Raw genomic sequence first — 144179 nt, 5'->3', positions numbered from 1 at the left:
CCGTTATCACAAACGACCATGCCTGGGCCCAGGTGCAGCGGCTCAAACCATATTGCCGTCTCATCGAGGAGGGCATCCCTCACCTCGGAGGCAGTGTGCTGTCTGTCCCCCAAGCTGATCAGCTTCAGCACAGCCTGCTGACGTCTACCAACGCCAGTGCTGCAACGTTTCCAACTCGTAGCTGGGGTCAATCTAACAGCGGAGGAGGAGGCGGTGGCGGAGGAGGAGGCGGTAGAGGAGGAGGAGGAGGGGGGTGTTCTTCTCGTGTCCCTGCCAGGAATGTTAGGCGGGGAGACGAGGTACACCGGGCCAGTTTGGGAAGCAGTCCCAGCCTCAACTACATTCACCCAGTGTGCCGTCAGTGAAATGTAGCGTCCCTGTCCGCATGCACTTGTCCACGCGTCGGTGGTCAAGTGGACCTTTGTGCAAAGCGCGGAACTAAGGGCCCGCCTGATGTTGAGTGACACGTGCTGGTGCAAGGCGGGGACGGCACACCGGGAGAAGTAGTGACGGCTAGGGACGGCATAGCGAGGTGCCGCAGTTGCCATCAGGTCCAGGAAGGCGGGAGTTTCAACAAGCCGGAACGCCAACATCTCCTGGGCCAGCAGTTTAGCGATGTTGGCGTTCAAGGCTTGCGCGTGTGGGTGGTTAGCAGTGTATTTCTGCCGCCGCTCCAATGTCTGAGAGATGGTGGGTTGTTGTAAAGAAACGCCTGATGGTGCCTTTGACGGTGCAGGAGAAGGAGATAAGACAGGACCAGGGGAGGATGAGGTAGAAGTCAACAAGTGGCGGAGGCAGATGAAGTGGTGTCCTGGCTCGTCCTCTGGAGTGCATCGCCAGCACAGTCAGCAGTGGCAGTGGCAGAGGCAGAGGCAGTGGCAGAGGCAGTGGCAGTGGCGTGAACGGCAGGCGGCCTTTGTCCTGCCGTTGCTGCCTGCCACTGATTCCAGTGCTTGGATTCCAAATGACGGCGCATTGAAGTGGTGGACAGGTTGCTCTTCTCAGAGCCCCTAATCAATTTCGAGAGGCAAATTGTGCAGACAACACTATATCTGTCCTCGGCGCATTCCTTGAAAAAACTCCACACCTTCGAGAAACGTGCCCTCGAGGTGGGAGTTTTTCGGGGCTGGGTACGAACTGGAACATCTTGGGAGATTCCGGGTGTGGCCTGGCTTCACCTAAGCTGCTGACCTCTGCCTCTGCCTCTAGCTACCCTTTTTGGTGCTGCACCTGCCTCAACATCCACACTACTTTCCCCGCTTGACATCCCCCCTGTCCAGGTCGGGTCAGTGTCCTCATCATCCACCACTTCCTCTTCCAACTCCTGTCTCATCTCCTCCTCCCGCACAATGCGCCGGTCAACTGGATGCCCTGACGGCAACTGCGTCACATCATCGTCGATGAGGGTGGGTTGCTGGTCATCCACCACCAAATCGAACGGAGATGGAGGAGACTCTAGTGTTTGAGCATCTGGACACAGATGCTCCTCTGTTAGGTTCGTGGAATCGTGACGTGGAGAGGCAGGTTGAGGGACAATGAAAGGAGCGGAGAACAGCTCTGGGGAGCAGGGACAGTTTGGGTTATTGTTCTGTAAAGCTTCGGAATTTTGGGAGGAAGGAAGACAAGACTGTTGGGTAATAGGAGGAGAGGAGGCAGAGTCTGACTGGCTGCTGGACAATGTGCTGTAAGCGTTCTCTGACAGCCATTGCAAGACCTGTTCCTGGTTCTCGGGCCTACTAAGGTTTGTACCCTGCAGTTTAGTTAATGTGGCAAGCAACCCTGGCACTGTGGAGTGGCGCAATGCTTGCTGCCCCACAGGAGTAGGCACGGGACGCCCTGTGGCTTCACTGCTACCTTGCTCCCCAGAACCATTCCCCCGACCTCGCCCACGGCCTCGTCCACGTCCCTTTCCGGGAGCCTTGCGCATTTTGAATTCCTAGTTAGAAATTGGCACTGTATACCAGTAGTAAAAATTGTGGGTGCACGTAACCCCAATATATTCTTTGAATTACCAGTCAGAAACTGGCACTATATGGCAGTAGCAAGAAATGAGGGTATTTGTATTCCCAATATATTCTTTGAATTCCCAGTCAGACAATGGCACTGTATACCAGTAGTAAAAATTGTGGGTGCACGTAACCACAATATATTCTTTGAATTACCAGTCAGAAACTGGCACTATATGGCAGTAGCAAGAAATGAGGGTATTTATAACCCCAATATATTCTTTGAATTCCCAGTCAGACAATGGCACTGTATACCAGTAGTAAAAATTGTGGGTGCACGTAACCCCAATATATTCTTTGAATTCCCAGTCAGACACTGGCACTATATGGCAGTAGCAAGAAATGAGGGTATTTGTATTCCCAATATATTCTTTGAATTCCCAGTCAGACAATGGCACTGTATACCAGTAGTAAAAATTGTGGGTGCACGTAACCCCAATATATTCTTTGAATTACCAGTCAGAAACTGGCACTATATGGCAGTAGCAAGAAATGAGGGTATTTGTATTCCCAATATATTCTTTGAATTCCCAGTCAGACAATGGCACTGTATACCAGTAGTAAAAATTGTGGGTGCACGTAACCCCAATATATTCTTTGAATTCCCAGTCAGACACTGGCACTATATGGCAGTAGCAAGAAATGAGGGTATTTGTATTCCCAATATATTCTTTGAATTCCCAGTCAGACAATGGCACTGTATACCAGTAGTAAAAATTGTGGGTGCACGTAACCCCAATATATTCTTTGAATTACCAGTCAGAAACTGGCACTATATGGCAGTAGCAAGAAATGAGGGTATTTGTATTCCCAATATATTCTTTGAATTCCCAGTCAGACAATGGCACTGTATACCAGTAGTAAAAATTGTGGGTGCACGTAACCCCAATATATTCTTTGAATTCCCAGTCAGACACTGGCACTATATGGCAGTAGCAAGAAATGAGGGTATTTGTATTCCCAATATATTCTTTGAATTCCCAGTCAGACAATGGCACTGTATACCAGTAGTAAAAATTGTGGGTGCACGTAACCACAATATATTCTTTGAATTACCAGTCAGAAACTGGCACTATATGGCAGTAGCAAGAAATGAGGGTATTTATAACCCCAATATATTCTTTGAATTCCCAGTCAGACAATGGCACTGTATACCAGTAGTAAAAATTGTGGGTGCACGTAACCCCAATATATTCTTTGAATTACCAGTCAGAAACTGGCACTATATGGCAGTAGCAAGAAATGAGGGTATTTGTATTCCCAATATATTCTTTGAATTCCCAGTCAGACAATGGCACTGTATACCAGTAGTAAAAATTGTGGGTGCACATAACCCCAATATATTCTTTGAATTACCAGTCAGAAACTGGCACTATATGGCAGTAGCAAGAAATGAGGGTATTTGTATTCCCAATATATTCTTTGAATTCCCAGTCAGACAATGGCACTGTATACCAGTAGTAAAAATTGTGGGTGCACGTAACCCCAATATATTCTTTGAATTCCCAGTCAGACACTGGCACTATATGGCAGTAGCAAGAAATGAGGGTATTTGTAACCCCAATATATTCTTTGAATTCCCAGTCAGACAATGGCACTGTATACCAGTAGTAAAAATTGTGGGTGCACGTAACCACAATATATTCTTTGAATTACCAGTCAGAAACTGGCACTATATGGCAGTAGCAAGAAATGAGGGTATTTATAACCCCAATATATTCTTTGAATTCCCAGTCAGACAATGGCACTGTATACCAGCAGTAAAAATTGTGGGTGCACGTAACCCCAATATATTCTTTGAATTCCCAGTCAGACACTGGCACTATATGGCAGTAGCAAGAAATGAGGGTATTTGTATTCCCAATATATTCTTTGAATTCCCAGTCAGACAATGGCACTGTATACCAGTAGTAAAAATTGTGGGTGCACGTAACCCCAATATATTCTTTGAATTACCAGTCAGACACTGGCACTATATGGCAGTAGCAAGAAATGAGGGTATTTGTATTCCCAATATATTCTTTGAATTCCCAGTCAGACAATGGCACTGTATACCAGTAGTAAAAATTGTGGGTGCACGTAACCCCAATATATTCTTTGAATTACCAGTCAGAAACTGGCACTATATGGCAGTAGCAAGAAATGAGGGTATTTGTATTCCCAATATATTCTTTGAATTCCCAGTCAGACAATGGCACTGTATACCAGTAGTAAAAATTGTGGGTGCACGTAACCCCAATATATTCTTTGAATTACCAGTCAGAAACTGGCACTATATGGCAGTAGCAAGAAATGAGGGTATTTGTATTCCCAATATATTCTTTGAATTCCCAGTCAGACAATGGCACTGTATACCAGTAGTAAAAATTGTGGGTGCACGTAACCACAATATATTCTTTGAATTACCAGTCAGAAACTGGCACTATATGGCAGTAGCAAGAAATGAGGGTATTTATAACCCCAATATATTCTTTGAATTCCCAGTCAGACAATGGCACTGTATACCAGTAGTAAAAATTGTGGGTGCACGTAACCCAAATATATTCTTTGAATTCCCAGTCAGACACTGGCACTATATGGCAGTAGCAAGAAATGAGGGTATTTGTATTCCCAATATATTCTTTGAATTCCCAGTCAGACAATGGCACTGTATACCAGTAGTAAAAATTGTGGGTGCACGTAACCCCAATATATTCTTTGAATTCCCAGTCAGACACTGGCATTATATGGCAGTAGCAAGAAATGAGGGTATTTGTATTCCCAATATATTCTTTGAATTCCCAGTCAGACAATGGCACTGTAAACCAGTAGTAAAAATTGTGGGTGCACGTAACCCCAATATATTCTTTGAATTACCAGTCAGAAACTGGCACTATATGGCAGTAGCAAGAAATGAGGGTATTTGTATTCCCAATATATTCTTTGAATTCCCAGTCAGACAATGGCACTGTATACCAGTAGTAAAAATTGTGGGTGCACGTAACCCCAATATATTCTTTGAATTCCCAGTCAGACACTGGCACTATATGGCAGTAGCAAGAAATGAGGGTATTTGTATTCCCAATATATTCTTTGAATTCCCAGTCAGACAATGGCACTGTATACCAGTAGTAAAAATTGTGGGTGCACGTAACCACAATATATTCTTTGAATTACCAGTCAGAAACTGGCACTATATGGCAGTAGCAAGAAATGAGGGTATTTATAACCCCAATATATTCTTTGAATTCCCAGTCAGACAATGGCACTGTATACCAGTAGTAAAAATTGTGGGTGCACGTAACCCCAATATATTTTTTGAATTACCAGTCAGACACTGGCACTATATGGCAGTAGCAAGAAATGAGGGTATTTGTATTCCCAATATATTCTTTGAATTCCCAGTCAGACAATGGCACTGTATACCAGTAGTAAAAATTGTGGGTGCACGTAACCCCAATATATTCTTTGAATTCCCAGTCAGACACTGGCATTATATGGCAGTAGCAAGAAATGAGGGTATTTGTATTCCCAATATATTCTTTGAATTCCCAGTCAGACAATGGCACTGTAAACCAGTAGTAAAAATTGTGGGTGCACGTAACCCCAATATATTCTTTGAATTACCAGTCAGAAACTGGCACTATATGGCAGTAGCAAGAAATGAGGGTATTTGTATTCCCAATATATTCTTTGAATTCCCAGTCAGACAATGGCACTGTATACCAGTAGTAAAAATTGTGGGTGCACGTAACCCCAATATATTCTTTGAATTACCAGTCAGAAACTGGCACTATATGGCAGTAGCAAGAAATGAGGGTATTTGTATTCCCAATATATTCTTAGAATTCCCAGTCAGACAATGGCACTGTATACCAGTAGTAAAAATTGTGGGTGCACATAACCCCAATATATTCTTTGAATTCCCAGTCAGACACTGGCACTATATGGCAGTAGCAAGAAATGAGGGTATTTGTATTCCCAATATATTCTTTGAATTCCCAGTCAGACAATGGCACTGTATACCAGTAGTAAAAATTGTGGGTGCACGTAACCCCAATATATTCTTTGAATTCCCAGTCAGACACTGGCACTATATGGCAGTAGCAAGAAATGAGGGTATTTGTATTCCCAATATATTCTTTGAATTCCCAGTCAGACAATGGCACTGTATACCAGTAGTAAAAATTGTGGGTGCACGTAACCCCAATATATTCTTTGAATTACCAGTCAGAAACTGGCACTATATGGCAGTAGCAAGAAATGAGGGTATTTGTATTCCCAATATATTCTTTGAATTCCCAGTCAGACAATGGCACTGTATACCAGTAGTAAAAATTGTGGGTGCACGTAACCCCAATATATTCTTTGAATTCCCAGTCAGACACTGGCACTATATGGCAGTAGCAAGAAATGAGGGTATTTGTATTCCCAATATATTCTTTGAATTCCCAGTCAGACAATGGCACTGTATACCAGTAGTAAAAATTGTGGGTGCACGTAACCACAATATATTCTTTGAATTACCGGTCAGAAACTGGCACTATATGGCAGTAGCAAGAAATGAGGGTATTTATAACCCCAATATATTCTTTGAATTCCCAGTCAGACAATGGCACTGTATACCAGTAGTAAAAATTGTGGGTGCACGTAACCCCAATATATTCTTTGAATTCCCAGTCAGACACTGGCACTATATGGCAGTAGCAAGAAATGAGGGTATTTGTATTCCCAATATATTCTTTGAATTCCCAGTCAGACAATGGCACTGTATACCAGTAGTAAAAATTGTGGGTGCACGTAACCCCAATATATTCTTTGAATTCCCAGTCAGACACTGGCACTATATGGCAGTAGCAAGAAATGAGGGTATTTGTATTCCCAATATATTCTTTGAATTCCCAGTCAGACAATGGCACTGTATACCAGTAGTAAAAATTGTGGGTGCACGTAACCCCAATATATTCTTTGAATTACCAGTCAGAAACTGGCACTATATGGCAGTAGCAAGAAATGAGGGTATTTGTATTCCCAATATATTCTTAGAATTCCCAGTCAGACAATGGCACTGTATACCAGTAGTAAAAATTGTGGGTGCACGTAACCACAATATATTCTTTGAATTACCAGTCAGAAACTGGCACTATATGGCAGTAGCAAGAAATGAGGGTATTTATAACCCCAATATATTCTTTGAATTCCCAGTCAGACAATGGCACTGTATACCAGTAGTAAAAATTGTGGGTGCACGTAACCCCAATATATTCTTTGAATTCCCAGTCAGACACTGGCACTATATGGCAGTAGCAAGAAATGAGGGTATTTGTATTCCCAATATATTCTTTGAATTCCCAGTCAGACAATGGCACTGTATACCAGTAGTAAAAATTGTGGGTGCACGTAACCCCAATATATTCTTTGAATTCCCAGTCAGACACTGGCACTATATGGCAGTAGCAAGAAATTAGGGTATTTGTATTCCCAATATATTCTTTGAATTCCCAGTCAGACAATGGCACTGTATACCAGTAGTAAAAATTGTGGGTGCACGTAACCCCAATATATTCTTTGAATTACCAGTCAGAAACTGGCACTATATGGCAGTAGCAAGAAATGAGGGTATTTGTATTCCCAATATATTCTTTGAATTCCCAGTCAGACAATGGCACTGTATACCAGTAGTAAAAATTGTGGGTGCACGTAACCCCAATATATTCTTTGAATTACCAGTCAGAAACTGGCACTATATGGCAGTAGCAAGAAATGAGGGTATTTGTATTCCCAATATATTCTTTGAATTCCCAGTCAGACAATGGCACTGTATACCAGTAGTAAAAATTGTGGGTGCACGTAACCCCAATATATTCTTTGAATTCCCAGTCAGACACTGGCACTATATGGCAGTAGCAAGAAATGAGGGTATTTGTATTCCCAATATATTCTTTGAATTCCCAGTCAGACAATGGCACTGTATACCAGTAGTAAAAATTGTGGGTGCACGTAACCACAATATATTCTTTGAATTACCAGTCAGAAACTGGCACTATATGGCAGTAGCAAGAAATGAGGGTATTTATAACCCCAATATATTCTTAGAATTCCCAGTCAGACAATGGCACTGTATACCAGTAGTAAAAATTGTGGGTGCACGTAACCCCAATATATTCTTTGAATTCCCAGTCAGACACTGGCACTATATGGCAGTAGCAAGAAATGAGGGTATTTGTATTCCCAATATATTCTTTGAATTCCCAGTCAGACAATGGCACTGTATACCAGTAGTAAAAATTGTGGGTGCACGTAACCCCAATATATTCTTTGAATTCCCAGTCAGACACTGGCACTATATGGCAGTAGCAAGAAATGAGGGTATTTGTATTCCCAATATATTCTTTGAATTCCCAGTCAGACAATGGCACTGTATACCAGTAGTAAAAATTGTGGGTGCACGTAACCCCAATATATTCTTTGAATTACCAGTCAGAAACTGGCACTATATGGCAGTAGCAAGAAATGAGGGTATTTGTATTCCCAATATATTCTTTGAATTCCCAGTCAGACAATGGCACTGTATACCAGTAGTAAAAATTGTGGGTGCACGTAACCCCAATATATTCTTTGAATTACCAGTCAGAAACTGGCACTATATGGCAGTAGCAAGAAATGAGGGTATTTGTATTCCCAATATATTCTTTGAATTCCCAGTCAGACAATGGCACTGTATACCAGTAGTAAAAATTGTGGGTGCACGTAACCCCAATATATTCTTTGAATTCCCAGTCAGACACTGGCACTATATGGCAGTAGCAAGAAATGAGGGTATTTGTATTCCCAATATATTCTTTGAATTCCCAGTCAGACAATGGCACTGTATACCAGTAGTAAAAATTGTGGGTGCACGTAACCGCAATATATTCTTTGAATTACCAGTCAGAAACTGGCACTATATGGCAGTAGCAAGAAATGAGGGTATTTATAACCCCAATATATTCTTTGAATTCCCAGTCAGACAATGGCACTGTATACCAGTAGTAAAAATTGTGGGTGCACGTAACCCCAATATATTCTTTGAATTCCCAGTCAGACACTGGCACTATATGGCAGTAGCAAGAAATGAGGGTATTTGTATTCCCAATATATTCTTTGAATTCCCAGTCAGACAATGGCACTGTATACCAGTAGTAAAAATTGTGGGTGCACGTAACCCCAATATATTCTTTGAATTACCAGTCAGAAACTGGCACTATATGGCAGTAGCAAGAAATGAGGGTATTTGTATTCCCAATATATTCTTTGAATTCCCAGTCAGACAATGGCACTGTATACCAGTAGTAAAAATTGTGGGTGCACGTAACCCCAATATATTCTTTGAATTCCCAGTCAGACACTGGCACTATATGGCAGTAGCAAGAAATGAGGGTATTTATAACCCCAATATATTCTTTGAATTCCCAGTCAGACAATGGCACTGTATACCAGTAGTAAAAATTGTGGGTGTATATAGCCCCAATTCTATTGCTAGGGGACTTGCAGGGTATTTCTGGGGTGAAGGTGGGGGGGCACACCGTTGGAACGGGTATCGGGGTATATATCGGGTATACGGGAATACACTGACAGTGTATTCCATTCAGGATCCTGGGAAAGCTGGGTTGCGGCGATTGAGCCCGTCAGTGCCACGTTACACTGACAAGCTTCTCCCTGGAATTTAGCTCTTATAAGAGCTGTTGGTTGTCTTCTCCTTCCTATCTAGCCTGTCCCTGCCTACCCAGAATCTAAGCCCTAGCTAGCTGGACGGAAACCTCCGTCCTCGGTGAATTGCAAGCTCAGAATGACGCGAACCTGGGCGGCGCTGTTCTTTTAAATTAGAGGTCACATGTTTTCGGCAGCCAATGGGTTTTGCCTACTTTTCTCAACGTCACCGGTGTCGTAGTTCCTGTCCCACCTACCCTGCGCTGTTATTGGAGCAAAAAAGGCGCCAGGGAAGGTGGGAGGGGAATCGAGTAATGGCGCACTTTACCACGCGGTGTTCGATTCGATTCGAACATGCCGAACAGCCTAATATCCGATCGAACATGAGTTCGATAGAACACTGTTCGCTCATCTCTACTGGGCACTGCTGCTATTATTGCTAGTATATTGAGGTTAGTGATCGGGCTGGAATTTCATCTGGTCACATTGTCATACAGGGGGTAATGTTAGAGACAGTGTTACTTATACTAAATGGTGCATGGCACAATTTTATTTTTTTACATAGCAATATTGAGATCATCTGTTAATGTCTAACTATATCAGCAATAATCTGTGCCGTTGCATTACCTGGCGAAGATAATTGTGGCGAGGGATCTCTCACAGGGTGTATACGAACCATGCTTAAGGAGTGTTGCCCAGGCAAAAATGGACAAAAAAAATATTCTTTAAATCAGCCAGGGCCGATGAAGAAAAAAAATAAATCACTCTCATTTCCAGGTCTGTTGTTGTCTAAGGGAGCGTTCACACTACCGTCGGTGTCCGACATGTAGTGTCCGCTCCTAGTGTCCGCTCAAAATCTGTCACGGACACTAGGAGCGGACACTAGATGTGTCCGTGACACCTGTCATTCACTTGAATGGGCATCGGGTGCGTTCTTTTGCACTCCGTGCCCGTCCTTCCCTGTCCGCAAGAGAAGATGTCCGACTTCTCAAGCGGACAGAGGAACCCTGCATGCAGGGTGGTGAGTAAAGGTGCCAGCCTTCTAGGTAAAGGGACTACCCTTGCAGATGTACAGTCTTTATTTTACCAAACAACTCTCTTTAATGTCCCATTATAAAGAAATTCTATGTTAATAGTGAAGAGGGTTTTCTATTCGGCTCTTAATGTTCCTAGGCTGAGTAGCCATGAAAAATCACTGCCTCAAGAAAAACGACACATCCATTTATTACATCGACAGCGCCTAGAATTAAACAGATGCCACAATTTCTACTCGCCCTGTGGTGGCGCTGCAGTGCAGCTTTACACTTGCTGCAGGTTGCGCCACAGGTTAATAAAGCCTGTTTAAGGCCACAAGTTGCTGTGTATATATATCAAAACATATATATATATATATATATGTGTATATATATATATCTATACACACACACACTAGCAGGAGGACTCTGCTTCTCACAGGTATATTTAATTTTTTGTTTATGTATCGGCCCCATAAGAATTGTCCAGTTTTGCACTGGTGTATTTTGTATATCGTTTGTGTGTGTCCATAAGCGTCATGTGATCATATTTATCTCATTTCTGATCTCAGTGAAAAACCTGCGATTGGTTGTTATGGATACCTGGAGTAAAGCTGTGTGTATGTGACCTTGTGTAACAGTGTCATCCACAGCGCCCTGCCCCTTTAAAGCTGACATAAAGTAGTGAAGAAAAATGGCTGGGTTGCTATGGAAACCTGGAGTAAAACTCTAATATGTGGTACTCAGTGTTCAGAGCCATGTATCTAATCCTCCGGCATGTGGTACTGTGTGCTGACGCACGTATCTATTCCACTGGCGTGTGGTACTGTGTGCATTGGTGCGCATACTGTGTGCATTGGGGCGTATCTAATCTAAACTCCCTTGTATTTAGCCCACAGGTCTTAATATTGGGAGGCAAAGTTTATTACTAATTTGTAGTAGAGAAAATGCATTCTATCACCATCAGAGTCTGTCTAAGCCTCTCACCTCTCCCAGATCAGTCCTCTCTGTGCCAAGCTGATGAGATGCAAATACATCGAAACAGCTGTCCTTGGCTGAGGGACTACCTGGTATAATCCCAACATCATTGCAAACAAAGGCCTCTGAGAAGGTCGGCATGATGTTAAAGGGAGCACCCTCTATTGAATTGCTTGACTGAGACTCTGTCTTCCTACTTACATCATGGAAGATAGACTTGCACATTCTCAGTCAGCACCCTCTATTGGTGTGCATACTTGAGGCACTGACAACCTAATTACATAATGGAAGTCAGATTTGCATATTCTTCCCATCAGAGTCTGGGCATCCACCATCTTAAGATTGCAGTTAGACGACAAGTTGCAGACTACTACCCATAGCAGGAATCTGTGCAAGTTGAGTTGCCTTGTTTCCAGAGGAAAGTTTACCTTGGTTAAACTACAGCACTGCCTGCACTTACCAGTCAATCCCTGCACTTACCATCAGGGCCCTTTCAAACACCACCACACGGCTCAGGGCGAGAGGCCCCTTCTCCAACTGGAAGTGTCCAGGACAACTACCACCACTATCAGGTACCACGCAGGCTGCCCTCGTGGCCTTACCCTGTGACCTTGACCACCAGCACTTCTACTCCCATTCTCCAGTTCACTCCATTGGGTTGTGACACTATTATCTAGATGAGCCATGACCTCCACTTTTAACAGTTTCAGGTCTCTTTGCCAAAATTAGGTCTAAAAGAGTCTCCCCTCTCATTGGGTCCTGATAAAAATAAAAATAAACTGTTGCCTTTGTGAGATCTGCAGGTTTCTGTCTCCCAATTTATACCTGAGTAATTAAAGTCCCCCATAATAATTAATTCATGATTTACAGCCTCATCTATTTGTCTTTTCTGTAGGTTTTCTGCCTCTTCCATTATACTTAGGATAGGCCATCAATATTAGATCTGAGGGGGTCTGACACCTAGGACCCCCGCAGATCATCTGTAATGAGACAACAAGGCTCTTGGTTATCGTTTATATATTGTGAACTGTGTTTAGTCCCATAGACTTTAATTGGACATCGCTGCAGCCCCTACACTTACAATTACTCTGTCTCAGTATTGTTGGTCATGAGCGTCCGACCCCCACAGATTTAATATACTAGAAGCTAGAGAGCCCGTTTTATGTGTTTTTCCAGATTTATATTCCTCCTTTCCTTACAAACTGTTCCTGCTCTTCCCCCAGTTAACCCTGCTTCCCTGTATACACAATCTTGCCCCCTACACCTGTTGTTGATCCAATTTCCCTCCTCCTTGCAGCAGCTCTTCAGAAAACACACTTATAAGGATAGGCCATCAATATTGTCGAGATATATAGTTACTTAGTAGATGAGGTCGGATAAAGACATCAGTCCATCAAGTCCAACCTATAATCCTACAGTCTCTACAGTGTTGATCCAGGGGAAGGCAAAAAACCCCATGAGGCTCATGCCAATTGCCCTATTTCAGGGGAAAAAATTCCTTCCCGACTCCAATCTGGAAGTCAGCATAAAAATCTGGATCAATGTGTCCTTAAAATCAAGAGTCCATAACTCGTAATATTGTTCTCTTCAAGAAAGTCCTCCAGGTCCTCTTTGAACTTTTTTTTTAATGAATCCGCCATCACCACTTCCTGGGGCAGAGAGTTCCAGAGCCTCGCTGTTCTTACTGTGAAGAATCCCCTTCTATGTTTCTGGTGAAACTTTATCTCCACCAATCGTAGAGGATGTCCTCTTGTCACTGTCACTGGTCTAGGTGTAGAGGGTGTCCTCTTGTCACTGTCACTGGTCTAGGTGTAGAGGGTGTCCTCTTGTCACTGTCACTGGTCTAGGTGTAGAGGGTGTCCTCTTGTCACTGTCACTGGTCTAGGTGTAGAGGATGCCCTCTTGTCACTGTCACTGGTCTAGGAGTAAAAAGATCCTTAGAAAGTTCTTTGTATTGCCCCTTCATGTATTTGTACATTGTTATTAGATCTCCCCGTAGACGGCTTTTCTCTAAACTGAATAACCCCAAGTTTGTTAATCAAGATGGATAACCCTTTTAATATGTGGGGCCTTAATTTACTGTATATTAGGAGGACAGGGAACACTGTGTACTAGGAGACACTATGTGGGTATCCAAAAGGGACTGAATACTTTCACGGTATGCTGTGCGTTCTAACACTCATTCCCCAATTTTCATGCTGTACACCGCCCTCCCCCCTCTATCCTCCAAAAACTTTCTGGTTATCACTGTAACTTGTACAATGCAGAGGTTGAAAGCTCCAGAGGAATCGTCAGAATTGCCTTGATGGAAATTCTGCAATTTGTATATCCCACATGATCCAGTCTTCGGCTTCGTTCAGACGCTAATCCCTCAATCCTTGCTCCAGTTGGGCTGTTTATTAAGATTGGCATATGACACTCCAGTTTTGGAGAGGACCTTTCACGTCCTCTGGCACCCTTGGCATTATAGATCAGCTTTCCCAATGTGCACCCAGGCGCAGGAGGTATCAGTGCCATAAGAAGGGCAGGCCTTACCGCCAAGAGTCATCACTGGGTGGTAAGGACTGCCTCCCCTGACTGTACTTTTCCATAGCATTGCACTGTCAAAAGGGGTATTCCTTACCACCCAGCGATGATGCGGAGCATTAAGGCATTCCAGCGGTATATAAAACCGTAAGTGCCAGAAGACGTGAATGTTTCTCTTTAATAAATTTGCCCAGTAAGTTTGCAATTTGGTTCAGCATAGTCAAACTATTTAATTTTTTTTTTTTTTTTTTGGCAGAGTACAATCTATTGATGACTGTATCTTTATGGCCGAAAACAACCATTTTGGCCAGCAAATGTTTACGTCCAGGTTTTCTCCTCTGAAGTGAGTGTGCATAAGACAGAACCTGACTAGAGCGAGGCCTCGCCTGTGTGTAGCATGCAGAGAGGGAAGTTTGCTAAAACTGTTCTCACCGGTCTCTTCACATCAATCAGACCTTGTTTGTAAGCGTCCCTACATTCTGCCGACACCTAAAATCAATATCCACTGTCTGTAGTCAGGAATGCTAAAGAAAGATGCAACGAGATGCAAATCCCAGCTCTGCTTTGAAGCCGTTCACCCTTAACACCACTGTCATAATGAAGATGTCACAGTGAGCCAAGCGGGCACTGTGCCTGTTATATACCAGCTGCCCAGTATACACAGGTCTGTCTCACAGACAGCTGAAGGTCGACATGAAACATGAGCTCCCTTTGGTCTCGTCTCCATCTTCTCTTGGAAACTGTGCGGTCTCTGGATGTGCTCTATATTGGGGCTTGTCCTCTTATGCCCCCCGTTTCCCTGCGCTCCTTCAATCTGAATGGCCTAGTATTAGACACAGAGTCTAGCTCTGCACTTAGGTTATATTGCACCTTTCACTAGTTGTCATTTTGAGCTCCCCCTGGATTTATAGGCTTTGCAGTACTCGCATAGCGCAGGGCTTATGTCCTGCAGCTGTATGCAGTAAGATGGAGCTGATGGTTTATAGAGATTAATAGTGATGGCAGAAACATAAATAATGTGCGCATTAATGTAGCTTGTATTAAATGAAAATGAAGGCTGAGAAACTCCGGTATATTAGATGGTTTGGATGTGCGAAGTCTCTTCTGGTATGCTTCTGAGACATTGTGGATGGGAACATTCAGGAAGGGCTTGGTGTACCCCGGATTAGGCCTCATTCACATGGTATCATACAGGTCAGGATTATGTAAAATAATAAATTGAACAAACAGAGAAAATGTATCATGGAGAGATTTGCACCCCCTTTATGTGTCAGACCGGCTTTGGGCTTTGCTTTACAAGTACTGATCCTAAAGTATGTGTGTTTGTATGTTTGTGTGTTTGGATGTTTAGATGTTTGGATGTTTGTTCCTCAATCACGCAAAAACCGCTCAACCGATTTGGCTCAAATTTTCAATAAACATAGTTCCTAGGCAGGATTGAACGGTAGGCTACTTTTCGTCACAATCGCAGACATACGTTTTTGCCAGGACCCCCACAAAACCACAACTCATACCACCAGCTCTGCAATCCCACACACTTTTTAGCATAGCAAGCCACAAACTCCCTATTGCCCTCTCGGGCCTAGCTCCTAACCGCAGGCAGGGGAGGAGGCCAAAGCTGGGGTTGTGGGGGTGGGTGCAAAGGGGTCAGGGGGGGAAGGGGGGTTGGAAAGGGGACACAATGACACCTAGACGGGCGAACGGATTTGGCTGAAATTGTGCACATACATACCTTGGGTCCCGGATTGAACAATAGGCTACATGGAATTCCCGTACACCACCACAATTCACTACTGTGACCGGTGCTTTTCACTTTTGAATTCGCTGCAGGACCTGGGACGCTGTACGACCTGGGATGACGTCTTCCCAGCCCCATCAGCAGCTCACCTGGATGGGTGTCGCTTCTCTATGTGAGCGGAGCTATCAGCCGGCCGGCGTCCACAAGAACATGGCGGCTCTCAGAGGTCCAGAGCGTCCTGAACCAACGCCCGTACTCTGGGGCAGCGAGAAGTGCGTACGCTGCCCTGCCTGTGTGGGCTTACCACAGGACCACAGTGTTCTGCCGTGACCGGACAGGGGGTCGTCTGCGCCGCGGTCTGGAACGACGGTTCGGCCTGCTGTCCTGTGGCGGCTGCGGCTTCTGGACTCTGCATGTCCGTCGGGGATGTCGCCGATGTCTGCTCAGTGCTATCTACAGTGTCATTCGCCCACAGGAGAAGGGTTGTGATGACAGGCGAGTTAGGGGACTTAGAGAAGGGAGAGGGGTGGGGTGTTGGACGTGAGGAGGTTGCCGGTCCAGTGGGGGACACGAGAATGGGGGGGCCTGGGCAGGTAAACCTGGGGGCCCCTGGAAGGGGGATGGGGACAGGGCTGCCACAGCGCCCACAGATGGAATGGGGGCACATGGCTTGCCATGGGAGGGGGGCCTCATAGGCACCCCTGTAACATCAGTGCACGGGGAGCCTGGGGTTTGGTGAGGCCGTGGGCACAGGTTGGTGGGGGGAAAGATGACACAGGGTCTGGGGGGGGGGAAGGGGTCACTGGGTAGGTAAGACAGGGAAGGGGGCATGGGGTGGTGGGAAAAAGGGGGCACGGGGTAGGTAACACGGGGGAAGGGGGCATGGGATTGGGGGGGAGGGAACATGGGGCTAGGGGGGAAAAGGGGCACGGGGTAGGAGAAAGAAGCGAGCAGATGAGGGAGTGGGTAGGAAAAAAGGGGGTTGGCGGGCGCCAGGGGGGAGATAAGGAAAAGGCAGCCGCTGTGGACTCAAGGCAAAGGAAGATGCCTGTGCGGCGCTACAGGTGGGTCGCGCAGGGGGTCAGGGTTCCGCGGACGAAGTCGCGGGTACTGCTAGTGGAGAATACTGACCAAATACTGCACTGTACGGCCAGCTGTAAATATCTGTATATTGACTTTATTCCCAGATTGTGATCTGTCCAGTGACCTGGACTCACATTATCATGCTGTATAGGAAGATTTTCATCAGTCCAGCACCATTAGGGTTAAAATCACAGATCTTTATTTCCCGTATTAAAAGTTTATCAGTAAATGACAGTCCGCATGTTTCAAGCATCTGTCAAATCTTTGGATTTTAACCTTAATGGTGCTGGACTGATGAAAATCTTCCTCTGTATGCTGCCACTCATAGTCCTACAAGCTGTCCTCACACTGTTACCATATCTCAGACTGCCACTAACCTGGAGAAATACATGCACAGTGGGCGAGCTGTATATACTTATCAGATCTATAATGCTGCCACTGTCTCACAATGGGGTTTCTGTCCCATCCTGATTGCAGTATAGGACAGGTTGATTGTTTTCTGGGGGTTAAAAGAGGTAAAAATTCATAGTGTGACATAATAAAATGCAAGAGATTCTTGCATCTGCCTCTTGAGGAGCTCTGTGAGTTCTGCTAGTGGTGGTAGAAAGAATTCCAGCCTTTAGGCTGAGGCCCCACGTTGCGGAAACACAGTGCTTTTTGTTGCAGATTTTGCTGCAGTTTTTTGAGTGGCTTGAAAAGGAATGGAAAATATATAGGAAGCTCTTGTTTCTCTTCTGTTAAATTCACATCTGATTTAGGCTCAAAAAATTGCAGCAAAATCTGCAACAAAAATGCTGTAGGCTAAGGTCCACGTGGCAGAAAAGCAGCTTTTTTAGTGGCAGATTTTGCTGTGTTTTTTTGAGCCAAAGCCAGGAATGGATTGAGCAGAAGGGTGAAATACTGTATAAGAACTTCTTATATAGTTTCCATTCCTTTTTTAGCCTGGGTTTGGCTCAAAATCTGCAACAGCAAAAAGCAGCTTTTCTGGTTTCAGGTAGTACGGGGTAGGCGATGGTTTTGGAAATCACAGCATTTCTACTGGGGTATTTTTCTGCATTGCATGGATGGGCTTCTCTAGACTCCCATTTACCTTGCAGGGATTGTAAAATATTCCGGCTTTTTCTATGGTGTTTACGCCACATGGAACCATGACCTAAAAGGAGTTTTCCAGGACTTTTCAATTTATGACCCTAGGACCGTCACAGATTAGCTGTTTGAAGCGGGAGTGGTATTCCTTAGTGCCACTTCACAGGCTATGTGACGTCGCACTCATCCGGGATGAGCTGCAATACAAAGCGCTGCCACTGTACAAATGTATGGCGCTGTGCATGGTTAGTACTGAAGAGGCTGCAGCCTCTTCAAACAGCTGATCGTCCGGGGACCTGAGTGTGAGACCCCTGCTGATCTTTAATTGATGACTAGCCTAAGGATAGGTAATCGATTAATAATGCCTGGAAAGCGCACTTAACTGGTTTTGTCTGAACTGTTCAGAGGATGGATTCTATCTATGACCGACTTTAGTAAACGCCAACACTAGTGGTTGGGGAGATGTGGATGTACAACCACATATACTTATAGGAGATTTCTGGATCTTTGATATTGATTTCTTAGGAACTAGGAGAAAGATATCTGTGCTTTTAAGACATGACTGAATGTAGATAATAAACGTTTCAATAAAGGATTAGAGGTTTGTGCAAAAAGCAAACAGTGATCCAATACAGAAAGCTTCTCTATTTTACAATACAAGGTAAAAAATAGCTTCATGTTCAATTTTCAGGTGGATTCTGCCCGAAACGATCATTGAAATGAATATGAAACAGAAAAAAAAATACTTTGAAGACGTTTGAGGCTTTATTTAGGGAACAGAACCTTTTGTGCTAGGCAAATACTGTTTCTAAAAATGCTAATTCACTTGATATGTGGACCTGCTGCGCAGAACACTGAAATTCAGGATTGACCCACTGGATGTGGATGGCTGATGCCCAGGTGCATGGTTGCCCTACAGTTGGAGACGCCAACCTGGGAGCGCCCTTCACATGGTGATTTGCGAATGGCAAGATGCAGGAAAAGCGGGAATAGCCTTTCAAGGAGCGTGGCCTTTATAAAAGAGCACAGTTACATATATCCAGACAACCATATAATATTAGACCCCAGATTGTTACCAGTTTATTAAAATAAATAATTGCGCCATTTTTACTTAAACCATTTAGTGATCACTTTAAATATTTTATATATAATTTTTTTATAACTTAATATAAAAAAAAATTGTTAATGCCTCATTTTAATTTTTTTTCATTAGGTATGTTTTTTTTTTTCTCATACCAGTCTTTTTCTTTCCCTGCATATGAATGATATATCTCTCTATATATGTCAGTACATTGTATCTCTATATACCAATACGTTATGCAGGGAAAGGAAAAAAAAATACAATGCTATTGCAGATTGGGTTAAAATCCACAAAGATAAGAATAAAGATAAACTAAATTAATAGAGGGTCTCCCGACAACCTCCTCATTAATATTCACCGCATTGAGGAGACGTCACAGTGAATATAAATGATGAATTCTCTCGCATACTCCTGGGAATTCTGGGTGAGTCTGCAGTTGGTCTGCCCTGAAGACCTATTCTAAGTAACCACTATGAACAATGGCATAACTAGCAAAGACTGGGTCCCACAAAAAACTTTTGACTTGGTATCCGCAGAGGAGATGATTAGAAGCAGGAGCCGGGATCAGTAAGTAAATAGGACACGTTACCAGCAGGTAACGGCCTTGTAAACCAAAAATAAGCATCAGGGTCTGCTGGGCCCCCTAAGGTCCTGGGCCCTGTGGCAGCCACTACATTCACTACTACGGTGCTTACACCACAGTCTGTGAACGATTTGTCTGGTCTTGGTCCAGTGAAGCAGTCGGGGAGTGACTGGAAATACAGTCCCTTTTAAATCAGTGCATGGAGTTGGACCCCACGATCTACATCAGTATTATACTACTGGACTACCATTATAAAGTAAAATCAGAAATGTTCCCTATATGGTAAAGTTGTTCATAGAGGCCATGGGTAGACAAGGCTGCCAATCCTAAATTCACAGTTGTTGTACGATCTCAATAATTTGAGTCTCCATCTGTTGCGAAACTGTTGGCATACTCGGAGTTGTTGCTTTGACAACTACCATATAGCATGTTACAAATTGCCTTGTGCCTGTCTATAGACCATATTCTATTTGCAGACAATATAATGCAGTCAGAGACAATCTACGGTATAGAGGTGGCTGACCATAATGGAGTATGGCTGCCTACTCTATGTGGTCATCTGGCTGCAAGTGTCGCTCTTATGTCACAGCCATGACAGTAGAAGACTGGGGCTGTTGCCGAAACAATAAGTTCTAGTAAATGTTAGTAGAGAGTATGAAGCAACCTTTTAGGACTCCTTAGTTCCTGGCTTCGCCCTGTGTACATTGACTATAATTTATAGACTTTAAAAAAATGTCTTAATAGAGGCAAAATAGATTTAGGCCGATTTTGCCTAAATGAGGCTTAAAGGTAAAAGAACTAATCCTTTTGATCCTCTTAGCTCATTGCTATGTGCTCAGATGTGAATTTCTTTTGGTTCAGATTTCCTGAAAATTACCCGATTGAATCTGCCTGTCATTTTTTTTTTCCTCAGCAGGGGAGGGGTTAATGGAGCGTAACGCGCAGAGCTAACTGGGTGTGCATAAAGCCAGGAAGCCACTCATTATTTATAGCTGATCTGCTTGTTGGCTGGTAAAGGATTGTGAGTGTGCCCTGCTGCCCAGATGAGCGGCCCAGTGGAGGGAGGTGAGGTGAGAGGAGCGAGCTAGTCTGGCCTCTTTTTTAATCTCATCCAACTAAAAGCACCTTTTTAGCTGATTGGGACTCGGTAAGCAAGCTTATAAAAGTGATTGGGGATTACGGATGGGAATGTTTTCTACATCAGCCAAAAAGAAAAATGTGTATGCAGTGGATTGCAGCGGAGAGCATATGTTCTCATGCCCGTCCAAAACCTATGCCTGCAACCTACTCAGTGTTGATAAGCAATAATTCTGCAAGCCAATATTTCCCCTGGATGTTCCAGGTCATGACTGCCCCGTAAAACCCTCATTTATTAACTCTGTTAGGACATTTTAATTTACCAGAAGCGATGCTGACCCCTCCCACATTCATTTCCGCTTCTACAAGTTGGGGAGTCGCATTTTAACAACCCATAGATCATAGGTCTATAGATCTGGACACTGTTACAGTGAGATTACCTTTCATTCTATCCTGTCCTTCAGACTGAACGTTACAACCTTTACCACCTCCTGATCCCTCCACCCCAAAAACATTTCTCAAATTTGCTTGTACATCTGCCTCCCCTCTAACACTCTTGCATCCTTGGTTAGCCATTGCCCAGCACACACATTTTAAAATATTGACAATGATGTACAAGACTGCCCTAATCTTTCAATACCTCCCCATATGCAATTCTATAGCCCCAACTGTCCCATTTGTCACTACAAGAGGGCCGGTTGCCTGTTTCTTCGAGCCGCTAAAGGCAGAGACCAGAGTGGACATGCAGACAGCTCTAGGGGTATGGGCACAAATGTGTTTTAGGTTTTTGTTTATTTTCGTATACTGTGGGGGTGTTACACAAAGAAAGGCACTATTACTATACGGGGACACAAAAAGACTTGGTGGGTTTGGGTAGGAATAAAGGGGGCATAGACCAGGTTAGAAGAATGGCTTATAAGTTTGCAGCATAGCAAATCACGTCCCTCTTTCTGAAGGTTGGGAGGTATGTAATGTCCATTCCTTGTAAGACTTTCCTTTCTGCTCCACACACAATTGTCTCTAAGTTTTCTTCTGGGACACCCCCTCCCCCCCATACTCTAGAACAGGCTGCCCCAACACATCAGGTTTTTTCCTCTCCATTCAAACTATATATCTATATGCTCTATATGCTCACAAGTACAGCTAATGTGTACAGAAAAGAGAGTGAACTCATAATAATACAATCAAGTGGATACATAAAGCCATACAAGGTCGCAATATCATAATAAAACACCACCATATAACATAAGCCTCACTATATGAAAAACATGTCCGTGACATCATGTCACTGGGGTTCTTTTAGCTATACTTGTTAGCATATAGATATATTTATACCACTACCTGTGTCCTTGTATCATATTATTGCTTCTATTTCTCCATATGTGATGCATTGTGTAACATTGGCCTCCCCCTTTCTTTGTTTGTTCCTTTTACTATTTTTGTCATGTCATTTTATTTATATCATTAATAAATTGATACCATTTTATAATCGGCGGTTCTGTCTTTTGACAATGTGCTCTCTTGGTTATTTTTTCAGCATCCTGCCTCGATCCTTGCCACCTAAATAAAATGGTAGAAGGCACAATAAAGGCGAAATTTAGCACCTCAAATTCAGCATGATAGGATCTGTGATGGGAAAGAAACTTTTTTTTAATGTGAACTAGGTTTTTTTCGCCAGATTTATGTTTGCCATGGAAGGGGGCACTCTGTGTTGGTGAAAGTTGTCCAATGCGAATACCATAAGTGACTACTTTAAGTTCTCATGCACACAGCGTTTTAGGATCTTTGTATTTTGATATCCATAGAAATACAAGTGCCATAACTGCAAGACATAACTAATGGTACCAAAATCAATAGAGAATGGCAACGGAGTGACTATATTAATTTACCAGGTACAAATGTACTTTCAATTGGTCCCTGAAACTTCATGCCCACAGCAAAGCCAAGGTGATACAAGGAGTCCTTGCGGTTCTCTATGGGTCATTTGTCATCACCATACTTACATATTGCAACATACAATACAACATTGAGGTATAGTACATACCTCAATGTTGTATTGTATGTTGCAATATGTAAGTATGGTGATGACAAATGACCCATAGAGAACCGCAAGGACTCCTTGTATCACCTTGGCTTTGCTGTGGGCATGAAGTTTCAGGGACCAATTGAAAGTACATTTGTACCTGGTAAATTAATATAGTCACTCCGTTGCCATTCTCTATTGATTTTGGTACCATTAGTTATGTCTTGCGTTCACACGATGTAAAATGGAGAGTGATCTGGCACGTATACAGCGTGTCAGAGTTTGAGTGCTCAAAAAGATCCCATTGATTTCAATGGGAGTTACGAGCGTATACGCCGCGTTATTTTGCGCCAGTAATTTTGCAGCCGCAAAATTATGGGTGCAAAATAACACGGTGTATACGCTCATAACTCCCATTGAAATCAATGTGATCTTTTTGAGCACTCAAACTCTGACACGCTGTATACGTGCCAGATCACTCTCCATTTTACATCGTGTGAACGCACCCTTAGGGTGGGTTTTCATTAGCATTATTTAATGTCCATTGCTCTCATCTGTCACAGGATGAGAGCAATGGACATTAAAAGACAGATGCAGATAGAGCCCCCTTCTGTCTCGTGTCTGGATCTGCATTGACCCCAAGTAAGAAAACTTCATGGAAACTTTCTTCTGCCATGTTTTTCACTTTTCTGACAAAAGAAAAAAAATATTGTCAGCACTTTTTTTTGTTTATAGTTGTCATAAAGCATAGAAGGTATCCAATGGACGTCCAATGGTGTCAGAGTGGATAAATGTGCCTTAAAGTCCGAAAAAGGAAAGCTTTTACAGATAAAGAGTTAACACTTTATTGGTATAGCATTGTATTAGGCTGTTGCCATATCAGGTCCTTTATTGCTGATAATGGAGATACAATAGAAATAAGGTGAATAGAGATGGAAACCCTTTTAAGACCATACTAACTGCAATGCTGGTACACTCCTTTACTGAATAGGACGGGTCAATGGGTCCTGATATTTAGACTGGAAATGGGTAATGATAATAGCGTAGTTGTTGAGAGGATAGAAGAGTAAGGGTACTCAGTGCTGCTCTACAATGCATGGGCAAGATAGAATATGGCATTAAAAAGCAGTGCAAGCCCTAAGGACAAGACCAAGAAATGGAGCGGAATGAATGTGGGCAACAGAGCGGACTGAGAGAGGAGAGAATTCAGGGAGATAGGAGGGAAAGGAAGCTAGAAACGAGAACAAGAGGACATGATGGATATATAGTGGGGAACGAAAAAGGAAGAGACAAAGGGTTAATACAGGTTGAGGTGAGGGAGCGGAACAGCAGAGTTGTGGAATATAGGAGGGAATCTGGTTCATGATGTGATAGAACAGAAGAAGAAAAGTAGAAAATAAAGCCGTGGGCACTGGAAGGAGCAAACTGTAGATGGCAACAAGTATGTAGGGAGTGTTCTATTTCATTAAGGGGCTTTGGTTTAAGGTTGTTGATTGAAAAGGGAGGGGAGGAGACTTATTAATAAAGGGAAATGAATAAGATGTCTTTAAGACTTTCTTTCTCGGATTGGAATATGTGGAAGCGTGGGATGGAGCCTGACCCATGGCACTACCTCCAAATCTTTTGAAGCCACATATGAAAAGGAGTGGCTCCTTATCAATCCGGCGGAGGGTTTGTGCAATGGAGAAAAAAGCTGATCCCTTACAGATCTTTACTATAATGTGTAATCAATATACATATGACATACCTAGAGGTAGACTAAGGCCAGTAGTAGCAGAGGATGTTTATACTCCTGGTCATAGCAACTAGGAGTATATGTGGGCTGGTGGAGTATATGTCTGGTCTGCTAGGGGCTAGGACAGCAAAATACATTTTTACTCCAGGTTAAGGACAATCTGATTGGAACTCATATTCAAATACAGGACTGGCATAATGGGTGTATGCCTCGTATAGAGTGCATTACCTGCACCCCAATCCAACACCTAGTGTCTAAACCTATGGGAGACAGCTATACAACATGCTGCTTTTTCCATGCATACAAATCTTATTGGTCTTTATGCAAATGACTGGCAGTGTTATTAGTTTATTTTTTGGTCACAGTATAGTAATTAATAGGGGGCAACCAATGTACTGCACAAGTCATCATCTGACCTTAGGCCGGGCTCTGCATGCAGATAAAAGAAGGCTGTTCAACAAAAGAGAATACATAACAGAGGATTATGTGACATGAATGAAGAAATGTATGGAACGCATCTGAAACCTGGGAATAGTCTTAAAGATCCTTTCTTAAATCTAGTTCATGAAAATTAGTGATGGAAATTAAAGAATAGGGACTAAGATATAAAAAGAGAGGGGAATCAGGAATAAGACAAAATAGGAAGAAGTCCAATAGTAAAAAAACTGTGAGACGATTGTATAATAATGGCATGACACCAGACTAAGGATAGAAAAGTAATAAAATAAAGATAATTATTCAAAATGCAAATAAATCTACAGAATAACATGAAGTTAGAGATAAGCGGATGAGAATGGCTGAAGGACACAACTGGATATAAAGTAGAACTTAATAGGTGGAAAGAGAATGGGAAGAAGCTTTGAAGGTGACTGATATAGCCATGGAAGAAAATGTATTATTCATTGGATCTTAAAGCTGACACAGCAATAATACTAAATAAAGGACAGATGAAAAGGAGTCGCTTGGCTATAGGGTTGGCATGTCACTGACAGGATTTCATTCTTCTGACACCTTAATGACAATAGATACATTAACACTCATTTATATATATATATATATATATATTTACAAAGGTTCTTGATCCCCTGATCAGCAATGAAAGGGTAATGACAGAAGTGCTGGAGCTGCCAGAGGGTCTTGTGATATCTGGCTCTGCGTGGGACAGATATGGTACAGGCAGAGCACAGGACACTGAATAGCCTGGAGGCTTGAAGTGGGTGTGGACGCACACACATTTATATATATATATGTATATATATATACGTATGTACAGCTATAATGAGAGGATGAGCAATGGAGACAGAGAATGAGTGCTGGTGGGCACAGTTCTATCTCTGGCACTGAACGCTCTTCTATTGTTTGGATTCAAGCTCTGCCTGCCTTGCTTCCTCACGGTCTGCTTGCTCATTCATTAAATTGCTTGCACTGTCAAGTCTCTAGATAAGTGCACCTTAGTAATGTACATAACTTATTCTCTAGAAAGCTGATTCTAAAATTGTGGTTGCATGCCATTCTTCTAACAGAGATCACTATAAGAACTTCACAATCTTTACTTTCTTGCACTACGTCTATTTGTGTACAGCTTTTTCCATCAGTCAATGCAATAAAGTGATCTCTTTATGGAAATTATAAACCCCCTCCTAATAAGTCATGCAATCTCCAGTCTCTGTATTCTTCACCCAAGCCTCCGCAATACTCTGCTCTCTTCATCTATAAATAATTCTGTCTTCTCTATCCCAGCTGCTGCCTCCTTGTGCTGTAAATGGCACCCTATGCTTTCCGCCCATATACATATATATCAACTTTAATGTTTATTTCCAAAGGTATTAGATCACAGGTTTAGTGAAAGATGTGTAAAATGAATATTTCATATCTCTGCCATTAAAAATGCACATGGCATGTCATTAAAAGAGCGACTTGTAACAATCTTGCTGAATGTGCACTCTATGATCTCTCATTCGCATACTCTTGTGACACTTCTGTTAAAGAGGTATATAAATATTGATGTATTTACTCCTTCTTGGTTCTAAAGAAAGGAGAGATGTGACTGAAGGTGACTGTGACAATTACCCTACTCCTCAAATGCGTTGTGCTGGGAGGCAGAGTCTCCTGCAGCAGACTTACAAGGTTGGGCAAACCAAGGGCTGAGGCTGATGACATCTCAACCCTGGTATGAGGTCACTAAGAGACTTTTCCTGAAGAGATGGCCCTGAGTAATGATGTCACAGATACCTGGTGGACATATTGCAAAATACGCATTTATATACTTGAAGTTATAAGTTATATATACAAAGCGGAAGAGGCTTGATGCAGCATTTACAGGTTCTGCAATAAGATCTCACTGCCAGGGTTCCTAGGTGGATGTCGGGTTATCCCAGTGTTACCATGCCACTAGTAAATTCAGAGCCCATTAAATGTCTTATTGCTTTTGCACATGATCACGATTCGTTTTGTAGCTCAGTCACTTTCAAGGAGCAATCTGTCTGTGCGCAAAGGCTGGTATAAGTCCCTCAAACCTCCACCAGACAGTCTTGAGGCACCAGGCCTCTCTTCTTTCCACTCGACACTTTAATGAAACCTTCAGACTCTGCTTTTCCAACTCCAACACAAATCTGTGGATAAAGAGACAAAGTAAGAGCTCACAATTTCACAGAACTATTCAAGTTTTTAGGGGAAAGGGCGGCATAGATATTTCTATCTAGATATAAGCAGTAGACTAAAAAAGTATCTGTATCAGTATCAATGTCTGCTCCAGTAAGAAGGGGGATAGGAGCGCAGAGAAGACTAGACAGGTGCTGGTAGTGGGAGATTCAATTATTAGGGGAACAGATAGGGCAATCTGTCACAAAGACCGGGATCGTCGCACGGTGTGTTGCCTTCCTGGCGCTCGAGTTCGACATATCGCGGATCGGGTTGACAGATTACTGGGTGGGGCTGGTGTGGATCCAGTGGTCATGGTGCACGTTGGCACAAATGACAAAGTTAGCGGTAGGTGGAAGGTCCTTAAAAATGATTTCAGGGATTTAGGGAGCAAGTTGAAGGCAAGGACCTCCAGGGTAGTATTCTCAGAAATACTGCCTGTTCCACGAGCCACACAGGAAAGGCAGCGGGAGATTAGGGAGCTAAACAAGTGGCTCAAGAGTTGGTGTAGGAAGGAGGGGTTTGGGTACCTGGAGAACTGGGCCGACTTTGCTGTGGGCTACAGGTTCTATGCTAGGGACGGGCTGCATCTCAATGGGGAGGGTGCAGCTGTGCTGGGGGAGAAGATGGCTAGACGGTTGGAGGAGTGTTTAAACTAGGTACTGGGGGGGAGGGTAACAGATGTAGAGGGCAAGATAGTGTAGAAATGGAAAGAGGGCTAGATACTGTAACTGTGGGTGGAGCAGGGGGTTGGGTTAGAGCAGTCAGTAGGCAGTGGAAGAGTAGGGAAGATAAATCTATGAAATGTATGTATACAAATGCCCGAAGTCTTGCTAACAAGATGGAGGAACTAGAAGTGATGATGTTGGAAGACAATTATGACATGGTGGGGGTAAGTGAGACATGGCTGGACTCTAGCTATGACTGGGCTATAAATATACAAGGGTACAGTATGTTTAGAAAGGAGCGTACAAATAAGAAAGGGGGAGGGGTTTGCTTATACGTAAAAACCGGCCTTAAGCCAGTCCTGCGTGAGGACATCTGGGAGGAAAATGATTATGTGGAGTCCTTATGGGTGGAGATTACGGGAGGAACAAAAAATAATAAAATACTGATAGGGGTTTGTTATAAATCTCCAAATATAACGGAAGAAGCTGAAAATATACTAATAAAACAAATAGATGAGGCTGCAAAGCATAATAAAGTCATTATTATGGGGGATTTCAACTACCTAGATATCAACTGGGAGGCAGAAACCTGCAGATCCAACAAAGGGAACAGGTTCTTGTCAGTAATAAAAGACAATTACCTATCGCAACTAGTGCAGGACCCAACAAGAGGCGAGGCACTTTTAGACAATTTAATTTTAACAAATGAACCTGACACACTATCAAAAGTGGAGGTTGGGGGACATCTGGGTAATAGTGACCATAACATAATAAGTTTTCTTGTACACATTAAGAAGACGTTCATTAGAGGGGGTACAAAAACACTAAACTTCAGGAAGGCAAATTTTAACCAGCTGAGAGAGGAGCTTAGCAGCATAAACTGGGACAATGTCCTCAACGTGACGGGAACACAAACTAAATGGGACATCTTCAAAAATATACTAAATAAGAGCACTAGAAAACACATACCCTATGGGAATAAGCAGGCTAGAAATCATAGAAAACCAATATGGCTAACTAAAACAGTACAGAATGCAATGAGGGATAAAAAGGAAGCATTTAAAGTACTAAAACAAGAAAGTAGCGACACAGCATTAAAAAACTATAAGGAGAAAAATAAATTGTGCAAAAAACAAATAAAGGAGGCGAATATTGAGGCTGAGAGAAGAATTGCCAAGGAAAGTAAAAGTAATCCAAAATTATTCTTCAATTACATAAATAATAAGAGAATAAAAACTGACAATGTGGGCACTCTCAAAAATAATCTGGGTGTAATGGTGGAGGAGAATGAGGAAAAAGCACAAGTATTAAATGCCTTCTTCTCTACAGTGTTTACACAAGAGAATCCATTGGCCAACAACATCATTAGGGGTAATGTTAACTCTCAATTAAATGTCACCTGCTTAACCCAGGAAGAAGTGCAGCGCCGCCTGCAAAACACTAAAATAGAGAAATCGCCCGGTCCAGATGGTATACACCCCCGAGTTCTGAGGGAATTAAGCATGGTCATAGATAGACCCTTGTATCTAATATTTAAGGATTCAGTAATGACTGGGTCTGTTCCACAGGATTGGCGAATAGCAAATGTGGTGCCAATTTTCAAAAAGGGGTGTAAAAGGGAACCTGGAAACTATAGGCCAGTAAGTTTAACTTCTGTGGTGGGAAAGATATTTGAGGGCTTTCTAAGAGATGCTATCCTGGAGTATCTCAATGTAAATAATCTTATATCACCAAATCAGCATGGGTTTATGAGGAATCGGTCCTGTCAGACTAATCTGATCAGCTTCTATGAGGAGGTCAGTTCAAGACTGGACATGGGTAATGCAGTAGATGTGGTGTACCTGGACTTTTCAAAGGCTTTTGATACTGTTCCACATAAACGGTTGGGATGCAAAATGAGAATGTTGGGACTGGGGGAAAACATATGCATTTGGGTTAGCAACTGGCTCACTAATAGGAAACAGAGGGTACTTGTTAATGGTAAATATTCAGACTGGGCCACAGTCACCAGTGGGGTGCCACAAGGGTCAGTATTAGGTCCTCTCTTGTTTAATATCTTTATTAATGACCTGGTAGAGGGTTTACAAAGCAGGGTGTCTATATTTGCAGATGATACTAAACTTTGTAGGGTAATCAATAATGAGGAGGATAGTAGAATATTACAAGGGGATCTAAGGAAACTGGAAGCATGGGCGGAGACTTGGCAAATGAAGTTTAATGTTAACAAATGTAAAGTAATGCACTTTGGGCGACGTAATAAAATGTATGACTATGTACTAAATAGTAAATTACTGGGTAAGACTGTCAATGAAAAAGACTTAGGGATTTTGGTGGACAGCAAGCTTACCTTTAATGACCAGTGCCAGGCAGCTGCTGCCAAGGCAAATAAAGTTATGGGATGCATCAAAAGAAGTCTAGATTCTCATGACAAGGACATAGTTATGCCTCTATACAAATCACTGGTACGGCCACACTTAGAATATTGTGCGCAATTTTGGGCCCCGATATACAAGAAAGACATAAGTGAACTTGAAAAAGTGCAAAGACGGGCAACCAAAATGATTAGGGGAATGGGTGGACTGGAGTACAACGATAGATTAACAAACTTGGGGTTATTCAGTTTAGAGAAAAGACGTCTACGGGGAGATCTAATAACAATGTACAAATACATGAAGGGACAATACAAAGAACTTTCTAAGGATATTTTTACTCCTAGGCCAGTGACAGTGACAAGGGGACATCCTCTACACTTAGACCAGTGACAGTGACAAGGGGACATTCTCTACGTCTGGAGGAGAGAAGGTTTCACCAGAAACATAGAAGGGGATTCTTCACAGTAAGAACAACGAGGCTCTGGAACTCTCTGCCCCAGGAAGTGGTGATGGCGGATTCACTGAACAAGTTCAAAGTGGGCCTCGATGCCTTTCTTGAAGAGAAAAATATAATGGGTTATGGTCTCTAGATTTTAAGGACACGTTGATCCAGGGTTTTATACTGACTGCCATATTTGGAGTCGGGAAGGAATTTTTTCCCCTGAAATAGGGCAATTGGCATGAGCCTCATGGGGTTTTTTGCCTTCCCCTGGATCACCACTGTAGGGGATTGTAGGGTTATAGGTTGGACTTGATGGACTCATGTCTTTATCCAACCTCATCTACTATGTAACTATGTAACTATCTGTTAAATATATCCTTCAAAGTAAAACTAAATACACAAAAATGCACAATATATTTGCATACTATGCACCGGGTGCCATATGACAGTACCGTTCTCACCTAAAATCTAACTGACCTCTATTAATCCGCCTATGAGACCTGTGCTAGCCATGACAACATGACATCTGAGCAGCAGTGGCATCAACTACATGGCAAATAGCATAAAAAATGCCACACCTGCCATGTGTATTGGTCAACAGTTGCAGCATTTTCTAAGTCATCTGCCAGGTGGTTCATGTCAGTGCATCCTGGTTGCCATGCTCAGTACAGACATTAGATGCTTCCTATTTAGTACTGGTCTCCTCAGAGACACTGTTTGCCTATGGTAACCCCTAGGGATTCTGGGCCCTCATACAGCTGTGCCCTGAGCACGCTATCAAGTTATGCCCCACTTGTTGTCCACCATTAGCCAACTATAGTAATAATAACGTCAACAATATGGGAATAGATCTGGTTATAATATAATATTGAGGTGTTTGCTATTCCTATCCTACATTCAAAATCTCTAACCATGGTTGGGAATATTTCATCATGTCAGGGTCGGTGTAGGTTTTGAGCTGGTAAAGTTACAATTTAGCCTATACCATGATAATACTCAGTTTTCCAGAAGTAACATTTGGTTTTCTCCAGCATGGGCAGGTCAACGAGGGGCGGCCTCACCTCCTTCTAGACCAAACACTATTGTGTTCTCTATACTTTCGTCTGTTCCATCCTTATTGTCCATATGAATACAGCCATACTGTTCAAAGGCTTTACCTAGATAATATCTATGAGAAATACATTCCCAACATCCTATAGTTGTCTATCAATTTGATAAAAGTGATATTCCATGCACTACAATATATAGTAAGACATTGAACCATTGGCATAGTCCATGGTCCACAGATCTCCACGTGGCATTTTGGCATCTGTACTACGGCCACTAGGCCCCGTCTAACCACCTAAGAGCATAGAAGTAGTGACTTACCTGTCCGTCTTTTATACTTAGTTGTCCCTGCTCTTTCACGCCTTGAAATGTCTTTGTGCTCCTCCACACAGTTTCTCCAAGCCGTACCCTCTGCACAAAATTTGCAGGGAAGAATCCTGTCCTGTCACAGCATTTCCCCTGAAAGTAGAATTCATAATATGATCTTCAGTTTAGGAATCATGCACACAGCAGAGTTGGAGAAAAAAATGCCTAACTCCATATGATATTGGAGACATATGGATGCACAGTATAGCCCCATAGACAAGATCCAAAGTGGCCATGCACACTTCAGCTTTTTTATGCTTGAGTTATGTTACTCTATATAACACCAAGTTATGATAGAAGGAGAGAAGCTAAGCTCTGTGAGATGTAGGTTTACATAGTTAGAAGAAGAGTCCTGACAGGACTCCTAGGAGAGTCAGTTTCTTGTTTCCCATATTATGTGTGGCGTTGCGCTAGTCTCCAGCACAGCATGATGGAGATGGTAGTGAAAGGTGATAATGCACTCGCACATAAAACTGTGTCCCACATCACCTCCATCTCCTGATCTATAATAGGCGGAGGGCATTGTGTAATATAAAAGTGGGGGATCAGTGGATAATATAAGTGGGAAGGGACTGTATATAAGGTGTCAAGGTATAATTTAAAAGGGAGAAATACTTCATGTAATATAATTGGGGAGTTTTTATAAACAGTAATTTAAGGGGATAGGGTATAATATAAAGAATGGAGGAGGTTTTGGGTGTAATTACCATGGTTGTAGGGATTGCATGATGGATGGGCTTGAGCTAAACCCATTAACGAATATGTCCCGGGGAACATGATTGTAGTTACGCCATTGTCTGTTTAACCACCTCCCACATATTTATACATACACAGTCATTTACAGTCTTCTCTGTACATACAATGATGCTGTCAATCACTGTGTATGGGCGGAGTAATCAGGACTCTCGCTGTCTCTCCTAGGAGTCCAGTCAGGATTGACTCTGCTTCATATCTTATAAACTTATATATCAAAGAGTTCAGCATCTCTCCCTCTATCATACCCTGCTCTCAGAATGATCAGAAGAGATCACCTGACAGATTCCCTTTAAATTCCCTTTCATTCACACACTATTTTTTCTAGGTACCACGTCGGAATAGCCTTAAATGGGTTGTCCCATCACAAGGTTCCTATCTATACTGCTAGTTTATGTGGATATAAGACTTTTTCTAAATACATTGCTTTATCAAAACTGCTTTGTTTGGCCGTTAGCTTAATTTATTCACTTCATTGTTTACACTCTGTTTCTATGGCCATGGGGCTTATCTGCTCAGTCCCCAAGTGAAGTAGCTGCCTGCTCTCAAGGGGGGAGGGAGGAGCTGAGTGCTGGCAGCAGCTCTGAGCTTTGTATGTCTGACAAGTACCGTAACGGAGCTTCTCAGATAGGGGAGGGTGGAGGTGAGAGCTCGGGGATTTCTGAACTCGGCTCTTCCACTTATCAGTCGGTTTTATTCAATTTGGATGATAAGGGCTGAGATAGGGAGTCCGTTACCTCTGTATGTATTACAAAATTACTCAAATCCTGATCTGCTACATCAGCTTCTACATCAGCTTCATACTGTGGTAATTCATTTACAACCAATCCCTCATTACTGACTTCAAACATAGCAGATAGAAGAGCAAGTGAAACCCCGCCCACCAATGTGCCGAGAAAAGCAGGAAGTGAAGAGGGCATACAGCCTGCAGGTTGGTGAACAAGCGTGATAGGAATACCCCTTTAAGAAAGGCTATTCATCTCCTACCTTTCGTTGTCTTCTCCGCTTCTTCGCCTACAATCCTGGTTCTTGTCAGTATGCAAATTAGCTCTCTCACAGCACTGGGGGCGGGCCCCAGTGCTCAAACAGCATTGGGGGCGTCCCCAATGCTGTGAGAGAATTCTGTCCAGCTCCGCCTCCATCTTCATCAGGAGCATCACCTTCAGCCTCTTCTTCCGGCAGTGGCTTGTAACTTCTAGGCCTCAGGCCTTGGGCAGAGCAGACTGCGCATGCCCAAAGGCCACGAGAAAATGACCGCTTACAATACTGTGCAAGGCCGAGAAGTTACAAGCCACTGCCGAAAGAAGGGGCTCAAGGGGACGCTGCTGACGAAGATGGAAGATGTCCCATCACAAGGTTCCTATCTATACTGCTAGTTTATGTGGATATAAGACTTTTTCTAAATACATTGCTTTATCAAAACTGCTTTGTTTGGCCGTTAGCTTAATTTATTCACTTCATTGTTTACACTCTGTTTCTATGGCCATGGGGCTTATCTGCTCAGTCCCCAAGTGAAGTAGCTGCCTGCTCTCAAGGGGGGAGGGAGGAGCTGAGTGCTGGCAGCAGCTCTGAGCTTTGTATGTCTGACAAGTACCATAACGGAGCTTCTCAGATAGGGGAGGGGGGAGGTGAGAGCTCCGGGATTTCTGAACTCGGCTCTTCCACTTATCAGTCAGTTTTATTCAATTTGGATGATAAGGGCTGAGATAGGGAGTCCGTTACCTCTGTATGTATTACAAACTTACTCAAATCCTGATCTGCTACATCAGCTTCTACATCAGCTTCATACTGTGGTAATTCATTTACAACCAATCCCTCATTACTGACTTCAAACATAGCAGATAGAAGAGCAAGTGAAACCCCGCCCACCAATGTGCCGAGAAAAGCAGGAAGTGAAGAGGGCATACAGCCTGCAGGTTGGTGAACAAGCGTGATAGGAATACCCCTTTAAGAAAGGCTATTCGTCTCCTACCTTTCGTTGTCTTCTCCGCTTCTTCGCCTACAATCCTGGTTCTTGTCAGTATGCAAATTAGGTCTCTCACAGCACTGGGGGCGGGCCCCAGTGCTCAAACAGCATTGGGGGCGTCCCCAATTCTGTGAGAGAATTCTGTCCAGCGCCGCCTCCATCTTCATCAGGAGCATCACCTTCAGCCTCTTCTTCCGGCAGTGGCTTGTAACTTCTAGGCCTCAGGCCTTGGGCAGAGCAGACTGCGCATGCCCAAAGGCCACGAGAAAATGGCCGCTTACAATACTGTGCAAGGCCGAGAAGTTACAAGCCACTGCCGAAAGAAGGGGCTCAAGGGGACGCTGCTGACGAAGATGGAAGCGGCGCTGAAGAGAGTTCTCTGGCAGCATTGGGGACGCCCCCATTGCTGTTTGAGCGCTGGAGCCTGCCTCCAGTGCTGCGAGAGAGAGCTAATTTGCATACCGACAAGAACTGGGATTGTAGGCGAACGGCGGCACGGAGAAGACAACGAAAGGTAGGAGATGACTAGCCTTTCTTAAGGCTATTCCGACGTGGTACCTAGAAAAAATTGTGTGTGAATGATAGGATCCCTTTAAGAACTTCTAATGCCTACGAGAACTCAATTGTGGAAAATAACTTATGTGATTCTTCTCTTTTCACAGAACCTATGGGGTGTCCAGGATGTTTTGGCAGGACATGTTTCCTTGTATAGCCACCTGTAGGATGAATCGAGCTCCCTGTTACCTTGCATCGTCTTCACTTTTAATGTCTTTTTCCCTTTTTATTTTCCATATTCGTCTTGTGCATGTCTCTGTGATCTCCCTCTGTGTTTATCACAGTGTGACCTCAATCGTCTGCCCACACACAGAGGAGGGCCTGGATGCTCTGACAATAACTTATGTAGAATAAGGCTGACAGTGCGGAGGAATTGTGGGTGGAGGGGTCACTCATGAATAATTACATGCTTGCACATATAGAGAGATGATGTACATGAAAAACATCTCTCTCCTCCATCTATCTATATACTCCTCATTTTTATCATTTCTGTCCAATCCAATATTTTCACACCTTGCTGTCACTTATTTCTGATCTATCTTAGTACGGCCGTAATAGTACTAAGACAATATAAGGCATGGCTTTCTCTATTTTCACTTGTTTACCGCATCTCTCTCCTCGCTCCACCTGCTGAGACCATAAAATCTAGATTTCTCACCTTCCACCAATCCTCGTTTGAGTCATCTATCACCATAACTCTGTCACCGGGCCTGTGGGGGGGAGAAGAGAAGGAAAATTGAAAAAAGGAGGGATGGAGGGAAGAGGGATGCAGCAAAAGACAGGAAGATGAGAACAAGATGGGGAGGGAGAGGAGAATTTATGAAAGCTGAAGTATTAATAAATATGAGATTAGGACAACATATGGGATTATTTCATTGGGTAACAGGAATACGTAACAAAAACTGAGTATAGTCAAAAGGTAAAATGCAAAGATTATATTTGCTGAAGCGTGTTGGGAGTGATCAGGATGGATCTAGATCTGGATCTGGACCTGGACACTTCTGCCGTGCTTTGATAATTTTATGGTTAACTATTCAGTGGTAGTAAATGATGTGCAGTAAAATTGATATTGATTTCTGACATGTGACTGTTTTATAAGTACGAAATAGGATGGGTCAAGATTTCAAGTCCATGCAGTTTATTTAGGCTGCTTTCATACGGAGTAACGCTCTGCTCATTCTGACACGTAAACACGTGTCAGAGTGAGCGCTGTAAAGCAGAATTCCATTGACTTCAATGGGTGCTGTCTTATGCGCGCTACACAATACCTGAGGCTAAGGCCCCTCACAACGAATAGCTGCAGAAAAGATCACAGAGGAAGCGCATGGTGTTGTTTTTCTGCAGTGTTTTTCACAGAAAGTTCAGAGTTTTCCTCTGCAGACGTTCTGCCTCTATTATACCTACATGGAAAATGCTAGCGTTTACGTAGGTATAAGTGACATGCTGAGATTTACAAAAACGTGCATTTCTGCTGCTGATTTTTTTCTGTGTGGATAGGATTAGTCAAATTCCTATCCGCTTTGCGAGTAATGTAAAACGCTGCATTTTTGCAACGTGAGACCCAGCCTTAGGGAGCCTTCACATGGAGTATGCGCTCCGCTAATTCTGAACGTAAAACTCGTTCAGAATGAGCACGTAAAAAACAGCTCCCATTGACTTAAATGGGTGCTGGCATACGAGCGCTCCCCATTGAAATCAATGGGAGGCTTTTTTCCCTATTGCTTTCCATGTGAATTAAATTGTGGAGGCAGCAGGAAGGGAACATTACCGGTATATGGTATCGGGCCACTATGGAGGCATTATCTTGTGTGGCGCCACTAAGGGGGCATTATAATTTGTACAATTCAAGTATTTCTAGTGACTATTCCCTCTTTGGTAAATGCTTCACCTCTGCATATTTACAATTATGTACAGACTTTCCCTAGTCTATTATATTACAAAAATGGTCACCAAACCTCCCCCCCCCCGACACAGTAGCAAAAATTATAAATAAATGGAAGTTACATTTTAAGTCTGAACTGATTCTAGCAATACTTATTCCCAACCTTATAGGCAGGGCCGCCGATAGGGCCGTACTACTGGTACTGGCGTCAGGGGCCCGGCCAAATTGAAAAATGGGTGGGGCCCGGTTTTGGCCCGCCACCGTGTGCCGGCCCCCTGGCGCCCGTAGCAGTCATTGTGTATGTCCTATTTCAACTCAGATCTGCATCCAGAGGACGCAGATCTGAGTTGAAGACATACGCGGCTGAAGCAAGGAGCTGTGTCAGCTCCTCGCTTCACCGCTGCGTGCCTCTCTCGCTGACACATATGCGGCTGAAGCGAGGAGCTGACCTGTGTCAGCTCCTCGCTTCGCTGCCGCCGCTGCTACTGGCTTGTAGACGCAATGGCTGAAGCGAGGAGCTGACCTGTGTCAGCTCCTCGCTTCGCTGCCGCCGCTGCTACTGGCTTGTAGACGCGATGGCTGAAGCGAGGAGCTGACCTGTGTCAGCTCCTCGCTTCGCTGCCGCCGCTGCTACTGGCTTGTAGACGCGATGTGATCACATCGCGTCTAAAAGCCAGTAGCCGGCGGTAGCAGCGAAGCGAGGAGTTGACACAGGTCAGCTCCTCGCTTCAGCCATCGCGTCTACAAGCCAGTAGCCGGCGGCGAAGCGAGGAGCTGACACAGGTCAGCTCCTTGCTTCGCCGCTGTGCGCCTCTCTCGCTGTCACATATGCGGCTGAAGCGAGGAGCTGACCTGTGTCAGCTCCTCGCTTCGCCGCCTCCGCTACTGGCTTGTAGACGCGATGTGATGACGTCACATCGCGTCTATAACTGTGCGCCAGTGAGAGACAGGCGCGCAGAGAGCTGCGAGGGAACGAAGGAGAAGGTAAGTCAGTCAGTGTAATGTGGAACGTGAAACTGGGGGCAGAGAGAGGACGGCATGACAATGGGGGCAGAGATGGAGAGGACGGCATGACAATGGGGGCAGAGATGGAGGGACATGAATATGGGGGCAGAGATGGAGGGGACATGAATATGGGGGCAGAGATGGAGAGGACGGCATGACAATGGGGGCAGAGATGGAGAGGACGGCATGACAATGGGGGCAGAGATGGAGGGGACATGAATATGGGGGCAGAGATGGAGAGGACGGCATGACAATGGGGGCAGAGATGGTGGGACATGAATATGGGAGCAGAGATGGAGGGGACATGAATCTGGGGGCAGAGATGGAGGGCATGAATCTGGGGGTAGAGATGGGGGACATGAAACAGGACAGAGATGGAGGGGACATGAAACTGGGGGCAGAGATGGAGGGGGGGACATGAAACTGGTGGCAGAAATGGATGGGCGGACATGAATCTGGGAGCAGAGATTGGGTGGGAGACATGAAACTGGGGGCAGATGAAGGGTGTATATGAAGCTGGGGGAGAGATAGAGGGGGGACATATAATTTATGGGTGACTGTAGGAGGATTATACTGTGTGCGGGCACATGAAAAATTAATGAGAATGGGTGGAGTCAACATAACAGTGGGTGGGGCTAAATTTGCCGCGGCGCGCAAAGCGCGCCGCACATTTTGTCCCTCTTTTGGTTCTTCAAAAGTTGGGAGGTATGGGTACAGGGGGCAGTGGAAAGATGTTAGAAGGTGGAGGGGGGGGGGGATTGTTGGGACATCAGGTGTGCGGCACTGTGGAGAGGGAACATCTGGGGCAATACTATATAATATATAAGTTTTTAGCTGGAGAACTACAAAGCACACAATAGCTCCAAAGGTATGTGTGCTTTGTATTAATAATGATGTAGGCTGCTATGTTACTAGCATAGCAGCCTGTTTGGGGGTGGGACTTTCAATATAAAGGAGTGTTCACATTGCGTTTTTGGCCTCCCTTGCCAGGATACGTTGGTAACCAGTCACAATCAGCTCCCCACTTATCCCTGCACGGAGAACTGCAGGCCCCCCTTTTTTTTAATGGCCAGTTCTTCGTGCAGGGATAAGCTGACAGCTGATTCTGACTGGTTACCAACGTATCCCGGCAAGGGAGGCCAAAAACGCAATGTGAAAAAGCCCTGAGGATTTATTAAGAGGGCTCTTATAAATGGTGTTGGCTCTCTATAGGCGCGGTCACACGTAGCAGATTATACCTGCAAATAGAATCTGATTAAGCCTTGTAATGCTGCTAAATAAAGGGAAATGTAATACAGAATGGGTATGTCGCAAATTAAAGTAGTTTTAAAATGGCGGCGGGGGGGGGGGGGGGGGGCAGACACTTAGGCTGTATGGGGCCCCAAAATTCCTGATGGCGGCCCTGCTTATAGGACCCATTTTGATCACAACTTTAGGGGATCCATGTGCCCTGTGTTAATGGGACAGTAGTGCCTTTGTGTGACCATAGCTCTATTAAAGGGAACCTGTAAGGATGATTTGGGACAGTAAACCACCAACAGTTCCTTATGCACCTGGTGTTTAGTGTCCCAAATCACCCTGTTATAACTCAATCTGCAGCCGCATTCATCGGACTCCTCTCCAGGTAAGGATAAACTTTTTTTTTTATTGTGGTTTAGTGGCCTAAATTGGCCTGACAAGTTCCCTTTAAGCAGTTAGTGTATAAACAGTAGGTTCCTAAGTCAGCTGAAGGCTGTCAGGGTACGCTTGGAGACTTTAGTTCTGTAACAGTTGAAGCTACACTTTGCAGACTACTGACTAAAATGCATACTTGCAAACTGTTCAGTATTTGTTGGGGCAGTCCTGATTTTTTTCTGAAACGATATTCAAGGATATTCAAGCATGTCTTGAAAAAGCTGGTTGCTACCCCACAACCTTGCCAAAACTAAGTGGCCATACAGTGGTCCCAGATGGGACTTAAATGTCCCTATTTTACCAATGTAAATTTGGTAAATATGAGAATGTAACCCATAGAGTTCACATTTCTGTAGCACTGTTCTTAGTACAAGCTTCTTCTCTTATCCCCCATGAATTCTATGCCTCTCTTCAGGGCTTATCTGAGATCTTGCTGTTAAAAAGTCAGGCTTAAAACCATTGACACCCGACATCTGAAGAATATCTGATTTGAAGCAGGAGAGTCACTCAAGGCCCAGAAAGCAGTATGGCGTGTTTTATATGAACCATCTCTATTGTTGCAGGCTCCCTGAATAAAAGACTTTGTTCAAGCATTGCTCAGTATGAAATATTTTAAAGTTCCTACAATACATTTTACTAAAAGACTACAAAAATTCCTAAAACTTGCTAATCATGAATGTTGGCAACTGTAGCCCTTTTGCCAATAATTTATTCTGTTTAATGAAAAATTCTACTTTTTTTTTTTTTTTACATATATTGCCCAGATTTATTATTGTGGGTATGAGTAGACTCTGGCGTAAGAGTATAGCATATCTTGGTGCATCTAGTTTGAACCAAAATTTTTCTGACTTAGTAGACATGTGGTATGACTTATGAGAAAACGGGGAGGGGGTGGCTTAAATGTACCGAAATTATGTTGTAAAATTCTACTTCAAATTCACTAACTAAAAAGTGGTATAAGTTTAGACTAATAGACGTAAATGCCAGATTTATCATCAACCACTGCACTTTCAGACTGCCTAAGGCCTTGTTCACATCTGCGTTGGTAATCCATTTGGGGGAGTCCACATGGGGACCCCCCGAACGGACTACTGAATGCATTTGCAAGCGGTGTGCAGTGAAAGCACACAGATCCCCATAGACTATAATGTGGTCCGTGTGCTTGCCACAAGATCTCTGCAAGGAACATGCGGACAGGAAAGTACTTCACAATCTACTTTCCTGATGGCATGATTCGTGTGGGCAGCGCGCAGCAAGCACATGGACCCCATTATAGTCTATAGCAGGGGTAGGCAACCTTTTTAGTTCAGCGTGCCGATTTAAATAAAAAAATCAAAGATGAGGTCCTCGGAGTGCCGGGCAATAATTGTAAGGCTGACGACACCTACACTAAACTCATATAGCACAAACATAGGGGTTCTGTCATACTGCGCTCTCAGCCACATGCGCTTACAGCTATTTGCCTGGATACACATGTGCTTTTCCATTAGAAGCAATATGAGTACATGTGTAATCCGCAATTAGTGATAATGTATGTGACTGGGAGCAGAGTGAGGTAACACCTGTAGGGGGAGACACACAATGTTCCATGGGTGCTGCATCTAGTCCCCAGCCGTCAGTAACTTCAGTTTTCTGTAAAGGCAGGTTCACACCTGTGTCCGGTCTCCGCTTTGTGGGTTTCCGTCTTCTGCCCGAGAAACTGGACAGGAGACGGAAACCCAGCAGTCAGTGTCCGCCCGTGAGTGTCTTCTGGTCTCTGCGGCAAAACCATTTTTAACCGGTCACAAAGTCCTGCCTGTCCAACTTTGTGTCCAGTTAAAAAAAATAAAAAAAAAACGGTTTCGCTGCAGAGAGGAAGAGGAATGGGTTTAAAAACTGACTGCTGGTTTCCGTCTCCTGTCCAGTTTCTCGGGCAGGAAACAGAACCTGCAAAGCAGAGACTGGGCGCAGGTGTGAACCCGCCCTCAGTGAAACATGGATTAAATTCAGTCTCTTAATTCCTGGCGATGTAGTAACAGCAAAACCCCAGCCAGGAATTAATGAATGTCATACTTACCCCAAAGTTACTAGTGCCCAGAAAGTAGATTTGGCTATAGTTGCACTTGGGTACACAGTGTTACTACCCAATAGACTCCCACTAAGGATGATGCCCCACGTTGCAAAAACGCAGCTTTTTTTGTTGCAGATTTTGCTGCTCCCCCCCCCCCCCCCCCATCAAAGCCAAGAATGACTACAAAATGAATCAGAAATAGGAAATTTATAGGAAGCTTCTTATACTTCTATTTTCTGCTCAATCCACTCCTGGCTTTGGCTAAAAAAAAAAAGACAACAAAATCTGCAACAAAAAAAGCTTCGCTTCAGCAACATGGGGCTTTAGCCTAAGGCTGGGGCTCCCACGTTGTGGAAATGCAGCTTTTTTGTTGCATATTTTGCTGTATTTTTCTGAGCCTAAGCCAGGAGTGGATTGAGCAGAAGGGAGACGTGTAAGAAGCTTCCTATATATTTCCCATTCCTTCTGTAGCCATTTTTAGCTTTGGTTGAAATAAACCGCAGCAAAATCCACAACAAAAACACTGTGTTTCTGCAATGTGGGGCCTCAGCCTTATGCCTCCTGCATACAAATGGCACGTGCTTTTCATAAGGGATACTGATATGTCAGACATATGGAGGTAATAATTAAGTAAATATCTTCATTATATAGGTCCTTTATTAGTACCTCCATATGTCTCACATGTTATTAACACTTATGTGAGCCACACAGGGGTTAATATGAGGGACATGATGGGGTTAACTGCTATTAATGTGAGGCACATGGCACAAAATATGCTTCGCGTGCCAGGGGTTGCCGACCCCTGGTCTATAGGGATCTGTGTGCTTTCAATGCATACTGCTAGCAAATGCGTTTGGTAGTAGGTAATGTTCGGTAGACATTGGTTGAAATGAAGCCGCTAAGGTTTTGTTCACATCTGAGCTCGATGCATTGTACGACCACTGATGCCCACTGACTTACAAAGCATTTAATAAGGGTTCCGTCATGGTGTCTGTTGTCTTGATGGGAAGAATAGAATTGTATACATCACTATTGTTTTAGCAAATGCTGGTGGAATTAGTGACAGAATCTTGGGCTAACAGGGCCTAAGACATAAAGCTATAGGCATATCTTGAAGTTCCTGAGCCCCAATGTAAAACCTCTATCAGGGACGCCCACCAACCCTGTACCAGTTATAATACTGGTGTCTCCTCATCTGGCAGAGGGTCTACTGAGACCATAGCACCTCCCCAATCAGAGAAATAAAAGTGAGTCATAGTGCTGAGTGTAGATGTCAATTTGCACGATAAATGGTAGGAGCTAATATAATAATGGTATACTGGTATTCACATATATGATTTAATACAGAATGGAGTGTGATGATACACATGCAGAATGGACACAATGTGCTACTCACTGCAGTGGTAAGTCATTGATCTCCTGAGGCATGAATTTATATAGAGCCACATAGCAGTACATAGGAGAGATTTCTTTTCTTGTCTTGCCACATGACACTGTACTCTGAGTATACAGAGACAAAGACAGGTATTAGCTGTATACTTCAAAAATTACCTGCATAGCCCTATGTGTCAAATCACTCACCGTCACACTGCGGGCGTCTTCAGTGGTGGGCTCATCTACCGGGAACACTAAGGAGAGTGGAAAAAAAAAAACAGAGGTAAGAATAGTTTATGAGCAAAATGAGGAGTGGGTGAAGGTGAAGTCTATAGCTGGCCCTACATGGGGTAATTTTATTAGAAGATTGCTAGATGATTAAAACATTATAGGATCGAGGGCATAGTTAGGTGGTCTCACAGTCTGACTACTAGGCACTCTTCTTCGCCTTCTCACTGGTGCCATTTACGCCATCCAGCACTTGGGGCAAATACCCACTAGTCTCCTTTGCTACACCCATTATAGGAATGATCATTAGTTTAGAGTGGAAATCACTCGAAATATTACAGAATTAATCTAAGAGTGCAAATACTCATTGTTCTGATTACATTTCATATAACCAACTGGGAAGTTGCCCAATGCATGCCCGCTTTTGTCTCCTTTCGCACCTGGGTGACTTGGACTCTCCTCACTGCTTTGGATGCTGCCTTCTGGATCATCCGTTCTCTCTTCCTTTTCACTCTGCAAGAAACGTCCATATATAGTGAAGTGACAATGACAAAATCTATGATCAGCGCTGGGCTGCAGATACACCTGTTATTATTTAGAATGCGGTTTCTCCAAGCATCAATCATCTCTGCCAGGGAGGTTCGCTTGTGCTTTACCGTTCACTTACCAGGCTGCGGGTGGGGGACTCAGACACGCTGCTACATGTCGAACGATTTAAATGTGCTAGAGAGGTTCCATAGCGCAACGTCTCGTACACAGGATCGACCTTACCTCTCGGAGCAGCTATTCAGAAAGGGAGGGAGAGACAGAAAACTGATGAGCAAGATTCTAACCAAGAGAAAAACAGCCTTATTAAGAAGTGAGAAATCTATACACAAAGAGAATAACAAATGGGTCGGTGCGGAGACAATGCAGATGACATCATCCGAGAGAGGTTGTAATGTGTTCAAAGGCTCTCAGTAAATGGATCCTTTTATTAAAAGCAATAATACGACCAATAAAATTTTCTTATGTGAGCAGATAAAAGCACTCCTGATAGAAACACCAGCTTAGTACTCTCATACATATGTATTCAATAGAGGCAGAGAAATTGAAGAGACACGTTCTGGTCTTTCCTGTATATGTCAATGAAAACGTTCCAGCTTTGTTTCTCCAAAGCCACTTGTAGTAAATTGATATGATAGACTGATGGCCCGTGTCAGCACCCAGCAAAGTGGGGCAGTTGTCAGGTCTCAGTGCCATAATAGAGATATTCTGCAGACCAAATAATAGACTACAAATGCAAGCTTAAGAATATTGTCCAGGGGCTAAACATAGATACAAATCATAAAACCACTTGAACCTCATTTCCATATTTATAAAAATGGCTTTTCAAGAGGAAATGGTGCATCTGTAGGTCTATCTAATGATGACGCTCAGCATTGTTTCCAATACAATGCACCCTCGCTGGTCTGATATTGAGTTTTCTGCTAACAGACTCTCTTTACATTTTTAGTACTGTATCAGAAAAAGACTCAGACCACTATAAAGATCTATTAAGAACACAGGAGGTAAAGACTGGCATTTGTTAGTCCATCTTTATTCCGCACTTGTGCCAATATTTGTAAGAAATACACACCTCTTAAAAAGGTTGTCTGGCCCCATACTGATTTTTCATATGGATGACCTATCCACTGGATATCAGTATGTGACTGTTGGAGTCCGACATCTGACCCAGCACAGATCAGCCCATTGGTCAGCCACTGGGTTACAGTGACTAATGGACGTGGAGTGCATTCACTCATATTCACCTAATAGTCCATCAGTACAAAAAATGTATTTGGGGCAGCAAAACCCCTTCATTTTAGCATATTTTGGTTGAAATCTACACCAGCCCATAGCAGTCATTTCCATTTCTCGCACACAGGCCAGTCATTATTTTCGCTTTTTTTCTGAAGCAAATAATGTCCAGATTTGAATGAATTTATGTGTCACCAAGGTTGGTTGCGGCGGCACAGTTTATAATGAAAAGCCTGGGAAATAACGGCACTCACTATGAGGAAGACGAGAGAGGTGAATCTCCCGCTCTTTTGTGTGTGAGTGGAGGTATGTTTGCTTCTGTATGTCTCCTCATTTTGTTCTTATTTTCCTTTTCAGGATCAAGTTGGAGGAGAATCGTTGGGACAAGGAATTGTCTCGGGACTGTTGGAATTGTCATGGCGGCCTGACGGGGGGGTGGGGGTTCTCAGAGTTGGAAGGTTGGATCTGGTTGTATGGTGGGGGGGGAGTCATGGGGCCCTGGAATCCCCAATTTATGTCATCTCTAGGAATGGAATTGGACTGGCCTAAATTCAGGGGATATTTTAAATGGGATTCCCTTTCTCACCTGGGTATGATGAGTTGATATCTCTGAGCTGGGTGTACGGCTGGAGGTAAACACAATGGTGGATATTAGGCAGAATGTGGATTGTCAGGTTACAAGGCTCAGGAATGTTACATGGATTATTTGTTATTTGTTGGATTATTTGTTATTTGTTTGTTAATAAAAATTTGTTATTTGTATGTTAATAAAAATGCTGCTGTGGCCAAATTTATGCACCCACTTGTCTGGAGTCTTTATTACTAAGGTGGGTGGACTTATGTCAATGGAAGGAAGGATTATATGGTACCATGTCATGTGTTATTTTTGTCTACTGCTCCGTTTCTGAGGATTTTGTTGTTTATGTTAATGAGTTGAAAAGGAATTTAGGGGCAATTACTTTGCAGTGTGGGCTTTGGTATTGGCTATAGAGTGAATGCCCCTAAAATTATTTTCATGGGATTCGGTAAGTGCATGCCCGCCAACGTCTTCCTCCACCTAGAAACCTGAACAGTGGTGCCACGCTATGAAACCCGAGTGCAGTGCGGCATGCACACTAAATTCAGTACCACACTTGCCGAACCCCATGAGAAGGGCTTTAGGGGTGTGCATATAGAAGCCCACACTGCAAAGTAATTGCACCCAAAGTCCTTTTCATTATTAGCATAATTCTAAAACAATAAAATCCTCTGGAACGGGGCAGCAGACAAATATAACACAGACATATTTGGAAACCATTTCAGAAGCCCTACAAGGTGCTGTGAGTACATTCATGTCTCCCTTTAAAGGCTACAGCTGTAGGAAAGGAGGAAATACAAAAAGTCGTGAAAAACCTGTCCATAAGGTACATTAACCCTGAACTGAGGCAATAAAATAGAGAGATGTTTGGCAGCCATCTCCCTACAATTGCATTTGGGAAACGTATTACATAGCTGATGTTCATCTGGGTTGTCTGGAGAACCTGGATACTTCTTTATGGCACTTAAGGGTGTTGAAACAACTCTTGACTTGACTAGACACATAAAAATTCTATAAATGCCAGACATGCGTCTCCCTTAGAAAATATCATTTAAAGTTTGCAGTTAAAAATACAACAAATGGTGGCATAAAAAGCCCCGAATATAGAAACACATGTTCAATGACCTCCACAATCGCTCCCTCAGCATCCATCACTAGATAAAAAAAAGCCTCTGGCACTTTCTACAATTTGTCTGGAACTTTCAACCAAAGTAACCTTTCATAGGCAGGCAACAATTTTCTGCTTCAGCAAGCACAATTTCACCAGCACTCTATAGTCAAAATGTCCAGTCACTTTCCACATGCCATTTAACATGCCAACCTCAAATACACTGCCTGACCAAAAAAAAGTTGCGTTGTGCAACAAGGTACCGTTCCACCCCTGATATAATTATGAACTGTTCATGACAGCAATTTGCATATATTCTTGAATATATATAATTGAGCTGTAGCCTGTCAAGTGCAGATCATAATTAAAGGTGTGAAGCAATGTCTACCAATGGAAAAGCTACCAGAGGAAGAGATGTTAGTGCCTTCCAGAAGGGGCAAGTCATTGGATTGCATCAGGCCAACAAAACGACCAAGGAAATAGCCGAAGTAACTGGTATCAGACAGAGAACTGTTCAGCGTATCATACGAGCATGGCAAGATGGTGGAGAACCCCCCTCCAACCGTGAAAAGTATGGGCATAAGACTATACTCAAAACTCGAGGTCGTAAGTCCCTAAAGCGACTGGTGAAGAATAACCGCCGGAAAACCATCTTTGAGCTCACACAAATGTTCAACTCGACGGAGCGACACATTTCGGAGCGAACAATGCGACGAGAACTCAAAGGAATGGGTCTCAACAGTGGTGTCGCCACACGAAAGCCATTGGTGACAGAGACCAACAGACGTCGGCGCCTGTCATTTGCAAGAGACCACAAGGATTGGACCCTAGAGCAGTGGAGAAAGGTCATGTGGTCAGATGAATCACGTTTCACATTGTTCCAGAGTGATGGTCGTGTCCGGGTGCGACGAGAAGCATACGAAACACTTGATCCCGTTTGCGTTCACTCACCACCCCAACGAATCTGCATAACCTGGGCTCCCTGATACTCGAGAATTGGATCAAAATCCCTGAGTCTACAGTACACTGCAGAACATTATAGATTCCATGCCGAGACGGATGTGTGCTGTTATTCGTGCTCATGGTGGCCCAACTAAATATTAACACTGGTGACTTTTTTTTTTGGCCAGGCAGTGTATTATGGCCCAGTTTACATTGGTGAAGCTTTTATGTATATGCACAGTAATGCAAAGATATTATTATGGATTACCAGGTACTGGGGACTCCTTGGGGCTGGAAAGAGGCTCATGGATTAGGAGAGGAGAACTGAAGTTCCGTCGAAAAGATGTAGACTGTAATAACAAAAAATAATGTAAGTTCAGGAAGATGAAGACGAACATACTTTATAAAGGATTGATAGCTTTACTATAGGTGAGCAGATACCTGTGATGTATACAAAGAACTATATACTGTATATGATATGCATACGGAGCCACTAGGATTTGAGAAAGAGGATTAATAGATTCTAGCAACTTACCGTCTTCCCTAGACACGGTTGGTGTGACACTTCCTCTGAGCACCACAGGTGGACCCCGATCTTACACGTCTTACAGCGAAGTCCCTGTTTGGAGTTACCTATATATGGTGGAGATTAACTAAACGTCAAAACCATTTTAATAACAGCAATAATAATTATAAATAGACTAGAAGCCAAACGCCTCTATATAACAGATGGCTAAAATTGTAATAGACCACAAGTCAAAAGCATGTGGATGCCAATTTTCATTAGAGTGTTAGCCAAATCCGCTGCTAACTGGGATATCAAATCATGAAAATAGACAAATCTGTACTCTGATCGGAACACACTGGGACTATATACATTTGGTGCTGGACCTACAAATGATCCAAAAAAAGAAATGGAGTCCATTTATTTCTCCAAAACAATTGTATTACCTAATCTGTATTGTGTCACGACATGACTTATTTTAGGCCTGTATATGCCCTTTCTAATCCTCATAATCCAAAATATATGTCCCTCCCGAGCATTTCAGGCGTAGAAAGAAAGAAATCCTCCATGTCTCAATATCTGAGCAAAGCAACTTGAGTCACACAAGAGCCATGAAATCCACTTTGGTAGATTTGCTGTGAAACCTCTCTACTTCTGCGGCTTCAGATCTCAGAACAGAATGTCTTGTTCAAGGGCTGTTCAATATGAAACATTTCACAAGTTGCTACTAGGGCTTTGTTGTAAGAGAATCTTGTAAATTGGAAAACTTCGGGAGCTGTCTTCAATTATGGCAGCATGACATGAGTGTGGAGGCTCCAGACAGATCCCGTCACTGCCCCCATACCTGGGAGTACCTCTGCAGGTCAGACACATCTCCAATTATTCATGACTGCCATTGCCACCTCAGTAATCATGACCTAGACCAATACTATTATTTTTTTGTTTGCTCCTTCTGTCCTGACCTTTCTTGCCTCTGGAATTTCTCACTTCCTAGTAACATCTGAAACGTACAGTCTAACCCCTCTGACAGCTCATCACCAACATGTCAGATGTGCCATTTGGAGTAATCGGCTAAATTTCACACATGTATAGTCTAACAGTATACTTCTATAAAGGATAAGGATAGTCACAGAGGCTGCCCCCATAAGCAGATGACATATGGCAAATCCCAGTGTTTTCAGTGGGGTCCACTGACAATTGTATAGAATATGTATTGGGAGTTGAAAATTTGCTTGGTGGAAAAATTTAGTCTGACGGATCTGATTTGAATGTTTTCACCTTAACAAGAAGGCGTAGGAGATGTCCGACTGTCGCCCACTAGTTCCATTTGCACATTAGTAGGGGGGTATTAATAACATTGACCACCTGTGATCCTGTGTGACATTGGTTTTGGATTCCAAATACTAGCATATGTTATGTATCACCTTTGATCTCCATGTTACAGTTTACATATGGATATATACTGGCTATTGCTCCTTTGATGGAAGAAGAGAGATTTAGCTCTATGTACAGTGCCTGATATAAAGACTGCACATCACATAAATCAGTTAAACCTGCAAGGAATGCTGGGAGATTTCAGCTCTGAAGCAGGTAGAATTGTCAATCCAGAATATGAATGCAGAGCAGTATAATGTGAGGCCTCAAGGAAACGTCCATATTTAGGATGCTGAATATAGCGCCTATAGTCTGCTATCTGCTATGCACTCATACCGGAGGCATGGGAAATCACAACTAAGGGCAACAATGGGATGATTAAGTGATAAGACATAAATAACCTCAGGAACTTTTAGTACTCTTGAATTTGGCTCCGGACACTTGTACATCTACGGCATCTGGTACACATCATACATGTCCTTCAATAGCATTCTATTTATTTATTTTTTTGTAGGTTACATTCCTTTCCAAGAAGTCTGAATATCTTCCTTGAAGACAAGTGGTGGTGAAGTGTTGTCGTGCAGTCAAGGAGATGGTGATTCTTAAAGTACATGCTTCTCAGGCTTCTCAAATGTGACTTGTTTTTATCGTCACAATGTACAGAATGGTTGTTGTGTCTTTTGTTATAAACAGTTACTACTGATTTTCACAACTGTATGTTTAATGTTTCATCTATTTTCTGACAATGTGAAGCTCCTGTAAAATTATGACTGATCATAGTGTAGGTAGGAGAACTCTAAGCCTAAGTTCTCATTACAATCATTCCCTGCTGACGGAAATATAGTAGATGAGGCTGAAAGAACATATAGATACATCAAGTCCAACCCGTAACTCTACAGTGTTGATCCAGAGGAAGACAAAAAATTCCTTCCCTATTCCAATCTGGCAATCAGTATAAAACTCTGGATTAACTTGTACTTACCAAAATCTAAAACCCATAACCCTTAATATTTTTCTGTTCAAGATTGGCATCCAGGCAGTGTTTGACTGCAATGTCTGGTGCCCAAAAGTGGAATTGTTTTTAGGGGCCCGCCACGAGGACCAGCTGTACTGGCACAGGACAGCTACATATGTAATAACAATGCTATACTGCTCACCTGCCATACGATGTGGACCACTGCACTACCTAAATCCACTTCTACACTCTGTATGGCAAGCGAGCAGCATGACTCCTGGAATTGTTAACACTAACATGGACCATACAACTATAGCACCCAAAACTGTGGTTATCAAGAACATGGTGAGTGAGCAGCACCCAGCATAGAAACAATACTGGAATCTGGGTGTTTTGGTAAACACCTGATCTGCAGGGTCCTAAGAGAACTAAGAGATCAGTGGGCATCTAACACCTGTTGATCAACTGTATGAGAGGACTGTGGTGCTTTTGCGAGCACCCTCACCCATTTGTTATTTACATTGCACAGATCTTTTTATAGGGACTGTGTAATGTAATTACAGCCTGTGATAATATCACATGTCTGTTATAAAATAAATGGGGTGTAATGTAAATAATGAAGAGGCATCATACAGTGTAATATACTCCACAGTGGCCCCCAAACAGTATAATATGTTGCACAGTGTCCCCCACACAGTATACTATTCATCACAGTGGCCCCCACACAGTATAATATGCTCCACAGTGGCCCCCACAGTATAATATGCAGCACAGTGGCCCACGCACAGTACAATATGCTGCACAGTGGCCCCCACACAGTATACTATGCTCCACAATGGCCCATTATGACCTGAGTCCCAGGCTTGAAGAGCCATGAAAAAGATGCTGGGAGCCATCGGAGTTCCAGGAGTGGTGAGTATAAGTATTTGTTATATTTAATCACCTCCCCTGGGCTGGCTACTATTGGAAATGGGCCCAGCATGTACAGACATCACATAATGACAGGCCCCTTTCCACTAACAATATGTATAGCGGTTGGAGAACCAAGATTTCCTGATCACTATCATGGCGTTGCAGGGTCCCAACATCTTCAGCGGGCCTCGTACCACTATATTCGCAGTCACCCCCTGCAACCACGATCATTACACCACCCATTACCAAACCTCCATTGTCTATTATAAAAGTGGGGGCCAGTAAGACCTACTAAAGGCACGGGGCCCACTAGGGGATTCACCGGTTCCCTGGTGAGTCAGTCCGACCTGCATCCAGGCCTTGAACTTACACAATGAATCCACCATCATCACATTCTGAAGCAGTGAGTTCCATAACCCTCTCTTTGGCAATGTGGGCCATAATGTATATAGGTGAACCATCAGATTATGTTCAGGAATGGAATAAGATTTGGGGGTTAATGATGCATGGGCAAATAGATATTAAAAAAAAAAAATCTCACCTACAATGATCTGGTGGCACAGATGACAGGGACATTGCTTCTTAAAGACATGGTCGAGAAAGCTGTGTGTACGTACTGGCTGCAGAAGGGATAGGGGCTTGTGATGTTGGTGAGGGGATTGCTCAGTCTGCGGTGGAGGCTCATTTGGGACAGGTGGGGGAGAAGGAGGAGGTGGTGGCACAGGTGGACTGAGAAGAACATCTGAAGGAATCTTCATTTCACTATTATTAGGCTTCTGAAAGAAGTTCTCAACGCTCTTGCTTCGAAGGATAGTCTTTAAGGAGATTGAACGGCGAAATCTCTGGAGCTGAGAAGGAAATTAAGAATTATTATGAGATTGGCAACACAATGGAGCATCATTAGCAAAAGCAAATACAATTTCCCTCATGAATACTCAAGTCTGGTGTCGTGAGACAATGTGACATTGGCTTATTTGCCTCTCAGCTGGGTCAAAGAGCATTCAGGACAAAATAATGTTTAGATGAAATGTGACAGGCCCCGCAGACTGGTGACAGGGTACACAGTGGGTAAGGGGAGCATGACCAGTGCCAAGAGCATACACAGTGTCAGGAACAACGCACATCAGGCAACAAGAGGAATGAAGAACAGAAAACAGGATGGAATAGAATTATTTTTAGTAGATACTGAAAATTAGATTAGACTAGAAAGCAAGACTCAAGTGGTGGATGGCAGCTTATTAGCCCTGAGACAAATCTGTAACAGGGTCTTCACCGACCATGTACCATTTATTACACCGGTGTCTTTTTTATGTGATAAGGGAGCCTTTGGAACCTGCCAGGCACCAGGGCCCAGATTTGACTGCTACCTCTCTTCTGACCATATATACTGTATATATGTAATTATTGGGGTTCTCCCATCTCAGTGTATCAGCCAGGCTATATGCAGTGTCTGCCTCTCAGTTCCTGTATTTCTCTACCTCTCCTTCCCTCCTGCTGAACGGGACAAACCACACTTCTGCAGGTCAGATAATCTGCAGATTCTTGTACAGAAGGACTAAGTGTTATCTATGTGTTTACATAGAGAGATAACGGACACATTATAATACAGTGTTGAGCGGGAAGGGGATAATATCTGGGGTGGGTTCACACTGCTTCTTTTGTCAGGCTTAAAAAACTGCTTCAAAATCAGCTGTTTTCAGCTCAGGTTTTATTTTTCAAATTCAACTAGTTTTATGAATCTTCTTACAGAAAGTGAGGTTTTTTTAGTTGTTTTTTTGCCTTCCATTGAATTCACTGGGATTGAAGAGTTTTTCTGCCTGAAGATAGAGCAAGATGCTTCTTTTTTCAGCTATCTGAAAAAAAAACAGTGCTGAAAAGAAGCTAGCCAGCTCTCACCGAAGTCAATTGATCATTGTCAGACATTTTTCAGCAATTTGCTTTTGGAGCTCAAAAAAGTCTCAAAAACAGCTTCAAAAGAAGTAGCGCGAGTCTTTCATACAAATTTTTTACATTCAGTTTACCATAACAGGAAAGGTCCCAGCACATACGGTAAACACATCCATCGACATCACTCACGTGACAAAAAATCCTTTGTTCTGATACAGTCTGGGGGCATTCGTGTTTTTATTTGCAGCAAGCAATAGGGCATAGTGTGTTTTACGACAGAGGTTTAATATCATGAGACAAGAAAGTAGACAGAATTAGGGGCTCAAGTGCTCGCTCATTAAGAAGCTTCATGGATCTGACATGTCTGCTGATAAGGAAGGGGGGGCTTTCTGTCTGCCTATATCACAGCTCTTCCATTTCTTAAACAGGAGTCATTGTTAAAAAGAATAGCCCCTTATCAAGCCCATTCTCCACCCCCACCTTCAATGGTTTGGCTCTGCGGATACTGGGTCTATGCCAAGTGTGACCTCAGGCTGAGTGGTCATTTATCTTAGGATAGAAAGCTGATCGTGCTACTGTGCAGACACAGGGAGGGCGATGGATACAGAGAAGGAGATTTAAAGGAATGTGTAATAACCTATTGCTCAAATCAAGATTTTATGTTAACCATATTTTAACAGAATTTTTAATGGTTAATATTAAATATTGAATGAAATATTAAACTTTCAATGTATCAGTTATGAAAAAAAAATTGTACATGGATACACTTTTCACATTTACCACTAAACCTAATTGTAGTTTGATACTTCCTTTTTTCTGGAGATCTTTTTTCAGTAATCATCTTATTTCATCACTGGCAGGAATACAATTAAAATTATATGTACCGGTGTATAAATAAATATATAAAGACAAATGGATGCTGCATTCCAAATTATTATGCAAATTGGATTTAATTGTCATAAAGATTTAGTTTTTTGTTTTTCCATTAAACTCATGGCTTGTCTTGTGTCTCAGGGCTCTCTGGATCACTGATGTCAATCTCAAATACCTGTGATAATTAGTTTACCAGGTGATAATGTTCCACATTATTAAGCAGTCCACAGGTTTCAAGCAATATGGGAAAAACAGGATCTCTCTGCTCCCGAAAAGCATCAAAGGGAGCCTTCACACGGATTTTATGCTCTGCTCATTGAGACACATAAACACATGTCAAAGTGACCGCTGTAAAACACAATCTCATAGACCTCAATGTGTGCCGGTCTTACGTGCGCTACACATTGAATTCAATGGGAGGCTTTTAAACCCATTGATTTCAATGTGTAGTGCGCATAAGAAGTCTATGGGATTGTGTTTTACAGCGGTCACTTTGACACGTGTTCACGTGTCTGAGTGAGCAAAGCGTAAACTCCGTGTCAAGGCTCCCAAATAGTGCAATGCCTTGGACAAGGTATGAAAGCATTAGATATTTAATGAAAACTTAACCATGATCAATGTACTGTGAAGAGATTTGTGGCTGATTCAGTGCACAGATGGGTTCATGCAGATAAAGGTATAATCAGGAAGGTTTCTGCCAAAGAAATTCATCAGATTAAGAGAACAACTGCTAAAATTACCATTACAAAGCAGCAAACAGGTATTTGACTGCTGGTGCCTCTGGAGTCCCACGAACCTCAAATCCTCCAGAGGCTTGCATAAACCTACTATTCGGCCACCCCTCAGTGCTCACAAGAATAAATGGTTGCAGTGGGGCCAGACATACATGAAGACTAATATTGAAAACAGTCTTGTTTACTGATGACTGCTGTGCAACCTTGGATGGTCCTGTTGGACGGAGTAGTGGATGGTTGGTGGATGGCCACCAACGACATCGGCAAGCAGTTGCTGGTAGAGTCATGTTTTGGGACAGATTCATGGGGAGAGAGCTGGTAGATCCCTTTACGTTCCCTGAAGGCCTGATGATTGCCTCTGAAAAGTATATAGAGTTTCTGACTGACCACTCACTTCCATGGAACAAAAAGAACCATGTCTCCCGTTGCAAAATCATCTTCATACATAACACCATCTCATGCAGTAAAGAATACCTCGGAGTCATTGGCTATTATGAACATAAAAGGAGAGAAACTCATGGTGTGGCCTGATCTCAACCCTATGGAGTATCCTCAAGCAAAATATCTATGAGGGTAGGAGACAGTTCACATCCATCATGTAACTTGGTCTATTTTGATTGAAATAGCTTTTCATTTCAGTAAATGTGACCTCTTAATGTTGCAAATTCAACAAATACCATTTTCAGTTCTTTACAACCCATAAAATGCTTAGAAACTCTGTTGTGCATAATAATTTGGAACAGCAAAGTTTGATTTTTAATTTGTGTAAAAAATAAAATGTTATTGGGAGGTTTGTCCTATAAAATTTGATTTATAATCTAACGGTTGAAGATTTGTATGTTATTCTGACTGTTATTTGCATCAACCATTATGAAAATCAGAGAAAAATATAATTTGCATAATAATTTGGAACGTTGTGTAGATATGACAGGAGAACACTCAACACAATAGGTGACGGTCACAGCTTCCAGGGCTGGCGTCAGCGCACGGCATAGTCGGGCAAGTGCCGGGGCCCACAGAGCCTCTGGGGGCCCCCAGGCACTTGCCCGCCCCAGCACTTGCCTGTCCCAATTTCAGCTCATTGGCGTCCGACGGACGCCGATGACCTGAATACATAAGCGATTAAAGCAGGAGCTGTGAGCTCAGTTCCTGCTTTAACGCTGTGGCCCGGCTTACGTGTGTAGGCGCGATGTGATGACGTCATCGCGCCTACAACTATGTGAGTGGAGTGAGAGAGCGGAGAGAGGAGCGTCGGGGGAGCGATGGAAGGTGAGTGTGTTTGTTTTGTATTAAATATTAAGGTGGAACATAATGAAGGGGGCCCATGAAACTGGGGGGCAAATGAATGGGAGAAGGGGAACGGCATGACACTGGGGAAGATGGGGGGGTGGAACAGCATGACACTGGGGCAGAGACGGGGGACATGAAACTGTGGGCAGATGAAGGGGGAGAACGGCATGAAACTGGGGACAGAGATGGAGGAGGGGACATGAAACTGGGGGCAGAGGAAGGGTGTATATGAAACTGGGGGAGAGATGGAGGGGGGGCATATAATTTATGGGTGACTGTAGGAGGATTATACTGTGTGGGAGCACATGATAAATGAATGAGTATGGGCGGAGTCAACATAAAAGTGAGTGGAGCTAAATTTGCCCCTCTTTCTACTCTTTAAAAATTGGGAGGGATGGCGTTGGTGACGCCACACTCCTGCGTGACGTCACTCGCTTCATCTGCGACGCACAGTGTCTCGACTCCCCCGCCTCCTTTACAAGGGGGCCCACTGAGGCTCTGTCGCCCAAGGGCCCATAAAAACCTGGAGCCGGCCCTGCACTGCACAGGTCGCCGAATATGTCTAGAAAAGGCTCTTAGGCCCCACATAATGAAATGCAACTAAAAACACAGCAGATCTTTTTCTGCAGTATTTTTCAGTGAGGTTTTTACTACATTTTCTCTTCCCTTATTAAATGCATAGGGATATGTCATTTAGTTTCTAAATTTAACATTCTTTGTTTTTTTTTTATGTAGATAAACCTTTGATATGCATTTTACCTGTAAGGTAACAGGCATGAAATTGAAAACCTCTGGTTTACTGCACAGTACAAATGTGCAACTCGTTACAGCATTACAGCAATTAAAAATCATGCAAAAGCATTGTGTGAGTCAACCTCAAGGAATTGGAGGGTGTGGTCCAGTGTTAGAATAAAATTGTCTGTTTTTTTCCGGAGACATGACCACTCTTAGGCATACATCAGTACCCTGTCCTACCATATGGACAGGGGAATTGCGGTTTTTACCGCATTTCATCTACCAAATTACAAAACTCCTCCTGATGAATTGTTCTGATACAAGGACATAGAAACGCATTGAGGGGAATGATAGAAGTGCAGGCAGGTTATCGGCATTGATCTTAGCCTTATTGTAGGTGAGCTAACTAGGGAACTGTTATGCCCAAGACCAGTGGCGTAACTAGGAATGGCGGGGCCCCGTGGCGAACTTTTGACATGGGGCCCCCCCGACACCGAAGATCTCGACCGAGTCCCTCCTACGCATTCCTGCGCGCTCTATTATGTCCCATAGTGTCCCCTGCACACAGTATTATGTCCCTTAGTGGCCCCTGCACACAGTATTATGTCCCTTAGTGGCCCCTGCACACAGTATTATGTCCCTTAGTGGCCCCTGCACACAGTATTATGTCCCTTAGTGGCCCCTGCACACAGTATTATGTCCCTTAGTGGCCCCTGCACACAGTATTATGTCCCTTAGTGGCCCCTGCACACAGTATTATACCCAATAGTGGCCCCTGCACACAGTATTATGTCCCAATAGTGGCCCCCTGCACACAGTATTATGTCCCTTAGTGGCCCCTGCACACAGTATTATGTCCCTTAGTGGCCCCTACAGGACTAAATACTGTCACCGCTGACCGCTATACCAGGACAAATTGTGGATAAAAAAAAATCTGGTCCTGTGCATTACAATTTAGTAACTCCATGTGGCTCATATTAATAACAGTTAACCCTATCATGTCCCTCACATTAAGCCTTGTGTACCTCACATAAGAGTTACTGATATGTGAGAGACATGGAGGTAATAATAAAGTATCTTCATTACTATTACCCCCAAATGTCTCACATATCAGTAACTCTTATGGTGAGGCAAACAGGGGTTAATGTGAGGGAGATGATGGGGTTAACTGCTATTACTATGAGACACATGGAGTTACTAAAACACAAGTAATCACCCCAAATGCCTGATAGTAATAAGTATAGTAACCCCAGTACGTACCTGTGTATCTTCAGTTTCATTTTCCTAGAGCAGCTTCTTCCTCTTCTCTTCTGTGCAGGACGGCAGGGATAAGCCCCGCCTCCTCCTCTCATTGGTGGGCAGAGGACAGCAGAGAAAGGGAGGGGGGAGAGAGGGGGAACGTCCTGCAGCGCTGACAGGAGCCAGAGCTGCAGCTCCTGTGTCTCCGTTGCAGCAGCTTCGGGGCCCCTGTTGGTGGAAAGTATTCCACCAACAGGGGGCCCCGATCATTATACTCGGGGGTCCGAAAAGACCTCCGAGCATAATGATAGCAGCAGTAGCAGCTGTCACCGGGCCCCTAATGTCCCGGGCCCTGTGGCAGCTGCTACCGCTGCTATGGTGGTAGTTACGCCACTGCCCAAGACCCTGGTCATACCTGCTAAATCGGTCAGAGCCAAAACATAATCAGAAGGCTGTGACACAATACTTAACCCCTTATTGACCATCATAGGGGTAGTGGTATATTGGTGGTACAGGGACAATAGCAAACTCTATAGCCGGCTCATTTCAAGGCTCATCTATAAATTAACCTGTCCCCATATACTTGTTTGTGTAGGACTAATATTTTAAAATCCTTTTAAGTAAATTGATTAAAAGTTATGTTTTATAGTTACTCCCTCAGTGAATTATTCACTCTTGGGTTTTGTTTGGTATTTCAGTGTTAACTTGAAAGGTAGCGCTGTTTCTGGGGGGATAAAACACTCCACGGGCCTAAAGCGTAAAATATTAGTGAGGATGAGGATATAAGTTGCAGAATTCATAGGCCCTATTCACACATCTGTGGCCATTTTGCAGATGGAAAAACAAGGACGGTTTTACATACGCAAAGGTCTGAGGTTAGGATCTATTTCAGTGTTTCTCACCTGTTATTATAAGATCAAAATGTGAAAGTTTGGATGTTTTGTGCTTTTGTTACTCAATCACACAAAAACGGCTGAATGGATTTGGATGAAATTTGGCACATAAGATAAGATAATCCTTTAATAGTCCCACAGTGGGGAAATAGATAGTTGGTAACCTGGATTAACACATAGGCTACTTTTTATCTCGGTAAATGACATGGTTTCACGACTGTTATGAATTTATGTTCACATACTATATTAAACTGCTCTCGCCTGCAGGACAATCAGCTAATTGCACTTTGCTGATAAAGCCAGGTCTGTTATCCCTCTATGTAAACACACAGATAACAATGAGTCCATTGTGTACAAGCATCTGCATAAGTTTTCTGTGTCCTTTATGCAGCGTGCTGAGACACTGAAATAGGAAAACCTCTTTAATCTAAATTGGCAGTTTCCCAATTATAAACATGCTGGGAAAAAGAAAATCTAATTTGTTGCAAAATTCTAAAAAACCGAGAGCTATAAAGGTAGCCTGAAGTCACAGAGTTTTCCTCAAGCAGAGCTGAGGGGGACTGAGCAAACTAGGCGTCAAGCAGCTCTTAGAGCTGCCGAAACGCCGGAGCAGGCAGATCATTGATGCCAAAAACACTATCATTATATGGCGTCCCAGTGTGCTGCTGAGATGCCGGAACAATCACAGGCACGGTGCGAGGATTGAGTTCAGCGGCAAGCCAGCTTGAGAGCTGCTGAAACGCCAGAGAAGGCGAACCATCGACGGTAGCAATTTGCTGAATATAGGTGGATCATCGACGCCAACAACACACAGACAAAGTCGCAGGCAGAAGCTAGTATTTTCTATATTTGAAAACACATATACCAACCCATGGATCTGTGTGCAGTTCATGGAGAATACGGCCAGCACACACGTGTGATTCACTAAGCCCTTACACTGTGGGGGATCAGATCCACTGCAAAATCTGCAATACAGATGTAACTAAATATTAATTTGTGGCACAGAGTGGGTGAAGGGCGCAGTCTGAACAAGTACATACATTTCCCCTTCGGAGTGCCTTACTACCTTCCATCTCTATAGGGGGCTTGCGGGTATGACAGAGCGTGGGCTCTGCCTGTGTAATTACATGTCACAGTGTGTGCTAATTAGCATGTTTGCAGTGGTCTTCATGTGCAATGTGCAATTACTGTGACATCACCCTGCAGAGCATTGCTCAGTCCTGACTCAATATTGCACAGGTGCTGAGGTAAGTCATTCCTCAAAGCAAAGGTTATTTTCCATCTTATAGACTATTTTTAACTCCTCCAACCCTCACTATTTTATATTGTTTGCAGAACATCTCAGCTGTCCAGCCGGGAAATTGTTAATATCAGGATTAAATCGCAACTGTTTCGTTAACAATGATTTCACTACAACCTCCAGCATGCTCACCTGCGATTTGTTATCCCATAGCAGTCAGGAATCCACCGGATGCCTGCAACATTCCTGCCAATTCTGCCCTTCTGTTTAACCCCCGGAACGCTGCCAACTTTCTCTGCACAGCCTTTTTTTCAGCGCTTATGTACATCCTAACAGATAAAATTCCATGGCTCCAAAATGATACCAACCTCCCCCCCCCCCCTGTGGCTGACTGCGTTGTCAGCAAACACACAGGTTTTTAAGCACAGGCAGTCATTTATCATAGGTGACATGACGCCATTCATAAGCAGTTTTTTCTGCAATGCACCTAATCTTTACCTTGCCTTGATGCTGTAAGGGTGGATTCACGCACAACATTCTTTGGAAAACTGCCAAAGTAATTTTTATTGCAGTTTTTGAGCCAAGACCAGAAGTGGATTCAGCAGGAAGGCGAAGTACAATGTTCCATGCACATGGGGGTGCGGGCATCTGGACCGTTAGCTGGATTTCCGGGGTCAAAACTAGTCAGGAGACTGGGACTACTTGTATCCTTAGTCATCTAAGATGCTTCACTGTGCCATACTGTACATAGGACAGTAGAGCCATGGGAAGGCGGGGACTACTGTGATGTACATAGTCCAGGTGTCCTAACTGGGTTCCGGCTGGGAAATCTGGCCCATATGAATGATTTAGCTGCAGCGTTTTATACAATCTGCAAAGTAGATGGGATTCTGGCTAGTCCCATCTACACGTTGCAGAAAAATATCTGCAGTGGAGATGTTGTCATTTCAAAAGCCAATGTACTGTCACAGTACAGCGCTATGGACAGACTGTCAGGAGGAGCGTTCCCAGTTAGACTGTCAGGACGGTCGTTCCCAGTTAGACTGTCAGGAGGGGTGTTCCAGTTAGCCAGTCAGGAGGAGCGTTCCCAGTTAGACGGTCAGGAACACCCTTCTGACAGTGAAGAGCTATCAGTAAATGCACCAATAGCTCTTCACCCGGAGCACATAACGGGAAAACCAACAGTGTGCTGAATTCAAAGTAATGTTGGCTTTCTAGCGATATATAAAACCGCATGTGCCCCGAGGACATAAATAAGGTAAGGTGACATCAGTGGTAAATGGCCAGTGACTGAGAATTAAAATTGGCTTAGATGCCCATAGCAACCAATCACAGGACATAGCAACCAATTACAAAACAACTTTAATTTTTCAAGAGCCAAATGTGATGTACTTACATAGTGTGACATAAGATGGTGACATTGAAGCGAGAGAAACCTTTTAGTATGTTGGAATTTACAACAAGGCAGTTTGTTGTGACAGTTCAGCGAAGCTATCGGAATAAATCTGGTAAATTCGCTCCATATTGAAACTGCATTTCGCATTTTTTTTCCAATAAACAACAACAATAGAGACAACTTTTTATATTTAAAAAAAATTAAATGTTCTATTCAAATCTCACAATAAAACACATATAACATAGGAAGGATAAACATTGACCTCACATGTGGCTAAAATAATAAGTCCCATTCATTACAGAAGCACCAGAAAGTCTGACATGGGAGTTACCTTATATACAGTCACCAAATGGTACTGACACCAAACCCTCCAATGATCAGAATCTGCCGCTAACAGATCTACAACAACACTGAACCCCAGGGAGGTACAGCAAACAACCAGACTGTATACTTACTCCTAATTGCGTGGGCTAAGAAAGAAGAGGACCTGACCACCATGACACGCGTTTCGCATTGGTTTCCAAGCAGGAATGAGTGGGAGCATTGTCTGAAGCATTTTGAAGCCATATGCATTTCTGAGCATACGATGGACTTATCCAAAGTAAGCAAGTTGTGTGCAATGAGCAGGTACAAAGTCTGTGGATCCTTCTTTTTTTGCCAAAGATACTGTTATTGGCCATGGTGTGTGCCACAGATAAGATAAGATAATCCTTTAATAGTCCCACCATGGGGAAATTCAGTGTGCTACAGCAGCATGGATAATACAGTAATATATTACAAGAAAAGAACACACACAAGCTCATAGCAGACAGAGAAAGATACTAGGAGTCATAGCAACTAAGAAGAAAAAGAAAGACTCAGGATCATTTAGTTCCCTGTGTGGAGTGATCTCCGCTTAGCCTGATGTAGATTATACAGCCTGATAGATTATGTCTGGCAGTTTTTCCTCTATCAACAGGATGATCGGATCAGCCGATCTGAACAGCACGCTCCCATAGAAATGAATGGAAGCACCTGGCACGCAGACTTTGCCGGCGGCCGGCCGCTTAACCCCCCACATGCCGGCCACTTCCATTCATTTCTATGGGAGCATGCTGTGAGTGTGCTGTTTGGAACGGCTGTTCTGAACAGTGTTCTCTCATCTCTAATCTCCGCATGTCCATTAAGATGTTTGCCGACATATGGGTGAAACTCTACCAGAATGCCAGAAACAAATGGTGAGCTTGGCTCTATTATTGCCAGACCTAACACCCTGCAACTTCTGTCTGTGGGATTACATCAAGGGTATATGCCCCACCATCAAGCACAAGATCTGAACAATCTGGGGCAACACAGCTCGGTGGTTAGCACTGAGTCCTGGGTTCGAATCCCACCAGGAACAACACCTGCAAGGAGTTTGTATGTTCTCCCTGTGTTTACATGGATTTCCTCCCATTCTACAAAGACATACTGATAGGAAAAAAAAATATGTACATTGTGATCCCTATATGGGGTTCACAATCTACATTAAAAAAAAAAAAAAAAAAAGATCCGAACAACCTGAGACAATGCATCATTGAAACCATGGAGTCAGTTTCTGAAACCATGGAGTCAATGTGATCGCCGTGTCACCAATGGCGATCACATTGAACATTTATAGTCCATAGATAAAACTTGGATAAATAATGTACCTTTTCCTGTTAATAAACTTGTTTTGTATTTTAGCAGTGATGAATACCAAGGCTGTAATATTGTACTATTTTTTTTTTTACTATATACAGAATATATTTATATAGATCTATATAGGAACTGAGAATTCTGAAAGAGTATCTTCAACAGCTGCAAACAGTATTCATATAACAATAGGGGTATTTTGCAGATATTGTGCTTAAAAATCACTACTAAAGTAATTTTTCATGATCCTGAACTGCTTTGAGACGGCATGCCATTGTGTCTATTCAGACAGGAAAGCAAACTGACAACTATTCACACACGCTGCACATTTATGACTGTGAGCAATGGTTCTCACTTTACCTGAGGTGTACCTGTGCTGCTGTTAAAAATCTTGTGGGCATTAAAAGGATTTTCATAGACTAGTCTGTTCTCAACAGCTTTACGGGCATGATGTCCCATTCCAGAGACCAGCTGTGTCTGTCTGCCTTGGGAAACCACTAGCCATCAGCCATTACCACCAGAGGAAGTTATGGTCAACCATACATTTCCCCGGCGCGGTAACTATTCAGATAAATGGTCGTCAATAAAATACATAGACAGACGTGGTCCACCAGCTCATACATGGTACTTCTACCTCCCATGATCTCCATGTGGCATGATAGACTTTATGGAATATGTCTTTAAAGTCATTCTCTATCTAAAAACACTCTGTTTCGGAGAAAATATTATTGCACTTGCACAAGTCTGTTTCATCCCAGATTTCACATGCTCAATATGGTGCTAATGAGAGTCAACAAAGTTGCTTAATTCACGCAGTCATATGTTTGCTTGTATTCCATATATTGTATGCATGTGCTATTGTCTATATGGGTACTATGTGTTGCCTTTGTAACTCAATAGAGTCTGCAGAGTCAATAAAAATTGAGGTTTCTTAAGTCTGTGTTTGGTAGGTATTCGTATCTGGTTAAAGGGAGAAAATGCAGGAACTGAAAAATCAATATGTACACAGTAGGGGGGAAATATGGACAAACACACAATATTCTATATATGGTTCCATTTTTAGCTGTATTTTAACTTAATAAGGTCATACTCTGATTCATAGTAGTAAATGGGTTCTTCAGGATTGTGACATTGATGGTCTAGCTTAGTCTTCCTTTTTCTTATCTTTGGTGTTCCCACTTATCACTTATGTTGTAACTTAAAGGGGTTGTCCAGGATAATCTGGGTTTTTTTTTTTTTTAATTTTGTAATGAGGACTGAGAAGGTGAAAAAACCAACAACCCACACTCATCTGACCCTGGTGCTTCGTTGTCACCCACCACGATCCGATCCTGCTGTTCTGGTGTCTGGTTTTGGTGGAAGTCTCTGCCTCCTGTTACTGCTGAGGCCAATCATCAGCCTCAGTGACCTAAGGAAAGGACACGGGACGCCACAGGACCAGATCATGGTGGGAGACCCTGAGCACTGGGGACAGGTGAGTATGATTTTTTTGCCTCCCTTGGGGTTTGGGGTCTCCTTGCAAAAATAAAATAGTTATCCTGGATAACTGACATCAATGTTGTAGATCCAAAAACTAAGACAATGGCGACATATTGTAGTAAATTGATATCTATCACCCATTGTTCCAGTTTATTGGAAAGAAAGCTTTCAATAAGTTGATATTATTCTTAAGGCAGAATAACTTTTATGTAGACACCTTGGTAGGTCCTTGTGCTAGAACTGCTCTGACCTTCACACAACATTTACAATAAAATCAGGTTAGGGTTTCATGACAATTTTGTTTCTCCTCATTTATACAGATCTAGATTTGCTATTGTATTCTGGATTATCATATTTCCATATAACCCAATTATACTCCAGCTTCCTATGGTCAAATGACCATTAGTCTCTGAACAAATTGTCTGCTATGGCGCAGAATGGTTCCGTTAATAATGGCAATTCCAAGTTATGAGGCAGAAAAGCATGCCACACTATTACACTATCACCGCCATCATGTTTGACTCCTGTTAGCATGACTTTTCACGTGACTCTAAGTATCCTGGAAAGTAATGGGTATTGGGAAGTTTACAAATGTAAACAATGGGGCAGGAAGGCTAAAACTTACTTTAGCTTCAAAGTGGTTTTGGTGAAGGCTCCTTATGCCCCTTTAGGGTATACGGACATCATAGATGGGATGTCTCCCATTCAAGAAATCACACTATGTGCCAGAACAAAAAAAGCTGCTTTGTATGAATGGCTCACATTCTGACAGTGTGTGTATTAAAATGAAGGGTTTTATCATGCAATTCTATATGTTCCCCGGGTTGAGTTTTCTCGGGATGCAATAAGACAACCTCTAAAAGTATCAAATTTGGGGCCCCATAGCAAAACTACAATGGGGCTCCAATGAAAGGCTTGTGTTTAGCTTCATCAGTCTTCTTTGTCTCTACCTTGTTTTATTTTATATGATCTTCATTTATGTTTTCATTCTCGCCAACCAAGCACAACTACATCACAGTTTGACCCTTAGTTACTCTATGTGTTAGTGTGGTACTTACTCATACAAGCATATTTAGATATAATGTATATAGGTTAAAGAACTCTGTAATTGTTCCATTCTTTACTTTCTAACAATTATAGCCCAGCCAGAGCTGTATTCATAATTCTGCCGTCACCACTGTAAATATATGAAGCCTTTAGAATGACGTTCTAAGCACACGTTCCTTTAAACAGCTTCATGTTCCAGAAAAGCCCAACACTTGTCCAATAAAGTGAATGGGTGATACAGAAATACCGCATACAACCTGATGACAGGTGTGTCATGGTTTTTTTGGGAAAAAATAAACCCAGTCCTGTTTTTATAATTCTGTACAAGCCCATTAAGGACTTGTCGGGATATGACTCCAGTGGTGATCCTGTTACACCTCCCGCACACAATTATATAAAAGCATTGAAAGCATTAAAATGTTCACATTCATCAGCTTAAAAATAGCTTGTCATCATGTACCGAAGTCATGGTCAAATGTGTTCTGACTACACTGGTTTTACTGTGTCACCATGCTTTTTTTGATATGTATAATTTAAGTGATATTAGTCACTTTTCGATTATTTATGCCTATCCATACACAAAGACTGACGTCAGCACTTTGGTTTTCTGCTTTGTCTTAAAAATGGGAACAAAATAGCAGAGGCCATGTTTTATCACAAGAGAAAATGTCAGAGCAAATTAAAATGATATAATACAATTGTTAAAGCGGCAAGTCCTGGCATCATTTATATTGTTCTATTTTATTTCTAGCCAGTGGTGTGTGCAAAAAATTACAGGGGATGTAGACGAGTGTAAAAGAATTATTGGAAGTGAAGGGTAAAAAAGAAGGAGGTTGCAGGGTTGAAGGTCAATGGGGTAACTTGAAGCTCCTGGGCCATAATGTAAAATCTATAATAGGACTCCCTCCCCCCTCCAACTATCATACATCATTTCAGTACTTGGTTTCAACAGCAGCCTCTGTATACTGTATAGATAAAGGGTTGTCCATGAGTTGTACCTGGCATCGGCCCTCAATCCTATTAACTTTGAGGAGCTGCAATACTAGACACGACCTATGGATAAGTAAGGCGCTGTTTTTGAAATGGAATATGGTAAGGCTTTTGTAGTCAAAAGTATACAGAAGTGCAGAGTGGACTTACAGATTTTTATCAGTGCCATAATAAAGATATGCAGGGGCGTAACTACCGGGGTAGCTGCGGTAGCGGCTGCCACAGAGCCCGGGTCATTAGGGGACCCAGCAACAGCCTCTACCGCTGTGGTTTTTTTTATAGGCCAATCCTGGCTCCTGCTCACAGCCGTCATCGCTTCTCTTTCTGCGGAGGTGGCTGTGAACAGGAGGGGGATCAGTAAGTGGGCTCCACAAACACTATCATTATACTCGGGAGGTCTTTTCAGAGGCCCAGCGGAGGTGAGGGGACATAAAAAACAGTATTATTTACCTCTCCTGGATCCAGCCAGGATTCGGGACTACACGTGTGACGTCCATGGTGTCACATGGGCCAGGGCTTGCATCCTTATGCGTTGCAACGCAAGCCTCGGCTCAAGTGACATCCAGGACATTATTGAAGATGGCCGACATCTGCAGGGACTCCACTGGAGCCAGAGAGAGGTAAGTAACAGTGTTTTTTATGTTTGTATCCCCCTTGGGTCTTCAATTATTATACTCTGGGGTCTGAACAGGCCCCAGAGTATAATAATTGTTCATGGGTGTTCACAATGGGGCATAATACTGTGTGAAGGGGCCACTATGCAGTATAATACTTTGTACAGGGCCCACTATGGGGCATAATACTGTGTGCAGGGGCCACTATGGGGCATAATAGTGCATGCAGGAATGTGGGGGGGGTTGGTCAGTCAGGGTCTGACGATATATACATCAAATTAACACAACTAATAACCTAAGATGAAACTGGTTATGTGATAGAACATAGTTGGAGCATAGTCAGCTGGTAGATAAGTACATTGAGCTGTGATGTATATGATATCATTTTAATTAAGGAACATTGCTAATTAAATTATGTAAAGTCAGTTGGATAAAGTTTGATAATTGACCCGCAGGGAAGGAGTAAATGCAATACTTCTATGGATAATGACAAATTCTCCTATAGCTTTGTGCTGAAAGAATGACTGGCATATGGATTTTAACTAATTCATATGGGTAAATTCCAGTACATTGAATTAACTTTTTCTTTGTTGAATAAGAGTATTATTTTGTGTGAGATTGTTGGGTTGTATGTAAGAATGTTGTTTTGTTTGGTTGATCTAACCTGGTGGCATTACAAACTTCATTTAGCCCAAGGCCACACTGCAAAATAGGCCGTGATTCCCGTTACACAACCAAAGATTCGCAGTCACGTGGTGATTCCTTCACTTATTTTAATAAACTGAGTCACACTGAAACCCTGAGAGTGCCGTGACTGCGATTTCAAGTTGAACACTGTTGGACTTTTTTGCGACTAAAAGCTGTAGTCGCACTAGGGGTCACAATGCAACTATTCACTAACATGAGTGAAGGAATTGCAAGGCGACCCAACAATCTTTGATCTAAATCTCCCAAGCTATACTCTGACTTATAATGGCGTGAAAATCTGAATAGTCAATTAACCTTTAATAATGCAGTCAAGGTCATCTTTAATAAAGAATTGCTCAATAGTGACAATTTCTATGATTCAGAATTATTAATCCATGGAGATGAAAATCCCTGAATTTAGGTAGAAGGAATTCAAACAAGGAAAAATACTTTTCTTCTAGATTAATTAAAATTCACGACCCTCATTTCATAGCCAGAATGGAGATCCACTATATGAGTGCCTTTTGCTCTGGAGGACCAGACATGTCCATGCGTTACATGGACATGACTTTGATTTCAGAGGACTGTGTAATGATTCATATCACCTGTGTTAGGAGTATTTAGGTTCTTTACTTTCTATTTTTCTTACCTGGGGAGTTTTTGGCTGCGCAGTGTCTGGGGTGGCATCCTGGCGCTGCGGGGTTGTCCTGTCGTGAGTATTGGTGCACACCTTCTGACTTGCACGTGCGCACTGCTGGTAGGCAGCTTTATCTCCTGGTTGATTAGTCTGTCCTCCCATTTGCACCTGGGAGGAGTGGTCTCTACTCTGTATTTAAACCCATGCCTCCCATGGTTCTGTGCTGAGTGTCGCTTTTACAGAGCTAGGCCTTAGCAGGAGGAGTAGGTGGTTATCTGGGATAGAAGAAGTTCCGTGGTTGGTTTTTTGGGAGGTTTGGGTGAACGAGTTGGTTTGTGTGTTTTCCCTTCTGTGTTCACCAATCCTCCCTCTGTGTATAATTGACTGTGTGAGTGAATTGCCTTATCCTTTGATTTCTACTCAGTTTCCCTGTGTTTGTTTCCTAGTGTAAGGTACCTTCCCATATTGGTTTGGGGGAATCCTTTCCCACATGTTTCCTGTGTGCTGCTTGTGTTGTTAGTCAGCGCACACCCTTGTCAGTCCCTGTCAGTAGCAGCTTCACTTGTTTGTTAGGGGTGACCCTCTTTTAGTCTCCAGTCCCTAGAGGTCTTATAGGGCATTCCTTCTCCCACTTCCCGCTAGGCCTACGGAATCAGTGAGAGAGGAGCTGTCGGGGTCAGGCTTAGCCTGAGTACAGCCGACCTACACCCGTGAGGCAGGGACCGGGATAGCTAGTGGGAGTAGTGCAGGGCGAGATTCCCTACTGCTATCCCTTAGCCCCGTTGCAGCTACCTGGACTGACATAACAACCTGTGGTGGTGCTGTAGGGAATCTGAACTCATGCTGTTCAAGTCTCACCCAGATTACAGATGATCACTTGCGGTCACAGTAACAGGACACCCGTGATCATCTGATCAGGAGACCCTGCTAACAAAATGGAATTTTTTAATGGACAACCCCTTTAGCCATACTACCTGTAATGCCAAGCTGCTGCATTTAGTGCCTGCAGAATATTATCATGTATTTAGTGAAAGAGACATTAAGGCTAAGGCCCCATGGAATGATTGGCAGCACTAAAACGGAGTTTCTGCTGCAGGCAAATCGCGGCGTTTCCGGCCCGTGGGGCCCAGCCTTAGGGAGATTTACTGAAATTTACTAACCTTAATGTGCCAGGATACTGGATTCATGTGTGCCACAAAACTGGCATACATGCTGCACACCACATCTATTATGTGTGCTACACTCTGTCTCAATTCATTCAAAGAGACTTGTGGCTTGATGGAAAATGGACATAGTTTAGCTAGAAAAGGGGCATGACATAAGATGTGAAAATTTGGTGCAGAGGGAGCGGCCCAAAGATGGCAAAAATTAGACAAAGGTGTCTAAAGATGCATAAAATTTACATCCAGCATAAGCAACTTTGAGAAATTTGGCATATTTTTAGACTGCCTTGTCTATGTTTACACAGTCTAATTATTAGTCAATAATAGTAAACCTGCCCCAGTGCATCAAGAAAGAAAAGCAAAGAAAATATCGACTACTCCGATTCAAGTAAGTGAAGAGAACAATAAAACGGCAGAAAAATATGATGGTTTATACATATACTTGATTGTTCTTTGTTTCTAGGATGGCTCCCCACATCACCACTGTAATCCACTCATCTGCGCCTGGAGGTGGCCCAGAATAGCGGGACAGCACTCTAAATACAGGACTGTCCTGCTGTCCCAAGGAGACACCCGCTATCATAGGGCCTGGTGCAAATGCAACATAGTACTTTGAGTTAAAGTGGCCCTGCATATGAAAGACCAAATGAAGCAAAAATACATATTGTAATTGTAAGTTAACATGTGTAAAACTCCTTTATGGCATTGTGTGATTTAATGGAAGCCTAACATCACCAAATTGCTTGTATGTGGTTGTAGGGACTGTTTGTTACATAGTGAACATTGCAAAAAAGTGCAATCTTGCACATAATTGAGCTGTTCTGTGTGTGTGTTTGTCAGCCAGTCCCACCTTCTAACATAAAGATTTACAGGTCACAATGTGCAGCAACCACAGGCAAAAATGGGTGCACCAGCAGATTCGGCCACACCCTGGGTGCAACAAACAGCTGGTTTTCCAAGCACTTTGACAAAAGCAAGGCTGTGCTCTCTAACATCCTCTACAACAGTATAAATGTAATGTAGAAGAGGTTTAGGTGGTGGTAGACTCCCTTTAATCCATCTTCAGCATCCTCACTTATTATCTAAAATGTGGGACAGTTGCAGAATGTCTGTTGTTATGATGATGGTGGATCGACCACTTAGAAGTCCACAATGACAAAAATGGGGTCCTTTGTGCCCCATATGAAGGTGTGGAAGGTCATTTATGTTCATTACCCCTCCTTTCTTGGCAGCCCCATACAGATATATAGAGCGCAGCAGAGCACATGTGCAACCTGCCTCTTCACTGATGCTACAGGACCATTGTCAGACAATTGCTTCCTATCCTGAGGATATTTATTTACTTTCTTATATAGCACCATCATATGCTGCAGCGCTTTACAGACATTTACAGTCCCTGTCCCACATAGGGCTCACAATCTAATTTCCCTAACAGTACGTCTTTGGAACAGGGGAGGAAACCAGCGTACCAGAAACCCACGCAAACCCAGGGAGAACATATAAACTCCTTGCAGATGTTGTCGTTGGCTGGATTCGGGGGAGGGTGTCTCGGAACAAAAAAACAGAATAGCCCTAGAGAGAGTTATGACCCAGGACCTATTATGTCCATGGATTATACTGCTATCCCATTTCAGTACCCCTTGTGGTGCTGTCATAGAATTAGAGATTTGCTGCCAGGTTTCCCTACAAAATATAGCTGACCACTAGGAATCTCAGTAAAGGGTTTAGATTATTGTACACAATAGGTTGCCCACTGTCAACGCATATACATCCTGCCATTTCAATCATACAAGGCACAGAGGACAACTATTCTTGTGGTCAGCGGGTATCCTTGTAGTCAGATCCCCACTGATCAGTTACCCTTTAACCTATGGATGGAAACAACTTTTAATAACTAGAATACCTACTGTAAAGAGGTTATCATCACCTATAGTGAACATATAGCCCGTACAAAAACTTGTGACAGCCTCATCCATTTGTGATCTCATATAGGACACAAGATCCTTTGCTGCGTAGTGTAGAGAGACTGAATCTCTAGTGAGAATATAGGGTTAAGAGTTCTTTACCATGAGAGCTGAACAGTATACAACTATGACAATATGTTTCCATAGGAGCCAACGATACATTTAGGTTTGGATATTTAACAAGGTTACAATCATTACTAAAACCATAGAGAACGCTGGTCTAGGCACCTTTACAATATGGAGCAGGGGGTCAAAAATTGCGTCCAATTTTAAGGTACTTATGCTATATCTTATTAAGATATTTCTTTGCATTTGATCTGTTGGAATTCATGTATATGATCAATACATTTTTTGGGTAACCAAAACAATCCGGAGAATCTCAGTCTAATGTCTACTTACTGGAAAAGATAGGATATACAGGTGTATATATAGGTAGTAGAAGAAGGGTATATAATAGTGTGAGTGTTGATATTGGTGTCCTTACTGGTAAAGAGCTACCAAGAGAAATTGGGGTATGATAAGGGTGTGTATGGCCCAAGATAATGAAGCAAGGCATGCTGTATGTGTTGGTCAGGCGTTCACTTGCTACTAAAACATTTGCACCTTCTATGCTCCAATATAAAATTACAAATGGGAATCAGTGTTGGAATATGAAAGAAATAGATATAGACAGCCGATATATAACAGTGTCATGTTCCAGCAACTTAGTGTTCAGTGTAGAATGTTGAATAGCTTTGTAAATGCAGATGACAGATAATAATACACTGACAGTAAAGAAGATAGGCAGGTATGATTATGGTAAGCATAAGGTTAAGTCAGCAACATTGCGTCAATGGGCAGGAGGGCCATAATAAAAGCTAAATCCCAATCAGGTGGTAAGTGATATGCCAGAATGCTGCTGATACAGACGTATGTGATGAAAATTACTGACAAAGCAACTTTGCACACAATGGAGACATACATAACTGGATTACAACGGGAGACATAATTAGATATTTATGCAAGAACCTGCTACTGTGCTGACTGTAATTCACTATTTCAGAGATGATGTGAAATGCATGTTGTTGGCAAATGGGTAAAGTAGGTCAAGAAGCTGCCTAAGTGGCTCTCCTGGAGAGGGTAAAGTAACCAGTACAGATGGTATAAGACACCGAGACTAAGTGATCCAGGTATATTACAATGTGAGGCTATGAGTGAGATTATAATGATTCCAAGCAAGCCAGAGGGCAGATACATTGGAGATCAGAGATTATAGGAATACTTTGCTAATAATGCATAAGTGGGATTTATGGAGACTGCCCTGGTAATCCTTCCTGAGAGCCCATTTCAGAATAACATCTTTACATTGATTGACTGCAATTCTGGTTTAATTCCACTCTCTGTGGCACAATGGAAGACATGAGCACCCAATACATTTTTATCATATGAATGCACTAAGAAAGTTGTAGGATGTAAATGGGATGTGAGAGTGCTTTTGGATGGCTGGTGAATGAAGGTGTCTTTTCAAGGATACCTTGCTTTCTGGCAGTCCACACCCTCCACTGGTGCTGGTCACCGGTGGCCTTGGCTCTGAATTCTGTGGGTCAATTTCTGTTATTTCCGTCATGTTCTCCGGTGAGGTTCTCACAGTACTTTGCGATGAAATGATTGAGTTCGAGTTGGTGCTGTGCTATAGAGGGTTGTAGAGAAGATGCTGTAGGAGATGTCACCTGCGGTGATACGTAGTATGTAGAAGTCTTCCCTCTTGGCTGTTCATGGACTCGTTTCCATATTGGGTTTGTCTGTCACTTCTGTTCTTATAGTTGTCCCACAGTCTAGTGCCACAGCTCAGGGCATGCACCTGCTTCCTTGTAGACAATTCTCTTGGGCTTGCTCTTTATCACAGATGTTCAGGTCCCAGGAGCTTGTGAGCTTTAGTAAATCCTGAGCACACTTCTATGGTGTCTCTTGTTCTCAGTCTGATGCACCTCGTTCCATAGAGCAGTGACACTAAATTGCAGCACCAACTTGATGGACAGCAGTCTCTCGGACTAATGTGCCAGCAGTGTCTGGGGACTGTCTTGCCTTGTGTCTTCCCAGTATCACAATTACACCGTGGCGGGCGAAAGCTGCAGTCTCTGTTTTCTAATCCCTTCCACTGTCTCCTCTTATACTCTTTCTTCTTCCTCCACTGCAATCTCTCTTTCTCCCTCCCTCCTCTGCTCTGCCCCCCTCTCTGCTGCAGACTCTATATCTCTCCTCTCTTCTCAGTGCTGCAGTCTGTCTATCCCATGCTCTGCTGCAGAGCTACTCTTGCTATATCCTCTGTCTTTTAACATAGGGATGAATTTCTCTTACTATTGTACTATTGCAATTTCTCCTTTTTGGCTGCCACTCTGCCCCTTTATTCAGTTACTCTGTGTACTGCTATGCCCCTGATCTCCCTTGTCTCTGCAGCCTTACTCTGCTTTCCAATTCCAGGGCTATCTAATGCTGTCTGTTCCTTTATTTCTATCTCTCCTAGTCTCATTGTCTTTCCACTCCCCATGCCCCTAGTGCCTGTCGTTTTTTAGCACCACCCCTGGCACCCTCCTCTGTCTTTCATATGTTAATTCTTTACCACACCCTTTATTCTGATTGGGTCCAAATTGAGGGCAGGGTATTGTGCCAACGCAATGAATGTGCCAGCATGAACAGATATAGGAGGCAACTTGACTTTGACATAATAAAGTATCGCATAAATATAATAGTCAAATCCAAACAGATATAGAGCGGATTTGCCCCAATAAATCATCATATGTTGATTCTTGCAGCTTCTTATGTCATAGTTATAAGACATCTTTGACTTCCAAGAACAGCCCTGAATTTATCTTTTAAATGGACATAGTCATTAGGTTTTTTCAGAAAGATCAGGATTTGCCAAGAATCTTATGTGTATATGACATCATTGAGCATCTGTTCTTGGAAGATTATACACATGAATAAAATTCATGAAATTTTCCTATAATTGTACCCTGTAAAATGTGATTTTGGTGCTGCCTTGTAGCTGCTGATTCCTCAGATCTCTACAGATATGGATACCATGTCAAAAAAAATCTCTTTGGTAGCAAGTATTAGTCTATGGTCAGCTGTGGCTTATACCTCTCAGGACAATGATTGGGTCCCTTGAGTGACCTAACACTAGAATCTTAGATCAGAGGAACAAATCCCATGACATATGTTTTGCCCTCCTTGCTCCCCCATAAATCCATTGGAGAAAGCATATTTATAAGACTACTTTTCTAACATGGCAGGCTTAGATACAGAAGAAGTACAATAAACCTTAGTGCAGTGAGAGGGGCCTGTGGCTCCCCTGGCTCATGGGCCCTGGCACAATCTTGACTACTGCAACCCCTACAGCCCATCACTGGGTCTTAATACTGACTGACTTGTAAGACTGCATTGTCTCTCTAGTTCTGTATGCTCCATGTCTATGAACCCATAAGGCACTAAATAAATGTAATCTAAAGCACACATTTTTGCTCATAAAATTGTACCAGATATAGATAGTTAAAAGTCTATGGACTCCTGTGAAAGCTATTTTTATTAGCACATGCTTATTTTGTCTGGCCTATGGGCAGAGGAATAACGGGAAACTCCTGGGCCCCGATGGCACTTCCATTTACCATATGCTATCAATAATACTAAGGGCTTCTCAAGATATAAAGAGGCCTTTGGGCTCCCTGAGGCTCCAGGGCCTGGTAGCTACCTTTGCACCCCTGCCTATGGGTCAATAATATAGAGCAGTAGGGACTCTGTGTACCACTAACAGGGTCCATGGATCCTTAGTAGTATAGGCCAACAATATTTGAGGAGGGGAACCTGACCCCCACTGATCAACAGAATGCAGTGTACACAGTGCTCACAATAGTGAACACAACATTGCCTATACAGTATACAAGAACACTGCCACATAGCCTCATTCCCTTATCTTTCTGTTAGAGAAAGAGTACCAGTCACTATATCATTAATCTATAGACATGCTGCTATACCATACTATGAAGGAGATAAAGAAGTGCATGTCCCTTACCAGGAGTCATTTAGGTGGTGCTGTGAATAGCACATGATCTATGCCCATTGTGCCATGGTTGACATCCAGCTACGTGAGTAGAGTCAGAGCTATTTCTGCTGAATGGGCATGATAACAGCAAGAACACCACCACTGTCACCATTGTAGCACAATCCAGATGACTATGCTAAGTGCTTGCTTCTCAAGGATCATATTCAGACTTGTAGCTGAAGCTGAGTGAAGTGTTTTAGCCACTACATTGCCTTATCAATTTGTTTATCTGCTCCGTTTGCCAGATACAACTGTGCTGCTTACAACATCCAAGAGCGAGAGTTGAGAAAGCCACTTTTGGTTGAGACCCCACGTTGCAGAAGAGCAGCTGTTTTGTTGCAGATGATGTTGTGTTCTTTTTGAACCAAAGCCAAGAATGGCTACAAAAGGAATGGGAAATATATAGGAAATTATTATACTTCTTCCTGCTGCTCAATACACTCTTGGCATTGTTGCAGCAAAATCTGCAACAAAATGCTGCATTTCCACAACACGAGGCCTCAGCCTTAAAGTCTGTCAGAGGGATCTAGATGTCAATGAATATGAATCTCACTATTGTATTGGAATTCAGGATTCTAGGAATGGATGAATGATGACCACGGGACATGGAGGAGGAGAACGAAGAGAGTGTGGAATGAGGTGACATGGGCTGCGTCACTTACTAGGCCTGCAACGGTGCTCACACATGCTGAACCCTCCGTGAGGCTGTGCAGAAAAGGGGTGTCCTGCAGAACTACCTGTTGGATGCAGTATAGTCCTTGTTTTCTCCCCCGGGGCACTCCTTGTTAGAGAGGACCTCTCAATACTGAGCCGGTATGGATGTTGTTCAGGAGGCCCTGATGGTGGTGCAGGCAATGACTCAGGAGTCCAGCGGTTATAGGGGTAAACCAAATAACTTTTATTGAACAACACCAACAGATGCTCCAGCAGCTTCACAAGATGAATACAGCAAACAGTTCAAAGCACAATGTCCAAGACTTAAGAGTTTAGCCACGGCAATATAGACACTGTAGTACTTTTCTCCTCTCCTCCTCTCGTACCATTCCATAACTCAGTAGATAGGGGACTGTAGCAGGGCTATGGGTTCTGATATGGAACACTCCTGTAAGGTACCTCTGTAGCTCCTAATGGCACGGACACCAATGTCTCTCGGGAATCCCAAAAGTTCTCTCACTAACTCCGTGCAGCCTCTGGTTGTACCTTGAAATAAGATGGCTTTGTTCAAATCAAATCAAACAAGCTTTATTGGCACGTCCGAATAGATATTTGGCATTGCTAAAGCTAGTAAAGTGTGTGTGTGTGTGGGGCGAGTTGGATTCGGGTGGGTGAGTGGTGGGTATGGGGGGTGGGGGGTGGTTTGGGGTATAACATTCCATGGAGTCTCAACTTCCTCTTAGTTGGTGACCGCTATATGGGGAGGTGGGGGTGGGGTGGGTGTATTGGGATAAATGTAACAGTCTGTGGAGTCTCATCTTCCTCTTATTTGGTGACAGCTGGACACGTATTGGGCAGCGATCTCCACAGTGGCCTCTTCTTCTCCCAGTAGGATGTAGAGTTTCCTCTTCTCGTCTGCATATATGAAGTCTGGGATGTGGGCAGAGAGTCTTTGGTAGTAGACGGCCCTCACAGCTGAGTATTTGGTGCAGTGTAGTAGGAAGTGGGTCTCGTCTTCTAGGGCCCCTTGGTCGCAGTGCTGGCACAGTCTGTTCTTCCGTAGCTTGTACGTCTGCCTGTGTCACCCCGTCTCCATCTCCAGGTTGTGGGCGCTCAGTCTGTACTGGCTCAGGGTCTGTCTGTGTTTGGGGTGGCGTATTCTCTCCAGGTAGGTGGCCATGGTGTTTAATTCTCTTAGTTTCTAGGATGAGTTCTCCTGCTGTCTCACTCAGTAGGGTGTCTGCAAGATGGCTGCTGGGCTCTGAATCCTGATCTCTGCAGCTGGATAACCTAGAACTGGATCTCAACACTGGTCTTCTCAACCACTGGACTAATTTTACTACAACTGCTAGAGAATATACGGCAAACCCTTTCCTAAAATCCTGCCCGGTGGCCTGTTATTGGTCATGAGGTAGTATGCATCATTCAAACAACAAGAAGGTGCAAAGATAAGTGCGTATGTACAGGAAAATGGAAGACGTATTGCTTTTACCATAGACACATATACAAACGAGACACACAAGACAACCCTGGGGTACATGTAACAAACACAAAACATATAGCAGCATTGCTCTGGGGTGCTGCAATATTAACCAGCGAAATAGGGTTCATTTTAAAGTTTCCGTTTGATATATCTTTATAATCTTAGTTCTATATCTCCAAAGGCTATAACTTGCTTGCTGTGACCTCTGCTTTGTACAAAACTATGTCCAACAGGGGCCTTCATGTCATAATGCAAAGAAACAATAGACTTTGGTGATGTGTGTATGTGATTCCAACAATAGTCTCGAGTGCTGCGCTGCAGGCCTGGTCTCATCTTCATGTAAACCTTGGCAGCGGGAGCCTTCAGTATCTCACAAGTCAATCCCAAGAGACTCTCTAATGATGTCAATAGTGACACAGTTGGGATGTAATTTATTACACTAAGGAGACTAATTCTCTAACCACCTATTTCAATCAAAGCCGATTCCAATTATAGTAGAAGAACTCATTAAAATGATTTCATTCCAAATCTTCATATGATTGATGGATTCACAACATATTGCGGTATATATTTTTCTTAAATAGTAACAACAATCACGTTGCTTGGCACATAATAGATAGAGAGAGATGGGATGGATAGATATTAGACAGATAAAGTAGACAGGAGGTGAATAGATATGAGACAGATACAGTTGATAGCTAGATATGTGATATACAGTATATGTAATGAATAGATACATTGTATAGATAGATATTAAATACAGTAGATACTAACATGTTCTTGTATTCCTATTTGCATAGTATATCACTTATTACAGCCGAAATATACATTGTTGCCATTTTAAATCTTATCAATGTTTGGCCCAAGAGTTCAGGGAGAATGGTGTGCAAAATTTCCTAGGTTCAGCCAAATACCCTATGGGCATGGTCACAACACTTATGGACATGGTAATGCCATCTTTTGTATACCAAAGGACTTGGGCACTAAAGGTGCTGATCACACAACGTTTGTCACATAAAGTACTCAACACACATAAAGTGACTGATAGCCCAGCGATGTGCTCTTCTAAGGGTGCAGGAGGTCACCGATTCTTTTCAAGAGCCTCCTCTATATTTTAAAGTACTGAATCTTCTGGTCATCCACATATGTCAATCACAAGTATGTTTTTGTATAAGTCATTCACAGGTGTTTTGTCTACTTACCAAGAAAAGTGTACAAGCAATGTCACACAGTGGTGCGGACTATTTCGTTGTTCTACTCTTGGTCTGCACAAACAATTGAATAGAGGAGGAGAGACTCGGCAGCTATTCACATTGCACATGTGGTTCACAGAGACAAGGACTTAGCACAGTGTGAGATGACTTGGTTGGCTCTAAGCCTTTGTTACTCGGGTTGTATTGAATATTGTATTGTGGTTACATATGACTTCACTGTGTAATGTGTTGTTTGCTATGTGTCACATAGGCTGGTGCAGGTCATTGTGCAGTTGTTCCTCTGGAAGAGTTGTGTGAAGGCTCTAAACAGAAGAGAGCTGCGCCAGGGAAGAGCTTTGTATCATTCTCCAGCGGTAGAACCCACTGGGTCAGGCAGAAGGAGCATGCTATTAAAGGGCCCGTTCCCACGCTGGGCAACGGAGTTGGCGCCTGTGCAGCTTACTATAGAGAGGCAGCAGCTGGCTGCACAGAGGTCTGCACATATGCCCTGGTCAGATGAGTATTATCAGCAACCCACTGGAATCAGGGTCCAATCAAACACTGTTTGGGGTGGCACAGGTTCTTGGAGGTGGGTTTCACCTCCCCTGAATTAATGAACTTTTGGTGACTATTGCCCGGTGCCTGGAGATCTACTCATTGGTTCACCATCAAGTATAACTGCTTTAATTATACAAATACACTCTAGCCATGGGTATAACTTGAAGCCCCTAGGCCAAAATAAAAAATATGTAATGGAGTCCCTATTTAGAATAGTGGCATATTTTATGTAGCCAAGGGATTTTGGGGGCCCTCCCAGGGTCCAGGGCCCAGTAGTAACTGCTACAAGTGCATCCTGTATGGCTATGCCTTGACGCTAGCAAAGCAAATATATCCTCCATTTCAATAGAGATATAATAATTCATAAATAAGAATGTAGTGTGTTACTGGAGCTCCAAAGGCCAATCTGCAAGATGCTGTGAGCAAATAATTGGAGATGTGTTTTTTTTATAGACCGTGGATTATAACTAATTGAATATACGGTTAATACAGTATAAAGCCTACACACTACACTGTAAACGCTTAATCGTAGCAATTGAAACCAAGTGACATATTTTTTCCTATGTGACTTCATCTATCCATGTGTGGGTCTGACAGTTTTATAAATAGCCTGTGTTTAGCCCATTAAACCCAGCTGCACAGATATTTATATGCATCCACGCACATGTAGACATGTAAATCTCCCCATACAGTTGCATGCCAGCACGCAGTGAACACATACATACATGCTCAGCTCTGTCCAACGTTCTCTAGTGCCCAAGATAGAAGGTTTATTTCCAGAAACTATTGAAAAGGGAGAAGTTAATAGAAGCTGAGTGGGGATGGCTGACAGTGGCATTTTCTAGTGAGCGTTCACAGCTAATAATTGACGTTTATTGTGGTTCTTACAGATCACATGAGCACTTGGAATAGTCCAGGTTTTTGTGGAATGGAAGTAAATCAGATGGATTATACATTGGTACAAGTTATATCTACATGCTACAAAACACAGTCAGAACCCTGTGATATGAACACCAGGACAGAACATGAAAATGTCTGCAACATCGGCAAAAGGGAAGATGCAATTACAACAAAATATGGCAAAGCATGGTGCCAAGAGATCTAAGACACATGCCCCTAGTGCCAGGTTCTAGAAACACCACTAACAACTGCATAGGCTTCCAATGAATGGTCTTCTAGAGGTATGGTAATCTAAAAGGGAAGTGGAAATCTGTCACAAAAATATCTGGGCTAGGTTAGGGTTGTTATGTAAGTGCATTATTACTGTTTTGCTCCTGGTGGTGGAAAAATCTTTTTTTCTTGTATACTTGTACACTACAAATTGCAACCTTTTGTTACCTTGCCTAATAGCTGGGTTTGGGTGATTCCCAAGCGAAAGGTCAGTGGTTCATATCGAGGATCAGATATGAAGAAGATTTTCCAAGAAAAGACAAACCGCATCATCCAGCTCATCTTTAGCCAAACTGCATCATGTAGGTGCCATGACAGTTCAAAGAATATGAAATGAAGTCCGCCCATCCATTCAAAAGTCAAGAGGTGGATGCCCAGGAAAAATATCAGAGTCAGCAAGTTGACCCATCACAAGGTCTATCAGTTTTGGGGCAACAAACATGGCAGTGGAGGTGGCTCGTATGTTTCATAATAGTGAGATCACAAATGTCCGTGCAGGCAGGCAGATTGACAGGTTATTGGCCAGTGTGTAAGATCCTACATTGAAAATATACAGAAAGTTATTCTATTTAGGTTGTACCGGATTAGAAAACATGGACACTTTCTTCCAAAGACAATGCTACATCTATCTATAGGTTTTGTTCATTTATTGCAGCTTATAGGGGTTTTCCAGCTTCCAAAAATTATCTGCAAATATATCCACAACAGTGCTAAATACTCATTGTTCCCTTGTGCACCCTTTGCCTGGCTTTGTTTTACTTGCTGCTCCTTGCATCACAAATATTTACATACATTGAATCTGTGGAAAAACTACATTTTCCTTTATTCATTTATCTGTATACCCCTCCCTTCATCGCTCTCCCTTGTGTGCACATTTCCTCCCTGCTGCAAGGTCTGCAGATTTTTGTGTCAATGTCAAATCAAATCAAATAGGCTTTATTGGCATGTCTGAATAGATATTTGGCATTGCCAAAGCTAGTAAAGTGTGTGTGTGTGGGGGGGAGTTGGAGTCGAGGGGGAGAGTATGGGGGGGGGGATTTGGGGTATAACAGTCCATGGAGTCTCATCTTCCTCTTAGTTGGTGGCTGCTATATGGGGAGGTGGGGTGGGTGATTTAGGGTATAACAGTCCATGGAGTCTCATCTTCCTCTTAGTTGGTGGCCGCTAAATGGGGAGGTGGGGTGGGTGATTTGGGGTATAAGAGTCCGTGGAGTCTCATCTTCCTCTTGTTTGGTGACAGCTGGACACGTATTGGGCAGCGATCTCCACAGTGGCCTCTTCTTCTCCCAGTAGGATGTAGAGTTTCCTCTTCTCGTCTGCATATATGAAGTCTGGGATGTGGGCAGAGAGTCTTTGGTAGTAGACGGCTCTCACAGCTGAGTATTTGGTGCGGTGTAGCAGGAAATGGGCCTCGTCTTCTAGGGCCACCCTGGTCACAGTGCTAGCACAGTCTGTTCTCTCGTGGCTTGTACGTCTGCCGGTGTCGCCCCGTCTCCATCTCCAGGTTGTGGGCGCTCAGTCTGTACCGGCTCAGGGTCTGTCTGTGTTTGGGGTGGCGTATTCTCTCCAGGTAGGTGGCCATGGTGTAGTCGATGTCTGTGTCAATGTCTGTCTTGTGTCTCACTTATTCAGTCCAGCAACAATGCTCTCCTCCACATATCTGACCAGGATCAATCATGAGTAGCTTCAAAGGGCATGGAGGTCATGTGGTGCTGTGACGATTTATTTGCTGGCTGGACTGCTCACAGGGGAGGTAGTGAGCTTGTAAACAAAACATCACTGCTGTGATTAATGACTTGAAAAGAATTCAGGTAATCGGTGCAAAATGTAAACAGGATATATATTAGGAAGTGTTTTGTATTGATATATCTTGTTATTTGTTCCATATTAAAAAAAAAAAACAAAACTGTATAACTCCACGGAAGTAAATAGTGGGCCCTGTAATACCACACACAGCCTGCGGACAGGTGTGGTGCTGTTTTATGACTTTTTATAATGTTGCATAACCCCTTTAACTATCGACTCCTGACCCCCAACTATTCACTAGTATGACACCTTTACACTTGTGGGGCATAACACCCTACACAAGGTGAGATACCTTAGTTTACTGCAGCTTGTGTTCTCGGCATGAGATGTCTATTGAATATGAATGATGTTCTGATCCTGGAGGTGGATCCTTCTCATTTCCTCCATATAAAAGCATGATGTATAATGATATTGGCAGGATGTGCATTGTGATTCTACACATGTTTTCTGTGATTCACAGTCTGACCCTGGTTATGATTTCTCCATGATTCACTAAGTGATTGATAGAATTCCAGTTAGATCCTTACTATGACGATGCTAGATTCTTCTACTACAGACGTATCATTTAGACACTGGAACAGGCACAATACATCAGGGCTGGTATTGGATTAAACATGGCTGCCATTTTAACTCTCTAAATATGACTTCTCACGCTATGCCAAGTGTTCCTGCAGTGTCGGTACAGATTGGCTCTCGGGCTCTTGAGTTTGCGATAACATCCTTGTCTGTATCTGAGAATATCCCGTACTGCACGGCCTGCGTCAGACTGGTGATAGTTCTGGAGGGGGTACGAAATGCCATGTGGAATGAAGACGAGACAGACAAGAATTATATAATCATACATGAGAGGATGTGAAGGAGTGAAGGAGCGTCTACAGCGCAGACATGGAAACCTTCAATTAGTATTTTTCTTCTATGTTGGCAGCGTTGTCAAGCGTCAAAACGGTGGCATCTGGGTATTACAACTCCTATCATTTCAGTATTATTTTAAAGAACATTGGCACTAAAATAGATGTTGAATCTGTCACCATGAAAGTACATTGCAACCTGCTGGCAGCGTGTTATAGACGGGAGGAGTTGAGCAGATTGATATGTGCAGTAGTTTGGAAAGTTGCTGTATAACTTGTGATTTATTCATGTAAATCTGTATTCATTCTGAGCTTAGGAGTCATTGGGGCGGTCCTATTCGGTGATCGGCAGCTATGCCTGCATCATTCAGACAGGGAAGGCTGTCAATGAACGACAGGAACACCCAGTGGCGTAACTAGGAATGGCGGGGCCCCGTGGCGATGAACGACGACCTCGAACGACCCCCTCCTCCGCAATCTATTATGTCCCTTAGTAAGCCCAGCACACAGTATTATGTCCCTTACTGGCCTCTGCACACAGTATTATCCCCCATAGTGACCCCTGCACACAGTATTATCCCCCATAGTGGCCCCTGCACACAGTATTATCCCCCATAGTGGCCCCTGCACACAGTATTATCCCCCATAGTGTCCCCTGCACACAGTATTATGTCCCTTACTGGCCTCTGCACACAGTATTATACCCCATAGTGGCCCCTGCACACAGTATTATCCCCCATAGTGGCCCCTGCACACAGTATTATCCCCCATAGTGGCCCCTGCACACAGTATTATCCCCCATAGTGGCCCCTGCACACAGTATTAACCCCCATAGTGGCCCCTGCACACAGTATTAACCCCAATAGTGGCCCCTGCACACAGTATTATGTCCCTCTGTTGACACCCATAAACAATTATTATACTCTGGGGTCTTTTCAGACCCCAGAGTATAATAATCGGAGACCTAGGGGAATAAGAACATTAAAATAAAACACTGTTGCTTACCTGTTTCCCGGCTCCTAGGCTGTCGCCCGCGCTCCCGTCCTTCTTTAATGACGTCGGACGTCACATGACCCGGGAAGCATGCCGGGTTCATGTGACGTCAGAGACGTCAGAAAAAGTAGGACGGAGGCCTGGCAGGATCGCGGAGAGGTAAGTAACAGTTTTTTTATGTTCCCTTACCTCTCCGGTCCACCGATCATTATACTCGGGGGTCTGCAAAGACCCCCGAGTAAAATGATAGCCTTTGTGGGGCCCACGGTGTCACTTGCCGATCCTGGCCCAGCCAGGATCGGCAAGTGAATAGGGCCCGTAACAGCCTATTAAAAAAAAAAACGCAGCGGTGGCGGCTGTCACCGGGCCCCCTAATGGCCCGGGCCCTGTGGCAGCTGCCTCCGCTGCCTCTACGGTAGTTACGCCACTGGGAACACCTACTGGACTTATAAGCGCAGAATGAGGAGACATTAAAGTTATATTCACATGAAGGTGTATATTGGTTGTGTGACGTCCTTTTTTTTCTTAATGAGCGTCACACGGCAGCATCAAATTCAATGCCATTGTATGGGGGCTAGTCTCTTGACCATTATTTTGACAGTCCATTGTAACAGAAACGAGAGCTCCCTTACATTCAGGGTTGCGCATACGCCACCTAGCCCCTTACTCAGCAAGAACGTGCATCATTGAGGAGCTGAAAGGGCTGTCTTTGTTTCCCCACTGGGAATATTTTAGAAATCCTCTAAGGATTGCCCCTCCATATTTTTGGGACATTAAACGCAGTAGTAGAAGAAGTAAACCTGATAGGGAAATATAGGAAGAATCTTGGGGACTGTCCTTGTCAGGACAGGAGCTAATTTTGAACCTAGGTATGAGATAGGGCTAAAAGACTTCAAACCCCACCTACAAGTCCCTCTTGAGTCCCCATCGCACCCCATTAGATCCAAGTAAGATCGTTCCATTCCTATCTAGAGCACAGTTTTGACATATGCACTTTTTTGGTTATTTATGTCTGATCGATCGTCTTAAACACTATTTAATTTTATGATGATTTATTAAAAGCTAAGTTTTATATAGTCATTGGTTCTCTGCTTGTAATAATAGACTATTGTCAGACCAAGTAAGTTTTTGATGAATTGGATACTGATTAATGCTTTGGTGATCCATTGTAAAGGACCATCAAAATAGGGATCATGTCCTATTTTGTCCGTTTTCACGTATCCCTCCATTCACTGTATTGTACAGGGACCTCGGATGCAAAACTGCCGTGAAAAATGGACATTTATTCATGGCCACTGTGCATCTCACTGCCTGAAAGGCATAAATGAGAAGTTATATTGAAACTATAGATCAATCTGCTCAGGTCCTCCTGCAATATTACATGCTGGCGGCAGACTAGACTGAATGTTCATTGTGACATGATCACTTCAATTAAAAAGTGATCTAGCAGAATTTAAAGATAGCTGGATTATCGGAGGATTCACAAGTAAGTTTATGTTAAGACTCACATTGTTCAGTCTGTTGTTCTGATCTGTTCTGCAATTAGAACAACGGACTGAAAATTTGACAGAATAAAGGATGCAGACAGAGAACCTTCCATTTCCATCCTTTGTCATTCACTGCTGACAATGTTAATGTTAAGACAAAGATGGACGCTTTCTTCCCAGTTGTTGGTTTCTATTCCAAACAGAAGATAAAGTCCTCCTTCTTTGCTTTAACATTATAGTGAATCATGAAGAATGCAAAATTAGATCTTATTGATGATATGTCCTGAGTGTATAATTGTAGTATGTAGTGGATGTCCACATGGTATGTATGGATTATTTCCTTTGGTGATTGTAAAGATCCCTGTCCAAGACTTGTTCAATAGAATCGCATTTATATTAGAGCTCTCAACTAACTGATGAATTCTCGACTGCTGATCCTTACCCTTCGTGCTCGTCTGTCACAAGTAGTAAGGTCTTATTTAGAACCGGGCAAAAACACAGAATAGTTTCTATTATACAGGGCAGCAAGGTGGCTCAGTGGTTAGCACTGCAGCCTTGCAGCACTGGAGTCCTGGGTTCAAATCCTGCCAAGGACAACATCTGCAAGGAGTTTGTATGTTCTCCCCGTGTTTGCATGAGTTTCCTCCCGGTACTTCGATTTCCTCCCACACTTCAAAGCTGATAGGGAATATAGATTGTGAGCCCTATATGGCACAGTAACTGTCAATGTTTGTAAAGCGCTGTGGAATATGATGGCGCTATAAAAATAAGCATAATAAATAATTATTCCTTATCTGTGTCAAGCATCTGGCGTTGGCTTACAAATACTAACACTGACCAAAGCAGTGGCATGTGAATAAGGCCTAAAACTTGAGAGATTTGCTATGATGATAAATCCCAATGCAGATACAAGAGCAATGAGTAGACAGCCAATATCAGGTGCAAATAGGTAATTTGGCCCCCTAGTACGGAGTATATAATTAGGTTTCCCATGTACATTAGAAGCAATACCTCTGTACAGACACCATGCAATGGGGCAACCACTGTATAGCTCTCTCTATATAGCTAGATGTATATAAACAGATCTAGCAGAGATATTATGGTTTTGTGCAAAATGGAAATCTATCACAGCTTTGGGCATAAGGGCTACATTGTCCATGGTAAAAATATATATTTCTTAAAGTTACATTTTTACCATATACTAAGATGTGTCCCAGGTGAGAGACTACCACCACCACCATCAGGTACACTGTAAGACCCCTCTTACTGCCCAAGGAGAGATGGGGAGGGAATCGGCCCATAGCCACCATGACCAGTACACGTACTACCATATTAATCCCACCCTCCGGGCTTCCTCTCACGGGTTGCTCCAATACTTGCCATGTTACAGTGATAAAAGGTCTATATCCACCTTAAAACTCAGGCAAAGTCATGTATATAGATAATATACTGTCTAACTTAGGTACTTCAATGCTTCAACCAAGTGATGTACTGAGTTGATGCTTCCGACAAAGACGTATCTAGACTGAGATAAACTGTCTTGCTGTTGAAGCCAGGGATTAGAAGTGACAGATACCACACAAGCATTAAAATATCAAAGCCAAAGCACTGGATAAAAGTCTGATCTGCAAGCTGTGAAATGAAGCACTGAAGCCCCCTCCCACTTTATCATGGCTTATAGCTATAAAGGCAATAAAATGAATGCAACTATGGTATTCAAGGCAAAGCAGTCATCAGTTCTGACAACCCTAAACCGCTATAAGCTTTCACCCTATAACCCAGGCCCTGCTGGGGATACAGAGATATTTCAGAATGATAAAGAATTGGCAATAAAGAATGCTTTAGAAAAAGAAGTTTTAACTCCAATGCAGATTATTCTCTATGTGACTGCTGGGGGTTTCTTTAGAAGGTAAATGTCCTGTTATCTTGGCAGCGACTTCTCTTATCTTGGTTTTACTGACATTTCTGACTCCACTCTTCATCATCTACTGTCTCCTGTAAAGATATATCAAGCCTAGATGGGAAGGGTGCTGAGATCACAGGACACGTGCTTGCTGAAGCAACAGCCAATGGACACTTGTTAAAACTTAGAGCTGTCGTACATGGATTTGTCCCTCAATGTCTCTTCTCATTAGGGTTATGTCAGATGAGTATGTGGCAGCTCCATAACTCCAATTGGGACTGGTCTGGCTGTGGTTTCACCTAACTAAAACTACATACACATGAATGTGACCTCCACTAACCCATACCTTTCACTATTGAGCCTGGGCCTCAAATAAGACCTATCCTAAGTCTTGCCTCCGGGCTCACAACCCCCACATAGACCCATAAAAATACTCAGTTATTAGAATGGGGTCATAAAACAAGAATGGGTCAGTGATCTAGTCATTAAAATATTCTTGTTCCTGGCCACACGGATTTACTGGTTAGTCCATAACCAGCAACAAGAAATAGCCCATAAATCAATCACCTATTTAAAGGGTTATATTCATCTCAGCACCACCAAGGTAAGAATTATGGAAATAGAAGAACAATGCTGCATTCAACTATGCTGTTTCCATAACCGTGGAGCTACAGAAACAGTGTAGCTCAGAGCAGCTTAGCTTTGCTGTTTCTGTAGCTCCCATTCATCTCTATGACAGATATGGAAACAGAACAGAATAGCACTGCTCACCTGTTTCCATAAGTCCTGCCCTATAGGTTGGTACCTACAAACAGTTAGTATTTGCCAAGGTGGGAATAATCCTTTAAATGAATGCACTTGCACCCTGGCTACAGCGTCACAACAGACATCATCTTTTTCCAGACAGTTGTCCCATTTTATTCTGCTTTAGGTCTAGTTCACATGGGGCAAAATGGTCAGGATTTTGATGCGGAGTCCGTGTCAAAGTCCTGCCACCTCCCATTGAAATCAATGGGAGCTGGTCATTTCCTTTTTCTTTGAGTAGTAAAAAAAGACTCGCATTGACTTCAATGGGTGCCGCTAGCTTTTTTTTTCCACTAGCTTTTTTTTCAACTTGAAAAATTCAGCACCAAACAAAGCGCCATTTCCCTCCATGTGTATGGACCCTAACAAGAAAACTGCCGAACCAGAGGTGAGAAATAGTCTGGAATGAATCCCTGTATTGGGTATTTAACCTGTGTTACAGCACCCTGAGTTAGGTTAGAATTACATATAACTAACATGTGATAATACAACCTCTATTCCCCCCATAGACTCCACATAGAGGTACAATGCCATCTATGCCAACCATACATTCCACCTTTTGGCATGGCAAACCATAGCTCACCTATGCTCCACTGCCTAAGCCATGCCCTGGAACATATCGATAAGGCCATGTCTCTTTCAATACATGCACTATCCACTTTAGGATCATTGAAGGGAGTCTGTCCCACCAACTGTTGGGATAAAGTATCAGTTCAGCTGAATATAGGCTTCCATATTGCAGTCAGTACAGGATTAGGCGAGTCCATAAATCAAAAAGGCTTTAGCCTCCTCCCTAAATGATAGCAAAATAATGGCCAGGAAGTCATATGGAATATATGTATGTAAAGGGTTTGTCTCATAAAGATAACCCCTGTCCATGTGCATTATTAAGAAGGTGGTTCCCTGCTCACGACCACTCTCCTTGAACCAGAACAGAGAGAGACGCTTTTGTGGACCTGGTTCGTCCATTCATTACACATATTTATTGCACCCAAGACCCATACTATTTACCAAAATTAAGGGGTTGCAGTGCCCTGTAAAATGCCATAACCCCTTATTCATGCAGCACCAGTGCAGGGGCTTGACCATTTACAAAATTACAAGGTTCCTCATTATGTGAATTGGTGATTTAAGCCCAGAAAGACATTAAAGGAACACTTTTGACAACTGTATTATGCCCAGTGCAGGGTGTAAATTGCCTAGCATGGCACAGGGATTGGGATTTGGCCAAGAATATACCTTTGTTTAGCACTGGTCCCTATGGAAAGAGAATATGTATCAGTTTTATGGAGTCCACCCTATGTCAAGGTCAGGCAAAATATAGAAAATTGCCCATCAAAGGGTTAGATTACAAGAAATATGGAATATTTGATGAAGATGATGTTCTATAATATTTGTGTCTGTGGGCAGACTGGTGGCAATTTGTGCAGGGCTAAACTTTGTTATTGGACATTTTTTACTGTAGATAATGTGTCCTATGGGCATTATGAACAATCATAAGCTCATATCTAGGTTAGTGCTGACTGCGGTCATGTTCTTCAGCATAGCCTTGTAGTTTAGAATGGAAGCTGTGTGAACCATCTGGCATCTCCTGTACGAACCACCACCGCTATGCCCCTGATGTGGCACAAAACAGCAACATGAAAGGTGAATGCAATGATTTACATTGGGATTTATGACAAAACATCTACTCTGTGGCTATGCTCAGCTATACATAGCTTTACAAGCCCTCCAGCAAATACCTGCGTAATGGACAGTTTGCCATAGAGATAAGCCCCAGAAGGACTGGCTGTATGCTGGTTAGTCACTATTTTACACTATTGTCCTCATTCATGAGCTTTCACCCCTCACCGCCAGCATCCCCCACATTTCTAATTTTACAATAGATAATTCAGCCGCTGGATAAGCACTTTATTTCCTGATGCTGCATCCATAAGCGGATTGTGTGTAATCTGTGTATCCGCCTCGCTGCTCAGTCACAACATCTGTACACAAGCAAAGTGATCAGTGGGGACTCTATTAACAAGCAATACAATGCTGCTCAGCTTCAAGACTGACATATAGTATTGTCCCACCCAGCATGTTACTCCACGGGACACCTACGATGAGCTGACGTCACCGGCTGTACACGAGCCAGACAATATATGAAGAGCTTTTCAGAACATCAGGATCCAGGTTTACATATAGCTATGAACCAAGGTGCAGACCTGTGTATTTCCCCTTGCAAAAGTTACATATTACTGCATGTTTTCTGCAGTGAATACACAAAAATAAATCAGTCTCTAGAAGAGTCTGTCATTATGTTATTGGGACGACCTCCACTGATCAACAGAAACCTATATCCTATAATAAGGGTAAAATGGGTTGTAGCCCAAGATCCGAGGCTGCAAGGGGGCGTAGTGGAAAGTATTTGCCCATTTGCCCCATCATAATCTGACTTCATAATCTTTATTACTGTAGCAGAGGACAGTAGCGCTCCCTTCGCTCTGCCATTTTTACTTATAATCTATAGGCTCATTTAGGCCTACAGTCTATGAGAGAAGGGGATCAGTGGCTTGATGAATGGTAGTGAGCTGAGTGTTGGGTTCATTATCTTTTTTGGGGGGGTCTGGTGTTTGTATTTATTATGGGCTCTGGTCTGAGGTCTGGTCTGATTTTGGGGTCTGGCCTAGGGTTACATTCACAAGTTGTAGCAGATGTGCTGTCAGCTCAGAGCTGCAGTTGAAATTATAATAACAGCCTTGTGATTCTGCAGGTAAAACTGTGTATTTGCTAGACAAATCATGTGGCCATTAACAAGAGCCTCAGGATCCATAGCATGTCAATAATACAATCAAGCAGACGTGCCTACAATCTGGAGAGTCTGCTGGCAATTTACCTCTGTGGTTACATCAAAGTAGGTGGGACAAGAGCGCATGTGAGGGGCAGGAGATCATGTGAGGGGCAGGAGAGCATGCACGGAGCAAGAGATCATGTGAGGGGCAGGAGATCATGTGAGGGGCAGGAGAGCATGTGAGGGGCAGGAGAGCATGTGAGGGGCAGGAGAGCATACAAGGAGCAAGAGATCATGTGAGGGGCAGGAGAGCATGCAGGGAGCAAGAGGGCATGTGAGGGGCAGGAGAGCACACAAGGAGCAAGAGATCATGTGAGGGGTAGGAGATCATATTAGGGGCAGGAGATCATATGAGGGGCACTGGGGCAGGAGAGCATGCAGGGAGCAAGAGTGCATGTGAAGGGCAGGATAGCATACAAGGAGGGGCAGGAGATCATGCAGGGAGCAGGGAGCAAGAGATCACGTGAGGTGCAAGACTTCATATGAAGTTCTATAGAGAATGCAAGGGACAAGAGAGGCTTTGAAAGGTAGGAGTGCATGTGAGGTGCCAAAGAGTACATGAGGGGTAAGATAGCAAAAATACAAAAAAAAATAAAAAAAATACAAATGTGCTTTATTTGCGTTTCCAAAGAATAAGACATTTGGTGTTGCCAAAGCAAAAGGAGGTTGGGGGTGGTGGAGGGGGGTAGGTACGGGTTCCGTTGGTTGGAGGTGAGGGTTTGAGCGTCCTTAGGGTCTCATCGTTCTTGTGTGGGTATCGGTGGGTATGGGGTAGACGGTGATGGGAGGGCGTAGTGGTATTTTGGGTGGTGGGTGAGGGGTTTAATAGTCCTCCATGGGGGGTGGGTGTTTTGATAGTCTATGTGTCTCATCTTCCTCTTGTTTGGTGGCAGCTGGACACTTATTGGGCAGCAATCTCCACAATGGCCTCCTCTTCTCCCAGTAGGATGTAGAGTTTCCTCTTCTCGTCTGCAGATGTGAAGCATGCAAAGAGCAAGAGAGCGTGTCAGGTCCAAAAGAGCGTGCAAGATATGATAGTGTATGAGGGGCAAGAAAGCATGTGAGGGACAAGCGTGATAGGTCTAAAAAAGTGTGTGAGGGGCATTAAGCAGTGCGGATCGCGGCATGGTTCTACAATAATGATGTATTTATAAATTCAGAGAATGCTGAAAAAATTCTGTGAAAGTCTTTCTCTGACTTAACCTGATAAGTAAACAGTAAAAAGTAATCAGGTACGCTATGCAGGAATCTATATATCTGTATATACTGTATTGTAATGTGGGTGTACACCTGTCAATGACGGTATATTCTATGGTGCAAAAAAGAGGAAGGCCTGTTTTACTTTATGTGCCTAGGGAGGGGAAAAGTACAAAGAAGGTTCAGCAGGTTAGCTTTTAACACCTCTGGCAGCCGCTTATTCCCTACTTTCCATCATACAGTATGGCAATAGAGCAATTGTAAAACATGAGTGTAAAGCATCCTTGATATGGGAGCATCTATTATAGGGCCATGCAAAAATTTGCAGCCCTATGAGGACCACACATAGTAATCCATATACACCACAGGATCCACAATAGACTACAACTTTCCATTTCTTACATAGAACAGGAGGCTTGGCCTAAACCAACAACCTGCAAAAAAGCTTCTTGCTGGGATTGTTTGTTTCCTAGCCATTGTGCTAAGGGACATGAAGGCTTCTCATTAGAACTATATGCTCCATTTACATCTGTATGTTCCACAAAGCGACTAACAGAATGCATCATTTCACAGCTGACAGCCTCCCATGGGATGAAAGTACCCCCCTCTAGGGCATCCACGGTTAACTTGCTGACCAACTGTTATAGCTTAGCAGCCATTTCCCCACTGAGTACGTTAAAGAATAGCGGATTGAAGTGATTTTTTCCAGGATATTGTCATGTGAGGAGGAAAGGCATCTTAGCTGGGATGATAGATGATAGAAGAAATCCAGCATCACACATACAATAAATTGTATCAATGTCTTTGATAATGACAATGGCTTGTTGCAGAATACTAATATTAACTAGTAACCCCCTGAAGTGTAAATCACCTTAAGGGCTGCAAGTAAGGATGTCATTCCCTTATTGAGCCTTATTGAATACAGTATAGGTATCGGTCATTTAGGATCTATTTATGCATGCTATACTGTATATCAGCAGTCTGCACACTGTGCTAACCTTGTAGTATGTGGATAAGCAGTGCTGCAGTGAAAAGCATGGTGAAGAGAATAAAAGCATCTGAGATTTCCTTTCACCTTCTCCACCAACTCCATCTCTTGACTCCATTGATTCTAGTGCGGTTCGATTTTTTTCTATAGCCCCCACCATTCCTGAGCAATCATTGCTGTTCGCTTCAACTCCAAGCAAAGCTTAGTCCTGGGCCTGAAGCGGCGGAGTTTTATACAGGATTCAATAAGAGAGTTCACGTTATACTCCTCCTACTCCGGCCCTGCACCAGGTATAACACAGTGAATTTGCTTTGCCTGGTATGTTCCTTTAAAAATTACCACATGTTAACATGTGAGTAAAGTTGTTAGTGCCCATGTGTACTTTCTTCATATGCGATCCATATATCGTGGACTGTACCCCCCCCCCCCCCCAGGGGTCTTCATGACACAATCCCTTTAATTTGTGGTGGAAAAATCCAATCCTTACCCAGTAATTTCTGCATCTGGCACAGCAAATGATTCTGTCATTTATCTGTAACTCTCCAACAAGAACTATGAATCTTGACTGATTCCAGAAACTGGGCAAGAGTTGCCACAGGTGTAAAGAATTGAACAATCCATTGTGAGGATGATTTGTTCTCAGGCAGCGATCACGGAAAGTGTAAAAGAAGCAAGAGCCGTCTAGCAATAACAACTCCATACAATGGAGCGTCAGCCGGCACACGTTCAAAGAAATATGTCTTCACTGACTCATCTGCAAGCTCCCAGAGGATGGGCACAGCTGTGCCCACCATGTCTAACAACTGCACAGGTCTGGCAATGTACACAGATAGTCCAGAGGTACCATATCTGATAAAGAGGACCTGTCACCAAATACTAAATGAAAAGTGACATATATCATTGCATTGCTGGTGCGCCCCTCAATAGTTTGCCATTTAAAAAAAAAATAAAATCTGTTCAACCATTTAGGAAATATGGCCCCTGAAAGGTTGTATGTGAATTCTAATTCTCCAAGTGGGTGGGGATTTCTCACAGAGGGTAAAATGTTCCCACCCACTTGGAGAATCAGAGCTAGTTCTCATATGACCTTTCGGGGGCCATATCTCTTGAATGATTGGATTGTCTGTGTTTTGTTTTGTTTTGTAATAAGTGCCAAATTGTTCAGGGGCACAACAGCCATTAAATGATAAATGGTGTTATCCTTTGGTGCTTTTGGACAGATCCTCACTAAGTCCATGTTTAGTATTGTCCACATTGTCTAAAATGGGTCCAATAATAAAAAAGAGAATGGGGTTTCCTGTTGATACAGGCTCAAGTCATCAAACCCACCAAACCCAGATCCCTCCTATACTGCTGCCATCCAATGGATTCAAATGCATTACACAGGGATCCTGTGGGACTTACCAGGGGTGTAACTTGAGGGGGTGCAGAGGGTGCAGTCGCACTGGTGCCCAGGAGCCTTAAGGGGCCCATAAGAACTGGGATCAGTTTTGAGATTGCAACTTCCATCTGGCCCATAAACCAACGAGACCCACATATGACCCTAACCACACTAAGGTGGATTAAACTCCTTAGCACCCATAACCATCACTATCAAGAATTCCTTCTAGGGATGAGGTAGGGGGTCCAAGACAAAAGATTGCACCGGGGCTGTCAAGAATTTAGTTACGCCACTGGGACTTGCACACCTAATAGCAATAGAATGGGAGAGGGGGCATTCACACTTGCGTCTGCTGTCAACTAGAGATGAGCGAACACTATTCGGAACAGCCGTTCCGAATAGCACGCTCCCATAGAAATGAATAGAAGCGGCTACATTCATTCATTTCTATGGGAGCGTGCTATTCGAAACGGCTGTTTCGAATAGTGTTCGCTCATCTCTACTGTCAACCCATCGTGATACCACTGAAATTACACAAAAACAGATTGGGGACGGCTTGCATATGGTCATTGAAATAAATGAGTTTTTAAAGCAAACTACAGGTGTCCATATGCAGCCTCTCCGCCGTGAAACTGTTTTTTTGGGGTTTTTTTGCACAGACACAAAGTCAGACATGCAGGACTTTGTGTCCGTGCAGAAAAAGCGGTTTCACGGAGGAGAGGCTGCATACAGACACCTGTGGTTTGCTTTAAATACCCATTCATATCAATGACTGTATGTAAGCCGTCCCCAATCTGTTTTTGTGCAAATTCAGTGAAATAACAGCAGGCGGACAGCAGACACAAGTGTGAACACCCCCTTACTCTCAGCTGGGGCCCTCTTCTTATGAGCCCCATAGCAAATTCATGGGCTAATTCTATAGTTTGAATATTGTAAAGCCCTCACTAGAGGGCGTAACCTAAAGCTTCTGGGTCCCAATGCAAAATATTCAAGTGCTATATCACTACTGCCATGAGACTACATTGCAACGTGGCAGCATTTTTATACAGACTGCCATGAAAGCCCAGTCTCAACTCTGTGGAAATAATTCATTTCCAGACATAGGCATCTACACAAACATTATAATACGTTATTACAGGTTTCTATTCATGCAGAAATTGCACACAATTGCTATATGGTCGTTGGACGCTGCCCTAAGGGTGCATATTATATTATAGTTATGTAAAAGCATTCACATACGCCTAATGGCTTCCTGGGTAGTATGTGTCAGTTACATTCAGCTTTGATATGAACTGACATGTGCATATGGTGTTTCATTTCATATACAATGGATCATAGATATCACAATTGCACTTGGCTATCACTATATATTATCCATGTCATTCTTTATCATTATTCCTTAATAATGCTGCGCCAATGTTTCCCACAGCAGAACCTTGTGCAGCCTCAACTCATTTTATATCTATGCTTGCCAATAAGTTACCTGGGCACAGGACTACCAGCCTGGATTGTTAACCCAAAATTATGGTCAACATATTTTATAGACAATGTGTAAAACCACAATGAATGAGAAATGTAATACGTAATATAAGTCTGTAATGTAATATGGTGAAATTAACTCATTACTGGCATTGTCTATGTTAATGATTACAGTCACAATGACCTGGTCATGCACCACATGCTTTAAGAACTCACAAACGCATGGAACATACCTCCTAGTCCTGGATTCTAGGGACTGTCCCACTGTCCTGGTTGGCAGGAGGTATGTCCCGGATTTATTCATCTGCATCCTTTGGAAGCAGTTGAATACAATAGTGAAGAAGGGAGATGTCTGCTCTCTGCTTCACCATTCAGCCCCTGCCTCTGCTCCTGGCATCTTGGAGCAGTAGACATGATGTACTGACATCTCTATATTGTGCCCTCAGCCTCCGAGAGGTGGTGGCAACAGGGACAGGAGAGAACTGCGGGGGAACAGGGGAGCGGAGTGCTAGTTGTTTTGGGGTTTGTTTGTTTGTTTGTTTTTTTGGGGGGGAGGTATTCCTTTTTTTGATATGTTATACTGCGGGGACACCAGGAGGGGGCATAATAATGTGAATGCATATTCAGGGGGACATTATATAGTGGAAGTATATTCAAGGGGGTATTATGAGAGCATATTGGAGGACATATTATGTCATGGCCAAAAATGGTGGTGGTGGTGGTGGTGGGGTATTATACAATAGGGGTCTCAAGGGAACATTACACTGTGTGGAGACAACACAGGGCTTGATACAGTGTCAGAATCAATATAGGGGCACCATACTGGGTCGGGGAGAAAAAGAGGACATAACTTGGAATAGGTAGAGCCAAAGTAGTAGTCAGTGGGGTTGGAGGTAGGGTTTACTATACATATATTTGCTGTGGTGCGCTATGCCCGCTGCAGATTTTGTCCCTCTTTCAATCCTTTGAAGGTTGGGAGGTATGTCTTCTATTTTTACAGAAGTTTGTGCACTGGCTATGCATCCCCTTTGCACATGGTGGCTTTCTAGATGCTCACCTCTATTAGAATTCCAGCTATGATGTTTTCCCTGTTTTTTTTTGAGCAGCAGTATATATTAGTGCTACACAAACAAGAATACCCTTAGATATTGGACCTGGCACTGGAGTTATACAGCATGTTGACTGCCTGCTCCCTCTGCTGGCAATTTGTGCACATTACATGACTGCAAAGTTTTAATCATACATTCACAGAGCAATGTAATCCCTCAGGCTATAAAACGATATAAAACAATTACCAGCCTTTTAACTACAGAATGTAGCAATGTCTTAATTAAGCAAAACAGTTAATGAATGATGTTAAAGAGACACAAGAAGTATGCATTAAAGGGCTAGCCTCATCTTACACGTTTATGGTATAACCACATACATTTCTAATGGACTTTTCTCATACAAGGGACGTGTTGTGGAGTGAGTGGCGCTCAACTCCTACCATGTGGGAGGAAACCGGAGTACCCAGAGGAAACCCATGAAAACACGGGGAAAACATACAAACTCCACATAAACGTTGCCCTTGGAACCGAACCAAGGACCCCAGTGCTGCAACACAGCAATGCTAACAACTGAGCCACTATGCTGTCCATAAAGGATATTGGTAGTCACATATCATGCAGATTTGATGCTATATGGTAATTTTTTAATGTAATCTTTTCACCTTTTTAATGTGGTCTTTCTTTTATCATTATTTTACTTATTTCATATATTTAATAAAATCTATTAACTTATTATTGAATGTGGTTTATTCCATATTGTAATTTTTCATTATTATTTAACTCACAATTATTTTATGAGATTTATTCATATAGTTTTTGCAACACTTTATCATTATTCATTGTATATATTTCCATTTTTATTTTTTTATTGTATATGTATGCTTTGTAAGATCTTATGATTATATGTTTAAGATCTTAATCCCTCCTTGTTCTTCTCTGTGGACAGTTTTTGGTGCATTCTTAATAGGCACCGATAGGTGTCTCTATGCCTGACGTTGCGCACAACTGTGCACATGCGCCGAATCCTTCTTCCTTCTGTGCCTGTTATGAGTTTACCTGTGTTGGATGTTGTGGTGTTATCATGTTGCACATGCTGAGGAGCCTTTGTGTGCCGATGGAGGGGGGAGGCAGTTTATCATGTGATGACTGGGACGCTATATATTGGCTCAGGTGATTATAGTCATTAGTTTTATTTATTTCTCATGTAAACCCAGAATTCTTAACGTTATTTAACCACCTGCCAAAGACATTTATATGCGGTTGCAGATTTTTCCTCCTACCCTGTTTCCCCGAAAATAAGTCATCCCCCGAAAGTAAGACATAGCACATGTTTTGTTGAATTGCCTAATATAAGGCACCCCCCGAAAGTAAGACATCCCCAATAATGTGGCAATAATTTTTCTGTGCAAAGATTGTATGAAGAAAAACATTGCAGCCGGATGAACACTGTGTGCGATGTTCCATGTGCACAGGTATGTCGGCTACTGATGCCACTGCGATACATTGTATCCACTGTCCCTGCTGCTGTAGGATGAGGTAAGAGATGCCCGCTGTGCATACAATAAGCATCGTATGCGGTGGGGAGTCCACTCTCCCAGCTCATCCCACAGCAGCAGGAACAGTGGATACAACGTACGGTATCACAGCAGCAGCAGCCGGTTTACTGTGCACGGAGCACTGCACACAGCGTCCAGCCGGCTGCAATGTTTTTCTTCATACAATCTTTACGCAGCAAGCAAATAAGACATCCCCTGAAAATAAGACATAGCATGTCTTTAAGACCAAAATTTAATATAATACACTGTCTTATTTTCGGTGAAACACGGTATACAGTGGGGCAAAAAAGTATTTAGTCAGTCACCAATAGTGCAAGTTCCACCACTTAAAAAGATGAGAGGCGTCTGTAATTTACATCATAGGTAGACCTCAACTATGAGAGACAAAATGAGAAAACAAATCCAGAAAATCACATTGTCTGATTTTGTATGAATTTATTTGCAAATTATGGTGGAAAATAAGTATTTGGTCAGTAACAAAATTTCATCTCAATACTTTGTTGGCAATGACAGAGGTCAAACGTTTTCTGTAAGTCTTCACAAGGTTGGCACACACTGTTGTTGGTATGTTGGCCCATTCCTCCATGCAGATCTCCTCTAGAGCAGTGATGTTTTGGGGCTGTCGCTTGGCAACACGGACTTTCAACTCCCTGTAAAGGTTTTCTATAGGGTTGAGATCTGGAGACTGGCTAGGCCACTCCAGGACCTTGAAATGCTTCTTACAAAGCCACTCGTTCGTTGCCCTGCAATACATGGCCCCATTCATGCTTTCATGTACCCGGATCAGTCGTCCTGGCCCCTTTGCAGAGAGACAGCCCCAAAGCATGATGTTTCCACCCCCATGCTTTACAGTAGGTATGGTGTTTGATGGATGCAACTCAGTATTCTTTTTCCTCCAAACACGAAAAGTTGTGTTTCTACCAAACAGTTCCAGTTTGGTTTCATCAGACCATAGGACATTCTCCCAATACTCTTCTGGATCATCCAAATGCTCTCTAGCAAACTTCAGACGGGCCCGGACATGTACTGGCTTAAGCAGTGGGACACGTCTGGCACTGCAGGACCTGAGTCCCTGGCGGCGTAGTGTGTTACTGATGGTAGGCTTTGTAACATTGGTCCCAGCTCTCTGCAGTTCATTCACTAGGTCCCCCCGCGTGGTTCTGGGATTTTTGCTCACCGTTCTTGTGATCATTTTGACCCCACGGGGTGAGATTTTGCGTGGAGCCCCAGATCGAGGGAGATTATCAGTGGTCTTGTATGTCTTCCATTTTCTAATTATTGCTCCCACAGTTGATTTCTTCAATCCAAGCTGGTTGCCTATTGCAGATTCAGTCTTCCCAGCCTGGTGCAGGGCTACAATTTTGTTTCTGGTGTCCTTTGACAGCTCTTTGGCCTTCACCATAGTGGAGTTTGGAGTCTGTTTGAGGGTGTGCACAGGTGTCTTTTTATACGGATAACAAGTTTAAACAGGTGCCATTACTACAGGTAATGAGTGGAGGAAAGAGGAGACTCTTAAAGAAGAAGTTACAGGTCTGTGAGAGCCAGAAATCTTGATTGTAGATTGTATTGAGATGAAATTTTGTTACTGACCAAATACTTATTTTCCATCATAATTTGCAAATAAATTCTTACAAAATCAGACAATGTGATTTTCTGGATTTGTTTTCTCATTTTGTCTCTCATAGTTGAGGTCTACCTATGATGTAAATTACAGACGCCTCTCATCTTTTTAAGTGGTGGAACTTGCACTATTGGTGACTGACTAAATACTTTTTTGCCCCACTGTATATCCATCTTGTTATATTTTAACTATGGTCAATGGTATGTTATTCATATTAGCATTCACTGTATTATGGGGGGCTACATAGGAGAGCAGCCATGTCATGACATCAGTGCACCCCGCATGACCCGGGGGCATGTGACATCATCCAGCTCCTGGAAGAGGCCAGTAGAAGATGCCACGAGAGAGAGTATAGTCATCTGTTATTTTTACTCACTTTCGCTGAGATTCCACTTATGTAAAAGAAAAATTGTTGCAAAGGGATGGATAGTCCATTAGTAGCTGGGATACATTGTTTAGAAAAAACGGATTAATCACAGACCTGTTTTTATGGGTGTTTTTTTAAAATGACAGAAAAGCTTGGTAGGATACAATTCTATGTCCATCCAAAAAAAAGCAGACAAGGATTGTGAGCTGATCAAAAGAAGCAGGGTTTTTTTTGTTTTTTTTTTACATTAGAGTCTATATGTCTGCAAACAGATACATTTCTAATTCATAGTTATTCTATTTCTAAACACGTATATGTCAGACGGAGTCCAATAACATGACACACACACACACACACACACACACACACACACTGGTCAGTTCATCTAAGGAGATGAGTCACAAGTTATATCCAAACTGTATACATTACAAGACAGAGAAATGGAAAAGGCAAAAACTTGCTGCAGAGTCGCTGCCTTGACTGCCAATATGACCAACTTAAAAATAAGACTCGTTTTCTTTAAGGACAGACTCTAGTCTTATTATTATTATTATTATTATTATTATTATTGTATATTTATATAGCACCATTAATTCCATGGTGCTTTACATTTGGGGGTTACATACAATACACAAAATATACAGGTACATATCATACTAACAGTGATCGGCTGGCACAGTGGGGTAGAGGGCCCTGCCTGCGAGGGCTTACAATCTATGAAGGAAGGGGGTAGAGACAGAAGGAGAGGGGGAGACTGTACAGATGGTGGTGCGGTGATAGTGTTATTGGAGGTTGTAGGCCTTCCTGAATAGGTGAGTCTTCAGGGCCTTCTTGAAGCCTGTGATTGTGGGGGTCAGTCTTATGTGTAGTGGTAAGGAGTTCCAGAGTATGGGGGATGCAAGAGAGAAGTCTTGGAGACGGTTGTGTGAGGAGCGGATGAGGGCAGAGCGGAGTAGGAGGTCGTTGGAGGATCTGAGGTTACGTGTGGGCAGGTAGCGGGAGATTAGGTCAGAGATATATGGAGGGGACAGGTTGTGGATGGCTTTGTATGTTAGCGTTAGTAGCTTGAACTCAATTCGCTGGGCTATGGGTAACCAGTGGAGGGACTGGCAGAGGGGAGCAGCCGATGAAGATCGGGGGGTGAGGTGGATTAAGCGAGCAGCGCAGTTTAAGGTGGACTGGAGGGGGGCGAGGGTGTTTGCCGGGAGTCCATGCAGAAGGATGTTGCAGTAGTCTAAGCGGGAGATTATGAGGGCCTGGACGAGCATCTTGGTAGTTTCTGGGGTGAGGAAGGAGCGGATTCGGTGGATGTTCTTGAGCTGGAGGCAACAAGAGGTGTTGAGGGTTTGAACATGTGGTTTGAAGGATACCCCATGTATGTTAGATGTGATCTATATTGGTCATTTCCAGTGTATAAGACAATTCTGGATATTAGGGTTTCCTGTCACAAACCCTATAGGTAACCTCTAAAGAGTCCAGGGCACAGGAGAGCTTGGGACTTATTGCGATGCCATTGTAGTGAGTGCAGCGATGATCTTGGGTCCTGCCAGAAGCCGTCTAGATTCCTGATGATAGAAAATTAGCATTTTAATTTAATTTCATAGACACTTCTGCTCCTGATCTGTGCAATAAGCTTCTCCATTCCCCAGAAGACTACAGTTCAAAATATCCTCTGTAAAGTGTCCATGTAATGATAACACATCATCCAATGAATAATACATGAAATACATAGTTAATAATTCATCTATTATTAGTCTCATTAGCCTCTGTTCCCTCTTAACTGCAGATGACAGGAAACTTAGCAGGCAATTTGTGACAATGACTTCTATGAAGCTGGACGTGAGACTCTTGTTTGTGGGTTTGTGACATGGACAGGTCACAGCAGTCTCTAGTGCCACTTCTAAGGCCAGGTTCACACCACCGGAAGTTTGCTATGATAAGGTCCATTTAGAAAAAAAAAAAAAAAAAAAGACCTCTATCGTAACCGACAATAAAAGGACGCTATGATGTTAATGTGTAATTTTTTTTAATGGAGCAATTAAATGTGTTCTGAGCATGCACAGAAAAAAAACGTACTGATACATATCAGATCACAGTCTATGGCGAATGGATGTAGGAGGGATGGTAACAGACAGTCATGTAAAAAAAAAAAAAAAAAAATAGACGTTTCACATCTGTCATAGATCTTTTTTTTTTTTTTTTTTTTCTATGAATGGAGTCCAAAATCCTGCACCCCACATTGTTATCTCTGATAAAACAACAGACCTGTGACGGATTCTGGGACCAAAATGGATGCTAACAGACAACTTAACAAATCCCATTGAAATCAATTAGATTTTTTAATGGATCTATTTAGAATCCATAGTTAACATTTTCTGGCAGTTGCTGACACCAAGAACATTCCTCTCAACTGTCCCGGATTTAGTGAGACAGTCCCGGATTCCAGGTCGTGTCCCATGGTTCCGATCGGCAGGATGTATGTCCAGGATTCAACTCTTCTGCATCCAGAGAGGACACAGATGAGTTGAATACAGTGGTGAAGCAGGACTTCACCACTGTGCTCACTATCTGCTCCGGGAGCTGGAGGGGGAAATTGCTGGGAGAAACCTCTCCAGCGATGGCCTCTGTCTTCTTCTGACACACCTCTCCGCGACATCTTCTTTCGATTCGCATGCACAGTCACTCTTGGACTCCTCAATTACCCGAAGAGCCAACATATTTTAAACCTCCTTAGATGGCTTGTCTATGAGCTTCTGGTACCCAGTACGGTTTTAGATTAACCTGTACCTGTGGCTCAGTGACAATGTCATGTTCTATCAGTACAGGTGACTCAGAAAACACATCATTATTTCTTTGTGCAAATTCTTTTGTCTCCTGTTTCTGTGCCTTAGACAGGGACTCTGATATTTGCACCTCGGGTAAAGCCTTACCAGGAGTATTTAGCCCTTCAGTAGTAACCTTGCTAGGGGTACCTACTGATGTCAGCGTTTCCCTGTCCTTCCAAGGTTTCAGTAAATTTATGTGGTATATTTGTTCTGGCTTCCTTTTGCACGGCTGGTATACCTTATAGTACACTTCTCCCACTCTTTCAATAATTTCATACAGCCCTTGCCATTTGTCTACAAATTTACTTTCTACCTGGGAACCAATAAGTACACCTGATCCCCTGGCCTAAAGATTCTAAGTTTACCCATTCTGTTATAGACTCTGCTCTGGGCCATTTGGGCCTGCTCCAGACGTTCCTTTACAATAGGCATTACTGGTGTAATTCTGTCCTGCATCAGGATAATATGTCCCATTACATTCCTGTAAGGAATTAGCTCTTGTTCCCAGGTTTCCTTGGCTATGTCTAGAAGACCATGTGGGTGTCTACCATACACCAACTCAAATGGGGAAAAACCTGTGGAGGACTGAGGTACCTCCCAGATTGCAAACATTAAATAGGGCAGTAGGCACTCCCAATCTTTGCCGTCCTCGCTAACCACCCTCTTTAGCATGCCCTTAAAGAGGACCTTTCATGGTCTGGGGCACAGGCAGTTCCATATACTGCTGGAAAGCCGACAGTGCGCTGAATTCAGTGCACTGTCAGCTTTCCCGATCTGTGCCCTGGGTAAAGAGTTTTCGTCCCCGGTACCATAGGTCTATACAGTCAGAAGGGCGTTCCTGGCAGTCTGTCAAGAACGTCCTTCTCCATAGCAGCGCCTATTGCACTGTACAGTGTGAGCGGGGAGGAACGCCCCCTCCCTCTGCTCACAGTGCTGGTCCATAGATGAGTATTATCAGGAAGGGAGGGAGGCGTTCCTCCCCACTCACACAGTACAGCGCTATAGGCGCTGCTGTGGAGAAGGATGTTCTTGACAGACTGTCAGGAACGCCCTCCTGACTGTAGAGAGCTACGGTACTGGGACCGATAGCTCTTTACCCGGGGCACAGATCGGGAAAGCCGACAGTGCGCTGAATTCAGTGCACTGTTGACTTTCCAGCAGTATATAGAATTGCCTGTGCCCTAAACCATGAAAGGTCCTCTTTAAGGGCAAGGTCGGACTGGGGTGTCTAGGGCCCACCACTGGAATTGTTTCTAGGGGCCCACCATCAGGACCCCTGCAGACCAGCGATACCGAGACAGGGCGGCTAAAGGTAATAACATGTCGGGAGCCATGCAGCTCACTTACAATACGATGTGCAACAATGCACTACCTAAACCTACTGCCACACACTGTATGGAAAGTGATCAGCATGGCTCCTAGAAATGTTACCATTACCTGTAGCCACGCTGTCCTGGAAGAGCTGATCTGCAGAGGTCCTGGCTGTTGTATCATCACAGATGTAATATTGATGGCCTATCCTAAGGACATGCCATCAATATTACAAAGATGGATAAATCCTTTAAAGATTTGTCCAGGAATTGGAGCAGCCCATGTGCTGGGAGGGAGGTGTAAAATAAATAAATAAATAAATAAATAAATAAATAAATAAATAGAAAGCGCCTTCACCTGTTTCCGTTACTCTGTTGTCCGCTGCCAGTGTCCATTTAGTCTGGTGCCGGCACCTCCTTGCTGGGAGTCCTGCACCTCATGGGACCACTGAAAACAATTAGATACAGGATTTCCAGAAATAAGGCCATGAGACCGAACAGATACAGGCGGGGGACATTGGAGTGCTGGGGACAAAAATTCAATGAGAAACACTGCGTCTCACTGTTGTGCCTAATCCTTAAAGAGGACCTTTCACCGTTTGGGGTACAGGCGGATTAATACACTGCTTGAAAGCCGAAAGTGCGCTGAATTCAGCTTTCCCGTTCTGTGCCACCGGTGAAGAGCTATCAGTGCCGTTACCGTAGCTATTCAGTGTCAGAAGGGCGTTTCTGAAGCTGAGCGGTGAGGAATGCTCCCCCCCCCCCCAGTACTTGTCTATCGATGAGCATTATCAGGAGGGGAGAGGGCATTCCTCACCGCTCACAGTACAGCGAAATAGACGCTACTATGAGGAGGGGCGTTCCTGACAGACTGTCAGAAATGCCCTTCTGACAGTGAAGAGCTACAGTACTGGCACTAATAGCTCTTCAACAGGGGCACAGAACAGGAAAGCCGATAGTGTGCTGAATTCAGCGCACTGTCGGCTTTCTAGCGGTATATAAAACTGCATGTGCCCCAGGTGGTGAGAGCTCCTCTTTAACATCTCAAAATACTGTACACTACACTATAAGGACAAGGCCTAGCACAGCGTCCCGCAGCCAAAAAGCGCTGTGGGAAAACCCCCCGGCGGCAACGCATCAGTTTTCCTGCAGCGCTTTTTACAGAAACTCCACAGAGTTTTCCTCTGAGGACTTTCTGCTTCCATTATAACTATAGGGACACCGCTGGTGTTTCTGTAGGTATAAGTGACATGCTGCGATTTCCAAAAACTGCAACAGTTACTTAGACACTCATAGGGTGCGTTCACACGATGTAAAGTGGAGTGTGATCTGGCACGTATATGGCGTGTCAGCAGTTTGCGCTCAAAAAGACCCCATTGATTTGCGGCCTCAAAATTACGAGCGCAAAATAACGCGGCGTATACGCTCGTAACTCCCATTGAAATCAATGGGATCTTTTTGAGCGCGCAAAATCTGACACGCCGTATACGTGCCAGATCACTCTCCATTTTATATCGTGTGAACGCACCCATACATATACATTCATATATACTCACACATAATATTATAAATGTGAAAGTTTGTGGGTTTGGATGTTTGGGGGGGAACGCGGGGGGGAAGGGACCTGTGAGCGAGAGGGGCGGCTGCGGTCGCTCCGCAAGGGAAGGTGGGGCATGGCCGCAGGCAGACGTACAGGGGGAAAGGCGCATGGGAGCGGTAGCGCATGTATGGGGGAAAGGACCGGGTGCGGGGGAGAAGAGCCCTGGTGCGTGGGGGGGGGCCCGATGGCGTAAGGAGTGCAGCGGATCATAGCCACCATGAGTTCGCTACATATAAGCGGCTCAGCGCCGCAACCAACCCGCAGACGAAGTCGCGGGCACATGCTAGTATACCATATATAAATCAAATATATACTTATATGAATACTATATATAGCCATACACTCACTCATATACATTATTATAGCACATATACATTTATATACATTCATATATAAGCCATATATATACATATATGAATACTATATATACTCACCTATATACATACACTCACACATTATTATAGCATACTGTATATATACACACACATACCTGTATACAAACATACAGTCCTCACACAGTATAAAAGACACATACTTTAACCCTTAAGTCCTATCATGGTGTCTATCATAATGATATGTGTATGGTAGTGGTGTATGATAGACACCATGATAGGACTTAAGGGTTAAAAAAATGTACACATATACATAATAAATATTACATTTTACCAAAAAATTGAAAAAAAATATACTCACATTTGTGAAGAAGAAAGGTGATGATCTGATCGCAGCAGCAGCAGACTTCTCTCTGTCCCCTCACCGTACGATGTGAGCGATGACTCACTGCTGGGAGGGGGAGGGGAAAGTTCCAGTCTTCATAAGTTTGCAGCGATATCTGCTGCTGCCCCTGGTGTCTCAGTCCTCCCGATATATACTTTCCCTATATTAATAGGGAAAGTATAGCACTGGCAGGAGGCCCCTCGGTAGGGCCGGCGTCAGCGCACGGCATAGTCGGGCAAGTGCCGGGGCCCACAGAGCCTCTGGGGGCCCCCCGGCACTTGCCTGTCACAATTTCAGCTCATCGGCGTCCGTCCGCCGATGAGCTGGAATACATACGCGATGCAGGAGCTGTGAGATCAGCTCCTGCTTTAAAGCTCCGGCCCGGCTTGCGTGTGTAGGCGCGATGACGTCATCACATCACGCCTACACACGCAAGCCGGGCCATAGCTAAGCAGGAGCTGATCTCACAGCTCCTGCATCGCGTATGTGACTGGAGTGAGAGAGAGGAGCGTCGGGGGAACAATAGAAGGTGAGTGATGGAAGGTGAGTGTAAGTGTTTGTTTTGTATTACATATTAAGGTGAAACATAATGAAGGGGGCCCATGAAACTGGGGGGCAAATGAAGGGGAGGGGGGGAACGGCATGACACTGGGAAAGATGAAGGGGGTGGGGAGAGAACGGCATGAAACTGGGGACAAAGATGGAGGGGGCCCAATGAAACTGAGGGGGCAAATGAAGAGGGGGGGGAACGGCATGACACTGGGGAAGATGAAGGGGGTGGGGAGAGAACAGCATGAAACTGGGGACAGAGCTGGAGGGGGCCCAATGAAACTGAAGGGGCAAATGAAGGGGAGGGGGGGGAACGGCATGACACTGGGGCAGAGACGGAGGACATGAAACTGTGGGCAGATGAAGGGGGAGAACGTGATGAAACTGGGGACAGAGATGGAGGGGGGACATGAAACTGGGGGCAGAGGAAGGGTGTATATGAAACTGGGGGAGAGATGGAGGGGGGGCATATAATTTACAGGTGACTGTAGGAGGATTATACTGTGTGGGAGCACATAATAAATGAATGAGAATGGGTGGAATCAACATAAAAGTGGGTGGAGCCAAATTTGCAGCGGCGCGCAGAGCGCGCCGCACATTTTGCCCCTCTTTCTGCTCTTTAAAAGATTGGGAGGTATGGCGTTGGTGACGCCACACTCCTGCATGATGTCACTCGCTTCATCTGCAACGCACAGTGTCTCGACTCCCCCACCTCCTTTACAAGGGGGCCCACTGAGGCTCTGTCGCCCAAGGGCCCATAAAAACCTGGAGCCGGCCCTGCCCCTCGGTGTAAGTGTCGGGGCCCTGGGAAGCAGCCGGCCATCTTTAATCATTACAGTGCTGCCGGCAGCCTGGGGCCCCGAGCTTACCGTCCGGCCCCTGCCACTATCAAGTGCTCAGTTTGCCAGTGCAAATGCATTGGTTCAGGGGCCCGACCCGTCCACTGAAAATCCCGATCGGGCCCCTGACCGATGCTTCTGCATTGGAGAAATGAGCACTAATAGTCAAGGGTCGGGGCCCACCAGGGGATTCCCCGGCGGGCCAGTTCGACCCTGTTTAAGGATTTTATTGAACCTCTACACTAGGCCATCTGTCATGGGGTGATATACAGAGGTTCGCAGGTGTTTAATTTTCAGGAGCTCACACATTTCTTTCATTACCTTGGACATAAAAGCAGTCCCTTGGTCAGTCAGGATCTCCTGGGGTATACTTGTCCAAGAGAACATATAAAAGAGCTCCTTGGCAATTAACTTAGCTGAAGTATTTCTCAAAGGTACAGCCTCAGGGTATTGTGTAGAATGATCTAACACCGCTAATATATAGTGATGACCCCTAGCAGCCTTTACAACAGGACCTACCAAGTCCATGGCCACTGTTTCAAATGTTACCTCTAAAATGGGCAGGGGTACCAAAGGACTCCTAAAGTGTGACACAGGATCGGTTAGTTGACACTATCAACACTCAGCCAATAGAAACACTGTAAAATGTGCTCTTTGGTCTTTTCGTACCCCAGGTGTCCTCCTAACACATGCTTATGTGCCAAATCTAGCACCACCTTTTGATAGGGCCGGGGCACCACCAATTGTTTAACAATATTTCCCCAAATTTGGTTCACCCTATACAGTAGGTCCTGGTTCATGGACATATAGGGGAACTCCTCATCAGCCCCTGGATACTAGGGTTCACCGTTTACCACTTTTGTTTTCTTTGGCATGAGCCAGATTAGGATCTCTCATTTGAGCAGTCGCAAAATTGTTACGGGACACCTCGAGCTCCGGCATCTCGGGAACTCCCTCCTGACCTTCAGTATCACCAGCTAATACAGACAGGGGAAAGAAAGTACCATCTTGGGTCACCCCTACAGCTGGTGTTTCCCTGTCAGGATCAAAGGGGTCAGGGTTAACCTTAAGCAAGGCATCACCAATATTAGCATTTTTAGGACACAATAGCTTCTGCTTTTTCCACATATCCCAGAACAAAGGAAAATCCCTCCTTATAATCACACTATGGGCAGGGACTAACCACGCCCACTTTGTGAGAGGCGGAGCCAGAGGTAGCTGTTATGGAGACCTCTGCAATAGGATACTCCCTAGTTTCACCATGTATACACAAGACCCCAATAGTTTGTCCACTGTACAGTGCAGGATGGACCAGATCGTGGTGCACCAGGGTTACCAGGCTCCCAGAGTCCAGGAGAGGAAGTACCGCACGCCGTGCTATAGTCACGGTACACATTTGCAGTTCAGATGCAGTTTCTACTGAACAAGAGGGTTGAGAAAACAGAAACATCCGCCTGGAACTGCGGCAGTCCATGGGCTCAGACGTCAGGGACAGTAGGCAGCAATGTGACCCAGTTCATGGCACCGCCAACATCAGGGATGGTGTGGGTCTCCATTCTGAAATCTGGGTTTAATGTTCACAGTCCTAGCTGCCTGTTCCGCTTTCGAGTGTCCTCCCATCACAACCTTCCTCACCCCCACAGTAGTTGGTACAGTCTAACCAGTCTTAGCGGGTAAAAGGTCTGGGATATCATATATGGATCACATATTGTCAGTCTCTTGCATATGGGTAATCCCTGCCATATCTATAGAGTAAACATACATAGGATTGGTTCCAGGTCTCTCCCTTTATCTTGTATAAGCTTCAGTCTGAAGAAGACGCCTCGAGCCTCAGTCTATCTTGGGTAGATCTCATTATAAACATACATTAAACGCACGTAACAGAGACTTCGCCTCCATCACATACGTACAAGTGTTTTGGGTTTATTCTCTCTATTTGGTCTACAAACATGTTTAACCCATTCTTATGCAAGTATAAACACATTAATACACACTGTAAAGGATACATATTCTTTTACAAACACACGCCTGTGATGTACAGTATAAGACTGGCTCAGCCTGCCACAAACCGGATTGTTCCTCTCCCGACCTGTGTCATGGTCATCCCCTGTCGTCTCCTTACTGTACTGACAAAAGTCAAATACAATGCATTCTACAAGGCTGAGGTATAAGCAGCCATAGACACAGATCAAAACTAGAGCTAGCTCGATGAAACTAATACAGGAGGATCCCACTAGACGATACTGACATGAATTCAGCATTGCTTTATAAAAGTCGTAATTCCAGTTCATGAAAAGAATACCAGGACTGCAGTGATGAATGACACACAGGCAAAGAAGTAGGGAAAGGGAACAGAGAAGGGCTGACTTGTGGAACTCACAGAGTCTTAAATAATTGAATGATAATTATCAGCACCTCTATTTACTATTAATAATTACATAATACTATATTAGTATTATTTTATACTGTATATTTCGTTTGACACATTAAGGGTATGCTCACTTGGCGGAAAATGAAGAGGAATTAGTCTTCATTTTCCGCCGTTGGTATTTTCGCTCATGGATGGGCTTCTGATGCAGAAAATGGATCTGCTATTGAATCCGTGACAAGGTCAAGCAGGACGCTTCTTTTTTCCGTTTCCTGCTGTGATCTCTGCCTCCCATTGAAAACAATAGGAGGCGTATTCCAGGCGAAAAATCTGCCCCAGACATAATGAAAAACACTGCAGAAAAAAAAAAAACATCATGTGTTTCTGCTACATTTTTTTTTCTGCAGCATTTTTTTGCTGCGTTCCGCAACATGGGGTAGTAGCCTGAATCACGCTTTTGGTTTTGGCTAGAAAAAACGACATCGAAAAACCTGAACATGGAGACTCAGCCTTAACTTCCTGCTTGACAGGCGCTTATCCTAGAAGGAACAAGAACTTTGTAGTTACTTCCCTGTGACACTTGGCAATAATTCTGACCTCTTATTATCCTCTGATTGCCATTTAGATGCCGTCTGATTTAGGAATGTAAAAGCGACATTGTAGATGGCGGTGATGGTGCAGTCGCCTGATTTACAACTCTTAGGTGACCAGGATGAACAAATGACACGTATTTAAAATTGTCGTCATCATCACCATCATCAGACTATTGGGACCAAAGAGCATTTCCATCAAATAATCACCGGTACATATAAGTTCAGTCAACTTCTGTAAAGTTGTTTAAAAGAAAAATCGTATGCGCAATTTTCTAAGTAATTTCTTCTTCGGAGAATTTTGATGACAACCAATATGGTGACTATTAGAGATGAGCGAACAGTAAAATGTTCAAGGTTCGATATTCGTTTCGAGTAGCCTCTCAATATTCGACTACTCGAATCGAATATCGAACCCTATTATAGTCTATGAGGGGAAAATGCTCGTTTCAGGGGTAGGCAACATTCGATCAAATTATAGTCCACGAGTGAGGGTCAGGCTGGATCCTCCGAGCAGTCTTCTCCTTACAGCGTCCCCGCGGCGTCTTCCAGCTCTTCATTCACTCTGCCAGGAATCGGGCCTGGGCAGAGCCGACTGCGCATGTCCACTTGTAGTGCAGACATGCACAGTCGGCTCTACCCAGGCCTGATGCCTGGTAGAGTGAATGAAGAGCCAGAAGACGCCGCGGGGAAGCTGCATGGAGAAGACTTCTAAAGGTAGGAGAAGAATCAGCATTGATTGGCCGACTGTATAGCATTCGGACAATCAATGCTGGTTCTGCATCGAACTTTTACATTCGAACAGCGAGTGGTACTCGATCGAGTACGAGTATTTCGAATACCGTAGTACTCGATCGAATACCTACTCGATCGAGTACTACTCGCTCATCTCTAGTGACTATAACCGCAACCAGAAGACTTCTCGCACAGCTTTCCTACAGTACTGAATTACAGAGGTTCCTGGTATGGTGGGCCTTTAAAAGCTCATTCAGGTTTATGGTCTTCGGAGTTCCTTGTTGCTACCCTGTTATATAAACCTGAATATATAAAGAAGCAGAAGTTTTATTAAAAGGAGTTTGTCACCAGAACCCATCCCGTAGGGTCAACCTGTGCTTTTCTCTTGAGATTCGGTGCCTTTGTTGTTGAAATTTGTTGTCAATATGTGCAAATCATCTCTTTGAAACAATGAAGCCATTGCCGCTTATATCACTGGAGCAATGGCAATGCCCTCTTTGCATAGTGTCAAAAAAACAGCAATATCTCAGCAACGCAGGCTCCGACTCACAAGGAAAACCACCATTTGATTCAGGAGACCAAAATCTGACTTCATGGCTGGGTTGGGTTCCAGTGACAGATTTCCTTTAATGAGGACGTTTCAAGTCCTCATCAATGTGCAATTTTATAAAACCACTAGAAAGCCGACAGTGAGCTGGGCTGTGAGAAACGCTCCCCCTGACTGTACTCTAACATAGCCTTGTACTACCAGAGGGGGCGCTCCTTACCAGACAATAGAACTTTAATAGCGATCATCAAATAATTGGGCTCAAATTGTTAGAAGACTATGGAAGGAGATATTATTTTTATATATATATATATATATATATATATATATATATATATATATATAATTTTTTTTTTTTTTTAAAGCATTGGGGGACCAGACAGTATGTGGGGAGGTCAACAGACTGCATATAAGGGCAGAGCCCCTATATATGTTTAAGGGCACTATAATTCTGTAGGGACAGTAGACTGTACATAAGTGTAGAATCACTATATTTCTATGGGGGTACTATAAAAAATTTCCTTTACCTTTAAACCGATTGACCCCTGCCCAGTGGATTGAATGTTACACAAAGATTAGCAAGGGCAGCTGGCAAGTCACCCTGTAGGAAACTCACTGTCTCGTTAAGGGTCCATTAAAATGGACGAAAATGGTGAGGAATTTGGTGTGGAATATCAGCGCTAAAAAAAAGCCTCCCATTGACTTTAATGGGTTCCTTTTTCTGCTAGCATATTCTGCTAGCAGAAAAAGGAACCCATTGAAGTCAATGGGAGGCTATTTTTTCAGCGCTGAAATTCCACAACAAATTCCTCACCATTTTCCTCTGCATGAATGGACCGTCACGGATGTTATTCGGCAAGTTGAATCTATAATGCTCCACAAAAAAATTAATGCCACACAATACTTGCCCCCTCTTCGATAAAGTTTGGACACCCCGGATTGCCAGATCCCATGTCCCAGGCTTGCCATAATGTTTTCAACTATAAACACAAACTATCCCGGCTGATGAGGGACAATTCCACCGGGCTAGGGATTATTGCTCACCCTTCTGAGAGGTCAGGAGTCTTCATTTTGTTCGGAAGCCTCACAGACATTTCAGGAGAGTTGGCAAGGATGTTATCAATGGGTAATACACCATATGTAACTGTAATAGACATACTCTAGTGAAGTAACTGCATTAGGCAGAGAAATTTCATTGTAAATTCTGGAAAATATCACGTTTATGAGCTTTAACACCTAGAGAAAACATAAAACAAGATTACTTATAAAAAACATATAATATACTAAGAGACTGGGTACATACACAGTAAACATATAATACCAGAGGACAGAAAATACACGGCAGGTTTATGGAGAGTTTACATTGCTCTTAAATAGTTTACATCACACTGTAAAAGTCTCAAGACAAAGGAGACTTGTCTGAGCTCAGTATCGCCACCCTGTGTTCACAAGTTGTACTAAAGTAGTTCTGAAACTCAGGATTGCAGACGTTAGTCACAATGGCATCTTAAAGGGTATTTACAAGATCAGACAAACAGGACTGCTTTCTTGTAGTATTACACCTTGTTCATATGTTGTGTCTTGTATTGCAGCTCAACTTTATTGCAGTTAAAGAGATTTTTGGGGTCTGAACTATTAATGAACTATCCTTAGAATAAGTCACAAATATCAGATTAGTGAAGGACCTACCCCAGGACCCACACCGATCAGCTTTTGGAAGAGACTGCAGCTATTGGACAAGCCCCAAAGCATGGTACATTGTGTACGGACTGTGCCAGGTAGTTTAGTTCAGCCCCATTCACTTGAATGGGACTGAACTGCAGCTCTATTATATGACCGATCAGCCTCTTCAATCAGCTGATCTGTGGGGTCTGGAGTGTTAAACCCCCACCAATCAGATGGCTATTCTAAAGGATGGGTTAACAATAGACCAGTCCCAGGAAACTCTTTGATGGGACTGAGCTTTAGTACAACATATAACCTCTGTACAAGAGAGACACTGTTTTGGAAGAAAGCAGCAGTGTTTATCCAAGGTCATGTTCACATTTAGCTAAGCCGCTCTGTCAGGCCCATACACCAGATTCCATTATTTTTGACAAAAATAGTGCAGTGGACATCATTGGGTTCTGCCATGATGTCCATTGTTTTGGACACTTTTGTAAATCTGTCTGTTGCTGTCTATCATAACTGTAAATCATGTTGCAGATGTGTACAGAGCCTTATTCTGTACAAGTTCTTTAACTTCCAAGCTTCCATCGCATCACTGCATGTTGGAACGAATGTTTGGCTTTTTCATTTGTTCTGTGGTCCAAGAGCCTCAATCTACATTGCTTATAATGGGCATAACAGTAATATATTCTAATTTACAGACAATATAAGAGATGGCAGCTTCTGAAGTAATTCTGTACATGGCTACAGGATCACAAATGGCTTGTATGTAGATTGAATCATTTGGAGACACATAAATCTGCATCAAAGCTGTATACATGATACTCTTCTGACTCGGAAACACATAGCAGGGAATGAAATGCTACCTCGCCGTTGCATTTTTCATTATCTTTCTACTAAGACTGGATTCACATCTGCGTTTATGTCTCCAACAAGGAAGACTTTTCTTCCTGAAACCCAGAAGACCCCATTATAGTCTATGTGATCCGCAGGAAACGTTATGTCTTAAATGGGAATATCTTTAGTTCATGTACTGTCTCTGTGTCCAAAGTGCAAATCTAACACATAGGTTGCCTATCTAATAGCGTACACCACCAATTAGTTAGGCACCAAAACTTTGGTGCAATGCAATTTTGGCCCACAATGGCGCATTTTAAGCTAGGCCACTTTATGCTTTCCTATGGAGACTCCAATGTACGTGTGTCTAGCCTAAGCCAGGTATAATAGTTTGAGGACCACAGATTAGTGACCATCATACCTCCCAACTTTTGAATAATTGAAAGAGGGACAAAACGTGCGGTGCGTGCAGTGCGCCGTGGCGAATTTAGCTCCACCCATTTTTATGTTGACTCCGCTCATTCTCATTCATTTTTTAAGTGCCCCACACAGTATAATCCTCCTACAGTCACCCGTAACTTATATGTCCCCCTCCATCTTTCCCCCATTTTCATATACTCCCTTCATCTGCCCTCAGTATCATGTCCCCCTCCATCTCTGCCCCCAGATTCATGTCACCCCCCATCTCTGCCCCCAGTTTCATGTCACCCCCCCATCTCTACCCTCAGTTTCATGTCACCCCCCATCTCTGCCCCCAGTTTCATGTCACCCCCCCATCTCTACCCTCAGTTTCATGTCACCCCCCATCTCTGCCCCCAGTTTCATGTCACCCCCCCATCTCTACCCTCAGTTTCATGTCACCCCCCATCTCTGCCCCCAGTTTCATGTCACCCCCCCCATCTCTACCCTCAGTTTCATGTCACCCCCCATCTCTTCCCCCAGTTTCATGTCACCCCCCCCATCTATACCCTCAGTTTCATGTCACCCCCCATCTCTTCCCCCAGTTTCAGGTCACCCCCCCATCTCTGCCCCCAGTTTCAGGTCACCCCCCCATCTCTGCCCCCAGTTTCAGGTCACCCCCCCATCTCTGCCCCCAGTTTCAGGTCACCCCCCCCATCTCTGCCCCAGTTTCATGTCACCCCCATCTCTGCCCCCAGTTTCATGTCACCCCCCCATCTCTGCCCCAGTTTCATGTCACCCCCATCTCTGCCCCCAGTTTCATGTCACCCCCCCATCTCTGCCCCATATTTAGCTCCACCCACTTTTATGTTGACTTCGCCATTTCTCATTAATTGTGCCTCCACACAGTATAATCCTCCGTAAATTATATGTTCCCCCTCCATCTCTCCCCAGTTTCATATACCCCCTTCATCTGCCCCCATCTCTTCCCCCAGTTTTATGTCCTCCCAATCTCTGCCCCCAGATTCATGTCCCCCATCTCTGCCCCAAGATTAATTTCCCCCATCTCTGCCCACAGATTCATGTCCCCCATCTTTGCCCCCAGATTCATGTCCCCCCATCTCTGCCCAGTTTCATGCCTTTCTCTCCCCACGCCCCCGTCCCCAGTTTCATGGGCCCCCTTCATTATGTTCCCCTCAATGTTTAAAACAAAAACCACTTATACTCACCTTCCAACGCTGCCTGCAGCTCTCTCCGCAGTCTCACTCACAGAGTTTCCGCGGCCTAGACATCCACTAGCCGGAGAGCAGCGGCTAATGGATTCAACTCGCATGTATAGTCAACTCAGATCTGCGTCCTCCGGATGCAGATCTGAGTTGAAACCGGGACATACCTCCCACCGACCGGGACTGCGGGACAGGACACTGAATCCGTGAATGTCCCGTGGAATCCAGGACGGTTGTGAGGTATGGTGACCATGGTCTTAAGAGTATACAGCTCTGATGTGGATATATTGCATCCAACAACATATAGTAGTGCCCATATTCTTTCTATAAACAAACATTCTTATGCTAACATACTATAAATTATTATCCCCCCCACCCTTCATTCCTGGAAACTCTGCAGATTAAACTAGTAGATCATGTCTGTGGTTGCTTCCCTATCTCTTTGTCTGTGTGCCATATTATGCAATATATGGTTCTCAGCTCCCAGGCTGTTTACAGTAAGCGTTGTAGGCTGTGTATAGTTGTATACAGTATACACATGGGAGCGGGTGTGGTGTGTGCCAGAGAGACGAGAACACCAAGGACCTGCTTCTTATGTTTATCCACAAACAGTGACATCACAGACTCGACACACCAGACCCCCCTCTACTGACCCACTCACTGAAAAACCATTGTGCACACTGCATTGTATATACCCGGTGCTCCTAAAATCACTGATACATTAAGTGACTTGCTCACTGGACTGCAAAATATTAATTTTCTGTTAATACATAAAACCTACCATTTACTGTATTGAAGATAAGGAGGAAGGTTCCCAACAAAAATCTATTGACTCTGTTGCTGGGTTTTGCCACTATTTTTTTTTTATAGTGACAGATGAAAATAAGTTCTTGTTAGACTGGGTTCACACAGTGCTTTCTTAAAATAAGAACTACATGCAGTTTTTAATTGCCGTAACGAGTAGTACATGTAAGGCTAGGTTCACACTTGCTCTGGGCTGTCCGTCGTTACGTGGAAACTTAGCCTTGCAGTTTTTTTCCAAGAGTTACATATTCATGGCCTATCCTTTTGACAGACTATCAATGTGTGTTTTGTGGGCATCAAAGCAATCGGGTGAGCACTGCGGCTTATTCACTGACTACAAAATACAGCACTACACACTGAGTAGTGGCTGTGCTTGGTATTACAGCTCAGCCTCATTCAATTAAATTGCACACAAACCCCCTGACAAGTGACCATGACATCACTAGCCTGAAAAGCAGAAATGGCAAGAGACCAATTTGTGCTTATGTTTTTTGTGTGGCTGGTAGTAAGCCACACGTATATATAGGTTATTACTTCTGTCAGTCAGTTAGTTAGTTGCTCAGACGAGCAGGAATTTGTTGGTTTTGCCTTGTTCATTTGTGCCTGAAGACAAGGTTTATTTATTTTCCAGTTTTTTTCTAAATAAACCAGTTTGGTGCACATTTTGTGTCCCTGTCTTGACTGTTTGGGTCCGCACCACTGCTTCTACCGAGCTACCTTCCCCACACTATACAGAAAATGCCAGCATCTCCACAGGTATAATTGACAAGCTTTTCCGCTGCAGATTTTTTTCTGCAAGGAGTGCATAGGATTAGCCAAGATCCCATCCACTTTGCAGGTACTGTAAAATGCTTAGTTTATGCAAAGTGCGTCTTCAGCCTTAAATGACTTGGCATTGTACAACTGTGGGTTAACAAACATGGAAACAGAAAATAGTATACTTTCCAAAATGGAGTGCCATAGTTTACAATTATAGTCCAGAAAAGAACAAGGGATTACCCACTGTTTTGCAACGATGGCTACGCTACTAGATTTCACCCACGTCTGTAGCTTTGTGCTGGAGTTGAGTGCACCGACAAGTTGTGGTGATGTTGGACGAGAGCCAGTTACTCAACCTGAGCTCTAAACAGCAGGATCTCATCCAACTTGGCCACTATTATATGCTAAGGGGCAGAAGTGTGCCATGTGTTACTATCAATAAACTCTGCACACATTTATCAGTGTTATTGCTGTGTTTGTTTTGGGCTGACTTGTTCCTCATTATTACATTTTGTTCTTTTCCTTCTTTTAACCCTTTCCAGCCTCTTACTCATCTACTTTGTACTCTGAGATACTAAAGGTCACTAGTAAAATAGTAAGATCCAGAACATGATCATGTCACACTTACTGATCAGTGAGCCCGGATTGTAGACCCACTTGTGGGTGTCCATGGCTGTCTGTCCACTGCTTTTTCCATCTTCAAAAGACACACAGCAACATGGCAGGGTTAGCAATTTTAGTAAATGTTCAAAAATCTGAGATGTTAAACGTTCTCCTCACTTTGTGAAGCACTTAAAAATGTTCTTACCCTTCCACTCTACTACAATGAAATACCTAGGAGCACATCTCTCAGCCAGTCCAACAAAGGTTTCCTTACTGAACTAGAAACCATTGTCTGTGGCTTTAGAGTTGTATATGCAAAAAAATTGGACATCTTGGACCTTATTCTTGTTTGGCAGGATCATGGACTTAAATATGGACACCCTGACCAGATTACTCTACCTTTTCCATACCTGACCCTTAGATTTGTCTCAGTTTAATTTTATGAGTCTGTGAAAGATAGCCCAGATGTTTGCTTGAAGTAGCTCCAAACTTAGCTCATGATGCTGAATTCTGATAAGGCCTAAATCAACGGGTCTGATACAGGTCTTCCAGACTGCTACTTGTATCATAGAGCTGCCATTGATAGTTGAGTTTTGGAGCTAATACATCACTTCTTCTCTAAAGTTTGGGTGGAACTGGAGAAGGCCTTGACACCCGTAAAGGTGGTCAGGGTGTTCTGGCTTTATTGGAACTTGGATTATCCTTCACTGCTGTCGTTGGAACTTGGATTATCCCCACTCAGTTTTCAGTCTCCTCAGCCTGGACCAAATTTGCTGCACACACTGGTTCTCGAAATTTAGCCTCCTGGTGTTAACCCACAGTTCCCTTTGACTTTCACTTCAATTCTGAGAGTCCAAAACATAGTAGGGGCAAAGAGCGTCAGACATCTACAAGACCTTGTGGGAGGGAAGTGTCCTTTGGCAGGCCAAAGGCTCCACATTTCCAGCTGCATAGCTTTATTAAACCCTTATCTCCCAGTTATTATGTTGTATTGTCTGGGGAGATGGTGAACTCCAAACTTTACTAACAGCATCTGTGGGAACGGGACTTGAAAATACAATTATAAGCCAACCAATGCCTTAAGATTTTCAGTTTCTTGTAAACTACAGGAGCTCAATTATAAGATTATGACACTATGGTATAGAAGATCTGAAAAACTCTACATATAGCCCCCAAGTCCCTCAGACTTGCTGGACACGTGAGCTCTATAAAATACGTTTTGCAGGAGTGCCCTCCATTTTCTCTATTATGGAATGATATGGCACAACTATAAAATACCTTGTGCTTCCCAGCTATAGACCTCACTTCTAAGCAAGCCTTGTTGTCTGTCCTGCCTGGTTTAAAGCCAGCTCCAACTCCAAAATGTTCCACCGTTTTTCTATTCCGTATGGCCTCACAGCTTATTTTCTGATCACAAGGTAGAAGTATCCATCGCCATTCACAAGACCTTCCAGCACTCATTGGGTTCTAGGTTTGAAAAAGGCTTCCTACACTCCTTCATAAAAGGAGTCAGACAGGTTATTCCTAGGCTGTGGAGATCCTCAGAAGCCCTGACTCATTCCCTATAGTTTGAGGCAATCAACCAAATCATGCACATGAAGGTCAAGGCTGAGAATGGGAGTAAACCCTTGGTTTACTACGTGGACTCCATAGACTGTCTTTTGCTCTTCTCATAGTCTTGCTGCTTGAGTGACTCATGGTCAGTTAGCCTTGGGGGTTTATAAAAGGTATACAAAGGTTGCTCTCTAGGACTTTCTTGCTCCCCCCCCCCCTTTCTTTCCTTTTATCTTTTCTGCTTTCATTTCCTTATTTCTTACTTTTATGATCACCAATTCCTAGTGTCATTGTATTTGGTGGGATACTCACCTCAGTTTCTTTTGTCCAGAAAATGGCACACACATGGTGAGGGTCTGCCCATCTGCCGCATCAAACTTTTTTTTAACCTAAATGTTAGATTGAATGTTTAGAAAAAAAAATTAAAACAAAAAAAAAAAAACATTTAGATGAAGATCGCATTTCAGGTAAGGCTGGGGCACACTTGCACTGTGTGATCGTTTGGGCTTCCGTCCTCAATTCTCAGAAACCATGCGGAAACCTAGCAGACCCCAATATCGTCTATGGGTCCATGGGTTTCCACAGGTAACTGCTTTTTACGCGTATTAAGTCTTTATTGTGGCTTCTATCATAAATGTAACCCAGGACATGGTGTTAACTTTGTCTCATGATGGACACCACCCTTATCCCAGAGATCTCATTGATTTATAATGCCGCCTATATAATTTTATCATTTCATGCTTTTATACTGGACATTTTTTGTATAGAATCCTCATTATAACTAAAGATCAATGCAGCTTGGACAGTTGTGTAATAAGCTGTCCCAGGGAAGAAAAATGCACTTAAATATGATAGGAATTTTAGCAGTGTATCTATAACTTACCTGCAGCCACTTACATACCTGCTGTCCTGCCGGTCAATTACAGAAGTACTATATCACTTGGAGAAGACAGCAGCTACAGAGGGGTCAGAGCCCAATGGGCCCCAGAATCTGCCCAGGTTTGTCATGTACGGACACCAGCCCTGAGTCAATGTGTGACTAATAAAAGTGCTGCATGAATTGGGATATGAGCCAAACCAAGAAGATTCCTTCCAAATACAGACTGGTGTCTCAAGGTTCTTGCCCCCTTTTCATTGCAGACCAGAACACTGGTTGAGTAGGAGAGAGGAGGGGTACGGTGTCTCAGTCTCCACAAGGAGATATAGTACCCCTCAAAATAATCCTGGCATTATATTATAGATCTGTTTCAACCCTAAGAGTTTGCCCACTTTGGGCAGTATACTAGGTATCACATCCCTTACAATGTTCTATAGCAGTCTCCATTGTTATCCAGCTGTTCTTAGACTATAGCCCCAGTAAGCCTTGACTGCATGTGGTCTTACTACGGCTCGCTAGATGCCGGTCAGAGACCACTGCTCTGCAGTAACTGCTTCTCCCATTTCCATCTGAGCACATGTAGAATATGAACACGTATGAAGATTCTCAAAAGATAATCCAGGTTATTCTTGTCAGTGCCAGTCCGAACTGGTCAACTAAAGTTATTCTGAATTGACAACAAGCATCTGTTGAGATGCATTTGCAAGTTTATTATAACAGCAAGGACTCGAAAGACCAGATTTAACATCTTGACTTTTTGTATGGGACTCTGTACACAAAACATAGCTTAAAGGCAAACTAACAACAATACCTATATTGCAGGAATTTGTCTTGTCAATGCCTTGTGTAGTACACACAAAGACGTATAGGCATCTACTGAGGACTGACATGTCCATAAGCAATGTGGCAGCTAATACCAGACAACTGAACTGAAATCATAAGCTGCCCATAGACATAACATTGCTAGCCAGGTTGAGGAAAGTCCTTCTAGACCAGTCTAATAATAGGCAGGAGTCAATGGTTCTCATCTTAAGGGGCTTCTACGCCTTGTGATCAGATTATTGCCAAATGACCCTTCTAATAAGTAGGGATTGTCCAAAGTGTCTCATTGCTGGAAACCTTAACAGTCTATGGGGAAACAGCAGGGGTTCAATATCCCTGCAGACACTATAAGAGAATCGAAACATTAGTGTGTATTGGCCAAATATGTCAGTGGCCTCTCAACTCTCCCCTAACATCTAAGGATTGGGCAGTTGGATTTTAATTGCTTAAGCCAATTTATTTATTTATTTGGGCGCGGCACTTCAAGGGTCGTCCCTTTTAGAACCCACATTGACAGCTGTCTAAGTGCATGTCTGGCCTTATATTGGGTTCATCAGAACTGTTTTCCAATCTGGGTCGCAGATGAGGATCTTGAACTGTGAATTTCCCCCAATAACTACTAATTTTTAGGGGTAAAAAGAAGTACTAGCAACGGGGAGAATTTATTAATACTGTCGATTCTTAGTACCGTAATTGTAGTGCACGTAGGTGCGCCTGGTCGTATTGATACGGCAGTTATAGGTTAGGTTGTTTTTTTTTCACATACTACCTACAGTTCTAGAAAAGGATACAGGACCCTAGGATATATAGTGGAGTTAATAGTAGGAAATATATGTATTGGTTTCTTTTCTCCTGCCAGGGTTTGATTATAAATTAGACTTAGGCCTCATACACATGACCGTGCATGGTTTTTCACAGATGGCACACTGACACATTCATTTCTATGGCCCCATACACACGACAGTGTATTTTTCCAATCCGATCTATGGAGCAATGAGCCATGAGCAAAAGTCAAGACAGGTCCTATTCTGGTCCGTTTTGTAGACTGTGTTCACTGGGCCCCAATGAATGGGGCAGCAAAAGCACGGGCAGCACACAATGACATCCATGTGTAGTCGGTGCCATTCAATCACGGCCCAGTGACGGTTGTGTGCCTATTGCAGACTGCTTGCGCATGTGTACGCAGGCGGCACATGGTACATATGTGTGTTGCCCATTCATTTCATAATTTCCCAATTCCGTGGTTGCAAAATGGGCAGGAATAGTTTGTGTCCAGAGTTTTGCCCCAGAGCTAAAGGTCCCCCACATGGACCTATGACACACATTGTCTTGTGTATGGGGCCATAAGAAAGGAATAGGTCATAATTCCAGCTGTTATAAACATGGCATGACTCTGGCAAAGGACACGGTTGTATGCATGGATCGTAAAGTTCAAGAAATGGACGATTTCAGCTATATAATGGGACAAATTTATCAATGAAGAATCTTTTTAGCAGACCATTCACGGTCATGACATGGAAAGAAGTCGCTGTCTATGAATCCTTGTCTATGAATATTTTCCTTGCACTAACTTTTGTCCTTGTCCTGCGGCTACTAAACATGTGTGGTCAGACTGTAAGCACCAATATGGATTACAATGTGTATAGCTGTCAGTGAAACAGTCATAGTCTTCAACCTACTAACATATAGTAGGTATAGCCACCTCCAATTTTTTTTAATTACTACTACTAATAATAATAATAATAATACATACGGTTTTTGGAATATTATAATATTTATTATTTACTGTATTGTTTATGGGGGGAATAAAATTTCTCTGTGTCCTATTGGAAAAGCAATTTCCCTTTAAAGTTCAGCCACTAGTAACTACTGTAAAAACGCTGAAGGGGGCGCCCGGGGCTGAACTGGAAGTGTGTTATGTCTGGTACAGGACCTGAGGGGATTATGCATTAGTCAGAGAATCAAAGGACACCAACAACAGAGTGTCTTGATGCCCCCCCCCCTTTCCCTTCAGACCTTGCAATAGGTATAGCATAGTAGTAACCATACTACATTAGATACTCAGTGACAACAAATATGGCTGCCACATCTATACTACTGAAGGGGTTTACTACTGAACACAACTTTAGGGATCTCCTGTGTGAATGGAGTAGCAGTGCACAATTCTATAAGACTGACCAAGATAACACGGCTCCAGCAGTCCCATAGAAATGACTTACATGTGGCCATCCATCCTGAGCATGGGGTGCAGCACGTAAAATAGACCAATAGTTCTTAGGTACGGAGTGTATCCTCGGGTACTGCAGTATGAGAACCTCTGTGCTAGTCTGTGCATAGACGATGAATGCCGTATAGCAGATATCCCTTTGATAGTAATTTTTCAGCAAATCCATAATTCTGACAAATATTACAATCTAGCGATTATTCCTACTGTATGTATTCTGTATCAGTCTGCATAACAGGCCAATGCAAATGTGCACCGATCAACCTGTTAGATCATAAGGCCTTAAGAAATGGCTACATAGAACAAGAATATGATGTGGGAATACCTTGGATATAATACAAGAAACATCTTGCAGTCAATTATATCTTTCATGTGGCTTCAGTGCACCATGCCATATAAAGTCCCTCATCCAGCGATAATGGGGGATATTGATGAAGACTGGTGTACTGACCTCCCAGATATCACATCCCCTGCTCTAGAGGATCGGGCGCCTCATTTAGGAGAGGGTGCACAGAGATTCCACTGTAATATACAACAACTTGTAGCTGATGGGAATTTCAGTGATTATTTTGGGCCAGTAAATGTAGCACAACTTCCACACCGCCTTCGCTTTAATGATAGTGGCAAGGGAAGCGCCACTTTTTTATGCCAAGAATCTGACTTCGATCCATTAATAAATCGCCACAGTAACTACCAGTTAGTTCATACAGGGATATAGCTATAGCAGGTAAGGTAGCTTTCACCTCTGCAACTTAGTGCCTGGGGGTCCAAAGTCACACCAAGAGACGATAGTCATTTTAACAGCTCCTGACAGGTAAGTGACCCTGAAAAGGATATTTCATTGTCCTTCAGAGAATTCACGAGACTCCTCCTAACTTCAGAGATCTACCCATTTACAGGTAAGGCAGCGATAAGAGCCAGAGTAACCCCATTACCTGCATGTATGCCATTGCCAGTTTATTGCCCATATATTCCAAGCACTGATACAGTCTAGACTTTGTGTTGTTGATATACAGGGCTATTCACTGCAGTGTATTGCTTTTTGTAGCAGATAAGAAGTCTCCCTCCTTAGCAATATATGTGGAGTGTGCCTGCATTGAGTGATAAAACAGTGTATATTGGTGTTTTGAGTTGTTTTTTTCTGTGCAATCTTGCATACACACAAATAGTAACCTCTCTGTGATGTCTCTATGTCTGTGTATATGTACACACAAACTCTCTCTCTGAACATAGGGCTGGATCACCCCAAGCAGCCAATGGGAACCAGGAATTACAGGTGCAGCCTATGACCCGGCCTCTTATGTCATCCGTCTGCTTTATAAGAGCAGGTTCATTCGGTCACACTTATTCTCTTTTTACGTCTTGGAATTGTTAACCTAAAATCAACTGTATCAGTCATTAAGATATAAGGACTCACCATGCTGTTCTGGCATAGCCAACCTGAGCATTACTGGCCCACACCTGCTGAGCATTACCAGGGCCCAACTAATGCCATCTATAGGTGAGTAATACAATGGATACAATGCTATTGAGTGGGTGCTCAAACATGGAAACAGGAGTTCCGCAACATTTGGCATGGCAGCCTTGTGAAACTACAAGTTCCAGCATTTGTGCATGCTAGGAGTTGTAGTATTACAAAAGCTGGAGTGCCGAAAGTTGCTGATGATCTTGGTACTGTTTGGAGCGTTTGTGTGTGTATATATATATATATATATATATATATATATATATATATATATATATACACACACACACACACTATATATATATATATATATATATATATATATATATATATTATACACACATACATACAAACACACTTTTTTTTTGCCAAGTTCCTCTTAAAGGGACAGTCTCAGGACAAGGATATCAGATTTCAAAGGAAACCTAATTTCATCCCCCATTCAATGGCATTTCATGTGGCTGCTTGAAAAAGGTCAGAGCAGAGAGCTGCTAGGTGAGGATCAGGGGTTAAACCCAGCTGACAGGTGTAACCATTCTTGTCCTTTAACCCTGTCAGTGATGGATTTTAAAGTAAAAGGGTATTCTCACAAACATAACCACATGTAAATTTGTAGCCGAGTAAAAAAAAACAAAAAAACTTACGTATTTTAAAATCTAAGTTATTAAAAATTTTGCAGAATGCTAAGAGATTTCCTCTAACCATTTTAATAATTCTTTTGTCTTTGATAATCGGTTGCCTGTGGAGAAAGTCATGAATTCACGAACTTTCTGTGGTTTGGAATTTGCCAGAAACCCAAGCCATGATTTCCTTAAAGAGGACCTTTCACCACCTCCTAATCCAGTTCTTTATATCATGTAATAGACGCTGCTCCAGTGATCCTGGAACAATTGGAAATTTTTTTCTTTAGCTACAACCTTTTCCGAGCAGTTAGTTTTGGTGCCTGATATGCTATTTAGTCTCTGTACTGTCAGGAGGGCGATGTCAGGCAGGAGTAGACAAGGGGTGTGACTCTGAGCTCTGACACTTGCTGTCTCTGATTGGAGCGCTCAATCACGACCCTGCCTGACACCACCCACCTGACAGTACAGAGACTAAGTAGCACATCAGGCACCAAAACTAACTGCACTTGTTACTCAGAATTTCAGTTGGTTGAAGTGGTGAAAGGTCCAAGTTAGGGCCCCTTCACACGCCGTGGGCGCTCGGCTCATTCCGAGCCGTACACGTGAGCACTTCTAAACACTTCCCATTCACTTCAATGGGAGCGCTCGTAAAGCCGGCTTTACGCGCGCTCCCATTGAAGTGAATGGGAAGTGTTTAGAAATGCTCGTGTGTACGGCTCGGAATGAGCCAAGCGCTTACGCCGTGTGAAGGGGCCCTTAATGTTTCAGACCAATTGGCAACCAATGGATACAACCAATTTAGCAAAACTTGTAATTACTTATATTTGCAAAATGGGTAATTTTGTTATATTTACAAATTAGATTATGTTAATGGGTATACCCCTTTAGGATAGGTAGATATCTATGGAACAATTACTGTATATGCTAGAAGCGAATATGGGTCTAGATGTGGAAAAACTATTTTGGCACACAGGATCATTCACTGACTGTATACAACTGATCTGTGTGTTTTATGATGCTGTAAATTTCTGTCATTTATAAAATGTGTGACCTTCATGGCCAGCTCTCCTCAAACTGATAAGGATGAATGTTGGGAAATAGAGGAGATGCATGATGGGTAAATCTGTACAATTAGGGCATATGGCTTTCAGCACTTAGCAGGCATGAATGGATATGGCAAAAAAAAAAAGTTCAACATGTGCAACGTGTATTTTGTAGGTATGGCCTCAGCTGCAGAAAAAGAGCATTACTCTTCAAAAGAAGTTCTGCAGTAGCTGAGGCTATCTTGAATTTAATGACCAGTGTACGTGTATTTAGGCAGCACTGCACAATGTTTTTTTGGGGGGTTTTATGGTCGCAGACTCTCTCGTTGGCAAGTTTTGCTATAATTTACAGTGCATGGTGGCATTTATCCTGTACATAATACACGGTTTTGGATGACTTTCTTTCTCTATCACATTACATTCAATGTTGTTGCATGCTGTTTACAGGGAGACCATACCACTGCCTTTTCTGAAGCAGGAGGATCAGCCCATGCCCACCCCACTGTGCCCAGCCTTCCAATGTGTTCTCTCTGCTCCCAGCTCACCAGCTGTCAAGCTGCATGAGGAGACGCTCACCTACCTCAACCAGGGTAATCTGAAGGATAAATGTTATATTACTATTAATGAGATTTCCATTCACCAGCATCTCATAAAGTGATAACTGAGGGACAACATTATGGAAATGTATAGGATGGACAAGGTGCCAATTTAGGCACCAAAACTCTTGTTACTATGGCGAATACAAGTATTGCTGTCAAAGCTTTCTCTGTTGCTGCCCAGCTACTTGGATTAAATATAACAGAATAGTGACCCAAGTGTGAACCTAGGGCTGCTTCATCGGGCATTGGAAACACACAATACAGCAAAAAAGAACCCAAATGATATTGCAAATAATGCATAACCACCCACCCCCCCCCCCATAAAAAAGGAATTTATGATTCTACATAATTTCTCTGGCTTTAAAAAGTCACAATCAGCCAATGTTAAAACTACAATATCAGATCAGTGGGTGTCCAGTACCCCTACCGATCAGCTGTTCTTAGCAGCAAATACACAGACAATGGAGCAGACAGCTTTGTTTCATGGCCAGATCAGATCCCATTCACTTGAACGAGAGCTACGCTACAGGGGGTCCATTCAGTTACTACACAGAACAGAGCTGTCTGCTTCTTACTCCAATCTCTGTGTATAAGCTGCTCAGAACAGCTGATCAGTGGGGGTGTCAGGTGACCAATCTTAGGTCAATATTTTTAGCCTAGAAAGATTGTGGCACATTTGAGACCAACGGGGTAAATAAAAAAAATAAATAAAAATAAAATTATATATATATATATATATATATATATATTATATACACACAGTATATATATATATATATATATATATATATATATATATATATATATATATAGCCTAAGACCCATGAAGCACCAAGACCCTAAGACATGCTGCTACTTGTAGTTCTACATTACTTATATATGCACTTGGTCAGGATTACCTGTCATAAACTAGGTATATGGGAAAGACATAACTGTCATCAGTAACCTCTATGGAATAAGTGACAGCTTGTCTTGTAGTGTTTTCATTGCAACTCTGGTCCAGCTTTCCTCCTGCTAGAACTAGTCCCTGTTACTTAGAAAACCTGCAGGACAGCAACTAAAAGCTGAATAGGTAACAAGGCATTGCATACACATTAGTTAATACATGGAAATGCTTAAATCATAAGCTTAAAGGGGTTGTCCAGGACTAAAAAAAACCCACAAAAAATATAGCTGCTTTGTTCCAGAAACAGCACCACATCTGTCCATGTCTGGAATTGCAGCTCAGGTCCATTGAAGGGAATGAAGCCAAGCTGCAATATCACCCACAGAATGATTTGGGGCACACTCGTAGACTATAACCTGAGCATGTCATATGCTGATCTAGGGGAAATTACAGAGCCCCGTCCTGTCCAGTGCTGTGCATTCAATGTTATAGCAGTACTGTTATCTTACCAGCAGGGGGAACCTCAAGGATGATAAAATCATGTGCTGTGTATTCATTGTACTGCATGAATAGAAAGTCATAGCATGAAAGTCACAGATGCAACATGTAGGTTTTTACTAAAAGTGTGACTGTTTGGATTCTACATTGAGTCATAAAGTCATAAAATAGTCAGTAAGTCACATTTGTATATACATATAGACCTTAGATAGAACATTTACATGGTTAAACTTTCCAAAATCAAAATCCAACAATATTAATAACTTTATTTTGAAGTTATAGCCAAAACCTTCCTACAGAAAATCCAATAGCCCTCTCCTTACATCTTATTTCCACCTTTTACTGATTGCTTGTAGGTCAGTCCTATGAGATCCGCATGTTAAGTAACTGGAAGGGAGCCGGTGACATACCTGAAAGTCGGCGCTTACTAAAGGTTGGTGCATGTTTAAATCATTGGTATATAGATAATATGCATAAAATGGAAATCAGTCAGATCCAAACTGCTCTAAAACGGAGTTAAGCTAAAGCCCAACATTGCGGAATCGCAGTAATTTTTGTTGAAGATTTTGATGGATTTTTTTGAGCTAAGGACAGCAATGGCTTGAAAACGAATAAGAAATAAAAAAAATAAGCACTTAGAAGTTTCCCTTCTATTACAAAGGACCTTTCATGTCTTCATCATCGTGCGGTTTTATATACTGCTAAGAAGTTAATACGTGGAATTCAACACACTGTCGGCATTCCCGCTTTGTGCCTGGTGTTAGAGATATCGGTTCTGTTAATTTCAGCACTGATATCTCCCCACTGTCAGAAGGGTGGGCCTTACAACCTAGTGTCATCTCTGGACGGCAGGGATCATCCCTCTGACTGTACTCGAACATAGCCTTGTACTGTCATAGGAGGCGTTCCTTACAGGTTAGCATGGCCACTTTCTAGTGGTATATAAAACACACATTGATGAGAACACGAAACATCCTCTTTAAATCCACTCCTGACTTCATTTTGTTACAGTATACGTTATATACTTCAGAGTTTCATGCGCAGTTCTGATAGCCATCACTGTAAACAGTTAATAAGTTTGGCTTCAGACATATTCTGTGTGTTTAGTTTATTCACCTTGCAGGATGTTGAATGCATCTCCGTTGTACCATTTATGTAATGTCATATACTTGAAAAGTTCTACGTAGACTAAGTGTATATGCACCTTGATGTACTGCTATTGGGTGCCATTACAGCTGTATGGCAAATGCCACCATGCAGTACTACCTGCCACTAGGTAACTAACATATAATACCTTCCTATCTCCGCTGCAGAGTGTAGTCCGGGTAGCTTTCCATGACAGGCGCCTGCAATACAGTGAAAGACAGCAATTGGAAAGCTGGCAGCTCAGTCATCCGGGAGAGAGAATTCTGGATATAGGTACAAATGCTTTACATGATAAGTCTTAATCAATGCCCATAATATGGCAACTCTGTTTCAGTGAGGCAATATCATTTACAGGGTGGGAGGGGTTAATTTAAAAGACTAGTTTTAAGGCTGGTTGCAGATACCTATGATGTAACCAGAATACTCAGATGTCTTCTGGTTTACTAAAGTGAGTTTTATCATCATAGAGGGGGGTCCTATAGGGAGGCATTTAGAGAGTCAGTTTAGTCTGAAAAATATTTTTACATCAACATTAAACATAAAGAGAGAAGGAAGGTCGGGGGTTAATTTTAGCCATAGAATAAATCAATGGTTAGTAATACATCACTGCAACAGTTCCAATATAGGACCTATATTAATGGAGCTCAATGTCTCTTCATCCCAGATATCCCATTGTCTGTGGGATTAACAGACCCTCTGGTAAATCCCAGTGCCTTGAACATCATTGAATTTCTATGGGATCCAAGTAAAAGAACATCCATTTTCATACAGGTGAGGAGAGAATAAGAGTTTAATGGACATGCCTTGGTATATTATACCTAATCTGTGAAAACCGCAGATTCTGCGTGAGTGATGGTGGTAAATTCTTCTTCTGTTTCAGGTCCATTGTATCAGCACAGAGTTCACACAAAGAAAGAATGGAGGAGAGAAAGGCGCTCCCTTCCGGATCCAAGTGGACACATACAAGGCTGATTCTCAGGGCAACTTCACCGAGCACTTATATTCTTGTAGCTGTCAAGTCAAAGTGTTCAAGGTACCTCGACTTGGTCTTTCAACTTGAGGCTCTCTAGCTGTTACCATACAAGTACAGTTACAGACTTCCTAATCTATCTGCATTTCATGGAACCACCTTGCACCTTTTTTCAGCCCAAAGGAGCCGATCGTAAGCAGAAGACTGATCGCGAGAAGGTGGAGAAGCGCACAGCACTAGAACGTGAGAAGTACCAGCCACCTTGTGAAACTACAGTCCTTACTGAGGTATCTATGCCTTCTATTCACTACTGGAAGGGTTCAGGAAACCTAAAGAATTGATAGAAATATCAGATATTTCAAAAGTAGAGCCTGTAAGACAAGGCCATGTTTGGTGTGGGCTTTGCTTTCTGTCTGCCTAAGTCAGCAGGTTTAGGAAAGCCCTTTCACAATGTGGTATGCTTATCTACTGACCTAGGTCTATCTTCATTTTTGTAGTGTGCACCTTGGCCAGAAATTGAGACCCCCAGAAGTCCTGCCAGCACGCCCGGCCTCTGCTCACCTCGTAACTTCAAGGTGCCCACCCCTGACAGGTAAATACTGCTATAAATCACTGACTATCCTAAGACATGATGATGCAATAGGTCACTGCCCTGTCTCCTTCCTTATACAATTAACCAGAGGATATTCAGAAAATTACATGTATATTCCAACGTTTTGTTTTTCCCCTCCGGCAGGATCTGTGCATCCCCTGTGTGTGCCTTAGACAGCTCTACGGAGTGCACAGGAGAGGTGAGTTAGTCTGATCTGATATGTGAAGTCTTATTTTGTTTCTTGAAGAAACAGCACCACTCTAGTCCATAGGCAGTGTCTGGTAATGCAGCACAGCCACGAATGCTGCGCTTTCTAAAAATCTTGTAGAAACCTTTGAATGAAATTTGGTTTTCTATACACATTATAGAAGAGACATTATAGTACTGTGACTGAACACACACTATATATATATATACACATACATACATATATATATATACTAGCTGGTACCCGCGACTTCGTCTGCGGTGATTGTAGAAGTGGGTATATACAGGCGTGGGTAAGGTTTTCGTACTGTGTATAAGGTATGGGGTATGAAATGTAACTTTGTATCTTGTTTTTGCTGTAATTCAGACAATACATGAGACTTTTGTGTTGAAGTTAATTTGTATTTGAGCTGCTATACGGTGTTGTGAGAAACTTTACATAGTGACTTTGGGACAGAAGTATTTGAAGTTCCCGCCGATGGCATTTTTTGATTTTCGTTTTTGACTCCCCTCCTTCTAAACCCCATAACTTTTTTATTTCTCCACTCCCAGAGCCATATGAGGTCTTAATTTTTCCTGGGACAAATTTTTCTTCATGATGCCGCCATTATTTATTCTATATAATGTACTGGGAAGCAGGGAAAAAAAATTCAGAATGGGGTGGATTTGAAGAAAAAATGCATTTCTGCGACTTTCTTACGGCCTTTGGTTTTACGGCGTTCACTGTGCAACCAAAATGACATGTCCTCTGTATTCTGTTTTCCTTACGATTCTGGGGATACCAAATTTATATGGTTTTATTTACATTTTGACCCCTTAGAAAAAATCCAAAACAGTGTTTAAAATTTTTTTTTTGAAAAGTCGCCATATTCCGACAGCCGTAACTTTTTTATACGTGCGTGTACGGGGATGTATAGGGCGTCTTTTTTTGCGTGACTGGGTGTACTTTGTAGTTCTACCATTTTCGGGAAATGTTATTGCTTTGATCACTTTTAATTCAAATTTTTATCAGAATCAAAACAGCGGTTTGGCACTTTTGACCATTTTTCCCGCTACAGCGTTTACCGAACAGGAAAAATATTTGCATAGCTTTGTAGAGCGGGCGATTTCGGACGTGGGGATACCTAATATGTATGTGTTTCACAGTTTTTAAGTACTTTTATATGTGTTCTAGGGAAAAGGGGGTGATTTTAATTTTTTTATATTTTTTTTTTAAATTTTTTTTGCATTTTTTAGACCGCCTAGGGGTATTGAGATGGGTGGGGGGGGGGGGTGTCGCAGATTGTCAGAGCGGTGGGGGTCGGCAAACATGGCTGCTCTGGAGCATTAAAGAGAGCCTCCTGGAGTATCGTTAAGGTGAGGGGCAAAGTGGTAAAGTATATGTATATGTGATTGTGTGGGGTTAGGGGCGAGGCTGCAGAGGGCAATATGAATTTTGTGGCTTGCTATGGTCCAAAGTGTGTGAGATTGCAGAGATGGTGGTGAGTTTGGGTTTTGTGGGGGTCCTGGCACAAACGTATGTGCGCTATTGTGACGAAAAGTAGCCTATTGTTTAATCGGGTGTATTAACTATGTTTGTGGAAAATTTCAGCCGAATCGGTCGAACGGTTTTTCCGTGATTGAGGAACAAACATCCGAACATGCAAACATCCAAACACACAAACCCACAAACTTTCACATTTATAATATTAATAGGAGATATATATATATATATATATATATATATATATATGTGTGTCTGTCTAACTTTCAATGTTACAAGATATGACTGTTCTTCTGGTTCCCACAGAGTCTCAGTCCATCTGCCTCCATCAGTGACACCCAGCAATGGTTGCTGCGAAACCGATTCTCTAATTACTGCCGAACATTTTCCAATTTCACAGGTAATAGGGATGATAATTGGGGCTCCTCGGGTAATTTGTCTCTTCTGCTTCTTAACTACATCATGTCCCTGTACTGGTGTTACTGCAATTTTTATGCCAGAATAATGACATCCTCATTATCCAGGCAGACATTATAGATTATATATTATGTAAATCCCATGCTTACTAAACTATATGGTAATATACCATAATACTATTACATTTGCGCATTCTTCTCATTATACTCAGATCTGCTTACATTCCAGATGGGTAAAGATCACGGCCAAATTCAATTTACTCTACCGTAATAAGTGATTGTATAACAGGCGCCTCAGTGATAAGGTTGCAACCTCAATACTGCAGAAAGAAACCAATATATACCCTCTGCATGTGCGCAGAGAATGTGTCCCTGTGGCCACTTCCTCTAAGGAAGAAAACCAGCACATTTAAATTAAATCAGAGATATATGGAAATACAATAAGACCTCAGACTGATACTGACATCTCAAAGGATGTTCAGGTACTGTGCAGACATCCAATTCATATTCTAGATCTGGCTGACTAAAGACAATGCATGCATTCAATAATCTACAGCTAAAAACTGGATCTTGTGATTTGATGCGTCTACAAAGTCCATTGATCTTCAAAATTGTGCCAAAAAACCTGCATCTAGTTGGTTACGGACTATTTCATGTGCAATACTAACTGCAGAATTGTTCCCTTCACCAGGGGTAGACCTCCTAAAAATGACCCGCAGGGACCTTACTCAGATCTGTGGAGTGGCAGATGGGATCCGACTGAGTCATGCGCTGACAGCAAGGTAAATATCGCAATAGGATAACACTATAGAAGGAAAATAAAATACTATGCAGTTATAGATCTCCTGAGAACACTGAACAACTTTCAGAAGCCAATAATGGAAGATGTGGCTTAAATGATGTATATGGTTAACTCAAGTTTATGAGGCACATAGGCAAACTGGGCACAACCAATCCAACAGTACCAGTAGGTTCACACTAAGTAATATGACCAAGAATAGGCAGAAATATATGGGTGGAAAGTCAAAACTGAGCTTTATGGTAATTTTATGTGGATACAGAAGAGGATTATTTAGGCACTGTATGACAGTATAGTATTGGTGAAATGTAGTGTTAGAAGGGCACTGTGGTAGTATTACTTTGTGATATATGACGGTATTAGTTATATGTAGTATGTGTTACTGTAGCATGGGGGGGGGGGGCTCAGGGCTGTTCTTGTTGCACATGTCATTTGACATAAGGAAAAAAGGAGGAATCAACCTATAATTTTTCCTACAGGTCTGTGCGTCCTCGTCTCACGCTGTACATTACTACAGAATCACCATGCAAGAACCAAGAGATCACAGATGCAAGTCCAACAGGTGAGTACAACGCTACATAAGGTTTGCACTGTAAAAGGACAGTCTGTTTCCTTTACACTTGGTATTAGACCAATGCCCTATGAATGTGAACCCTTATATAAGCAGAATAATCCCCCCACCCCCGATTTGTTGCTCTTCCAACAACCAATGTCACACTCAATGAACTTGCACAATGTCTTTGTAGCCGATTAAACCAGCAACAGATTATGATCTTGTAACCCAAATGCCAAGCAGGATTACTGCTCAGCTTGGCAAGTGCACAATTGGAAGGGATCGAGTTGCTGGCCACTTCCAGCCCTAGTGAGGGGGAAAGAGGATTACACAGAAGGTGAATTAGGGTTTATATCTAACAAACAATTACAGATGTAGCAGAGTTATCCTGAACTTCTGCAAATATCTTATCGCAGAAGCCAACAAAAACCAATTGGAAAAAACACAATGACTTATTGATAATATATCACTGCAGAAGTTTAACCAAATACAGTAGTTCAGGTTAAATCTTCTACAGCTAAAACCCTAGATCAAGTGGTCTTCTCCAAAAGTCTAAAACCTGTAACCAAGTATTTCCCTTTCTTGAATCCACCATCATAACATTCTGTAGACTTGGCCAATGGACAGTGTGTGAATTCAACCTAAAGAAACACTTGGGGCAAAACTGATCCTCAGTGTTATGCCTGGTTCTGGTCTGATGGGATTCAATAGTCTGCTTTTCTCAAAAAACCTCTAAGGGTTGTAAAAGCCAGAACCCATATGCTTACAGCCCTGTTTTTAAAAGCAATGGTCATTCCATTAGCCCAAGATTCCTTAAGAGACATAAGTTTTCGGTTCTTGTATGGCTGCCGGAATACAAGATAACGCATCTTAAGTCTTAGTCTGCACAATGGTAAGCAAAGTATATAAGAAATGTAGCATGAGATAACAGGAGGGTGCTAATATACAGCGGAGGAATTTATGGGATTCATCTTCTCTCTTTATACAGCACTATATCAGGAGATATACATGGAGGATATGACCGCAGCCGAACTAACCAATAAACTAGCTGACCTGTTTAGTGTCCCTGCCAACCACATCTTACGGATCTCCAGGACTGGCCCCCATGGGATCCATATCCTCCTGAGTGACATGGTAAATATGATAGTGTGTGATGTGGTGTTAGGTGCTCTTAGTTGATGGCCGCATGAACAGGTAATTTATGGGAACTGCATGGGACCGCTAACCTGCTCCTGCGCTTACCATTGCTTCAGATGGTAAGTTAAGGCTACGTCTTGGGAATTAATGCAGGACATATGCGATTGGAAAGCACTGTGAGACCTCATGCACACGACTGTTTATGGTCAAGTGTGATAGATGCATTTCTCACACAAAACCACCACACCCTGACCCATTACATTCTACTGCCCCATACACCAGACTGTGTATCATTATGAGCCAGTCTAATGTATGAGGCAAAGCTCAATACAGGTCCTATTCCTGTCTATTTCGTGGCCCATGCACACTTTGAATAGGGCCGTGGAGGTCTGAATACATAGATGTCGTCTACCTACTATCCGTGCTGTTCAATCATGGCCCGGCTACACCTACTCAGCCACGTTTATGTATAGCCTTAGAGCACTTCCAGCTGTTAGAAAACATCTGTGGTTTACAGGTTTTGGTAAATCATAAGCTGCTCATGATCACTAGATTAGCTTTAGATTTTCGGTGAGAAACTTAGCAACATCCTGTCTACATTTGACATCAAATATAGACTGACTCATTCCCCTCTCATGACAAGGCAAACATATCGGTGAGACAGGAGGAATAGCCATCAACCAAACAAATGTTTAGACAACAGCGATCTACAGAACATGGCACTTTATTGGCCCAATACAACTGGACCATATACACTTATATTAACCAGGAACAGTCTGGAAGTAAACTTATTACTTTAATAAACAGATGCTTCATCCAATAGTTCTGGCTCTATATTTATATAATGTAAGGGAAGAGGGGGTTATGTATGGAATAAACCGCGGTTATGGCCAGGAATGGGGGGGGGGATTTGGAGAACCATGATAGATATTAAAAGTAAAAAAGGATAGACCCTAAAAACCCCTTGAAAAGCAGAGAGGAAGAAGGTTAAAATATAAAATATATATGTAGGTTAATACGGATGTCGCCAATAAAGTATTTCCCTGAATTTTTAGCAAGGCATACATGGCCTCTACAGGCTCCCTTTGCAGGCTTATGGAGTCTTAAAGGCAGTTTCCTCAAGGAGAAAATGTACTCCCTTCTTCTATGTACCAGACCACAACCCAGATCTGCACTGACAAGGGGCAAGAAATCCTGTAACAGCTGTCTGGTCTCTTCCTTTGGAAGAAATTTTTCAAATTTGGTTTACAGTATATCCCAAGTCATGTTACAAGGTTTCTTGAAATTCTGGCACTGATTTATAACAGGAGCTACCTTCAAGTAGGTGGCGCTAGAGGAAAAGTTTTCTATTTTCCCATAAAGGAAAAAATATTTTAATATTCTCTACAAATAAAGTCCGCCCTTTCTTTGATATGAACAGACTAATAGCAGTAATATTTCCCCCATACTTCCCAACACATGCAGACAATAAAATACTGAATACATAAGACCCATAATAACTTGGCTACGTAGATCAGATATGTATTCTTACAGAACCAATGGTCACCAATTTCTAACCTGCTTCTTCATCCCCTAGATGGTGAGAAATATGCCAGATGAATCCTGCTTTACAGCTGCACTGCAAAAATGTAAGTTGTTTTAAAGTCTTGGTTTCAATGACTGGTAACTATGACTTTGTTAGTATACAACTTGAAAAACGGAGCTCCGCAATAAAACGTCTAAATATTAAGTTAAGCCAGAACAGTAACCAACCCTACAATGAACATGGTTTATGAATAATACATTCCATTATAACTAGGAATATGGTCTATATAAGGAAAGGTTTGTGACAATGGTAATGTAGATGGGTTCACCAGTAGGGGGAACCATACGAAAGATATACAAAATGTAAAACTTTATTGTAAAAAATGTTTGTAGCAAGATACTTACCCCATGTGGTAGATGCGAGTAGCCCAACTCTTATCAATCAGAATAATGAACTCTGACCATGGGCGTAACTACCGGGGTAGCTGCGGTAGAAGCTGCCACAAGGCCTGGGACATTAGGAGCCCAGTGACAGCCGCTACCACTGCGTTTTTTTTTTCTTAGTAGGCCGTTACCAGCTGGAGTTACTCCAGACGGTAACAGGCCCTATTTACTTACCGATCTTGGCAGGGGCCGGGATCAGTAAGAGACGCCGCGGGCCCCACAAACACTATTATACGTGGGGCGTCTTTTCAGACCCCCGGGTATAATCATCGGAGGCCCAGGACAGGTAAGGGAACATAACAGTGTTACTTACCTCTCTGGGTTCCAGACAGGCTTCAGGCCTACTTCTGCGGGGTCTTCAGAGTTGGTCGGCGAAGGGTGGCACCATGTCAAAAGTTCGCCACGGGGCCCCGCCATTCCTAGTTACGCCACTGCCTCTGACCCCAGAGTTTGATCATAAAATAATCAGCATTGACACTAATATCAATATGTTAAGATGGAAACTCACTCTTAAGATGAGATCACAAAACTACTTCTATGAAGACCAAGAGAGAACATGACCTTTTGAGGGTCAAGACATAAATATGTATTTCCACAATCAGAATTTGTATCTTAAATTTTGGTGTCCCACTTCTTATGTGGCTCCTGTGACCCTAGTCGTACCAAGTAAAATAGTATATGGCAACCTATTACCAGTACAGCATTTATTAAAATATATATTGATCACCATTAATGGTAAAAATGATAACACTGTAACCAGATTTTGTCTTTGACCACCATGGTTTGTTTTCCCTTTTATTTTTAGTGCAAAATCCAGAAGGCTACCATTGTATTCTCCGGTAATGAGGTGATCTCAATACTTCTGCACTGCCAGTCCAACACAAGAGGGGGAAGACAGCAACCTTACCCCTGCCAGTCCCATCAATGGATGAACAGGTGGCCAGTACATCAATGGATGAACAATTGCCAAAGGGGCAACAATAATGCACTTGTACATGGAGGGCCATACAAACGTTAGCACTACAAAGAGGATGATGGAGCTGCCAAACACGCTCCAGAAGGCACTGCCATCCGATGCCAAATAATGGAAGGAGTCTGGATATTTTTGATATTTGTGTATATAAGTATTTGTAATAAATTTCTTATAAAATAACACTTTTTTTCTGTTTTATGGTTTCCAATGTGATTCTCAGAAGATGTAATCTGCTAAATTCAGACTTTTCATATCCCATTATTCAAATGAATGACCAAGTCATGTCCACCAAAGAGAGATTCATTGTTAGAGGCTCTGGGTATTAGTAAAGTAGGAAATTCTAAGCAGATCAAGGTGAAGCTTAAAGAGAACCTGAATTCAGCGCATAGTCAGTTTTGCCAGTATGCACCGCAGTGCTGGAGATTTTAGTACTGTTGGCACAGATATCCCTCTACTTTCTACTGTCAATACAGTACAGGTATAAGGCTATGGAATATAATGCCACCACTGTCAGAGAACATGAAGGATACTCTTTAAATGTCACACAACTACAGATTTTAATGTTTAGGGGTACATGAAAAGGGGTGTTATTGAGAGAATGCCTTTAATGACTTCTGTTACTTATAATAATAAAAGGGCTGTCCCATTTCAGAAACTTATCCAATATCCACAGGATAGTTGATAAGTGTCAGATTGTTGGGGGTCAATCTGCTGTGACCCCAAGCGATCATGACCTCCTTGTAAATGAAGCGCCAGTACAGCCGTGTGATAGGGGAGAAGTGTAATGAGACAACCCCTGTAATACTATAATCCCGATACTACCTGTACCTCTGTCTACATGAGGAGACATCAGCTCCCTAATATATATTTCAATAGGTGAATCTCTGTTACTACATATCAGAGTGATTCAAAGCTAAGGGAAGGCCAGAAGACAAACTATTATTTATTGCCTTCTCCTTCAGACCACAAGTAGCCTAATAAAGCAGCAAATAAAATCCACGGGTCATTCCGCTAATGAAAATACATTCAGGAATTGCTGGTCAGAGATATACGGGCCCATGTACCTCTGATAGTCGTGGACAGTGCATAAGTTATGTGTGAATAGAAGTGCAACATCCCCTAGGACACAATACAACTCCACTTACTTAGATGAGTTAAGGAGTCAGAGGGCAACACAGCAATCTTTGGTCACATAACAGGAGTCGCAGTCATTAAATGGGGGCCCACTTCTGAGGTCTTTACACTGGGCCCACCTAAGTGTTAAAACCGTCAAGGGCAAATTGCCGTAAATAGCCACCTCCACAACCAAGGACATGCCAAATGTCTCTGTGGCAGCTTGAGGCGATGCCATAGAACTAGATCACTGCCATAACTGGTGCCACCTCGCAAAAAAAAAGCAAAACTCAAATAGGGCACCCATTTATTACAGGATAATAAAAGCAAATTCCAACCCCAAGCAGAATTACTCACCATAATTTAATGTTATTTTGGAAAAAAATATTAGGGTTGAATGTTTTATAGCTTCCCCCTACTTGTATTATACCTTTCACTGTTCATATTTGGTCTTTGTTCCCCACTGAAAAGCTGCCATAATTCCAATGAAGCTAGTCATACAGTATACATTGTGACCTAATACATGAACTTACCGTATATACTCGAGTATAAGTCGAATTTTTCAGTCCAGTTTTTTGCGCTGAAAAAGCCCCCCCTCGGCTTATACTCAAGTCAGCAAAAAAATAAATTATATATATATATATATATATATATATATATATATATATATATATATATATATACACATACATACATACATATACACACACATACATATATACACACACACACACACACACACACACACACACACACATACTTTTTTTTTTTTTTTTAGGGGGGGGGGGGGGAGGTCTATGACCAGCAGCAATGTCAATGTATAGAATCTCCCATAAAATAGTGGAAAAGAAGAAAAAAAAAAGTTGTAAATCCCTCCTTTCCCTAGAATAGACACAAAAGTAGAAAATGACTGTGAAACGCAAACACATTAGGTATCCCTGTGTCTGAAAGTGCCCGGTCTACTGAACTTAGGATATCTGCAGTGCTCCTGTTCTGTCAGAGAGGGGTTAATAGGAGCACTGCAAATACCCTATATTCAGCCAGGCTGAATTCCAAGAAGGGGGGGGGGGGGGAGGCAGTCCTCAAGCAGACAGACAACCAAAACACCCCCTCCCCTTCTCATTTCCCAGCATCTACTGCACCCAAAAACTCCGACCATTTTAATTTTTTAAATTTTCCAATAACTGCTGCATTTCCCCCCCTCGGCTTATACTCGAGTCAATAAGTTTTCCCAGTTTTTTGTAGTAAAATTAAGGTCCTCGGCTTATATTAGGGTCGGCTTATACTCGAGTATATACGGTAGGTTTCTTTGTGTTAACTCTATTGCATTGTACAATACTGAACACTGCACAGGAACCGTTAGCATACTCATCAATAGGCCACGAGAACACCCAGTTCAGTTATATGAGGAATATCAAGCAGGTAACTTAAATTATGCCAAACTTATCAAATTACCGCACATGACATCATATGATTGATGAAAGTGATAAGCCCCCCAAAAAATTTCTGTGATGCTACTTAGCAGCTGATGGCCTATCGTATAGGATATATCACCAATTGCATATCAAAGGTTGTTTTAATGGTAGAATCCTTTAAACACAGCACTGTGGACACACTGTGATTTTCAAAACCGGCATGTTTTGGAAATCGCAACATGTCAATTATGCCTACGTAAACGCCAGCGGTTTCCTCATAGGTATAATTGAAACAAAGTCCACAGAGGAAAACTCTGAGAACTTTCGGTCTAAAGCGCTGCGGGAAGAACCGCGATGTGTTGCATAAAGGTACTGCGGGATGCCACGTGGGGCCTTAGGCTTAAAGTCAAGGTCACATATAGAAATACAGGTGTAATAAAAAAAATAATATATAAATATATATATATATATATATATATATATATATATATATATATATATATATATATATATATATCATTTTTTGGCACAAGTCCAAGCAACTTTAAAGATGGTGCATATTCAGAAATAAGAAATGTCACTTACGCCAGATTTCATTTCTTTTTCTTCAAACGCTTTGTAGGACACCACATGTAAAGACTACAATGAGTTTTTCAATACTCTGTTACCCCATAACCAGCCAACCCACTTAAAATAAATA

At 43.0% G+C, this 144179-nt stretch overlaps 2 protein-coding genes across 2 annotated transcripts; one reads left to right on the top strand and one right to left on the bottom strand.

Annotated features, from left to right (window-relative positions):
• Positions 1-25088: 25088 nt before the first annotated feature.
• On the bottom strand, positions 25089-74827 carry STAC2 (SH3 and cysteine rich domain 2). The gene is made up of 11 exons (XM_075278347.1): positions 73806-74827; positions 52313-52619; positions 48561-48658; positions 48294-48375; positions 44287-44402; positions 44060-44132; positions 43599-43645; positions 43414-43517; positions 36065-36116; positions 32088-32225; positions 25089-27209 (listed from the first exon to the last, which is right to left on the bottom strand). The coding sequence occupies exons 1-11, from the start codon at positions 73896-73898 to the stop codon at positions 27108-27110; spliced, it is 1212 nt and encodes a 403-aa protein (XP_075134448.1). The 5' UTR covers positions 73899-74827; the 3' UTR covers positions 25089-27107.
• A 52098-nt stretch (positions 74828-126925) lies between these two features.
• Positions 126926-140959, top strand: LOC142209359 (transcription factor CP2-like protein 1). Its single transcript, XM_075278326.1, has 15 exons — positions 126926-127094; positions 129172-129314; positions 131064-131140; positions 132021-132126; positions 132518-132624; positions 132734-132886; positions 133000-133110; positions 133321-133415; positions 133560-133614; positions 135412-135505; positions 136213-136303; positions 136800-136882; positions 137862-138007; positions 139587-139638; positions 140784-140959. The coding sequence occupies exons 1-15, from the start codon at positions 127012-127014 to the stop codon at positions 140819-140821; spliced, it is 1434 nt and encodes a 477-aa protein (XP_075134427.1). The 5' UTR covers positions 126926-127011; the 3' UTR covers positions 140822-140959.
• The last annotated feature ends 3220 nt before the right edge of the window (positions 140960-144179 follow it).

The sequence above is a fragment of the Leptodactylus fuscus genome, chromosome 6 (genome assembly GCF_031893055.1).
Source record: "Leptodactylus fuscus isolate aLepFus1 chromosome 6, aLepFus1.hap2, whole genome shotgun sequence".
Taxonomy (NCBI): Eukaryota; Metazoa; Chordata; class Amphibia; order Anura; family Leptodactylidae; genus Leptodactylus; species Leptodactylus fuscus.
The sequence above is the reverse complement of the archived record's forward strand: the minus strand, read 5'-3'. Positions and strand labels throughout refer to the sequence as shown.

Excerpts from the sequence above, each read along its gene's own strand:
- STAC2 (XM_075278347.1), bottom strand. The coding sequence starts at position 73,898 with ATGACGGAAATAACAGAAATTGACCCACAGAATTCAGAGCCAAGGCCA. Across the intron at positions 48,659-52,312 it reads GTGCCACCAGATCATTGTAG|GTAACTCCAAACAGGGACTT; the intron begins GTGAGATTTTTT and ends CACCATATATAG. Across the intron at positions 43,646-44,059 it reads GGAGAGTCCAAGTCACCCAG|TGTTCCCGGTAGATGAGCCC; the intron begins GTGCGAAAGGAG and ends CACTCTCCTTAG.
- LOC142209359 (XM_075278326.1), top strand. The coding sequence starts at position 127,012 with ATGCTGTTCTGGCATAGCCAACCTGAGCATTACTGGCCCACACCTGCT. Across the intron at positions 131,141-132,020 it reads AAAGTCGGCGCTTACTAAAG|AGTGTAGTCCGGGTAGCTTT; the intron begins GTTGGTGCATGT and ends TCTCCGCTGCAG. Across the intron at positions 139,639-140,783 it reads TACAGCTGCACTGCAAAAAT|TGCAAAATCCAGAAGGCTAC; the intron begins GTAAGTTGTTTT and ends TTTTATTTTTAG.